Below are 144,179 nucleotides of genomic sequence, written 5' to 3' on the forward strand. Positions count from 1 at the left end.
AAAAAAAGTAAGGCTGACCCCTTTGCATTTTTGGCCAAAATTTGAGTGATTTTGAAAAGTGCGGGAATAAATTCTCTCCGGCACTATACCGACGTCATTTCGCGAGAGAACCCGATCAAGCGTAGTCCCAATACGCTGTGATTATTGTATAAAAAGATCCAGCCGAAAAACGAAGAATCCTAACCGTTGATGCTTCTTGCTCTCGTAGATGACTCTCACATTGTTTCTGAACGTGCAATCGGTTTGTCAGGTCCACAAATATACAGTTTGAAATGAAAAGTCAATTTTTTTGCAACCACGCAAAGAATGTAAGGCTTGATTTTCAGATTAAGATTTCGAGATTTAGACTGTCAGATCCACTGAATAATAATTCCCAAGCCAGGTCGAGGTAACCTCGGGGTGCCCGATAAACCTGGTGTGTTTCTCGCGACCTACAACCGTGCGTATACCTACCTATCAATATTGCATTGCAGTTATTCCGCTCCACAGAATGAACCCCGTGATAATATTTCAACATCACGAGCCACGGAAATATTATTTTCATTGTCTGAGTCGGCGAGCATTCGTGGCTCCAATCGTTGGATCCTCGCAGTCGTGGCTTCATTGCGAGTTTCAAAATTCATCATTGTTGCTGGTTTTCCTCACGATCAACAAATTCGTACGAAAGGCAATGTCAGAGATTGGAGACAAGAAGGATAAAGAAGTTACTGAAAAGGATTGGAGAGAGGCGCTTTCACCCTCCGTCAAATCGCAGTTCAAACCCTCGATTTGGAGAGTTAGTAACAACAGCGAATGAATTCGAGGAATGGACATTCTTACCTGTATTCACCTTTATCGAACGTTTTTCCGGAGTTCCGCTTGTTCTGTAACAGGAGGTACGGAACGAAATTCACTCAGTTAATACGCCCATTGAAAACTTCTTTATTTCATCATCATTGTACAATTTACAACTTTCCAAAGATCAAGGTACTCAATTAAGTAAACATATAAGTGTATTAAAACTAATCACTTAAGAAAAATCATTCAGTAGACCAGTTTCTTTGAACATAACAAAGAAAGTACAATGTTTTTTGTAAAAATTACGATTTCTTCTACTTTTACATAGCTATGGTCATTTGACATTTCATCACCCACGCAAAGTTTATTGTTCAAGCAATTTTCCAGCTCCGCAAATACAATTATCCTTCAACTCTCCAAAGTCTTCATACTCCTTGTACAAACAGCATGGAATCCTCTGCATCATCATCCTACGGTGTAGAGCAAAGGAACAACTGAAAATAGTGGAATACCATAAATATAAGCGTCTTCTACATTTATGAAGTGAATGTTTATATTTTGCTGAAAGAATCGGTGATTGTACGTATGTACACATTATGCAGATTGTATACTATTAATTCTACATGCGCAACTTTGTGTATTATTACTATACGACTAACATTATTTGAATAAAATACATTTATCACCAGGAATCAATTGTGTATTGTTTTAACCCGAAAATTATTTCTCCCTCAGTTTTCCTCAACACATTTATCATCGCGGTCTCTCGCGTATATTCAGCTTAAAGTGACGAGTATGATTTAACTCCGACAAATGTGAAACGCAGATATCCAGTCACGTTTTAATATTATTATGAAAGTGATTTATTTTTCAACCGTGCAGAAAGAATCAATGGTGTTGGCCTAGGCTCGGAAAAATTCCAGCTCTCTTAGTTTCATTGATGGTTGCATCGACGAGAAATAAAAATACAATTTTTTCATTCATTCATACGTTGTGGAAAATATATTCATGACAGTCGAAATATCGTTGCCAGAAATAATTTTCATCCTTCAAATTTTTATTTTCTAAAGCATGCGATGATTCGCGAGTTGAACCAAAGCAGGGATAATTTATTTACCGATCAACCGATGAACAATTTTCACAAATAATAGTTTTTTATCTCATAAATTTTTATACAACTCTCAGCACCGTCTGGGATGAGGCAGGCCTTTCTGGGATCAACTACGTCGTAACTGAGACCCGTATCATCATCATCGGTGCAAGCTCACACTGTCCCATCAATTAATCATCACATCAGGTTCGCCCGTTTCTCATGTGTCCAGTTTATACGCGCAAGCAGTGCCATGGTCGCGTTACAAACCGGAAACAAACGTGTATTCAGCCGACAAAGTACAGCTTATTCATCTCGGCGTACGTAGTAGTTGCTTTGCTCTCCACAGCTTGCAAACTCCTAGAAAATCGCGACTTGACTTCGCTCAGCTAAAGCTTCTACGATGCAGGGCAGCTCCAGGGAGTGAATTCTTGATGGCCCAGCAGGGCGGATGTAAAGGTATACCGACTGCTCCGGGATTGCAGAATGCTGGGCCGAAGTCCTGCATCCGCCTCCGTGAAAAGTGGATGGTTTAATAATAACCTCGGAGTCTTAGACAGCGGCGTAAATGAATCAAGTGACTCACGTTAGAGGAGCTGAGAATACTTCCAGCGACTTGTAAAACTTGGTATTTTTTAGTGCTGCGCAAGAAACTTGAATTTGGATAAAGTGAGGTGTGTAACAGGAGCATGAAAAAAATCCGGCTACGTAAAATAAACATTCCCTCTTTTTCAAGCTCGTTTGTTTTCCTAAGTCACCTTTTTCAAATAACACTTCACAGGTGGGTGATTTTCATCTGTTCATATCTTATGATATACCCTTAAATTCAACTTTTCCGCTAGTCGTTTTTAATCTGTCAAAGGTAACTAAATTTTAACAAATATATCCTCGTAATATTTTTTCAGCAACATTAAGGAATAGAAAATGCACTTTTCGGAGCTTATTTACGTTAGAATAAAAATTTCAATTCCAAATGAGCGCATACTGCGCCATATTATAGATGACAATGACCATTATTTAGATGAAAATAAGATTATTCTCCATGTACGAATTTATTTTTACAAAATTCCATCAGAGTTTCATTTTTTTTTTTTTTTTTTGCATCAGCAACTTCGGCTGTATATGTTTCAGTATAGGTATAAGCAGTACATTCTGTTTTTCTACCGTGAACGAATATGAAGATGAATGACGAACAGTAAATTTATCTAGATGAAGATGAAAGTAAAAAACTCTACTCATATTGTCTTTACGAGATAACATATGAGAGAAATTCATCCAGGACGATTATTTTACAGTTCAGATAAAGTTATGCAAACAGTGTGTTGCGCAATGATTTACGGTACACGAAGAAAAATAGATATAGATGTAGTTTTGCTTGCCGTACAGTCTTTGAATATGTTGGTTCTTCGCGACAACTGAAAAATGTACTTCCGGTGATAAAATGAAAATGAGTTTTGTAGCTGTAAACAGAAGATCTGAGATGCGTGGCTGTTATTTTTTATTGCGATAATTCGTGCTCTATTTTATTTCAAGGATTGTAACAACGTAGTAAAACGAAGAGCTATTCATTATAACATAATTCACAGCTGTAATTCAGTTAAACAGTCGCAGTTGTTCTACACATTTTCTTGCTAATACAAACAATGTTTAAATTATTACAGCACAAAGCTTATACATATATATGAGTGGTCGAGAATGCAAGTGGTGTAAGTCAATTCGACCCAACTTTTCAGGTCAACGAAATTTGAACTTTGTTGAATGCGAAATGCAAATTCCTTTGTCCTGAAAAATTATATCAAACTGACAATCTCTCCTACATCCGTTTTACCAGGATGTCATGTAGCGTACATAACGAATGAAATATTTCTGGTGCAGGATTGAAGTTCCGCATTTGAAAAGTTCCGAAAGCGCCTAATTCCGAATTATTTTGTGGCGAAACTTGAAGCAAAGAAATCAAACCTTTACGGAACAGCAAAATTTCGAATGGTTAGAAAATGCGTGATTCCGAAAATTCAAGTCTCGATTGAGCAAAGTTTCGAAAAGTAAAGTTTCGGTAGAATGAAATTTCCGAAAGTTAAAATCTACTCGCACCGCGTAGTTTACTCAACGAGCGGGTAGAAAAAATGGGAAAAACCGATAATCAGAATGACCGAGATTCCGATCGTAAAAATATCGAAAATACAAAACAAAGAAAGATCAAAGTGGTAAAATTACTCCAAGCCAGAAATTCCCGGAACTGAAAATCTTTGATCTCTCGGAATTTTGATGTTTCAGGTTTTGAAATTTTTTCATTTTCGCCTTTTCGGAACCTTGGACTTTTGCATCTTGGAGCATCAGGTTCCGCACCCTTCGAAGCTTCGATGTTCCGTCAAAGGTTTGATTTCCTAACTGCAAGTTTCTCCATGAAAAAATTCCGAATCCATAGTTACCGGAGCTTTCCAAATTCGGAATTTCCACCCCACCCGAGATTTCCCACCATCAATTGTACGACGTCGAAACGCGGTTCCCGCGGGAAGTCGGTCCGCTTCGAGGATCCTTTCGCACTTCGCATCTATCCGGCCGAACGCCCGGAAGACCAGGTGTGTTAATAATCGTCCGGGGGTCAGGCGGAGGCGCAAAACCCGCAGGCTCGAGCTCAGGTAGCGAGGGGTGAACCTGCAGGTTCACCCAGCAGTGCTCGAGGGTGGCAGGGGGGTGGTTTCGGTATTGACCCAGTTGCCGCCGCGAACCGCGTTCCATCCACCTACCCGAAGCTCGTCTCACCCTAGCGAGAGAGGGATGGCCGCTCTTTCGGAAGGGCGAGCGCTCGCGCAGACCGAGGCTAGCTTCCTCCTCTTCGCCGACGACGTCGTCTCCCTTTCACAGACGCGAGAGGAGTCCTCGGGAGCACGAGGTCGTGGCTCGCAGTCGATCGCTCCTCACCCTTAACTCCGGCGCTAACTCGACGATCCTCAAAGCTGTGCGTAACACCCCGACGTTTTTTTCCCTCTACGCGCGATGTTCCATTTTTTCCACGCGCTCGAGTGATTAGTACGCGAGAAAAGGTGAGTTTACTCTCAACTTTTTATCACCCACACCCTCGGTTCTCGCACTTTTACCATCCCAGTTCTTCCGTCTTTGCCCAAACTTCTTCATTGTCTGGCTGAATCGTTCGTTAGAATTCTTCCTCGTTCTTCGTTATCCTCAATTTTGGTTTTTTCTTCAAGGGCCGTTTTTCAACAACTTATCGTTTGAGCAAAAATCGCGCCGCGCCGTCAGACGCGTAACAAGTGGCACCGTCTTTTACCCCCAGCAGCCGTTCCGCTGCCCTTGCCTTTAATTTCTTGGCGGTGTATCTTCTTCCTCATCTTGGTTGTACCTGTCTCTTACCGTAACTAAAACTTATAAGAATTTCTTTTCCAAGTCGCTGAAGCCCGTCCAAACTGACCGAGCAAGATAAAGCTTGAAGAAAAAAGCTCGTTGCTTCTTAGGTTCCATTACACGCAGCTTAATTGCAGACCGATCGGATGATCGGATGATTCGCGCTCTCTGCGAAAGCATTTAACGAACGATTTACAATCTCGCTGCACTTAGCGCGATAAATTCTGAGCAAGAAATTTAGTGTCGAAAATTATACGAATAATGCGAAAGTTCAAGACCGACGAAGACTCTATTATTCGACTCAAGTTGGGTTAAGTCAAGTTCTCGAGTCTTCGCCACTCTTGTTCACCGTACTTTTGGAATTAGCAAAATCCTCTCGAGTTCACCTCCCGGTATGGTAACCGGATGAAATATTCTCGAACCAAGACAATGCCGAGATCCCGGGAACCGGTCTGTTTCGTCACCGTCGCGAAATACGTGGAAAAGTTTTATATCCCTATCCGAGAAACTTTAAATCCGATAGATGAAACCTCTCTAACGTTACGTCGAAGATGTGATCGATATTGGGAACCACCTCACATAATTCACAAGCAAAACTTTCAAGCTCGGTGGCTTTTTTTCTTCACACTTCTCTGGCCCTTTATCCCCTTGGAATTTATTTGTTTACGTGTAGAAATGTATACTTTATTTACTGCGAAGTAGATACGTGTTCCGATTTTTTCTTTCTCATCGGATAAATTTGATAAAAAAAAATTAATCGAGGATTGGACCGGAGCGAAAACAACCGTTAAAAGCCTGTTAAAATTCTCACGTATAAGCGTCTTTGTTCGAGTGAAGGAAAATCGGTTAATAATCTCGTTCAAAGTTTTACCTGCACTGTTTATTCAGCCCTTGGGAAAAATTGAAAATTCTCTTTGTTTACAAGTGATACATGTTTGCGTATAAAAATAAAAGCTCAGGCTTGTATCGCGACACAGCATGAATCGTACGGAACAACTCGAACGGAACATTTCGAAAATACAAGTTAATTTTTTTTTTTCTACCGACAAGTTGGCACCGCGACTCTGTACCGCGGAGAACAAAGTTAATCGCACGGCCTTTCATTACCTGCCTCAATTAATTTTCACGGGACTTTGCCGACGATATAATTGCGTATCCGTTTCTCTCTCCGTTGCAGCAACTCGCAAGTTCAAATTGTTCCATTGTGCAGCTCAAGTTACTAACGCTTCATCCAACAATGCTTGTCCACGGTGCGGATGCAGGTATATTGTATACTTTTATACATACATACAGATGTACATGACAGCGCAACGCAATGTATATATTATAGGTATAAACATCATTTCAACTTCGGAATTATACCATAACTAGAAAACTGTAATATCTACCTGAAAGTTTCTCGCTGAAGGATATAAAAGCTTGACGTGCTTCATCAATAAAGGTAAAATATTTCTTTCTGTTCCATTTCAACTCTCAGTTACATGTTAAGAGCTCTAAGGTCTGCTGTAATTGCAGAAAAATAAAATGATGAGAAATTTCCTCGGGAAAAATAAACATTTTTTGTTAAAAAATCCTAGATGAAATTCAAAGATCTTAACTGTGGCTCCATTTATTTAAACATGCAACGATTTCTGGAATGCAAAATACGCCTTATCGATACCAGATAATATTCATTTTTAGTACAGTATTTAATGAAATTCAACAGTTGCGAATTCGGAATCTAATCTTGTTGGCATTCATGCACGCTGTGCATCATCTCGAATTAAACTCCAGCTATTATTTCTTCATGCCAATCGGTTTATACAAGTGACTTTACACGCATGCATCGCAGCTGCGTCATCATACTTGCAACAAAATTGCAACTGCAAGACTGGCGAATATCGCTTGGTTGAGTTTCCAACATCGTTCCGTTTCCATCAATGAAACAAGTTGATCAATTCAGCGCCAATTTAAACGCCGTAAACGACGTTTAACGAGGCGGCGAAAGCGGTGATCATAACTTTGCGAAACTTGAATCAATCCCAAATTGACCGCTCGCAGTTTATCGGCTTTCGTGTCTCCGTTCAGGCCGGGTAATTGACCGTCAGATAATCGTCACTCCGCGTGTTCCAGATGTTGAAATCAAAATTGCAACGCGATGCGATATCCGCAATTATAAATGCCCAGTCCGTTTCTCCGCGTAACTCTGCGCGTAATTCGAGCAGGTCAATTTTTCCCTTCCGGATTGTTTATAGACGTCGCAGCTTAGCTGACAGCCAAAATATACGCCGGGAGTGATCGAAATCAAAGGGGAATTCCAGAGAAACTTTTTCATCGTAGGGATAGAAAATCGGGTGACGGGATAAGTTTGAAAATTTAATTTTTTATCGGTTAAAGATTTTTGATGGTCGAAACTTTGGCAAACATAAAATTATGCAATGAATCGAAACCCCTCGGATGATGTCAAATTTTTTTTTTTCAGAAGAAAAGTGCCATCTCATCACTGTCGTATCGTAATTTCGATAAATAATTAATCGCTGTAAAATCGTTATCAGATCCTTTGTGAAAATATTCTATCGACTGGAAAATTGTTGACAGTATAATGATATGGATTGGGAATTGTGAAACTTTTGAAATTATTGTGTATTCTCTTTTACGGCGGACAAGTAGACAAGAATCGCATGTTTTGCTTATTAGACACACTGCATTGAATTTCATCTTATTAAAAACAATCTGGAAACGTTTTCACCCAAATTTGTCGTCTGAAATTTGTTTCAGTTACTGGAAACTCTTCTACATCATTTTATTATCGCTTTTTCATAATCAATTTGTATCCCAAAATGTGTCTGAAATTTGTAAATCATTTGGCTATTTGGCATTGTGTATAATGTTTGTAATTTGACAGTAAAATTTAGTGGTTTAATTAAAACTCGACAGCGTTATTCTCTGCGTTCGCGTTGAAATTCGCTCGGGTAAATAGTAACGATCACAAACATCAGGTTGACCAGTTCGTAGATTAAATTTGTATAGAGTAATTAGCAATATTCCCGGGTCTTGGATTGAATTACGATTGTTGCACGCCCCGCCCGTACAAAAACGTTCAGAGCTATTCGGTATCGCTAATAACAATGGCAGTGCCATTTTGTTGATAGGAAAAGATTTTCCGCATAGTAATTAGTCCGCGACTGGGGAAACTTTCAAGTCTGGAAAACTTTGACGGCGTTTTCGGGCCACGGAGCTGAATTGAAAATAATCAAACACTCTTCTGAATAATTTACCCAAACAATCCTTAAAGTTCGTCCCGCCCGTTTCACCTCCGGAAATACAACGAACTTACAAGTAATTTGGCTTTAGGCAGATCCAGACTTTCCTTCCCTGAATGATAGATGACCAAAAGTCTTCTGCCTTCTTTTCGGACTCGGGGAGAAAATGTTAGGATTTAAAGTTGGGTTGAAGGTTTTATAAGGTCCGCATTTTCGAAGAAAAGTAGAAAGAAATATATGAGATGGCAAGAAAAATTATTAAATTGGTTAAAGTTGACTAAAAAATCGTCGATCGTTTTTCCATAACCGAAAATTTACCTTCCGTTGTTTTATTTCGAAGGAATGACGAACCGCGATCACTTTTTTCGCGGTTCTGGTTCTCCAAGCATCTGAAAACGAAGGATCTTCATCCTACAGTCCGAAACCGTTCCCAGCAAGATCCTGTTGCGCCCTTCGGAACCTCACTTGTTGCGACCAGCGTATTTAAAGAAGAAAAGCTACCTCCCGCCTTCTTTTATCAAATTGCAATTTAGCGGCCTGCAACGGGCTTTTCGATTCCTCGCGCCGTCGGTCCGATGCTTCGCAATTACGGTTTTACGTACCGTGCTGGGCGGCAGGAACAAAGGGAAAAGGATAAATGAAATTTATCGAGCCATTAACTGCGCCGTTGCAACTGGGAATTGGTCGTCCAGGAATAAGAAGTTCTAGAACTCGGTGGACCAGAGCTGCCTTCAAGTTGTTAAAGAATTGCGCCTCTTGCATCGATCGGAATTGTTCAGCAGGGAATTTCAGTACACGGTCAACGGGAGAAAATCTAATTCCGTCCGGTCAAGCAGCTGCAAAAATTTCCAACTAAATTTCACCTTCGCGAAAAGATTTTCAATTTTCTGCTCGTCGTATTACCTCCACGGTACTTCAGGTCTCTTTCATATATTGCACGCCTCGGTATTCTTTCCAATTTTCCCCACCAAAGAGAATCTGTTTTTTTTAACCCGAACTCCCGTTTGTTTACTTATTCGGTAAAGTATTTCGTGCGCTCATTTCTGATTTTCATAATTACGTTACGCGATGTCGTTGTTGTTTTTTTTTTTTTCTTTTTCTTTCATTTTTTTTTCGTTTTTCAACCAATGTTCGTAGTATTAACAAAATGAGGTGTATTTATAATCTTACCAAAAATAACACAGCGAAATTATAAATTCGCTCCAGTTCTCACATGCAAATAAGCGACGGTTAATTCTTGCTAAAAAACTGCCGTATTTGCATTTTATTCAAGGTATGAATTATATATTTGCGGAACAGAAAACCGCAGTTATGTGTAAATAATATTACCCGCGGAGAATTCGCGTGTCACGTTTTTCTTTTTCTTTTATTCAACATCGTTGCTAACCATCGGCTCGCAGGAAAAACGGTCGTCGTGGTCAGCCTCGGTGATAAAACACCCTCGTAAATAAGAAAACAAACAAGTAAATAATTAAACGTTGAACAATCCCTCGTCTTATAAATTTCTACGAACGGGGTTCCAGAGAATGAGAAAATATAAAACGTGCGACGGATAAAACGAGGAAAATTTCAGGGAAAGTGAATGAAAAGAAGAAAAATAAAGAAAAAAAAAAAGAAATAAAAAAGAAAAACCAAGAAACGAAAAAGAGTTCCTCATCGTGCGAATGAAAAAATCTCCCGTGCAGTTGATCGCCGGTTTTCCGGGACCGAGGAGGAGTTCGCCCGGAAGTTCTTGGGGGTGGAAAGGCAGGCTACCCTTTCGCGGTTTGTGCCGTATAACGGAAACGGCTGAAAGAATGTTACTAGGAATATTATGCAAAGCGAGCCACTTTTCCTTAAGCCGTTTCGCGCGTTGCATTAGCATAGCGGTTATACCCGCACACGGGAACAATTCTGCCATGCTCGTGTACTCGAAACACTGTATTTTAAATTCTGATAAAGGAGAAGAAGCGACGCTTTGGGCCACCCTATGGATTCCCCGCAGCAATCTCGCGGCCCACTTGAAATCCCAGGACGTTGAACTAGTTTCCACGATTTAAGACTGGCCCCCTTTGCTCCGATCCCCGCGCTTCAATCGAGCTTTTCATGTTAACCACAATTCCCAACCCCAATTGTCTCGTAGTTCAACAGATTCAAGTTGGATATCGAGTTCTCGCCTTGCCAACGTTGTATTTTCATTCCTCCATGATTTCGTACGCGAAAAGTTACGAAAGGTTTCATTGTACGGCCAAAAATAATCGTTTCCTCGTGAAATTCCACCGTTTATATATCAGAGTTGTTGAGAGATTGGGGGAGCAGGTCTGGCAATAAGAGTAATAGATCATAAAGTAATCGTTAGGATGAACTAACCTGTGGAATTTTGAACGTCAACTTCTCACTTTGTTTTTAAAAGTATTATCCAGTTTAAATGTGTCACATTGAACCAGCAATAATTACTTAAAATCGATTCTGATCAATTAGGAAAATGTACGATCTGTACAAAGGTACGAGTCTTAATCTCATCTGTATCGAACGCTTTTCAATTCCACTGTATATTGACTGGTATAAATATAAAAATGTTGCCATGTCACCGAACATACAGCCGAACAATCATCGTTGTAATTAATGCTTGCGAATTCGAATTAACCTAGATAATGAGATCATTGTGAGAACAGATTTGATTTTGATCTGGCGCGTGTGCGTCTGTTGTTATACTGTAATACCGTTTACGCATATTCGGCGTGGGCAGCACGCGAATGGGAGAAACGTGACGTGAACAGTTGGCTGCGTGATTTCGGTAATTGGAAATTACGAATTCAGCCCTTGGCTTGATGGCGTAACTTAATTCCACGAATTGGGTCCTGTTGGGTTTGAGGCGTTTGGAGGTAATTCGAATGAGACGTTTCACGATTAGGTACAATAGATTTTTATTGTAATTGGGATAACGTGCGCACAACACATTTTATACCGGAAGAAGACGGAAGAAGCGAAATAACTAAAACCATGACTATGTAATGCGTAGCTCAAGTCTCGAACCACTTACATACGTCTAACTATACTGGCTAACTCTATATCACGGCACATGGATTCAATAGGTACATATATACGTGGCTATGTATTAAGCAGCTGGAGCTTTGGGTAGATTGATAAATATTTTCCCAGGACTTGGGTGCTGCCGCTGCTACTGCTTCCTTCTGACGTAGATAAACTTCTCTGATACTTGGTTGGCTCCCCTAAGTTTCCCTGACCGAAGGGGTTTGTCCTGTCCAACAATTTCAATCCTGAATTGATCATCGTCAACATTTGGAATACCGATGAACAGTGATCAAAAATCCTTCTTTCATTCAAGTTATAGATCATCAGTTCAAAGAAGGTCTTTAGCCATGTTAGAAAGGTGTTAAGAACACGACTGGAACTTTGGAAATGTTGATCTGCAGATTGACATTTACCAAATTTCTTGGTGTCGTGGCAGGTTCGAGAATACCTTTGACAAAGGAAGGTGAAGTTGAGAGTAGAAAAATGTCCGTCAAGTGTCCATCACCGGAGCCCGGTAATTAGGTGAACAGACATCGTACCAAGGATCACCTCACCTACCTCACTTGAAGAGATCGCGAGAGTCTCACCGAGTCCATTTTACTCCCCGACAAGACTCGGTAGCCCGCAAGTGTCTCCTTAGTCGTCCCGTTTCCGCCCGAAGATGCAGAGGATTCAGGAAAAGTCTGAGGCACGACAAGGCCGACTCAAGTCCCACGTCGACGTCGTCAAGAACCGTTTCGTCCGTAAACTTTGCCCAGAAATACCAACAATGGTAACAGCGGTGGGACGGCAAACGTGAGCTGATTCCCGGACCACGATGTATCACGATCATCGAGTGCAGCCCGAGGATCACGTACCGCACTTCCATGGATTTGCACTTCCATTCGAAGTGCACACCGTAACTTTTCAACGGAAAAAATGGACGAGTGAAAACCGAGCTGACGGTTTCGTCCGACAGTCGATATGTCCAGAAGAGAGGTGGAGAACGCACGTTTTTGCAACATTCGTTGCATCACTCCGACCTAGTATAAAAAAGCCCGACAGCGGTGCAAGCACTCGCTGAAATGGCTTTTCACCCGGAGTTTTTCGCATCTCTAACGAGACAAACGAGAAGTTCTTTCACGGACTGGAAAGCAGCGCGATGTTTTCCGTTCCTCGGCACAGTATCAATTTATAGTTATATAGTTAAAGCGAGTTTAGTTACGTCGTACGATGAGTGATTCGCAGAATTAACTTTGACGCGGAGTTGGACAGTCCAGAATGTCGAGCTGGGAATTCGCTGGAATTAACAAACCTGCAATTTGCAAGTATTCCCCGTATGCTTGAAACTTCACCCTCTGTACATCGAGTTGCCCACCACTAAGGGATGCAAATATCGATAAGACAGACCTACCGAGTTATCGGCTGACAGCGCGTTTAAAGTCCTCGCAAGTTTGCTGGAACTGCCCGTGCAGCCAGGTTGTGTGGATTTTGCCAGTAAGCTGTTGTTACGTTTTTTATGACCCACGCAGAAGCATTCCCTGATTATATGATTTGACTTGGGTAATAGTAAGGTATCTGTTTTACCGATATTTTTCACCCTCAGTGGTAGGCAATCCGACATACTGGGACGTTTACTCGGAAGAATTCCGTCCAACGTTCGGTCCGACCTTCTTATACAACACGGTTTTGACGCACGTCGAGCAGTCCTGATGGCCTCGTTTCGCCGGGAATGAAACAGGTGGTCATTCACTCGCTTCTTCAGTCCCGGGCGTTCCAATAAACCGTTGGGAGTGCACCGGGGGTGTTTTATGCCTCCTAATGTCTCGGAGATGGCCTCCGTTATTCCCCCAAGTACAACGGGAGCGGGCACGCGATCTGCACAGTAGGCTCCGAATGCCGGCCCCCTCGTAACTCGGTTTTATTCCAATCGGGAAACCTTGTAGGGCTCTAGCTCCCTCGGGGAATTGATGCCAGTTATCCGCCTCCGTACCCTCAAAAATTCTGGCCGATATTATCGTGAGCCGCCTTCATTTGCAGTAAGAGATAAGATCGATATTGTCAATTTACAGGTCTTGGATTGGATTTGGATTCAGTTTTTGGAACAATTGTAAAAAATATCCTATTTCCTCACCCTCTCTGACCCGATCCTGCGGAGTTTTGTTGCGTCATGGTTTTTCATCACGGCATCGGGCTGTTTGAAACCCTTGCACGGTGTATCATTTTGGGGCTCGAAAATTTTTCTGCCTCCGGTGAAATTTGGGAAAATTGATCTTTACGAGCTGTAAAATCGACCCGCTATTTCCTTCATTCATACTATTCCTCGGTAACCCGAGTTGAGTCGATCAACGGCTAACCAACCCCTCGTCGCGTGTCGAGTGAAACAAAGTGACGAATTCAGAGGGGAATTTATTTCACCCGGAGGGGTGGTTGCGTTCGCGAAATGAACGGACCGGGTGCTTTGTTCGGTTCCTCGTTTCGCAGGCAGGTAGCCACGGCACGCCATGGGGTAAAATGTAATTCTTTGTCACCCTTAGTGAAATTTCGGTGAAATTCGTGCGTGCAGTTTCGACTAGGAGATAGTGTCAACGATTCAGGGAAAAGGTTGTAGGGTGTAATAAGGTAATTTGATGAAAATACGAAGGCCATGAAATTCGTCGCTTCCTCATTATATGGGGCAAAAATTTATGGGAGTGACGCTCACTTGGATAAATTGCGGTGAGACATGAGAGCTCCGTTCGATTTCGTCCTCCCGGCTTAACCCTCGATACAGGGTTATTTCTATCGTCTCAGCTGCCAAGTAAGCGAACCCTCTGACGGAATGGGGACGCTTTTATCGAGCTGTATGTATATACACAAGGGGTAACTTTTTTGCTCGTCCTCTTCACCCATTTCTGCTTTAATTAGGTTAAACGCACCGGAACCAACCGTCTCGCACCGCCGCATCGTACGGTTAACGTCAAATTCAGCGGGGTGTAAAAGTTTAAGAGTTCTTTTCGAAAATTAAATTCCGTGAATTCGTTGTTTTGAAATTACATTTCAAGTATGGTTCGAAACGACGTATTAATATTTATATTATCATCAGTTATTTTCAATCAACAATGCAATTTTCATCAGAACAAAGAACGGCATTTTTTCTTGTGGCATTAACTGCATTGAGTATGTATCGATAGTGTTTGGTATAAATTCTTTGTTCAGGTTCTTTCAAGTTAATTCATTTATAACATGTTCAACCATTTTTCCTACATAGTACAAACGTGCGAGGTAGTTGACATTTAGGGTTAGAAACGATGCATTTACATTCTTTCTTACGATTCATTATTTCGATAACATTGTTCATGGATAAAAAATTTAAATTTGAAAATGATTCTTTCCAACTCAACTGACTCGCAGTCACATCCGCGAATCATAATTGCATTGCTCTTTACGCGATTGAAGCAGATTCTGGCAATCTTGAGAATTCCCGTCCACGTCATATAAAAGTGGCTCTGTTTCAAAAATATAAATTTATATACGCAAGTTTTAATAACCTGTTTGCGATAAAGGAGGCATCAAGCGTATTTACTGTGCTCGCGGTGGCTTTGTCTCATGATTTCGCAGCAGGCTGCTCGCGTTGTTCTCGTGGTTAATACAAACCGTTGACGGTTGCGCGGAATGAAAAGGACCAATTTAGAGAATTAGGAATCTCAGAAACAATGCCTTTGTTAGCACGACGTTTAAATTCTTATTTTCATTACTTTTTCATTTCGTCTCTTTTTTCATACGTTGCAGGTAAGAAGCTGAGGAGATATTACTCCGGTATTCGGTTGATAAAAAATGGTGAATTTACTTTTTTCCTTGTCTGGAGAAGAGGATAAAAAATAAAGGTGGCGATGGAGATAGAGTGAGAGAGATGAAAAATTAACCTGCGAGGAAGAGGGAATGTAATGAGAAAAAATAAACGAACAAAGGAGGCGAAGTAACGGGGGGAGTTTCCGCTTTGGGAATATTAACAAAAAAAAAAATCATATGAATACGTACACGGAACACGTTTTCAGCAGTAAAAACAAGAAACAACGTTTTTCGAATACACAACAACCCGAATGACGAACTTGACGTGACTTAATTACGTCTACGTCAGTTTTTGCTTTTTCTCGACTGAATAAAATCCCGCAATTCTCGACCTTTAGAATTTCTTTTCAATTTCGTCACTCGAATAATCCGCAATCATTCCGCTCAAGTTCGTCCCTGATTCAAAAATCTGCCGTCCGCTTTTCTATCACTAATATACCCGGAATTCATGATCTATGAATCGACGGTTAAGCGATTCTATTCACGTCACGTCTCCGAAGCTTTGTCGGATATCCTGACGCGTGCAGCAGCCACCCGTTCAACTCGCAGGATCTCTCGTTGAGTATTTCCTGTCACGCCTTCCGCAGAACTTTGAGGATTAAAAAAAAAATAAAAAAAAAAAAACTCGCGCTGCTGGAATGCTTGTTTTCCTTTTTATTTTTTATTTTTTCCCTCATTTTTCTCCAATGAAATTCGTCCGACTTTTCATTTTACTAAGCAAATTAATTTCATTCTTGCGTTGATTTGCTTTCATTTTGCATACATAAAACTCGTTTCAGTTCCTTTTTAGCGATTCGAGTGGAAGATGTCGCGAATATTCTTACCGATTAAATAGTTACCGAAATATCTCCATATAATTATTATACAGATGTCGTTCGATGCAATTTCAAAGTATTAAGCGATTTTTCACCACCAACTAATTTTAACAACATTCATCACCGCAGGTTTACTCCTAGTTTTTTTTTCGAATCGAATTTACTCGATTTCTATCTTCAGGTATTCGTATTCCTGAAGATGCCGTCTAAAACGAAAATCAAACGTCTATTCGATAATAGATGCAGGGAGGGGAGAAATTTCTCTGAAAACGCGGAATAAATTTAAAAATGAAGGGCCGTAAATTGCACCTATCTAGTTTGTTATGTGTGGTGCGAAAATATTTTCTTCCTGAAATTTCGGAATAATGGAATCAGGGAATCCTCGTATTTTCCACACGGAAAATATCATTTCCTTTAATATTCCGTAGACGATTTTTGACTCGCCAGAAATTTTTATACCGCATCAGCACAAACGTTGAATTTTTCGCTGACGGAATGTTAAGAAATCCGTTACAGATTTAAATAAAATCGTAACCAAGGTGGTTCAGTTTTATCATTTCGTTTTTTTGATTTTCCGCAAAATGAGAGCGAAAAAAAGTCAACGTAAATTGTACTCACCTCGGTAGAATCACGAAAGTGATTTTCTCATTGTTGAATCAATCTCTTTTTCAGTCTGTGGAAAACACTTGAATCAGGATAAATTCTGCAGTGTAATTATTCATTGGTTGGCAGCCACCCCATTTTCACTCTCTGCTGAGTTTCGCCAACCTGACAGCTCGCAAGCTCGCCTTATACACTTTCCTTAATTACAACAAGTTTGTCCCAGTTTTGATATCCATCACACTGTAAACCCAATAAATTAGTGGTTGACTATTCTGTAGATGAAATGAAACTAGGTTGAATTTATTTGACAAAGAAAATAAGCAAACTCTTTTTCACTCGTGGATTCGATCCAAATAATAATTATCATCTTATTGAAAAAAAAAAACACTTGAACTAACAAATTTTCGGATTTTATGATTGCTGATAAATTTAACCTTCAATTTTGGAGTTGGAAAAATTGCTAAGTCATCTTCATTCTTGTTCAATTGATTTTCGGATATCTATAACACTTGCAGATAATCGACGTAAAATTTTTCCAACAGAAATTCAGTCTACGTTAAAGTTATTACAAATTTATACAATTTAATTTGTGGCAATACGTATACATCATACATTCAACATTAACTGCCGAGCTTGCGACTAAACAGAACGGAATGAAACTAACGAAACAAACAATCTTCGCTCGAATGAGCTTAAAAACAAAGAGCTCTCTGTTTTCCGTACCACAATGGCGGTAAATAACAGTCCTGCAACAACTTCCGCATTAGCTTCTAAAATTTTCCATCCTCTAGACATATTTTATCTGGCACAATTTTACTTGCTCGGGGTTTCGTACGACGTTGATTTTCCCGCCTCGAACGTGGAAAATCTTCCACGTAAGATAAATGTACCAGTTATAGACACGTTTCGACCCAATTATAGACCCTTTTTTTCTTTCAAAATCATGAATTGTAAATTAACAATGATTAAAACCAATTGCTCGGAGCGTTAGACACTGGAAATTTATTCTTTGGTAACTTTACAACTGAGGATGAAACAGATACAACCAAAAAAGGTCAATAATCGGGACAGAGTCGATAATTGCAATTTGTGAGTCCGGAAGTATTTCAAGTTTTTGAAATATCGGCAACCGTCAGAACGAAAAAACGTTAATCCTGACGAATTCGTCACCGTTTACGTCTCGAATTCGGTGGTATCGACTTCTCTCCACCCACCAAGTGCAGTCGCAAATGATAAAAGATCATCTTATTCTTACCTCTCTATATCTACGCAAGCACCACAATTTCCTCTCTATCCTCTCTGAGATCACACTTGCGCTGACTGTACAATCAAATTTCCCTTGGGCTTACAACTGTGTCCCTGCAGTCGCATGGTGGCGTGGTTTTTCTTCTTCTCACTCTTCTCGTTTCGGATTTCTGGCTGAGCCGTCTGACTGGACAAAAAACAAAAAAATTGACACGTTTCACCGCAATAATTGTCACTATCGGCAAGCATATTCCGTCTACCATACATGGTTAACTCTGTTACAATTTGTGAGCAGAGTGATGAAATTCGAAGAAAAAAACGTTTCTAAAAAAATCATGTACGCTATTTTCATTCATTTATTTATTTATTTATTTATTTATTTATTTATTTATTTTCTTTTTTGTTTTTTTCATAACTTTGAAAATTTAATCAATAAACTTTTATTCAACAGGGCGTTTTCTCATCGTGAGATGGCGATCAGAAATGCGAAGCGAGTCACGCGTGCTTGCATCGAATGCACTCTGCATCCTTATAACTTCTTTCACGTTTAAAATTGAATTCAAGCACCTGCCGATGTCTGACAGACTTTGCATGCACAGCATTCCCCCTGCGTAAACGGGTTGAGAAAGAATATTTCAAGTTAATCTGAAGTCGTTTAAATATTTGCCAAACTTATTTTTCTAGCCAGCTCCGAAACTTTAGTATTTGTACCGCATATATATATATATGTGTGTGTGTGTGTGTGTATACTTAAATTTTAACGGTTCTTCGGAAACGTTTTACGTATAATACGCGCCTTGATATTGTACTTCGTTATAACGATATCAAGCTCCGGCGCTCTTGCTCAAAACTGAAGGTGAAAACTTTTCGCGATAACTCGCGCCTCGATTTAAGCCGAGGCGTTTTCAAATTTTCTTCAATAATTCATGCCTCGTCAATTCGCTCGAGTGTGTGTGTGCCTGTAGCCTGCTTTTAGATGTTATAAATATTCGATTGGAAACATCGATGTTCGATAAGTTGACGAATAAATTCGCGTACATCCAATCCTTCGTCTATGGTGTTTTACATTTTATCTAGTTTGACAAGACTTCGATAAACGCAAACTCCTGTTAGCTGTCGTTTAAATAATTATTGATAGCTGCGTTCAATTGTTGGGGAAATTAAAAAAAATTATCCATGGATATTCAGCAGTAGTCAGAGTTTATTCGCGGCAACGTTTCAGACCATATTTTAACCAACGGTTTGTTACTTTCATTTCTACTATACGAATTTATTCCTTTCTTTCAGGCTGTCGCGTCTATTCGTTGTACAGAATTATTACTTTACTTTTTACAAACTGTTTTTGTTGACACGCGTGATTTGACATCGAATTTACGAATCTGACGTCAGCTGCTTTTTAAATTTTGAACTCGAATTTCTAATCGTTATAAATGCCTGACATCGAAACATTGATCTGTATTACCGCTGATTTATATTCTAGAATTACAATTACATAATTTGTTAAAAAAATATCGTCAATTATTTTAATGGTCTCGTAACGCAAAACAAAACATTTGGAACATTAATCACTTCAGAACAGGAAGTCCATTAAAATTGTAAATTAAAATACGGAACAAACGAATGTACTCCGTGAGTCAAAAACTAATTAATTATAATGTTCCGGTTGAGTTATGAATCGTTTGTCGGTATGATTAATAAATATTCAAAGCTAATTAGCCCCGTGTCAGTATAAATTAAACAAAAATTTCGAGGAATCCAATTTTAAATAATTTCATACCACGTAGAGAAGATTGAGATCTATTTTAGCCGTTACACCGGGAAGTCGAGTCTGTAATACGAACCGTGCGAATAACTCTGCTGATAGACAAGGGAAAGGGATGAACTTGGGGGAGGAACTCGACTAAGGCTAAGGGTTTGTAATTGAGAGACAGCGACGTGTTAAACACGAGGAAACAGCACTCGTGCAGTTCGACGTCAAAAAATTTGCACGTCTGGAAAATCTGGATTGAGGCCTGCGTGAAAGTGGAAAATCTACAGTCCGAATAATCGCTTGATAGAATGATTAGCTGTGTGCAGGCCTTTCTTTTCTGACTGGAATTTTACACAGAGTTTAATTGAAAGAAAGATCAAGAGAACCGTTCAATTCGATTTCGCGAGAAAATAAAAAGAACAATTTTATCCGTCTGCGTCGAGAGAATGATGTTTAAGAAAAAAAATCGAAGAGTGAATGGAAAATTTGGGAAAATTGCGGAACGGTGAAAACGCGAGTCTCGCTGTTTCTGGACGATCGATACGACCGGAAATACGGGACCAATAACCGCACGGAATAATCAGGGCGTTTACAATATTCGAATATATCGATAGCCGCGTGACAAAGGTATGAAATTTCCCGCAAAGTATCGATGTTGGAAACAACCAGCCGGGCATTGCGGGTGTTATAATTTTAAAGGTATGTCGGATTGAATGGAAATCCATCCCTCGAGTCCCGCGATCTCTGGGTGACGATAAATTGGGATTGCACCAGTTGAGTGATAAAATTCCAGGCGACAAGTTCGGCCGGTCACGAATTTTTTGGTAGAAATGTACTATCGCAAAAGTATGATATCGATTTTCATCGTCAATCGTCGTTCTCGCTGGGATTATTAATTGCTTCATCCTTCCCACGAGTCTCGATTAATTCACAAAATTGCCGAATTTAGTTCGCAATTTGACGTTCATCGGCGCCCGCGCCTTTTGTCCGCGATTTTCGTCGCGGTTCGACGCGCGGGTTTATTGCCAATCGTCGGTTTGCAGATGCAGCGCGTCGCCGCCCGTCAGTTCATCAATAATTATTAGAGTACGGCCAATGAACGGACGGTTTTGGACACGTTGCGAAAACCTGCGTCATCAAACTACGCGAACCGGCTCGATGAGAGAATAAATATTCCGCTTCGTGCGGCTACTTTTTCATACGCCTCAATGTAAAATGTAAATTCTTCGCATCGCAGAGCCCGGATTCTCCAATCAAAATAGGTCGGAATTAAAAATTTTCGGGATATGGATGTTTCGAGAAAACAGCAAATTTTGACGTTTTTTGCATTTCCCTTAAAAACTGCTATCGATGGGTTGAAAATTGACTTGATCATCGTGCAGAGCAAAAAATCCTGCATCGAATTATGTCCTCATATGTACGCAGCTCAAAAATGACTTCAGATCAGAGTTTCCGAAGTTCAAAAATCCCTGTAACCGAAAATGCAGTCATCCATCTATCTCGAATGTTTTCAACTCACCCCTACTTTGACTGGATATATTTTTTCACCTTTTTTTTACACAGCAACATGTTACCCGATATTACAACTTGATTATAATCGAGGAATAGGAAAACGCGATGCATGTTGGCCTGATTTATTACATAACCTGCCGCAGGAGCTGTCGCTGAGAGCCGAGTTACGTGCGGGTAATAACATGTCGCGGTAAAGTGCAGCGAGATATGTTACGCTGAACCAGGTTTTGCCCTCATTCTGGATTCTGAGAAGGGAGGCGAGAAATGGCGAATGTCACCGTGTATATAAATTTAGAGATTTTCCTCGTACGCGCGGCTCGGATCAGCCGCAACTTCCGTTCAGGATTCACAGTGATTTGCAAAATGGCCTCAAGGAGATTCCCGACGAGTCAAGAATCGATACTTTATCTCTTATTTTATAACCGGGGAGTCGCGTATTCAGGAATCATCGAATTCTCACTCTGAAACAATTCGGAATAAATCATTGATATGCTTGAGCTTTTTTTTTACAATTCAAGTACTTGTATTTCACGAAATTAAACAGAAACAATCATCAATTTGATATTGAATTTCTTATTAACCGTCTATCTTGTGATGAACTTGACGAAAAGTTTAATGAATTTCGACACACCAACTATTAAAATTTCTTTGTTTCGTATTACTCACGACTGAATTGAAGAAGAGAACGAAGAAAAAACTCCGAATCTCCGATCCTCGAGGTTAATAATATAACTTGATGCCGTCTGGTTTCACCGTAATTTTTTCTACTCCCATCTTTCGGCTGAAAATCAGTTTCACGAGTGAAGTATCAATTTTTAATCCGAGAGCTTGCGGCTTCCGCGCAATATTACTTTCAACCCTCGAATTCATTCCCCCCCCCCCCCCCCCCCCTCTCCTCCTCCTCTTCCCTGTTGGCTTTTTGCTAGTAGAATATCAAGATGGTTTGATACGGCAATGAGTCGCATATTTATTTAGGACCTTGCTATTGCACCGGCAATCAAAGTGATTACAAAATTTCAATTACGTTTATCAAACTCCAGAGAAATTGTTGTATACCTACAACACGGTGTACTCAATAATCAATGTCCTCAATTTTTCGCAATCCCAACAATATTCAAACAGTTTTTTTTTAACGATACCTGTTTTACTGAATTTTTCTAGTTACTGTAACCAATGATATTTTTCTCAGTGTCGAACAGTACCAACTTTTATTAATTTTTTGCGTTCAATGAGTTTTGACAGAAAAGTAAGGCGAGTTTTTCGAAAACCGAACTCATATATATATATATAGAAATGATGTATCGCATGTAGTATTAAATTTTGAACCACCCTGTGACTATGCATTGATATATCGAACGAAGGGAAATGCAGATTTTAAGCTCCGACGCAGATCATACGTATACACGTGTTGATATATAATTCATCAGAACGTCGAATATCGGAGGCAGCTCGCGTTCGTGAAGAGGAATTGCAAAAATATTGACAGGCAGAAGGTCGGCGGGTTTAACGATGAGAACAGCTTGGTAATTTTCTTGCACAAACCTCGAGCCGTGCTTTTTGACCCATAAATTCAGCCAGCCCTGCAGTACCTCGCATTATATCCGCGAGGAAAACGAACGTTGAATATCGAAGTGCAAAGGGGTGATCAAAAGCTGGAGGAAAATATGATACCGGGTATGAAAAATGAAGAAACACTGGTAAAAATTCGAACCGCTCCGTCTACAGGGGCTGAAAAATTCATAGCGCAAAAAGCGACTGCCCTGAATTTCAAGTCCACTTCAAGCCCGGAAAAAGGAAGGGTAACTATCCCTTCGGCAAATTGTTGCCACCTGGAACAAACACTTCGACGCTCGGCGTCGGGTCAAAAGCAACGTCGGCGTCACAAGGACGATTTGGCGACGCGCCTCCCTTTGCCCGGTCGTTTCGGTCTATTGATAAAGCCGCGTAAACACACGAGGTGGAAATTACAGGCGTCGAGTAAACGAGGGACGAATCCTGCAGGCGTTCGACTTCCAAATGCTTCTCTCTTTGATTTCCGCGTACGTTGAATGGAATTTTCAGAAATCAGAGAAACTAAAACTGCCGGACACCTCAGTTGCGCATTAAGGTCATGTAGCGGTTCTACCTTTACCGACCGGGCAAACTCACCATTTTCCGTCGGTAAGGGTGAGAGTACTACGTCACCTTAAGTAATTAAATCGCGCTTTGCGTTCGAGTCAACAAAAAGAGTGGAGTAATATGACGCGCTAATTTTTTTCTCTCACAAAGTTTCGATGATTTACTTTTTTAGCTAAAAATTTGACAACTTGGAATATCACTCAGAAATATATAAAACTCGTGATTAATTGCGCCATCTGGGGGTGAATAATTTTCTACTTAAAATGCCGGCTATATTACTGTTGTTAGATTTTCTTCTGTCTTCGAATTATAAACTAAATCTATAAAATCGAAGCACGGCTGCTTACGAGAAGCTTTTCGTGTTCTTGCGTCAGCGCATTTCATCCGAAACGATCAGCCGATCGGTTTTTCGTCCGTCATCTTGCTCAGTCACTCGGTTACAAAATTGAGTATCGTTTTCGGAGAGAAAAAAACTTTTCCCACGTCGATAATTTGCCAAGTTTTTCTCACGCTATACGTTGTCAAAATTCGCGGATATTTTTTTTTCACACGCTGTCTCACCGTTCATTAATCAAGAAGACAGGCGGCTTACTGGCCCTGGAGAAACACGGATTTTACCGCGATTCCGTGGCTCATGGATCAAAAATCACGCGGCTGTTGTGCCAAGGCAATTTTGATGTTGACCTTAGGCGCAAGAAAAAATTTGGAGATCTAATTTCACGATAAAATGGGCGAAAAAAACGGAACGGCTTTTATATGATTAAAATCGCGTTTGTTTTGACTTTTCAAAGAGTGTCGACAGTGAAAGTATCACACCTTGAATGTAGGTGTAATAAAACCGGAAGCGCAAGAATACCTGAACGCCGTTTCCGTTGCAAATATGTACCATCAACAAGCTTTTCATCCTCTTTAATTTTCTTCAATTTATCTCGTTCCTCAGTTTGATACGCCCACCTTTATTTCACGTATTTCTGGAATCCGGTATTCAGTCTGCTCTACGTTAAAGAAGAGGAGTAAAAAGAAATTCTTTTGGCGGATCTTTTTTTCTTTTCTTTTTTTCTCCTGTTTTTTTTTTTTTTTTTTCGTTTTACGTTCCCAGCCGTATCCGGACGGTAGGAAAGAAGATTCGCCGTGTTTTTACTACCCAATAAACTTTACTTTATACATATACATAGACCTTTACCTTTTCCCTCGGGTGTTTCTCACACCGCGGAATGACATGCTCCATTCCTGTGTCACATTTCACTCTGTCCGAGAGGGATAAGAATTGCATTTCTATAATTTAACCGCAGGCCTTATAGTATCTAAATTCACCCCGCTTATACGTGAATCTTTTCGATATCGTGGCTTTTTCATTCGCGCTATGATATTCATTAAGTTACGCACTTTGTACGCGGAATCGATACGCGAATCGTAATCGACTCAACTTCTCTTTTAAGGTGTTACTCGGAAAATTTGTGACAAATATTTTAAAGAAGTTGTTTATAAAACTTGGAGGAGTTAGGAGAATAATTTAGAGGTCGTTACCAATTATTGTTATATTTTTAATTTATTTTTATGTCTACACCTTACGGACTTGTACTCTTTTTCTAATATATATATTATATATATACGCATGTGTATACATATGTATGCATAATACATAAAGAAGCACTCCTCTTTGGCGTAAACGGCAAAAAGCAACAAAGAAATATCGACATTTTCGTCCATTTTACTCGTGGGAAATCACGGAAAAAGTGCGAGACGCTGCTTACGCCTCCTTTTTCCAACCCTGAACGAGGCTCTCCACATACCTATATATCTCAGTATATATATCGATGTAGCTTTCGCGTAAGAGAGCTAAGGAAGAAGAAATAATGAGAAGAAAAATTTGTTGAATGACCGTTGGGTATTCCCGCGATTGAAAAACCGTATCTGTTGAAATGTACAGCTGAGGATAAACGAAATTTTCACGATTGTGATTGTCCTCGATCATCGAAAATTGTCGAATATAATGAAGCAAAAAGAATCTTTTCGCCATTAAATTCTACCGCAAGTGCGAAATTCCTGCTTCTCGATATTAAGATCGTAACTATATAACAATAAAACACGGAAATTCTTTGTTATAATGTTACAGGTAGGAAGACATCGATCACTGACTGACACATACTTCGTCGTTCAGCGTTCATATTCTTTGAAAATCGGGCCGCGTATGCGAGTCAGAAAATGTTACACACGTCGATCATAAAAGAAACTATTCACCGTGAAATATGCAGCATAATATTGTTACAAAGGGTGAAATCACCCGTTTTACCGCTCGTTGTGATCTAGTAGTCGTCGTAGATAAAAGACGTGTAAAAGCTTTCACGTGTCAAAAAATGAATAAAGTTGCCGGTATTATTGCGAAAAACAGTCTTATTTCAGACTTTAAACTTTAAGCACGCATTTCCCAGTAACAACATTTTTCTGGTTTTTCAATTCACTCCATAAGCTCAGGATCCTGTTTATTTAATTCCGTAACGCCTGTCAATTCGTCGCAATATCAATAGCTGTCAGAATAATGTGAAATGAGAGAAAATTTTTAGTAATTTTCATTTTTTTTTTACCACAATCGAAGAATATAGTTGTAGGTAAAAAATGAAAATTACTTTTACAGCTGTTACCGAAAAGTCCGGTATCCGTTACTATTCTTTCTCATTACGATCACTGTTGCTACATTTTCTTGCAAGAATAAATTGACGTTAAAAATTGCGATTTTGCGTTTTTCGCAATTCCAACAATATTCGAACAGTTTTTTTAACGATACATGTTTAACTGAGTTTTCCTAGTTACCGTAACAAATGAAATTTTTCTCAGCGTGCATGAGTGGATCAACCGTATTATCCAAGACGCCATAATCAGGTGAATTTCGTATCTGCAGCTCGATTATGGCAATCGATATTCGTGCTCAGGGGATGAGGTTATTTCCCATGCATGTTCTCAGCATACTTGCAAGGCTTAATCGATTCGGATCAGTCACGAGTCTTTCGAGTTGCGTGGCTCGTTCCCATTAACCTTTCGCCTTTCGTGCACATTCTGCACGAGTGCAAGGATTTTATGATTTATACGTCTGGGACAGACCTGTGCTTACTGATATAAGTGCGTTGCGTAAACGGTGCAAAGAAAGTTAATTTTTAAGCATTATACATATGCGAATACACATTTTTAAATCTCGAGCCATTTCTCTGTGGCTGAAAGTTGACGATTGATTTACCGACAGCCACATCGTGCAAGTCGAAATCACACATTAGCACCGTTTGCATCTTATTCCGAAAATTATCGAGCTGATCCGAACCAAACCGATCGTTTGTTTGATTACTAATCGACTAATTGATAACAGAAGTAAATTAATTTTGAAGCTAGAATGTGTCTAACGAAAGTGAAAATAAACTTTTGTAATAAAATTTCTTTATCAAGCTAATGTTTTTTTTTGTTCTGTTCAATATTATTTTCACAATTTTTATAAGCATAATAGGAAGTACTTATGAGAGTCATATTCGCAAAATATCAGCACGATTTTTGCGAATGCGAATATTCGTTACATCACTAGTATATGTAAACATTGAAGATTACAGCCGATGCTTTGATAAATTTCACAAGAATGTCAAGATAAAAATAATTCTCACGACGTAACATTTTTTCGTCGATATTTCAAATTTTACAAATATTTCTAAACTATGCAAAATCGCGATATGGTTTTGATTTTCACGCTGATCGAAACGATTAGCGATTGAACAACTAAAACTACGATTTCATTTGTTTTGTTTTTTTCCTTGCGGGAAATTCCTTCGTACTTGCGGGAAAAACCGAAATGAAAAAGTAGAGAAGAATCTCAGGTGGGTTGAAACGAGGGAATGAAATCCGGCCGTGACAAAAAACGAGGAATGTGAATCCGCTAGTGCTGCGTGAAGCGTTACGTGAAACACGTCTTATACGGATATTATATACAGAGAGACGATTCTGCAAGAGAATCGATCGCGCAGCGGAAGATTCCAAGATCTTGTGATTGATTGGAGCAGAGACTCTCTCGGGCAGAGGACGAATCTTGTCTACCAGTTTCTCCGAGCCATGTCGGATTCGGTCTGGCCAAATTGAAACCCGCGTGACGCCGCTAAACAATCGGTCCATTTGCCGAAATGGAAACCACGAGTTGGGAGAATTGGTATAGGAGAACTTTCGGACGCTGTCGTTCGATTTTCCCGTCTGAGATCTAGCCCGCTTATTCTGATTCAGTCACCTTGCGATGCGCCATCTGATGGAAAAAAATCCAACTAATTTAAACAGGCTGACAGTTGACCGTTGATTATGTTTTTTTTTTTTCGCATGTCGATAGTAGAACAGGTTCGTTATTAATTACGTTTCGTTAATTAATGCGACACGAGTAATTTGAAATACCAAAAATTACGATTTGTCTTCGTTAAAATTAAGAACTTACACTGAGAGAAATTTTTAGTTACGGTTACCGCTCGGTCCTTGACTATTTTTATTTTTTACAACAGTCGAAAAATATAGTTCTGGGTACAAAATGAAAATTAGTCTTCTAGCTGTTACCGGACAGTCTTGTATCCGTTATTATTCTTTCTCATTACGATCGGTTAAAGCCTTGTTTAACTAAAAAAGTAGAGTAAACCTCAGAAACTGATTTTTCGTTGCAATTAGCAAAAAAGGATCGACGATAGCGCAAAATGGTTAGGCGTATCTCGTTTTTCCTAATTCCAATAATATTCAAACAGTTTTTTCAACGATAACTGTTTTACTGAATTTTTCCAGTTACTGTAACAAATGAAATTTTTCCCAGTGTGGTAAATGCTTTCTCAGAAACATTTTGCGTTCTTTGGATTCGAGCAAATTATTATTATATTTTTCAACTCAATGACTCGGTTTCCAAATTTCACAGACCGACGACTGTCAGACTGAGTTTGGCGATTGATGACTATCTCTAATTCTCTTTAAGCTGAAAATTTTTCGTCGAAATTTGGTTCGCGTTAACAACGCCGAATAAATTTTTACGTATCGCAACTCGACTCAATTTCTTGAAAAAAATTTACGTCGTGTGGAATAAATTATTGCGAGACCGCGATTCGTTTCAGTCGAGTCTTTAATTATTGAACATTCGAGGATTTACTCAGGGATAATTTAGAACAAGAGCCAAATTATACTGTAACGGTTTTTGATTTTTTTTTCCTTTCTCGATACAAGACATCGTTGCGTCCTAATAAATTTTTTTCGTTCACCGAACTGTAACAATAAGATGGCGTTGGGTGCTTTAAAAAGTTCTATTGTCAGAAAATTATACCGAGAAGGATGGAAAAGGGCGGATAATAATCCTTTCACGTTTAAACGTGAAACTGATAAGTGGATTAAAAATTAGGAACCCTTAAATTCATCGATCATACTGTAATTCAAATAAATTTTCTCCTCTTCTGCTTCTTCTTCTTCTTCTTCTTCTTCTTCTTACCCTGTATTTTCTCTCCGATAATCCTTGTGACTAACGATCAGTTCTGGAATTGTTTACTTTGATGAAAGTTATTGTTGTTAGTCGCATTAACGAGTGACTCGAGAAATTGAGCGACGACGATCGAATGCAAACGAAAAAAGAAACCTACATAACTCAGATGTTCATTTTTTCGGACAAAGAAATTAGTCAGAATCGTTTCTTTCACTCGTGAATGAAACTCAAATTACCTCCAAAAGTATTCTGAAATTTTTTCAAGACAATATATAATTTCCATAACATTATATTATGTATGGATAAATTTATAAAACACAGGTGCATATTTTTCCGAAACACTCCGCGCGGACAGACGTAAATCTTTTTTCGCAGTATTATAATACGGATTTTACATCGGCTTCTCGAGGATTCGCTTCCCGCGTTATACCGAAATACAATATAAATTCTGCAACGCTACGCAAAATTCAAATCCTGGATATATTTTGGCGATGGCTTACTCAGGTCTGTTTGAAATCGCGTTCCATATTCTGCATTCAAACGAGCACCCGCTGCATATACCGATGAATGAATGAATGAATGAATGAATGAATGAATAAGTTGTATGCAGCAGTCGGCTCATTCGCGTTTTCCTTTTTTTTGCAACCGTTTTCGTTATATTGACTTCAAAATACGAACCGTCTTGGATTTTTTCCTCAAGAATAACGCCACTCATAGAATACCGAAAAATGTGTGGATCAATGTACCGATAATTTTCTGTATCATTTTGCACACCTGGAATTGATTAGTTCAAGTTTAACGCGTGACGGAATACGTTTGTTTCACGTGGGCGAAAAATAATAGCAGTGTAAACGAAACTCTTCGGCTTACTGTGACGTATAATTATTTTATTAACCTGTTCGTTGATTAGCACTCTGGAGCTGTTTCTGTCGCTGCGTAGTTTTCTTTTAACGTTGTTGGTATAAAAAATTGCTTAACTACGGTGAACCCGCTATCGTTAAAAGGAGTTTAATTATCAGTGATGAGGTAACGAGTAGGTGTATTGAAGGTATATAGGTATTCACAAACAGGCGAACAGAGTAAAAGGTTTACGCATAAATTCACAAATAAAATTTAGAGTGCCTAAATAATGATCTATACATATCCGAAGACACAGTTTTTTTTTTTTTTTTTTTTTACTTCACCTTTCAAACAGACTTGAAAAGCAAGCAGATCAAGTTCGGATGATTCAAGAAATTATTCAAGTATGCAAATTATGGGAGCATTTAATGTTTAAAAATAAAAATATTAAAATTACCTTGATCAAATGTGCAAAAATTTCATTTATTTTTCACCTCTAAAATTACCGCAGCGAATTTTCACGGGTCTTATTGGTATTCGGGGAATATTCTGCCACCGAATACAAGTCGCTGTGGTTAATGAAAATAAATTTGTACAACCCTTGCGTTGGAGTATCAACGTTTCAGCTCTGGACAAGCTAATTGAATTTTCGAGAATTGTTGTTACCCTCTTCACTCTATAGACAGTTCGAAGCGGAGAGGCGAAATTATTTTTCATTGCTCAACCGTTTCGTCGACTCGGAATGGACTCGCTTTAAAGTACTTCGAAACGAAATGTCTTTAAACATTTACAGATTTTTAACATTCTTAGCGAGGGTAATTAGTAAGCAAGAAATTTCAGAATCAAATTGTTAGGTCAGATCGAAATGCGGATAAAATATTGCGAAATAGACGTTACGAAAGAGATGAAAAAAAAATAAATAAAAAAATAAATCCGGGGTAAATCAACAGAATTTCTCAACAACTTGACAATTTCGCAAATTGTTCAACTCCTATAAGCCACTATGATAGATATCAACAAATTTCAACCAGGTCGATCAGTGATAAAGTATTTTTAACCCCGGTTGGCACTCTCTTATCTCGTCTCTTCGACCGCAGCCGACTAAAATTAACTTCAGAGATTTCATTTCTGCAGTAGTTCGTGAAATCCACCGCTGCAATTCCATCCTATTTCAGCATCAACTTCCTCCTTCTTTCTCCTGTCATTAATTTACTGTTAGTCGTATTAAGTGTAATTTCAAGTGAATTCATTGAGTGCTTTTCAATTGGACAATTTACTCGGGTAAGACTGTTGCCTCAATAGCTATAATAAATCGGAACAATGTTATTTACTTCTCGAGAAATTTCTGTAATTTTTATACAACGGTTTAATTTCTCTATTAAATTTCTTCGTCCAAGTATCGCGGTTTATTTTCTAAAAGTATTGCGACGTAATGTATAAACAAACGAACGCAGTTTACTTGAAATTTATGATAAATTAGCCACCGTATATTGTTCTTATTTCTGCACGTCACAAACATCTGCGTTTAAATGACTAACGTATGAATAAATGATGATTCCAACGACGATTATGGTCTTCCATACATCACCACTGCCTATTTCTCGACGAGCAATTTACCTCAGCGGTAAATTGCCGCTGAATATATCAATCTTCCCATTTTCATTTTTCCCTTTTTCATCTATGTATACCTATACATATTTATACACACTTAAGATTAATTTTAGGGGACGTAAAAATAGGCAATAAATCGTAAATAATCGCAACGGCTCACGAAGTTAACTGAAGTCTGCTCGGTATAATTCGCATAAGTATCAAAAGAAAGAGAGAGGTAAAAAAAGAAAAAAAATAATAATAATAAGCAGAAAAAAAATAGATAAAACGAGCGATGATAAAAAGTTCCGATCACGATAATAATGTTAATTAATACCCTGGTCGATATTCGTTAGAAGAACGAGAGTTTGTGTATTAATCGTTGCCTCGTTACAGATATTGAAAGGTTTTCGGCCTGTTTTGTCAAAGGGGAATTGTCGATAAAAGAAAAAAAAAGAAAAATAAAACCTGTCATGACAGCTGTTGATTTACCTCGTGAAATACAATCGTAAAAATATGTTTCGGACCTGCGCGTTGTGCTCGTAACGTCATATAGATTATATTACTTGTCTGTACGCGATATAGAGTCAAAGCAAAAGGTGAACCGCTTCAAAAGAACTGGGTCAAGCATTTTTCAGATCTTAGATATGACGAGAAAAGCGTTGACGAGCGTTTATTCGTTTATTTTCAATTCGCTACTTTATTATATCCTCTAGATACGTTTTGCCCCCACACGGTCAAGATAATTTGAATATTCACGGAGAAAGTGATCGCGAATTAAAATAAACTGTTAGCCATTGGCGAAAAAAATTGCAAGCAATCGGAAGAATAAAAAAAAAAAGAAAAAAAACAGAAGCGTTATATTATTTACGATATGATGTTAATAATAATAGAAATAATAATAATAATAATAACAATTTCTGAGGATAGAAACACAGCCATCGTCCCGACGAATTTTTCACCCCCGAATTTTTACTCGCCATTTTTTTGTTCCGCCTCATTTCTTCTTTCAATTTTCTCTTCGCGTTCGGACGGTAAATTAGAAAAGACGGTAAATAAAAAATATTAAAATAATTAGTAGCAGCCGTTAAATATTTTCTTACCTCCTCCAAGTTTTTTACGACAATTTTTTTTCATTACTCGTCACAAATGTTTCAAGTGTCACGTGATAAAAAAAAAAAAAAAAAAAACACAACAGTTAAAAAATGAACCATCCTGGTACCTATAGAATTTATGTATATACGTAGACACTTTTCTCTTATCTATCACATTCCAACACGTGTTGGCCATTACGCCTAAACTCAGCTCAGATTATGTAACGTACATTTCTGGGTTACACTAATTACTAAAATGACTTTAATGTTTAGTACGTGTAATTTTTTTTTTTTTTTTTTTTTTTATCTCACGCTTTTTTTCGAGGGTGAATATTACTTTCGTGAAAATTATCCGCGCCTTGGTGTGTTAAAAAGGTAAAACAATAAAGAAATAAAGAAATTCTACCCTTAAAATATTTTCTGCTCTTCAGGTTCTTTTATTGATTCAATTTCGAATCATTTTACATATTTCAAAAGAGATTTCGTTCATTTTTCAAGTACTCTTCACAATTCGCGGTCAGAATATATATTGTATCGAATTGAAAAAATCCATCAAATTCTTACAAAAGCCAGATCGCGATATTAGCTCCAAATTAAAAGATTATGCGATCGATCCTTCTATCCCTGATGAAAATCAAACATAACAAAAGTCATCAATTTGATCCTAATGCACACGACGGATATTGGAAAGCGTGATGTAGAAAAAAAAATTCGTTGGCAATAAATCCGGGCAATCGATTAATTACCCGCGGAGCTTAAAGCAGCAGGTGTTCGCAGCAATATCGTTTCGCTTTATAAATACCAATAGCCGAGAAATGTTAAACAAAATCGAATAAATAAATCACCCTGAACGGGTGCAAAAATACATAAATTAACAGTTTCAACGATGCAACGTTTCGAACGTTTTTTTTTTTTTGCGCAGGATTCGCAAAATAACAGATATATATATATATATATATATTGCACGTTAATTGTATCTATTTGCGAAAATTGTTGAAACAAATTATTTTTCTCTTAGACTCAGACGCCCTCGTAAAAGCGACGAAAAAAATTGCTTCCGCTAATGTAACGAAATTTCTGAATTATTGAAAACGTCACCGATATTATTCAAACATGCCAATGATTGACGTGGCATCGATCGTTTCGATTCCGGCATTCCATAAATTTCTTCACTCCGTCATTAGAATATTAAAAATAACTGTATTCGTATTATCGGTAAAATTTCGTTGATATAATCGCCATCGATTTTGGAGCGACCTCCACTTTTTCAAACGACAAATCGAACAGAAACTCGTACACTTAAAAAAAACTTGACTTCGCAAAAATTTTCGGCTATTCGACAAACGGCCAGCAGGTGGATGGACGGGAATTCATAGCTCGTAGATTGTGGTAATCGGCGATCATGCTTCACGTGAAAACGGTTCATCGGTAGCGCTAATTCCGATGGTAACGATACGACAACCTCACCGAATATCCGCGATTGGTCGTTCCATGAATAGCGAAGTGCGTCCTTCGGGTTTTGGCGTGATAGGATCTAAAGTAACAACGTCGAAAATCAAACGGCAGGACGATTTATTAATCATGACTAAACATTCCGCCTGCGGCTTATCGCGGACGTGATGCGCGGTTTTTGAATTCGCAACGCGGTTCGCACGTCTCTTGAAGAATTTTATACACGCGATAAAAAGAAATATACGGCTGCTCGAACAGCGACGCGAATAAAATATGAGAATTCATTGTAAACGTGGAGGAAAATATTTACCTACTAGGAAAACAGTAACGATTTTAATCATTTTCACGGCTCGAATAAAGGTTGGCTTTTATCATTGCAGTCATCGGTCTTCTGACTCCGGTCATTAATGAGGTTTCGCCACGAACGATGATCGTCAAAAGTATCGCCACGTGCGTAAATTCTTGAACTGAGAGGAATTTTTAGTTCCGGTTACCGCTCAGTCCTTGACTATTTTCATTTTTTAGCACAATCGAAAAATGTAGTTCTAGGTAGATAATGAAAATTAGTTTTTTAGCTGTTACCGGAAAGTCTGGTATCCGTTACTATTCTTTCTCATTACGATCACTGTTGGTAGATTTTCTTGCAAGAATAAATTGACGTTAAAGCCTTGTTTAACTAAAAAAGTATAGTAAACCTGACAAACTGATTTTGCGTTGCAATTAGCAAAAAAGGATCGACGATAGCGCAAAATGTTTACGCGTACCTCGTTTTTCGTGATTCCAACAATATTCGAACATTTTTTTCAACGATACCTGTTTTACTGAATTTTTCTACTTACTGTAACAAACGAAATTTTTCTCAGTGTGCTTTTCAAATTGTTCGAAATTTTCGCAATTAGGCATTTGTAAGATAACGAGGAAAATTCGCGCGATACGTTGATTACTTCTTATCTCGGATCCGTCGGGAGGATTGAGTGATTTTCGAAAGCCTCGATTTCCTTCGGTTCAACGCTTGTCGATAGACACGTCTGACAACATTCGCGAGAAAGGAAGATTTTCGATTTCGCAAATAGGATCTCTTTTATGTGCGGTACATGCTTGCCAAAGTCGTGGCGAATCAGGAAATAAAGGGTACGTGAGGCACGTCCGAAACGGTTATTTACTCTCTCTCTCTCTCCCTCTCTCTCTCTCTCTCTCGGGCACGAAATGGAAATACAATGTCCCGGAAGAATATGGAAAAAAGCCTGTTACATGACTTATCGTTGGATCGCAAAGCACGTGTGATTCAAATATCGGAACGTTACTTAATGCCACTGTAAAATCTGGGCAGAGTTTCGACCTTCTTTTTCTTCATAATATTAATTTACCGCGAAGCTCTCGCTTCTGTGATTTATTTATACCGTTAGCGAGGTTGAATAGCCGAAAATTAATAATTCTTATGAATTTCACTACGATGCTGAGTTTTATTTATCAAATTATTTTAATCATGGGCTAAACGATGACCTCTGTAAAAATGGAGGAATAGAAAGTTCGTACTAGAATTTTATGGAAAGGGGAGGAAAGAATATATATATCGATGCTTCATTTCGAATCGCTTCAAAATTATCGAATATCCAGTAGATTTGTAATTCGATTTCAATTCATGGCGCGTATCATTCTGAAATCTGTTTGTCACAAATCTACCGAACAACATTTTTTTTTTTTTTTGCCTGGCTTGTTGACGCCGGAAAGTATTTAATTTTTATACAACATTGCACCGATATTGATTACGATCAATAAATTCCAATTGAGAATTTTCTACAAAGAAAAAAGCAATTCTGTTTCAGTGACTTTGCAAAGAATAGTATTCTTTTCAATTAAAAATTAACTACTGAACGAAAAATTTCTCTCAGTGCAAAACTCGTCCTCGATTGTCAACTCGTGTTTAAGCGTAATGAAAATATTTTTCTGGGAGTGGTTGCATGGAAAGAAGTCGATACGTACTCCGTCGTTGGGACAATCTTGGACGTCCCTGTGACGTAACTTGTTAAACGTTGAGGGTGAGAAGTCACCGAGAAGAGGGTCGATAACGTCGAAACTCGAGTGACACTCACCCTCATCTCGCTCCTCATCAAAAGCGCCGCTCGCAAGACGGTATTTTATTAAATTCAAAATTCAATCTTCAGAACTGAATTAAACATAGCGATGGAAATGTTTTCTAATTTTTTTTTTTTATTTTTCATTTTTCTAAACGTTTTTCGGCTCTGTATCTTTTAACCAAGATATCTGAAATTCTTTCACGATTTTTCAAAACTTATTTCAAAAGTTAGAGCCCACGTTCATTACAGCGGACTCGTAATGTCTTTCACAAAAAATTTTATTTCAAACAGCCTGTAAGATTAGAAATGAGAACGATAATAACACCCACTTTTTATTCAACTACTTTAGCTGAAATTTTTCGACTAGAAAACGTACTTAAACAAAAGGACGGTAATGAGAATCTTTTTTATCAGCTAGGAATTGAAACTGTTGATAAAACTCTCGTGCTTTAAAAGAGAAAACAAAAATATCTGATGCGTGAAACTTTTTTTATGAATTTTTTTAATGTGTTTCCAACGGATTGGAGAACCGTTCTGAAGGGGTTAAAAGAAGTTGATTACAATATGCGTGAATTTATTTTTACTAGAACTTCGTTTTCGACCAAAATTTAGTCAGAAAATATAAACGGAGACAAGAATAACAACTGATTTACCGAAATTCGAGTAAATAATCTGCAATGCTTTTGAAACGAGACAACAATGGATCCGTCTTTACGCAAAGCCTAAATGAGCTTTTGCGAGATCTGTGCCTTTGAATCATCACAGATTGAATGTCTTTCGCGTGTATGAGACGAAGCGAACCGTATAATTTATGCGATCCCGGCTGACTTACGCTTTATGATATGGATGAAGACTGAAATCTGAATTGTATATGTCTGACTGAATTCAACACGTCGGGAATTGTCGGGGTGGTTTTGACTTGACAATAAGCTTTCGCAACTCGCTGATTCAGTGAGTTTCTCGAGGCGTTTTACGGAGGTTTGTTTGCCGAAAATCGATAATCTTTATCAATTTTTTTACCAGACAGTCGTAGGTACATTGAATATAAAAATAATTTTTATAATCATAAGCCTCGACGGTCTTTTGAAAAATAGGGAAACAAAAGATACCGAAGTTACAAATAAAAGCTTAGACATATCGATGCTTCGTTTTGAATTGCTTGAAAAAGTTTAAACATCTGGTCAACTCGTTCAATTTTTATTCAAGACTATTTTCTAGAAAGTTGATAGAACGATATTTTGTTTTTGTATCGTCGTTGTTAAATATTTTACTGCACAAGATTTGCATCGATATATTTTATTGCGATCAATAAATGGTGACATTGATTCGTCTGTTGAAAAAAAAAGATTTTCTTTCAGTGCCTTCGTAAAAATAAAAAAGAAAAAAATTTACCGAATAAAACGAGTCATCGGAAAGTAAAGCGAAAAAAAATCTACCAGAGCTTCAATCATTTCTAGGTAATTTCAAATGAAAAATCGACAGTCAAGCTTTTCTTTATAATTTTAGTGCTTTCGTTTTTTTTTTTTGTATATTTAAAGAGATGTGCGACTACGTCGTAATAAAATTAATGAAGAGTATTGATATTGGCCAATGAAAATTGGCCAAACTTCGCGAAGAGTCAATAAATTGCATCGCCAAACACGCCGCATCAAACGGTGTGAAAAATTCGCTCTCTCTCCCAGAAAAAATGGAAAACCGCTATGGGAATGACAAAGAAATTGAAACGCCTTGAGTCAGTTGGAAAAATTTTACGAGCTCAGACATCAACGTTTTCTGTAAGCGCCTACCAATTTGTTCGTCGATCTATCGCGTATCGCATCGCCTCTCAACTTCGTTATCTCTCGTACGAAACCCTCCATCAAGTAAAAGAGATGGCCGTTGCTTTTAGCTGTATCTCTCGGTTCTTTTTCGTACGAAAACTGATCCTCTCCCCTCGGCAAACAAAACCCACGATCATCACTTTACCTCGAGTTGCCTGAATTCTCATTCACGGTACACTTACCGCGTTGCGAAAATGAACATGTCGTGTTAAAAAACGACACCAGCAGATTTCAAAATTAAACAAAAGCGTGAAGGCTTCGAAATAAGCGTTCAACATTCTTCGTAATTTACTCCTTTCAGCCAAATCTATAGTAATTATATATCGCAGTGAATGAAAAGCGACGGTGAATCGGATCAAAGGTTGAAACACGGCCAAGGTTTTAAGCTTCGGTTAACGTCTCGTTTAAACTCCTCGGCACGTTTCTCCGGGAGTTCCAATTGAAGTCAGGAAAGGAAAGAAAGCAAAAGATAAAGGGAAAAAAGAAAATAAAAAAATCTAGAAACTTTTTTATACCCAGATTCTAACATCGCGTCAAAAGAACAAAACAAATCAACGAGACGTGTCTGATTCAATTTTCGATCCTTGAACTTTATGGATGGACCGGTTATACATTCTCAACGAAAAGTGAGTCTCGCAGACAATATTGAATAATTTATGATAAGATGAAAGTCGTAAAAGGATCAAACGCAAAAATTATGATAAAAAATTTAAATTCGAATAATAATTATTGTACCCAAAAGTTGGCGATAAATAGTTTAAACAAAACATTGAATATCAAATTTTTGTGGAGTGTTTTTTTCATCGTCATACGAAATGAATTCGTTGATTTTTTTCAATACACATGAATTTTCATAGAATTTTTTCAGTACTTTGAAATTTTCGTTTTTAAAAATTTGCAAACACTGTACTTACAAAGCTATTCCTCCAACGCCTAAGAAACTTCTTAATTGTAATGTAGAACGTTTTTACGAAAACGTATCCAAAATTCACGATTTATCATCCATGTTTCAAAATAAAAAATTTACAAAAACGGAACTAATAAAATAATGACAAGATTCTTTAAAAATTCATTCTCCTCCAAAACAATCAACGAATTCATTTCATATGACGAGAAAAATTTCATTTGTTACAGTAATCAACAAAATTCAGTGAAACAGGTATCGTTAAAAAAACTGTATGAATATTGTTGGGATTAAAAAAAACGAGGTACGCCTAACCATTTCGCGCTATCGTCGATCGTTTTTTCGTAATTGCAACGCAAAATCAGATTGTTCCATTTTTCTCCACTTTTTTAGTTAGACAAGGCTTTTACGTCAATTTATTCTTGCAAGAAAATCTAACAACAGTGATCGTAATGAGAAAGAATATAAACGGATACCAGACTTTCCGTTAACAGCTAAAAAACTAATTTTCATTTTCCACCCAGAACAATATTCTTCGATCGTGGTTACAAAATGAAAATAATTAAGGACTGAGCGGTAACCTTGACTAAAAATTTCTCTCAGTGTACTTAAAATAGCTGAAGTTTAGCTTCTGCTAATTTTTCACAATCGCTGAGACCCGAATTCGAAATTCCCAGATCTGGTATAATAACCAACGGTTTGTCGGGGCGTGAATCAAGACGGACCCACGGGCGCCATATCTCTTGTGTAATTTGCGTCCCGGTGCCACGGGACCGCAAGAGAAGCGGGAATGAAGAGGCCGACTATTCGGCAGACAATTAGGTTCTCCCCTGGCTGAGAGAACATTATCCAGCGTATCTCCCGAGCCAACAATCTTGCTTATCCTCGTTACCTTCAGACCGCCTCGTATCTCGCCTCAGTCACGAATTATGGCTCAACTTGGATAACGCGTCCCAGAATTCCCGCTTCCTTATTTACAATAAGATTTAATTTCCCAATGGGTTCTCCGGGACGAATAGAACGGCTAGATTTCAATTACGACCATCAGACATCGGACGGGTTTCATGGTAAACGTGATCCGTCTCCGAAACCAAATTGGATCAACAATTTATTATTCTCCTTATTTCTTTTATTTTTCCAACGATTTCTTCATCAACGTTCGTTTACTGCTCGCTGCAGAAATATTTCGTTTCGGATTTTATAGGTATACATATATATATATATATATACGGTATTTTAGTGCTACACTGCGAAATTGCGCGAGTCCATTTAGCAGCACGATGAACAGAAATAGGCAGAAAATTGCCGAGACAAGATCTTACATTTCACTTTTTACACGCTGTGTTTACAAATTTTGAAATAATTCATCTTTCCTGCGGAAGTTTGAATAATTGTTTGCCTTGTGTGTGTGTGTGTGTGTATGTGTGGGAAAATCAACACGCAAACTTCACGCAAACTTCACGCAATGTATACAAGACTCCGACTGAATTGATGATGAGTATCGCACATATCGCTATCTGGGCGTATCCACTTCGCCAGATTCGTCGAAAAAATCGGTGTACTCGGAATCTTTTTTTTCCTTTCCAAACCGTATATGATTGAAGTTTTTTTTTATTTCTGGCCATTTTTAAGTGATACTTTTTAAGCCCAAGCGTATACTTGATGAATTGAAACTATTTCCGTGATTTCATTTCGTTCGATTGTTAAGAAAATTTCATGTCGATCCGCCAATATTTTCGAAGTTACGCGCATATTTGCAAAGACGCCTGGAGCGTTTGAAAGTGCATGTTAAATTTTGAAAGCGTTTTTCTCAAAACTATGTTTTCAAAGTCGGCGAACAAGATTTCTCGGAAGCGATTGAACCGATCAGTCTCAAATTTTTACACGAGCCTTATGAATATATCTTTCAGTCCTTAATCGACGGTTTTTTCTCGCCGATAAATATTTTCCATTTTATAAACAAATTGAGTCGAAATTTTTTATGGAAAATCGATTTTTCTTTTTTAGGAGAAGCCGCCATTTGTTGCAAATTAATATTTTGCTTATTTTTTCTATCAAAGACCAGATAATACACGGATCATATTAACTAAATCTTTTTTGTTTTTTTTATTTCGGACGATCCAGTCCAGATGTATCTTGCTCACCACAAGACGCCTGTTTTTTAGACAGCAGCTTAAAAAAATCATTATTTTTACAATTAATAAATATCAGAATGAAGTTCAATGTTACCCCATTATTTGTATAAATTTTTATATCAATAAATTGAACCGTCTCTTCGTGAAAAAATCTTTGATAGATCACATTTTTTCCTCCTGACTGCGTATAACCCTTTAAAGCGTAAAAATATTGGTAACGATGATTGCCCTGACCGAAAAAAGGAAGACTCCAAGAGCTGTAATGAAAGAAAGGAGAATGAAAAAAAGAATCGAATCGAATACAACGAACCCGAAACTGTGCAGCCGCTCGTTATTTTTAACGATGGGAACGTGTTTTTCGTACATATCCGATCAGTTCAAGTTTCAGGGCTGTAAAGCTTTCGGATTTGTATCCGAATTCTGTCTTAGCGTGTGTCCGTGTAAGCCGAGAGAGATATTTTCTTCTGAAAATAATTACGACGAGGATCGCTGAAGGGGATTCGGTTATGTCGATCCGGCTGAAATCTCTGAGCTTACGTTTATTACTGATAAGTTCCGAAAGCGCCTGATTCCGAATTATTTTGCGGCGAGACTTGAAGTTAAGAAATCAAAATTTCAAGAAACGACAAAGTTTCGAATGGTCGGAAATCCAACGGCTCAAAGTTCCGAAATGGGAGATTCTGAAAATTCAAGTCAAAATTCCGAAAGATAAAGTTTCGATGGAGTGAAATTCCGAAAATTAAAATATACTATCACAGCTTAGTTTGCTGAACGAGTAGGTGGAAAAAATCAGAAAAACCGAAAATATCGAAAATCCAAAACAAGAAAGATCAAAGTGGTAAAATTTCACCAAGCCAGAAATTCACAGGACTAAAAATCTTCGATCATTCGGAACTTCGATGTTTCATATTTAAAAATTTTCTCATTTTCGCACTTTCGGAACTTTGATTCATCGCAGTTACGCCCTTCCGGCATTTTGTCTTTACCAAACTTTGCACTTTCGAAACTTTGATGCTCGGGTTTCGGACCATTCGAAACTTTGATGTTTCGTTATAGTTTTATTCGATTACTGTAAGTTTCGCTCTGAAAGAATTTCTGAATTCGGCGCTCTCGGAACTTTTCAAATTCGGAATTTCAACTCCACCCCGAGAATTTTATTTGCATCGAGTTCGAAATCGATCCGAGTCTGAAAAAAGGGTATCTACCCCTGGAAATGGGTGAATTGGGATATAACAAATGAACCGAAATCAATTATTCATGCAAATGACCGCGGGGTTCGAGCTGAGCCGGAAATGGGTTGTGCTCTGTATGTCGAATAACGATTTTGCAAACAGGCCTCAATTTAACGCAGAATCGTGGCGTTATCGCATCGTGTGCCGGCCTGCCTTTCAAACCTTGACCCCGAAATACGTGCAATCTTCGAATATTATTATATCCACGTAGACCCAACCCAGTTATTACTTTACCCGACAGATTATCCCGCCGGTGCCTACGAGAATCCCGGAAAAATTAACCGGACGAGGCGGACATTCAGTTGCTATATAATGACAGAAATCAGGGAGATGAGAGAGCTTTCAAAGGATCAGATGAAGATCAAGGAATCACGAGGAATCGTCCGTGACGAACCCTCGGGGTAATGCAGAAAGATACTTTGCACTGTAATTTATCTTTCGCGATAAAAATATCACTGTACATAAAATCCTGAAGGAAATTAAAGAGTGTGACAAGCTGTCAAACCCTTTGCAAATGCCGTACACTGAGAATAATTTCATTTGTTATAGTATTTGAAAATTGATCCGTTAAAACTCTAATTTCTTAAGTGAATGTTGATTCTGCGAAAATGAGAATCACTCTGAGATTTCTGCACAAATTTCATCCTGCGAAATTTCCCCGAGTTTCAATTTCGGATTGCTTTTGAATTTATTCGACTGCAATCTTCCGAAACAGTTATAAAAATTTGTCGACAATCTTGTAAAAAATTTGATTTGAAAACCGCGTTTTGCTACGAAACAGCAAAAATCGGATTGAAAAACTTGAAAGAACGTATTCGAAACGAGTATTAGTTCGCATTTTCTTCTTGTTCCCTTATTTTCCTTTTCTCTCTCCGTGAGCTCGTAATCACTGAGTAAACTTGTGCTGTGTAAAAATAAAAAAGAAAAAAGAAAAAAGAATAGGGTAAAAAATTGAGATCTACGACCGAGTGTCGCGACGCGTTTATGTTGTAACTTTGAGCCGTTTGCACACACCGAGGATAATTTTTCCGGACTTTTGCGAGATGATTTTCACCCCATCGTTTCACCGCCAAGGAAGAGAAATTAATCCACGCCATTTCGGTCTCAAAGTCTGAAAATAGGCGCCTCGTAACCGTGATCTAAAAAATGTCGAAAAACCTTTACGACTCAATCCCATGGTGAGATTATTATTTATTTCTGCTTATCCGTTTCGTCGATCCTTCGGCTCTCGGCGCTTATTTAAAAAATTTCATTCTCTTTCGCCCTGCACTCTTGTCTCGCATTTCCTTCGTGCATAAATTACATACCGACTCGCGATTGGCTTCGCAGCATCGACTTGGGACGGATTATCGAGTCCCACGGGATAAGATCGAGCCGAGTATTGAATCAAGCGCTTTTCCATCTCGTCGGAGGGTCGACGGGCGATGAGAACTCGACGCCGTAAAAACGCGAGGTATTTTGCAAATGTATATTGCGCGGACGAAAGAAGGGAGGGAAGAAAGAAATCGAGAAGAATCGCTCGTGACCGCATCTGACTATCCAGCAATCAACGTTGAGAATTATTTAAAAAATTTAAATCAATCTTTGCTGCCAAATTGTTACCGGAAAATTAACTAAAATGAATCGTCAAAAATGTTTGGCAAGGAAAAATTGCTGATATACATATTTAACAAGTCAAGCAACTGAGAGTAAAAGCCACCGCCATGATTAGAAAGTGATAAAAATTATCCAGAAAGATTTTCATTGATAAATGAGAGTTCGTAAAAGAGTTTTTTTTTTCATTATGTTTCCTCTTAAATATACGAAAGTAAAAAAAGAGTTTCTTTCTCGTACGAGGGTGAAAAATAATTTTTTCAACTACTTGAAAAGTATCGAGCAAAACACTCGCATGTCGGAGACTAAAAATGTCGGTAAGATATTAATTTTCATTCCACCGCATTATCTTTTTTTCCTACCTTACGCTTAGCGGGTAATCGAGTTGAACATTACGCGAGTGAAGTTCCAAAGGGGATACCGGACAAGGGAGAAAAATTGATGGAATGTAAAAAGGAGAAGAAAAGAAAGAAAAGAAGACAGGAAGGTAGGAGGAAAAAATAAAACTGTAGGTGAAAAAAGAACGCTACGAAAGTTAATTATAACGAACACCTCGCGTATCTAATAATAAATCGTCCCGTGCAGTTGGTTTCACATCTCTTTATAACGCGATGCGGAATATCATGCGAAGAGAAAAGTTTTAATCGTGGAAATGCAATCGGACGGATTATTTTTCTTTCGAAATGTGAAAAATGAAAATGAAATATCGATGCGGGAAAAAAAAAAAAATAGATTTTCTATCGATTAAATGACCTGAAATTTTTATTAATTTATCACAGTTTTGTATTTTATGATACATTGACGAAAGTATTCTGTATTCTTTTTTTTTTGTCTTTTTGTCACCGTGTCGATGAAGCGAAAGAAAAGCGAAAACTTTTCTTCTTTTTACAACTGTGAATGAAACCTTTCAGCGGGTGAAAGTTGACTGAAAGGGGATTCTCGTCTGTCCTCCATTTATATTCATAAACGCGATATGCTCGTAGCTTGGGCTTTACGCGGCTTGTAGTTACGAGGCCATTATCCATATATTCACCGTGTCGTGTAGACACAATGCGTAGACACACTTACGCACTTAGTCGAAATTCCAAGTGGTTAAGAGCCGAAAATTAGGAGAGGTTGCCTCCGTCTCTCGAAAGCTTTGGGAATTCCCGAAGGATGAGATGAAAAAGCTCGGCAACGGCCTGGAATAATCGATCGAGTTTTGCGACGATTAGAAATAACGAGAGAGGAAACGGGGCAACTTCATGCCGCGGAATGATCGACGTGTTGTGCGAAGATGAGTGTGTATCACGGTATGATAAAACGGGGATGAAGTAAAAATTGGAAATTTGAACCCGAGATTTTCAGGAAACAATCAATCGCGTGGCCAGAATCGAGAATGAGTGAAACGGTGAAAAAGGTACGGTGAAAGGAAATTGAAGGGTGGAAAAGTACTGACGCCGGAAAATCGCCAGTGGCGTAGAAATGTTTGGAAAATTGAGTTTATCGTGGAAAATGAGAATTTCTGTAAGCAATCTACGGATTTGACAGCCGGGTGCGTTTTTTTTTCTTTTTTTTTTTATTTTTTTATAAAACGAGGGAGAAAGCTCGCCTTGGGCGAAAAAAAAAAAAAAAAAAAAAAACAATTCCCATTTACTTGGGGGATGAAAATTGACCTCGCGTTTATTTGCGGTTTGCTACCGAGTAATTGACGATATTTTATTCCCGGGTATAGCGGCACAGTAAAAAGTTTTACCCGTACGAGTATCGCAGTGCAACGTGGCGGGTGAAATAAAATTGCATAATAGGGAAGAGCAAGTTTACTGCAAGGCTGCTGGGAGAGGGAAGTTCGTAAATATTTATTTCCCTTCTTCGTGCATCGCAAATTTGCAATTCACCCTGCAGCGGTACAAAGTATGGATCTACCATGGCTTTGATATTCGCCGTCTTATTCTTGCATGTATGAATTTTCGAATTAAGCGTTGAGCAGAGCTATGAATACAGTTCTGAATAATAAATCATTCGGAAATTGCAAAGCCAAATGCATTAATATTGACTTGGCTTGCCGCGTCCAATCGTTGCTACGATGAAAAGAATATTTGTGACAGTAGCGAGTATATAAATTTGAAAAGAAGAATATTCGATTAATATACGGAAGAAATTTTTTATCAATCATTACAATTATCAGCAGACCCGCAGAGCTTCAATTTTTACGGGGCTGGGTTGAAGTTTCGAATTTGAAAAGTTTCGAAAACGCCGAATTCCGAATTATTTGATGGTGATATTTGAAGTAAAGAAATAAAACTTTGAAGAAACAGCAGAGTTTCGAATGGTCGGAAACTCGAGTCAAAATTCAAGTCACGATAGAACTATGTTACGAAAAATAAAGTTTCGATGGAATAAAATTCCGAATATTAAAATATACTCGCACGGCGCAGTTTACTCAACGAGAGGGTGGAAAAAATGGGAAAAACCGAAAATCGGAATTATCAGGATTCCGAAGGTAAAAATGTCGAAAATCCAAAACAAAGAAAGATCAAAGTGGTAAAGTTTCACGAAGCCAGAAATTCACAGGACTAAAAATCTTTGATCACTTGGAATTTCGATGTTTTGGATTTTGAAATTTTCTCATTCTCGCACGTTCGGAACTTTGATTCGTTCGGAGTTAGGTCCTTTCGACATTTCGCCCTTTCGGATCATTAAGCATCGGGTTTCGGACCATTCGAAACTTTGATGTTTCGTCAAAGTTTGATCTCGTTACTTTAAGTTTCGCCCCGAGAAAATTCTGAATTCGGCGTTTCCGGAACTTTTTAAATTCGGAATTTTAACCCCGCCCGCTTTTCGCCCATAATCGTCAAACTTGATGACGCAAGCAGGGAATTGTTGAACCAACGAACCGTCACCCGACACCGAGAAGTTCATCGCACGTTAAATGCTTGCAGCTTATCCAGCCGTCCGATTCCTGAGCGATTTATCCGGGATTATTTCTCGGACAGAAACGTGAGACGAATTTGAAAATCCGTACACAGCCATGCCAGCTGTTAGCTCGTGCAGGATCGTTTAATTATCTCCCGGGTAGCGATGTGCTACGTCATTTCATTGTCAGCGGTTAATTAACACGAAACGTGACACGGTCTTTTCCATCCCTTCCGAACACCGCGCGTATTCCAGAATCCACCCTTACAGATTGCGTCAGCGTCTCGCGTATGCCAATCAGGTAAAAACGAAGACGAGGAAGAGGAAAAAGAAAAACGATTCTGTTTATTCAGACGATGGGTTCTCACTGGACGGTATGGATGAAGCGTTTTCTTTCAACAGTTGACAACAAAAAAAAAATAAAAAAAGTTTAACACAAAATTTTTCCACCCCTCAACGGAAATTACCAAAGTGCGTCAATATTATCGAGGCAGCGATCTGCGCCAGCGGTGGACAGGCTTCTGCAATAAATAGTCGAGGAAATAAAGCAATGGACTGTCGATTTTTTGAGCAGTAAGACGGATTTTAATGCGGTTTTTTGCATTCGCTTCGTGAGAGCGCCTACAAACTTTGTGAACTAAATTGATTAATTCATTTTTTGAAAATGCATTATGGCATTAATAATATGCATTTTGCAAGTGCACTTCCAAGAGACACTAAATAAAAAATTTGCTACTCGGGGGTTTTTGGGGTCGCTGAACACGAATATCGCCACGGCAACCGTCTCCGAGGTACCTGGTGCCCAGGGTGGACAGTATCAACGTCTTCTCCTAGAGTTTTGGCGAAAGTTGTGATCGAATTTGTGATTGAATTAAGAACAATATACTTTAATTGAGGTAAAAATGATAATACTCAAGATAATTCCAGAAAAAGACGTTGAAACGTTCACCCTGGGCACCACGTACCTCGGAGACGGTTGCCGTATCGATATTCGTGTTCAGTGACCCCAAAAACCCCCGAGCAACGAGTTTCGACAAATTCGATCACAACTTTCGCCAAAACTCTAGGAGAAGACGTTGATACTGTCCACCCTGGGCACCAGGTACCTCGGAGACGGTTGCCGTGGCGATATTCGTGTTCAGCGACCCCAAAAACCCCCGAGTAGCAAATTTTTTATTTAGTGTCTCTTGGAAGTGCACTTGCAAAATGCATATTATTAATGCCATAATGCATTTTCAAAAAATTAATTAATCAATTTACTTCACAAAGTTTGTAGGCGCTCTTACGAATCGAATGCAAAAAACCGCATTAAAATCCGTCTTACTGCTCAAAAAATCGACAGTTGGGCCGTTTTTAGTGCTTTATTTCCTCGACTAAAATTGCACCCCTAAGATTGATTCCTGGTAACACTGACAATCAGAGAAATTTTTAGTTCCGGTTACCGGTCGGTCCTTAACAATTTTCATTCCTTAGCACAATCGAAAAATATAGTTCCAGGTAGAAAATGAAAATTAGTTTTCTAGCCGTTACCGGAAACTCCAGTTTCCGTCACTATTCTTTCTCATTACGATTGGTTAAAGCCTTGTTTAACTAAAAAAGTGGAGCAAACCTCAGAAACTGATTTTGCGTTGCAATTAGCAAAAAAGGATCGACGATAGCGCAAAACGATTAGGCGTACCTCGTTTTTCATAATTCCAACGATACTCGAACAGCTTTTTTTAACGATACCTGTTTTACTGAATTTTTCTAGTTACTGTAACAAATGAAATTTTTCTCAGTGTAGGAAATCCATCACTGATACGTTACACGAATTCCTCGTTTGAGGGAAAAAAAGCTCGGTGCAGCTGGTTCTTCGAACGGGTGTGGCTCCGATCGTTTTTAGTCGCAAATTGTCCTCAGCCACGCGAATAAAGTCGGTTTATCCAACCAACGCGCGATATTTCATCCCTCGAATTCTCTCACTTTTCTTTCCAATATTCCAGAAAAAAGAATCGTCCACCGAACTACAGTCGACGAGTCGTCGAATTCTAAGCTTATCGTTAATTAAATTCGATGAGCTTTATAATGGGAGCTTTTGATCCTCGTTTTTGCGATCTGGCAAGTCGGTTGAAATATCTCCCACGTGTCTTCGAAGCGATACCAACTTCGCGGGGAAAATAGATATGCATTGTTATCCGAATTCGAACGGCAACAGCTAATGTAGGTTGTTCCTGATTCGAAGAAGCACCCGCTGTATAATTTCCACGAGTTTCACGCTTTGTTTTCCGGCTGTAAGGCCGCCTTCTACGCGCCTGATATCTTGCAATTTTTGGGCCAATTAAGTGCTCGGGAATTATTGTTCGATTTAATGAATGGCGGCAGGTAATTAGTCGAGCCTGTCATTATTTTGAAACAACAGTGTTCCAAGGATTACCAGCCACGTGACCCGTTAATCAATTTATCAATCCCTTTGAAAATCCATCATCGTTTCCCCGTTATTCCTTATCGATAATCGATCAACCCAAATTGATCCCCGGGCTGGTATGGAGCACACAAAAATGGGCAACAACTTTGTGCAGCCATTAACTTGATACCGTCGAAGGCAAATTTGCCTTTTATCATGCATCGGAACACTCACCGTCCCTGAAACAACTTGTATGATGCTCGTTTCACGTTCATTCACTTTGTTGAATTCACTTGGCAAATTTCCATTTGCTTTTGACTCATCGGCAGATTCGTTTCTCATGAAATCAGTAAGCAACGAGGCAATTTCAGATGGAGTCGCTAGCTCACTGTGGAAAAAAAAAATTTCGCTTTCTTTTGTTCGAGTTTCCCCGCCAAATAACTCGGAATTAGGCGCTTTAAAAATTTTTCAAATTCTGAACTCCAGCCCCGCCCCTTTAATAAACGCAACCTCCAGGCTTTGCATAATTAGGGTCCCACCTTCGAGTGACAGAAACGTGGGCACCGTTTACACCTGGGAGTGTCAGGCGTTGCTTTTAATCAGTAAAAACTGGATCAGGCTTGTTACGTAGTCGCAGACCACACCGCGAGATCTGTTATTCCTTTTTGCGTACCTTTCCTGTTTTTTTTTTTTTTTTTTTTTTTTTTTTCAAACTCAATTTGAAGAAAATAAGCCAAGTTACTCCGTAGGATCTTCGACCTTTTTCGATTACCTCCGGAGCGGTTCAGTTACGTTATCATTAGCGACTTTGATCGAACTCAATCAAAGTTTCACGTGGTGATAAAAACAAAAACGAAAAAAAAAAAAAAAAAAAACAGGCCACGTGGCCTATTTTTCTCTGCAACAACTTTTCGCGAGCTAAGTTTGAACCGCGATCCGTCGGCACTGTTTTTATCATATTTTCTAGCTTGACTTACGATCAGAAGAAACAAAGTGGAATTCCAAGAGCATCGCTCTTTTGTAGCGTAATTCGGGAAAGTTAATCATGTCCCTGAATTCCGTTTACGAAAGGACGACAAATCGTCGAAATTTGTACCCTTTCCGCTCGTTTGTTTGTTTAATATAGGAAGGAAAAAGGGTGAGTTTGCTCGGTCGGTAAAGGTAGGAGTACGATATGACCTTAATATCGCTGATGGTCTCGGAGGAGAAAATTCAGGGAAAGCATCAAAGGGAGAAGGAGCGATGCGGGTAAAGAGATTACTCTCTTTCTTATCGCGGTGTGAATATGGGTATAATACACATCTGGAGGTCTGGTTCCTTCATTCTTAATTTTAACGCGTTCACGTCGCGGAAGCAACGCCGCGAGGTGGAAGGATATTCTCTACTTCTCTTTTCCCCAAGTTGAATAGAAACCCACCCTGCATCTTTGCTGTACACCTGCTCACGTCGCGGAAGGAAAAAGCTCTTCTTCAGATCTACGGCGGGCGTCAAGATATAATGTAGCTTTTCTCCGAGGGGAAAGAAAAATCATGCAATACTTCAGAATCAGAGAAAATGTATATTAAACGTGACACGTTTACTAATCGGCTATTTTTCTCATTCTCTAAAATATACGGGTCAACGAATTCATTTGTCAAGTACCAAAAAATTACCAAAATTTCAGACCACGACGTTAAAAATTCAATGCAAGTTTTGAAATTTTTACAGTGAAATCGATTTTTCGATACTGTACCTCCGGAACTAAATCAATTATCCATGTAACAAGTTTTTAGCAAGTATGACATCGTAACTTGGAAATTTAACCAGGCTTTTGTGACTGTCTTTATTATCTGGCTGTGTGTTAAAGGTTTCGAAAATAATGTTTCATAATCTTAAACTTAATTCAAATTTCGAAATATAGTATAGATTTTTTCTCACCAAATATATATAAATATATATCATTATATATTTTATTATATAATTATAATTAAAAGCTTTTAATAGTAACCGCCAATTTTTACACCGATAGAAAAAAATTTAATCGCCAAATTCGATCACAATGCCTTGGCTTTTGTTATTTGTTTATTTGTTTTTTCGAGAGAGAGAGAATTTGGAAATCAAAGCCGGAAGTGAATAATAGATGAGGGGGAATTCGGGAGAACCGGAAACGCGTACCAACGTAAACAGCGAGTATCTCGGCTCCGTAAGATTGATCGAATACATCCTTCGATGAATTCGTAGAAATTCGATTTACCAAGTCGAAATAAGAGTCGATGGGGATAATTTGCGGAGAAGAAAACACCCGCGGCAAAAAATAACAGGTGAAAAAAATACATACCAAAGTTCTCTGATTGGTGCGGGAAATTCTTTGAAAGAGTCCAAGAGTTTCCTTTAGTGGATGTTCGGTAACTTTTTCAATCTTGATGCCGAATCCCTGAGAAAACACGTTTTGAAACAAACCCTTCAAATACAATCAGGATGGAGAAAGAATTTTTCGAATCAACGAATTTCCGTGCATCGATCAGCTGCGGTTGGAAAAATAACCGCTGTATGTGTTGATTAATTTTGCGGTTTCGATGTTGAAAAAAATTTTCGTATTTGACGGAAAATTATCTGCTCAGGCAGTTACTAAAAAATTTTTCCAGACTTCGGGACGGGAGGTTTTTTGTTTTTTTTATCTCGCGTGATCCGGCCGTAAAACAGGCGATCCGGAATTCGCTCCCGAATGCTTTGAACTCGGCTTATTCAATTTGATTCTTCACAATTTTTGACGCACACAAAAATACGGTTCCATCGGTTCCGCAGAGTCTCTTGGGAATAATGGGGGAGTATAAAAGGCATCTGGAATAAGACGTAAATTAAATCATCGGTTTTGCTTACCTGCGACCAGCTTCCGCTGCAAGCTCGTACTTCGACGAATGACGGAGCTGCTTTCCTTTTTTCTTTTTTTTTCTTGAAAATCAAAGGCTTTCTCTTTTCTCTACATTCTCTTCTCTGCTCGCCGAGCTTTCTCCGTTATTACAGTCTCTCGAGGGGATGAAATAAAAATCAATCGAAAATCCGGGCTCCATTCTGTACTGGAAATTGTCCTGCTGCGGGAAGAAAGCGAATGAAAATAACGAAATTGAATCAGTGACTGCGTATGAATTTCTCCAGGGTTCGACTCGCCGCACTTTGATCATAGAAATTATTTTCGACAATGTCAACGCAATCAAAGTAGGCTAAACTAACATTGAATATCATCAAGCCGAACCGCGCGCTTGAAACTATCTCAATTGCGAACTCGCAACAGTTTGGAACTCCAATTATCACGTACATACATATTCGGCGGAATCCGATTTCGCGAGTCAAGTAAATGCCACAAGCTGTTCGCACAACTTGCGATGGACGCGAATGAATTTCTCAGAGTTTAGAAATGTCTCATCCGTTGTGGTTAATTTTTCGTTAAAACTTCCGAGTTGTGCAAATAATGGTAAATGGATCAAAGTCAAGCGAGGAATGAGATCAATCATAAAAGAACCGGTTCGTTGGAAGGTATAAAAATTTTTAACACATGGTTTGGTCGAGTTCCTTTCCTTTCTTTCTTTTTTTTTGTTTTTTTTTTTTTTTTTGGCGACAGCGTCGAAATTCCTTGGAGAAATTTCTTTCAAGAGCGTAGCAGCACGTCAGTAATTGCGAATCGATTGCTGCTATCTGTCTTAATCGTTTTGGGTGACCCAGGGGAATAAATCGAGGCGTCGCGTGTCTCGGGTCCTGTATATATATATAAACGCAAGGAATATACGGGCGGAGAAAGAGAAATTTTTTAAAGTAGTGACTTCGCGAAATTTATTTACACGGTTGTAGAACTCGAGGATAAAACTGATGCCTGGTATCAATGAGACGCACCCTTTTTGGGGGGAGGGATCGAACGTAGATCACGTGCGAGTGAGGGGTGGTGTTCGGACCAATTTCACCGGAAGCGGAATCAAAGTGATAAAAAAGTAAATTTCAAGCTTAAAAAATGACCGATTATCGGATAATTGAAAATATACTGTTTGCGGAAATTGTATACCTGAGGCTGGTTAAATCCCGATAAAGCTGCTTCGTAAACGAGGGTTGAAACCCGACTGAACTTTGTACCAACATCGGTTGTCTCTGAAACATGTTATACAATGAGGCAAATAAGAGGGTCGAATGATGCGATTCAATTTCTCGCAACTGTCAATTCCAAGCGGTGAAAATTAATGCCTCAACCTAATTCGGGTCAAACGCGTTTAATCAGAAGCTCGTCGCGATGGAAAATCGGCGAAACGTTTGTCGATTCGATGCAGCGTTCGAATTCACCCGGGCGTAAAAAAGAACCGTGTGACCAATTTGAAAGAGGAAAAAAATCTGCGTTCGAATTCCTTCCGGCACCCTTGCAAAATCGCTCGTATTTCGGGTAAACCGTACCTCGGTTTCTGGATTCGAAATTGCGACTCGCTCTTGATCCGCGTTCTGCGTCGTGGTCAGGAATTGCCGCTCCCATGAGCCTCTCGGATCTGATGCCCCTCGAACCGGAAGCGTTCCATTAACAAGGCAATGATGCGAGCGGAGAGCGCGCGCCCAAAGAGCATCACCGAGCTGCCTGTGAGTCGGTAGAAACGTCTTCGAAGCCTTGTAACGGAGTCGGTGAAACGGTTCGCGTTGCACGAAACCGATCGGTTAATTGCCCCCGTAACGAAGCCGGCGAATCCATCCTCATCCATTTTCCTGGTTAAATTGGTACGGCGATAACGAGTGTTGAAGCTGCTGGATGAGTTCTTCGTCGAATCGTACCGTTTGTCAAACTGCGAAGTAACGAGTGGCGAATTTTAATTGCGCCGAGTCCGTTCGACGAAAGGTACAATAACGACAAGAGAACGACTCGTAGTCAAAGTTGGGAACAGTGATCGAGGGATCGTGAGTTCGGAAAGTGATAAGGGGTCTACTCGATTGGTGCTTGTAGTCGTCGATCGAATGAACCGAGTTGTTTGTTTGTTTTTATTTTTTTTTCTCTCTCTTTGAGTGATTACAGATCGCGAAGGAGTGAAGATACGATAGCGAAGCGAGACGATGGGAATCAACCGTAACGGGGCAAAGTAGCGGAGGGTGAGAAAAGCGGCAACGATAACGGCTTCAAGGAACGAGTGCGGTAACATGTCGTCGTCGACGAGATTCAAGGGGGAGAAGTGCTGGATAGTATGGCTCATGGTAACGTCTTTGTACCTGAGGTCCACCCTTGGTCAGATAGTCCAGAACTGCCCGTCTAGGAGCGAGATAGCACCGTGTTCCTGCATCGTTAAGAAGCAGGGACTCGACGTCGTTTGCGAGTTTACCGACTTCACTCACATCAACAAGGCGATGTCGGTACTAAAGGGCAGGCCCAACACCATCATTTACTACCTCAAACTGCGACACAACAATATGCCGAAGCTTCAGGGCTTCGTCTTCCTCGGTCTTGACATCCATCATCTCACCGTTCACAACAGCAGTCTAGCCGTCGTCGAGGAGACATCTCTGAGCTCGATAGGTGAGTTACCAATTTTTGAATGGTCTCTGAGCGATCCTCTATCAAAATTTTTTCATCGTTTGTTTTAACGACGATGCGGCGAAGCTTCGATCCTAACGATAATATGTGTCCGTTGTACTTAATCACTTCCAAGCTGCGTGAGAAACTTGTTTCTAAAGACGCGTCGACGGTTGAGACCAAGAAATTAAATGGTATTGAAATGTTCTCACGAACAGATCAGCGTGACGGTTGACACGCATCGTCGACTGACCAAGTCGTCAGAAATTCATCTGATTCATACATTTTTGCAAAGAAAGAATGTCGAGGATTCAAATAGACCGTAGAAACAGTACGTGGATTACAATGAAATGGTCCCAGTGTATACGGGTACTTCCGAATGAATTCGAAACGAGGTACTTTTTTTTTCCAACACCATTCGAAATCCGTTTTAAAGATTAGTCCGAAATGACCAAGAACTGGAGGTAACAAAACGCAAGATAGTGTAAAAAAAAAAGTGAGAGTAAGTCAAGTTTTTAGCGAAGGTGATAACGTGACTTGATCGCTGGCTATTTCCCTGTTGGTATATAGACGCTAAAAAGCGAGTTTTGTTACGGCAATTGTAAGTAGCCGCAGATTCTCGGGGACATTGAACGACCATCGCATTTCGTGGGGTGCCTGTAACACTTTGACGAGTGTTTTTGTGGCCGGGTTTTTACACCCAGTATCTTGCACACGTATCGAGGAGGACTGCAAAGTTCAAAAATTCGTGCGAATTGCGGAGCTTGACGTTTTTCTCGTGTTAAAAGCGGATTACTTACGAGCTTTGGTGCCGTTTGATGCAGGAAAAGGACTCACCCAGCTGGACTTGTCGCAGAACTCTTTGCTCGTGGTGCCGTCGGCGGCGTTGAAAACCCTGCATCACCTTCTGATACTGAACCTGAACTACAACAAGATAAGCGCTATCCATGCACGAGCTTTCGAGGGCCTTGACACCTTGGAAATCCTCACCCTGTACGAAAACAAGATATCAGTCATCGAAGCCGACGCGTTCAAGGGTGTCGACAAGTGAGTGAGACGAGGGATGTTATTTTTCAATAAGGGGTCCAAGATATACACTGAGAAAAAATCCTTGCTGCACAGGCTGCCGTACAGTCCTTGCCAAACCCAAAAATCATTCCGCAACTGCGGGTACGAAATAGAAATTAGGTACGTTTGACGGAACCAAAAAAATGTAATAACGGATCTATGAATCCAATAATAGAATAAAGTCACTCACGTTACATTTTGACTTTGGTTCAACGAAAAATTGATTTTAGGGTCTTGCTGAAGTTTAAAAAATACGCTAAGCTAAACCGAACATATCCAACGTTGAAGGTACTAACGAACCATAATTGTACTAAATAGTTACTTCATTTTGACAAAATTGAAATTCTTGTCTAAACGATACACGTTTCACGAAAATCTTTCATCATCTACAAGCAGTGAAGTTTTTCTCAGTGTATACGTAACTATGAAAGTCGAAAATTTTCCTCGGGATCGAGTGGCGCTCGTATTTAGACACCCGGATCGAATGTTTATATGAACCAAGCTCGAGGGGATTAAATAGGCGGCGATATACGTGCTTAGCAAAGCTAAACCGGGCCCGGTTATATACGTTATATATTTTACAACGTCACCTAATCCCCAGGCTTCAATCAGAGTCTCCAATTACGCCAGGTCGCGTTCCCAATGGTTCTGCCACTGCTGCTTCTGCCACGCCGATAGATCTCGTCGGATCCAGTCCTCTCGATTCACGGACCTACCTTAACGTGTCAGTCGAGTCACCGCGAACCTCGTTATTTTTTCAAGTCTTCCAAAAGAACTTTTTTCCCCCCTTTTTTTTTCTTCTCTACTCTTTTCTCACAACAGACGATAAGGGTTAAACTTCGCCCTTTTGAACTTTTCCCTTTTTATCGGTGCACGAAATTCGATAATCCATTACCCGATTATCCAGGCGGAAAAACCCGGCGGATCGAATTCTAGATATTTTATGTTCCTCGTCGATGAGAACCGCGTTACAACGGACACACTGTCGATTCTGATTTCAGTCGGAAATTGAAGCGGTTGAATTTAGGCGGAAACGAACTGAACTCTGTGCCAACCTCGGCTTTGTCCTCTTTGGAAATGCTGAAGAAGCTGGAGATGCAGGAGAACAGGATAAGCACCATCCAGAAGGGCGACTTTGCCGGTGAGTCTGTACACTAAAAATAAAAGACACAATGAGAGAAATTTTTAGACTTTAACTATTTTCATTTCTTACCGTAATCGAAAATCACAGTTCTAGGTAGAAAATGAAAATTAGCTTTCTAGCCGTTACCGGAAAATCTGGTATCCCTTACTATTCTTTCGCATTACGATCACTGTTTCTAGATTTACTTGCAACTGTTGCGAAAATTTAATGCTTCGCGTTTCGGAAAGGCTGATTCAAAGAGATGGAGAGAGAACGAAAAAAAGAAAAAAAAAAAAAAAAAAAAAAACAGGACAAAGAAACGGAGAAAAATCTTACCCCCCGAGTGAATTCCCAGGGAGCGGTGAATTTCCCCAGTCGTTGGGTGAGCTTACCGATATTCGGCCGACAGGGTGAACGGTATTGTTTACTCTCGCTGAGTATCGCGGTATTCATGAGGGGGATGTTTTCTACGTGTATTGGTGAACGTCGTCGAGGCAAAAGCGATCCCGAGTGCAGCACCGGCAAACTGGAAACGCCGAGACCGAAGAAGATTTCCGTTGAAATTTTATAACAAGATTCAACTTTTCCCCGAAGCCAATTTGTAATTTCGTTCACCGAGTAGTTGTTTCGCCCTCGTGCAAGTCTGTTCGCATTTACCTGCCGAAGCGATCGATGCAACGTGCATTCATCGACCTTCCAGTACCTGCCAAAATTATTGTTTATTATTATAATCTTTCATGTATCCCACGGGGTGACAAATTTAAGGAAATTTTTATATTCATCGCGAATTAACGGCGGATTTGCAAACTTTCTCTGTTACACTGCTCGCGAAAATTGTCAGCTGCGTTGCTCTCGTGCACCTGAATCTAGGCGTCCAGTCGTAAAACCGTGCAAGTCTGATAAGGTACTTTCAGGCGCTGAAAGCTGCGGAAGGAAAATTGCGCAGCATTTATGAGCGCCGAAAGCACAAAACGTGCTCTGTTTTTCCTCCTTTAGTTCTAAAGTTCAGGAGTAAAATAGAAATAACAAAAGAGAAAAAAAAATTGTGAAGTTAAAAAATAATTACCGATTTGTGGATTACCTGGAATAATATTTTATTTAATTTTGAAAAAGAAAAAGGGGTGAATACCAATGATTTTTGAACCGCATTTCCCTCCATCACGTACAGTATTTATGCAAACTACAAGATTTTAACATAAAAAAACGCATATCAACAATGAAAAAAAACCCACATTTCATTACAATGAACTAAACAATATTTCTTGTAAAATCAAACAAACAATTTCTTCGTGCAATGTACTTAACATTCCCTGTTCATTCTTTTTCCCTGTGGAATCTTTTCTTCACCTCTTTTATACCTCTCCGAACACGCTTCCACTTTCCACTTTTTTTATCTCCTTGTTTGTATTTATTCTCAAGCCTCGCTCTAATACATAATAATCGAAAGTAAAAAATCACTTTTCCATAGGATTCTTATAATCAAGAATAAGATACCGGATTTAGGGTTGAGCGGAAGTTTAACTCTGATCGAAACTGCGAAAACGAGAATTTTTTTCGGTTCCGATGAATGAAAATCTGTAAGAAACGATATAAAAAAAAAACCTGTGTTTTCAGCCGAGAAACGATGGGACGGATTTCGACTCGGTTATTAATTGAATCTTTCGTTTTTCGACGCAGGTTTGAAGAGCCTCGACTCACTGGGACTCGCTCATAACAAACTGCAAGTAGTGCCAGCCGGCGTCTTTTCGCATTTGACGCAATTAAACTCTCTCGAACTGGATGGAAACAAAATCACCCACATAGATCCGGACGCGTTCATCGGCCTCGAGGGTGAGTTACTTATCGTTACAATTACCGATTCAATAATCAATCGGGAAAGAAGCGATCTAGGCGATGGAAATCGAGAGGAGAAAATAACGATTAAATTAAATTCTTCGTTTCTTTCGACGGAAATTTTTCGTCAAAATTAAATATCTCACCCACAGAATGGACACGTAACGATTCTTTTTCCCAGACGACGAACGAACGTCCAACCTGCGGTACAAGTTGAGAACATAAATATGAATAAGCGATATTCCTCCCTTCTTACACGCCTTCGGCCATTCACCGTCTGCGCAGTCTGGCCAAAGTTCGTTCGCTTTGAATGAAATATTAAACAATTTAGTGCATAAGCCCGCCGGAATAGAGTAGATCTCGTATTTCAAACGGAGCTTTTCATTCCGGCCGTTTCTCTCGGCTTGCGTTTTAACCACGAGGCTTTAAGTATTATACACAAGTATCGGCGAGTTGTCGCGAATATAGCGTGTGAAGTTTGAACCCCTCCTTTTGGAAACTGATCTTGGTTTCGTTAGCTAAGAAAGACTCGTGCTCACGATTCAGCTTCGAAATTTCAACGGATACGTCGGTGAAAAAAGGATCTGCGATCTGTTCGATCGACGCTTACTCCCCGGTTTGACGAAATTTCGTAGCGACAAACAAGATTATTTTTTTTTCAAGCAAATGAGTTCTCGAACGCGTTCGTGTTTATACGTACCGCGTATGCGTGTGTGTAAATTTTTTTCTTGACCATTAGGGACGCGAGAGCTTTCTTCATTAACATATTAATGTCCAACCTCTGGGACGCGAGGCAATTAGGTGAAAAAATAAAGGTCGGAAGGTGTTTTCATTGTCGTTGCGGAGAAATAATACGGGGGAATAAATTAAACGAAAACGTTGCTCGAAATTATCGCGTAAAACGGATGTCGGGGAAATAAAGCTTTCGAGAAATAACCAAAATTCGTTGAAAATGACGAATCGCTGAGAGATCGTTGAAAAATCGTACGTAAATAGGGATCGAATGTCTCGGATCACGAAACACTTGTTTCGGAATTTCGTAACCAAAGTATCTCAGTTTTGCCTCAGAAAGCTTCGAAGCTCGCGGATAAAGACTTGAGGCGTGCCTCGTGCCGTAAGAAAATAGTAAAAATAAACGATATGTTAATCATTGTCCCAAGCAACGCACGCGACTCTAGAAAAGTGCAAAGTCCGATAAGCGTATTGCGTGTAATAAGCGGTTGAAAACGAAGGAAGAACAAAAAGAAAATGGAAAAACGGCAGTGCAGAGATTGTGGGAAAAAAAGAATCTTGCCTCGGTTTGTTTGATGTTCGCACGAAGTATCCGATTCGAAATTTAACAAAGCTATTTATTTCGTCCACTGTACGCAAGAATTTATGTCGATTCGAATTTTAAATAAAAAATATTGTTAACTATTTCATATGTATTCATTATTTATACCCGCGAGTGCTTGCAATTATTACAACACTTCGTAGTGTCTTTTTTGTAAAATAAGTCGTATTCTGTGCACGTAGTATGAAATACGTATGTATTTTCGCTTGGTTGCAGAACATCTCCAGTATCTTCGACTGGCGGACAACAAGCTTCACATGGTACCAAGCGACGCGTTAAGAAGGCTTCACCGTTTGCGTCACCTGGATTTACGGGTCAACAACATCACCGTATTACCGGAGGACGCGTTCGCCGGTTACGGGGACTCGATCACCTTCCTGAATCTTCAAAAAAATTTGTAATCGCTCGTATTTCACCCCGATATTTTTTATACTAGTTATTTCGCAACGAAAATCCCCCCCCCCCGATGTGAAAAAAGTTTCTCGAGTTCGTGACCGTGCGAAAAAACTGAGCGAAGAACAAGTGGAGAAAGAAAAAAAAAAAACAAGAAGCATAAGAAAAAACGCGAGTTAAAAAGACAATTTTGCGCGGGAGATGAAAATTTTACGAGATGAAATATTTCCCTTTATAAAAGAGAAATAATCTAATATCCTCTTCTCCGCAGCTTCGTTAAATTATTTGAAAGTTCTTAACGTTTGTATAATAATCGTGGAAAAATGTTTCGAAGTTCAAAGTTTTCTTCTCGGTGTGATATTCGTCACGGTTTGTTTTTTTGTTTGTTTTTTTTTTTTTTTTTTTTTTTTTTTTGTCGTTATCGCAACGACCATCGTTATTATTATTGTTGTTTGAATCGGACGGTACTATAATTGCTTAGCGAGTTTTCTTTTTTTCGTTTCCTTCGCGACATTTGGGGAACGCCTGGAACTTGGCGGCAAAGACGGGAAGAAATTACGACCCAAACTCTTGAGGGAGTAAAAAAAAAAGAAATTAGAGCGATTTCTCGCGTTATACCTGCGTTATACACCTAACGGAGGTAAAACCCATTCGAGCCGGATCGCTGCACGGCCCGTTATCAACCGCGAGAAATATACGTAACAATACTCCGGGGACATTTTAACGAATTAATGAGGAAACTTCTTGGGACGTTATATATATATATATATATATATATATCGACTTTAGTCGCCGTCTCTCTCCCTCTCTCTCTCTCTCGCACCCTCGGCAATTTTCCTGCAGCCATCTTTGCTCACGAAAACAACCCGAAGGGTGTCCCTGTCTCCCTTATTCCCAAGCATGTAATTTTCAAATCCACGTGGGAAAATTCCACCGGTTGTATTCGAGCCGCCAAAGTTTCGTGTTTCACGTTTCGTACGCGGTAATTTTCTCTATGAAATTACAGTTTTTGTTTATTTTTTTTTTTTTTTTTTTTCGCTTACGAACGAACGATCGACGGACGGTCGATTTTACGCAGGAAGAAATTTATGGTTCCGTATAGAATTTATATATTATTTTTTCGTTACTGTACGATTAACTGTATTCAATTTTTAACATATACATATAACAAGCGAAAAAATCGACTATGAATACAAAATGAAAATTAGTATCGTTTGCTTTGACTAGAAATTCCGATATCGACGAGTATAATCACACTAATTATTTACCATGTTCACGATATTTTATTGCCGATTTAAATTGTGTCGTAAAGTTGAGGCAATTTTTTTTTTTGCAGAATTAATTATTTTTCGTAACTAAAAAACGAATAAATATTTCTTCGGTTAATGGAAATATCGATATTACGTTTCAGAATCAAGACTCTGCCGCCGATGATATTCGAGAATTTTAATTCGTTGGAAACGCTTAACTTGCAAAACAACAAAATGACCCACGTGCCGGAAGAGGTGATGGAAACCGTCATCGACACACTGCAGGTCATCGATTTGACCGGTAACGAGTTGTGAACATAAAAAATAAAACAAATTCATAAATAAAGAATCATGAAAGAAAATCCACCGCCGATTTCACCCTCGCTTATCGATTTCCAACTAGATTCCTTAAACATTGATTTATACTCTGTTCGTTTTCTCACCACTTTGACGATCTTCGGTTTCAGACAATCCGCTGATCTGCGACTGCGAGCTTCAGTGGTACTCAAACTGGTTGAAAAATCTTCGCGACAAGGACGACGAGGTGATGACGAAGAAGAGGACCGTATGCACGATGAGTAACGAGCACAGAGAATACGCGGTGCAGAATCTACCATTGGATCGAATGGGATGCCAGCCGATAGCCGAGGAAAAATCGTCATCCGGTAACCTGGCGGTAAAACTTGTCGGTCTTCAGTTCTTCATCACCGTGAGCTTCGTCGTTCTGTTCTAAAACGAAAGAAGGAACATATCAAACCTCGTTTTATTTCGTTTGATTTAGAGAAAAATTAAAGAAAAGAAAAAAAAAAAAATGATAACAACAATCTGAAAGTAAAGAAACTAGAAAAAAACAAACGGAACCATATTAACGTTGATTCGGTGAACACCTTCGTTTATACAAATATATATTCGCATATATGCATTTATGGCTAATACATGTGTGTACGTCTAATGTTATCTGTAGTTCGCTCGATGAGTTGTATCCCAGAGAGAGAGAGAGAGAAGGGAGAGAATTTAATGATCACGTTATTTTGGTATATTATATACCGAATGTAGAAAATAATGTAGTCCTCATTTTTACTCACGATTATACATACCGAGTATGATTGAATATATTCATCGTTATATTATAGATCAAGTCGGCCGGGTTTAGAATCGTAGAAATTTTCAAACTGGGATCTAGTTGAATTTAGGGATCGACCGTTAGCCGTTAAATATTATTTTGTCTATCGTTAATTTACATTTTAGAGTCGTACAATATTATTATACACCTTTTGTTTGACGTTTTTTTTTTTCTTTTTTTTTCCCTCCTTCTTTCCTTCTATATGATAGTTTTTTTTTTTTTTTTTTTTTTTTCAGGATATGAATTTATTTTTCTACGAATCGTATACCTAATATATTATATAATTGTATTAATAATATGCCTGCATATTAATCGCGCGTGTTTGATGGCGCGTGTGAAAAAGAAATGGATGGCAAAAAAAAAAAAAGAAAAAAAAAAAGGAAAAGAAAAATTAAAAAACCAGTCAAATTATCTTTGACAATCGAAACAATATAAAACTATAAATGCATTCTCTGCTGATAGAGCGAAATCGTAAATACAACATAATTATTACAAAGAATATAATTTTTCTATAACGAATCGTATAAATAAATGAACATATAGAAATATATATACACAGATGTATATTTACAAAGCCGATAAATTTATATAATACCTTAGGTTTGTATTGCTAGTATTTTCCGTTATTTTTTGTTTTTCTCATCTCTTATACGTACATGTATAAATATATTATTTAACATTATTAATTATTTGATAATTTTTTAAGGTATACGCAATTTTATGAAAAATATAAACGATCCTTGATGAATCGACGCACGGTCGACGGACATTTTCAGGCGAAAAAAGAATTAAAATTTCGTTAAAGCAATTGGGGAAAAGATTCCGAAATAATTGCGGAGGTGAAAAATCGATCTGTGAGAAAATCTACGAGAGGGCAAATATAATCAGCTGCTCTTTCGGGCAGCAATAAACAAACGTATACACAATACGGAGAGACGATATATATATATATATATACATACATATGCAACATATCGCGAAGCGTACGAGCTTTCATTATCAATCGATACATATCAGTAACGTTGCCAAGATATTTTGAAAAATATACAAATATATAACACGAGGAACGAGGGAAAGTAAGAAAATAAATTAATAACAATTGTTTCAAACCGATAGATTAGAAAATTGAAAACACCAGCCGGGATGACTTATAAGTGTAAATTGTAATGTGTGAGGGAAAATGCGGAAGAAAAACAAAAAAAAAAAAAAACACAAGTAACACACGACTCTACAAATACAGTCGTGATTTAATCGCGATCACTGTCGCATTTAAACACCATCGAATCGATCGATTCGACACAATTTGTCGTTCAGAAAAAAAAAAGATGCAATCGCATAAAAAAAAAAAATATATATACATATATATAAATAAGAGTAAAGATTGAAGAAAAGTAAAGAAATTGCAATCGAATGTCAACTCGTGCCGCGATACGAAGCTATCAATTGGTTCGAGACTAAAGATGCGAGAAAGAAAAATGTATGAGTAAACGGAAGAGAAGAAATTTTTGATTTTATAAAGGTCGTTCGGCCGAAGCTGCTCGTATTCTCTGACTAAACTGACACAACGGCAACGCAATGACGATCCGTAAACGAGATGCAGGAAGTCTACACTTGAGTCACGTCGTCATTGTGATTGTTTAACCGTTTTATTCAATCAACTTTACAACCGGCTTTCGAGATCAGCGATTGTAGTTGTTATTAACATTCTTCTCCTAGGCGACGACGTCTGAAAGCCAACGTGAAAACTAAAATATGTATTATTCGTCGATCGTTACGCTACGAGTATCGTGATTTTATGCGAAAAATCGAAATTAAGCAACAACAACAAAAAGAAAGGGGGGGGGGGGGGGGGATAACAATTGTCGCGTGTTGATATTCGGTCTGGTAATGCAGAGAAATAAGAGCGTCGCGAACAAAGTCTAATAATTCGGAAAATTATGTTTTCACGTGAATTATACGGAGAGGAGAGGAGGGTTCTAATGATAAGAGAGATTCGGTGAGCTTGTAAACGGAAAGTAAAAAAAAAAAAAAAAATTTAAATTATATAGATTTATTCATTAGCTGTATACTTATAATATAAAACGTAATTTATACAAGTATTAAGGCTAAGGGTTACCACGACTTTGTTATACCGGACTTGGAATATAATATTATGTAAAATTGTACGGTATACTCCGTAGTATAATAATCGAGACGATTGTATTATGAAAGAAATCCGACCACCGCGTGAAAATCCGTGACAAAAAAAAGTCGTCGACATTTTTGTCGATATTTACAGATAGAGAGATGAAAAAAAAAAGAAGAAAATATCACGCGTGTCGAGATTCTTTGGAAAAAATTGACTTCGTTAATCAGCGAATCAAAGCGAAACCTGACAGAAATTTTCTGATATACGTAATGTCATGTATTTCAAACCGACGAATACGTCCTCCGAAAACGTTAAAATACACCGAGAGTTACGATCGATTCACGTTGTCGGCTCGATAATAGTGGTGGATAACGTTAACTTAGATTTATACATACATATATATACATATCATTATCAAACGCCCGATTCTAACGCGTATTGTAAAATGATTATTGTGAGAACAAGCATGCATAGTTTTTAAGCTTTTATCATATATTATCACACCTAATAACGTATATTATCGATAATATTAGACTTGGCAAGATCGAGTCTGTATAACCACTAAAAATCATATACATATCCTTAGCGTATGATGAAATTTGAAAGAATTTATTTGTTAAAATCTATACGATATATATATATATATATACATATATACTATATATTATATAACATATATACACACCCAAATACATATCTATATCGATATTTATAAATATATAATTTACAAATCGTGTCTCTGTATGCAGGATATCGGAATTCAGCTGAAACGATTTTAAGGAGTTCCGTTCATCAAATTAGCCGACTTTTCCACCATACCAAAAAAGCGTCGAGTAACCTCACATTTGTTGCTATTTAAGTATTTTATCGAAAATACATCCGCATAACGAACGTGCAGTCCGACCGAATGTCCTGTATCGGTGCACCCGATGTTGTTTATTAATTTTTTTGTTTCTCTGCGTACTTTTAATCTCACGTTAACATATCAAATAAAAAAAAAAAAAAAAAGAAGTTAAAATTAATGAACAAAAAGAAATCATGAAAAAAATAACCACCAGATTGCTGCTCTCTCCGTAGAAAGATTGCCTTCCTATTATTGCTGTTTTGTGGTCAGATTTTATCTCTAAACTGTTACCTATACTATTAACCAAATCCAGCAGAAACGTGTAATTTTTATTTCACTCTCCGTAAAATCGTTCGTTATCAATTACAGAATTTTCTTTTCTTGAAATAATTTATTTCGTCTCATACGCCAACCGTGACTCTTTGCTGGCCCTATTAAATTTTGCTCAGGGTACGCGCGCGGGCATATGCGAACAAATTTTTCACCATTCGATGGGGAAGAAACGAAAGTTGAAAACAAAAAAAAAAGAAAAAAAAAAAAAATCGTGCAATTTCAGTTGATAAATTTGAACGGAGCGAGCAGCACTCGGAGAATATTTACATAGATGTAAGAATATTTAGAGAAGTCTCTGCTTGTGGATTAAAGAAATGAAGTATATTTCATCAACTATACCGTTAACGATACCATTATAGGATTTAGATGGTCGATGCTCCTGACGCTAAGAGTTATAAATTATTCACAAACGTCACATAGCGTGTAGCGGATTTAACGCATATATATATATATTGATATATTTGATGACGGAGGAAAAAAATTATAAGAAGTTCAAAAAATGCAAAGGAGAAAGACCGAAGTTTGAAAGGTATTGAAAATCGAAAATAGATTATACAAAGACACGCTTCGTTATAATAAACAGCGTCGTCTGAAACGCGTTGTGAAATGATGATAATTTTGCATAGTAAACAATTGGAAGAACCACATACGTACTAATAAACAAAGTCATCAGATGCACTAGAGGTAAAAGTAAAATAGATAATGATAATAATAATAAAAATAATAATAATAATAATAATGATAACGATAATCAAGCGGTATTTTTGTACAGTATCTTACGGTGTCAGATCTATGCCGGCGCATCCGACGACTGATCGAACGATGAAAAAATAAATAGATGAAACTGAAGGTGGGAAAAAGGAAGAGAAAATTTAAAAAAAAAAAAAAAAAAACCATAACCAGGCTAAAAGAAGAAAGAACTTCCGTTTCGCTAAGTCTGGTTACACAGCTATGAATATTATCGGGTATAAATTAGTAAGCCAATATTTTCCATCGGCTTGATAACACCTGAAAACACCCGTTTTCCAAACATTAGAAACGTTTCCATCACACTGTGAGCCGTACACGTGATCCGTGAATGTGCGCTTATGTTACACCTGTGAACTAGAAGAATAAAAAAAAGAAAGAAAAAAATAAAAAAAACAACACCGATAAAGAAACAAGTGAATAAAAAACTTGGACAAGTGAGCAGTCGAAGTTGTCACTCTGATAATCGCATTGCTGCAAAAAAGTAAGAAAAGATATTTCAACTTTCCTTTCGACGTATTAATTTTTTTCGGATCTTATTATCCGTCACTTATAATCGTCTATTGTTTATGTGGTGGCACATAGCGGTAGAAAAGTAAACGAGTCATCTTTAAATATATTTGATGTGTCCCCCTGAATCTTTTCCAAGTTGCGTATAGCTTTATTATAAATATATATATATACATATACATATATATATATGTAATATATACATATATATATACATCTCGATGGATATTTTATGCCTAATGTTATAATTGATGTTACACAACTTTACACGTATGTGTGTATATTCTATATAATATAATACGAATTACCCTGACGGTACATCTTTGTTATGGAATGTACACACGTGCCTATTTAAATTCTAACTTCTACATGTCACCGTTTATTATGGTCGTTAATAATAGTAATAAGCATAATAATAATAATAATAATAATAATATTGTGTATGCGGTACAGTCAAATGAATAAAGATTACCTACGCAACATTTTTTAAACGCTCTCACTCATCCCACAGCTGTCACCGATTTCGTTGACGGTAAGTATACACAAGTGAGAAGACTTTAAATTCGGAATTTATTTATTTTATTTATTTATTTTTTTTAACAATGTCGTGTCACTAACGTGGCAAATTATCAACGCGTAAAACAAAGTGAAAAATGTTAACGTAGAACGTACGGATGCTCATAGACGACGCATGTACGGAAGCAATCAATATCTATTGATTGTCAATGTCAATGGAACGAGATAACGGTTGGGAATTCATCGGTATTCGGACGATGCGATACGCGATTACGGATCCGTCAAGCGAGTGAGGAAACTCGAATTTGAAATCAACTCGCATCGTGTGGATGTTGGAAATTTTTTGAAGGTTTATCAGTATTCGAAATCGAACGACGATTTCTTTTCGTTTCAAATTGACGTGGGAACAAAATGAGAAGCAAATTTTCTACGAGGACATAAATATTTGTTAAACTTGAATTTGTTTTAATATATTTATTCCGATTAGATGAAAAAAAGTGAATAAATAATTAATTTTGGCTGAATAAATAATTTTGGCGCGGTCACGACGACAGCTTAACGCGAAGGAATGATTATCGTTTAATATTTCATCGACGGTCTAAGAGTTAAGCTGACCTGAATAATTGATTGTCGGGTGAGTTAAAAAGCAATTATACGAAAAACGTTGGTCGGAAAGTAACCCTCGACTGATTAGTTATTAATTGTTCGAACTGTTTTCATGGGACCATCAGACATCGCGTGGCGAGCTATTGACGGTGAAATTTTCAAACGTAATTCGAGTTACTTAAATTTGAGCAAGCCAGTTGAAAGGCTCGAGTAATATGATACGGGAGAAAGAGTCGAGGGAGAAAAAGAAGAAACTCTAATATGAGCTATTATCTAATTTCTATCAAGCACAGTCATTCGTCACGGAGTTTGTTGTACCTTGAGTGAAAAGTGCGAGGCACTTGACGGTTGCATCCAATACCTGCTTCGCGGGGTGTTAAAAAACCGAAAGCTCGGCTACCTCATCAACGTCAAACTGTATCTGGGTACCCATAGTAACAATAATCCATCGCTAGATTGAACGGAGTGAATGCGGCCTGTGTGTGCGGACGGATTTGAAAAGCTTTGGTTGGTAATGCAGACACGTGTGTCGCTTCACTGTTCGCCGTGCATCCAGTCATCGGATCGTGCTCAGGCGTTAGGTACCAGCGATCATGGGCTTCCCAACGTTTGATTCCAGGAAGGAATTGGCACCGATTCGTGAAACCGGTAGAAAGTAAGTTCCCAACACTGTGTTAAATAAAATAAAACAAGCCAATAATCGTGAACGTCGATCCTTACTCGTCCAGGAAATTCGAGTTCTGGAACATGGCAGTCGTGGCTATGATGGCCATTGGCATTGGTCTTCTCCTCGCGACTTACGTCTTGGCCGGATCTTCAACGAGGAAGAAATCGGTCCAGGATAGTAACGGGGCAAGCGAAATCTCTGGCCTCAACTTCGGCCAGAATACCACCGATGAAAATCTCACCCTAATAAATCAGAGGCTTCTGCCCATGTCTCAGATATACTGCAGGATAGAAACCAACTGCGTTGTCACCTGTTCACGCATCCCAGCTGCTTCGAGCCCAGGAATCATCGCCACCGTATTTATGGACTCCGTCTACAAGGTGAGCTCACGGAATCGAAATGTCCGTCAAGTGCCGATTGGTTCAGAGTTCAGGGAAGATCAGACTCGACTAAGGGACTTATCTGGACTGAAATTAACATATTTTTCAGAGACAGTGTTCAGAAAAGGAGCTTGTCGAGGAGCTGGTGTTCGATAACTGCAGGTTTCCGGCCAACGAGCTGAGTTCCGAATGGCTACCGATAAAATTTCGATTAAGGAAATTGACCCTGAGGCGTTGCGGACTGACGGCAATCGACGTGGACGCGTTTAGATCGAAGCCATTCCAGGAACTTCGCGGCTTGGCGATTATCGGGAACCGGATAAACGCCCTTCGAAAATCGTTGTTCGATGGCCTGACGAGTCTGGAGGAATTGGCGATAGTGGACAACAGCATTGTACTGCCGGAGCCCGAGTTGCTGGTTGGAACAGCGAACTCTCTCCAGATTCTTCAGTTGGACAATGCGATCAGAGGGGAACGCACCCTGACCAAGGTAATCGGTAGTCGTCCACTTCGCAGGGTGATCGTACTGTCGTTGACCAGAAATCGTCTGCCAAAACTATCCAGAAACATCTTCAAAGGTGTTCCAAACGTGCAATCGGTCCACCTTACAGACTCGGGTGTGTCGATAATCGAGCCCGGAGCTTTAGATCCCTTCTCCAGAAGTATCCGGCAGCTCTTTCTCGCTAGAAACAACCTCACCTATCTCCCAACAAACGCCTTCAGTCGTATCCTGAGGTCAAATCCCAACTTCAGAGTCACCCTCGCCAACAACGACTGGAACTGTAGCTGTGGTCTAAACTGGCTCAAGAACTTGACAACCATCCTGATCGACGTTCCCCGATGCTCTAGGCCGGATCGAAACGCGATGCTTTCGTTCGCGGAAGCTGATTTCTGCGAACAGTCCGACAGACCATCGACCGCGGTTTTGGAATCCACCGACGAGCCGGTAAACGGTGACCCAGAGTCAATGACCTTGACCTGTGACCAGAAGGATCAAGAAGCCGACACGACGACTACTAGGAGGCTCCTCTCCGTGCGAGAATTCATCGTCAGAACAGGATCCCCGGGGTTCTTTCTCAGCCAGGCGACAAACGGTTCGGTTCACGTTGTCATGGGATCGGGAGCGACCTCGTACACCTTGGTGTGGTTCGTCAAAGACCTTGAGGACATCGAGCCGCAAAGTGTGAAGTGCGTAACGGACGTCGCGGGTTCGGTAACGCTGACGGAACTGCAGCCTGGACTGGTCTACATCGTCTGTCTGCTGGACACGAACAACGGCGACCTTACCTCGCCCTTCAACTGCCAGTCGATCCAGATGCCGAAAAAGGAGTCCGGGAGGTTGTGGCTGACGGACGAAGCCAAGACGCCGATTATCGGTGGACTAACGGTAGTCCTCGTAGTCGTCTGCGTTTCAGGAGCCATGGGTTCCTACTGCATTGTACGTCGTAACCCGCGGCTCCTGAAGGGCAGCAAGCGCATCATCATGGTGAACCACAGAGCGGCGGACGCCATCGTTCTTCCCGCGGACTGCCGTTTGGATTCCTTGAGCAATACCGGATCTTTCGCTCGGGAACCCGGGCCGACGGTATCAAGTTCGCGCAGCAGCACCACCAGCTACGTATCCGGGATTCAACCCACCAGAATGCAGCTTGTGTCCTGGAGGATAGGAAGGATCAGGGAGATTCTGGCGTGCGATAATCCGAACAAGTTCAACGCCGAAATCCCGCCGCCCCTTCCGCCTCCTCGCAACAAGTCGGTAGTACCTTCGCTTTCTCGCAGCCTTGAAGAGGCTGGAACCGGTTTTCAAGAGCGCGGAAGACCGATATCGGTGTCCGATTTTCGGACGAACGAAGAAGAAGGACTGTGACTTGGTATCGAGTGATCGCGAGACGTTGTGTCGGTGAAGGATGAATGGTGTCAGGGTGCATCGATTGAGCGGAACGAATCTATCTATCAGTTATCACGATCCTTTGACAAGCTGCGAGTGTTATATCGACGTCCTTACCTATCAGGGATGGATCGATGATCAGTTTACCCGGTTCATCTTGCGCCAGGGCATTCACGCTTCGCAAGCTTGCACGCTGTGTGATTCGGCTATTGGACTTGATTAATGGACCGCCATGTGTCACAGACTAAGTGCTAGACGCGCCCCGCTATTGTTAGGAGCGTAAATAAGATGCACGGGCAATGCCAACAATAAGACCTCGGTTTAATCGATGGGTGAAAAATTTACCCTGTAATAATTCTGGGGTAAGAAAAAAGAGAGGAAAATTCATGGCGATGGAAATTCGAAACTGTCTTTCGGGCGTTCACGACGGCTCAAATCAACACTCGATTGCTAAACGTAGGTGTGTAAAACTAATTCTCAAAAGGTATACCAGCGGTCTATTAATAACGTCTAGCCGGTCACGCGACCGGGCAACGACTTCGTTATCTGATTGGCTAAAAGGGGGTTGCGTTATATCCGTTCAAGATTGAAACCGCTGCTAGGTTAGCGAAGCTCTATTCCACGTACCAAAGACCTCGGCAACGGGCTGCAATTCCTTGGAAAGGATATCGTGCCGTTTGGCCAATCGAACGCGAGCCGGAGATTACAATGCCGACGAATTTTCAAGCCCGAGAATTTTGCAAACGGCTGCAACAAATGCAGCGGCGACATCGTCCGGTAGAAAAATGTTCGACGGTAGTTTATAGCGCTTTTGAAATATAGCGTTGTACCTGCGTAAAAACGGTCGATTAATATACGATCGCGAGTAAATACCGCACCCACCGTTTATAATAATAACTTGCAAAGTAAACGACGCGACAATTAATTTGTCGTTATGATTCCTGGGCTTGGAAATTTGTTCGATATAACGATCTGGGGAAAATGGCGCGAAATAAAAATTAACTTGTAGGATAATCCGGCACAGAATGATCGATCGTGTTTACCTAACGCTCAGATAAGCAGCTTGACAGTTTTCGGCCGATGAGTAAACCGTTTGAATGGATTTTAATCACGGGGGCTAATCGTAAGTCCGTCAAGTCCTGCGTACAGTCAGATAAGAAAGTTCCAGGCTCGGCGTGTTGGGAAAAAGTTATCCTTCAATTTTGCGACTAAAACCAGGATTTACAGTAAATTCGGTAACGCAACTTACGACGAATGAAAGGAAGAAACAAAAATCTGTGAGTACGTTTTCAGCTGATTTTTTCGTTTCAAATATTTTGGATAGTTGAACAAGGACGATAATTTCTATCAGCCCATTTCGCATATAACGTGAGAAACAAGTTGAAAGTCTATTGCGCCAAGGTATATTAATAACAAAATAAACAATGTAAAAACGCCACGTAGTTAGATGCAGTTATCATTTGTAAGGTATAACTAACGACCGATGATCGACGCCTATAAACGCTTACGAATTATAACCAATAAACAATTATCTATCGTTGCCAATTAGCTGACGTACTATGATTGGCGATGATGTATTGCTGCAGCGTACCGGAATGCAGCGGGCAACGTCATTGCGTCGATATTCGTTCTAGCTAATTAGTAGTGCGAGGTCGAACTTTCCGTCGGGTTTGAAAACAATTAGAAAAAAGTACGCAGCTTTTTAAACCGTCCGACAATGTACTTCGCCATTTACATGACAATTGACTTCGTCAGTCGGCGAGACGTTGAGCAGCTGGAAACTCACCGATAGCTGATACCGATTAACGATCTTTTATCCACCGTATCAGGATTCGTTAGGCACAACTTTGCCGTCGACGCCATGGTAATTAAGCACTCGTTCCAAACAGTGGATCATTAATGTTCGGCAAACATTCTCGTTTACCTAAAAATTAAAAAAAAATAAAACAAAATAAAAAAACAAAAAACAGCTTATAAATCTGATTCGCCTTCAACTTTTGTCACTATTCAATGATCGTAAAAAGCGATATCGAACAAAGCTAATTTAATAATATAACCTTCCAATTTTTCAGGACGATCTCGAGTTGTCCAAGGAACAAATGGACCGTGAGTAAATAACTTGTTGACAATTTCACCGAGCGTTTGAAAATCGTTGCGATTTTAAATTTGTCGAAGCATTAAAAAAGCACCAACGTTTTCTCTACAGAGTTGCAGCTGGCTTTCAACGCCTTCGATCCCGAGAAGAAAGGCTGCATAAGTACCGACATGATCGGCACGATTTTGGCAATGCTGGGTCACGAGCTTGACGACAGAACGCTTCGCGATCTTGTCAGCGAACTCGACATAGACGGTGAGGATCGAATCGGCGAATGATTGAGCGCAAGAAACTTTGCGCTTATTTTATTTATTTATTTTGTTTCTATTTTTTTTTTTTTTTTTGTTTTTTGTTTTTCACAACCGACGCATTTTTCAGGAACCGGGGAAATACAGTTCGAGGAATTCTGCATGCTGGCTTCGCGTTTCATCGTCGAGGAAGACACGGAGGCGATCGCTAAGGAGCTTAGAGAAGCTTTCCTGCTTTACGACAGAGAAGGGAACGGCTACATAACGACCGACGTCTTCCGGGACATTCTTAGCGAACTCGACGATAATCTGCCGGAAGAAGAACTCGACATGATGATCGACGAGATTGACGCCGACGGATCGGGGACCGTCGACTTTGAAGGTTGGTGTTTTTACTTGTGCTGTGAAAGCAAGCTTTTTACCGTGTATCGTTGTAATCCACCCACCTCCCACTCCGCCTTTTTATCATTGCAGAATTCATGGCAGCCATGACCGGAGGATAAGGCAGTTTTTCACGAAGGAGAAAAAAACAATAAATAAATAAAATTCATCATAAAACATACGTCAACTAACGCGAAGGAAAGTGAATAATGAAAACGACTTTTTTTATCCCGCTTGCATGATATACTATTATATTATACACACGTTACTTTATTCCCGTTGCTGTGCTGCGTAAATTTTCTGCACGCAATACGACTTGAGGTGTAAAAATTATTCTGTATAATACCGTTAAATTGCGTCTGTACCATGAAGATTAAACGACGTTACTATATTTATATGATTTTATATTGTGATAGTGATGCAAGCGTTATGTTATACATTATACCTCTGTACAACGTTATTGCAATACTATGTATAAACGTGTTAAAACTCGATAAAATAAAATGAACTTCGACTGTAATTAATAGTATACAATTCTGATTAATCGATCCCAAGATGACGAAAATCCCTCTCAAAATCGTTGAATATATATTCCCAAATTTTCTATTCTGTTCTCGAATACATTTATGCGTATATTGGGAATAATTCGATAACTCAATCAGCTGGGAAATGAGCTGTTTATACATATATATATCACATATATATATTTATATGTGAACTCGGTGGCGAGAACGATTTTAGAACACATCAGTCTTGCGCCGTGGCTGCATTAGAAGCGGGTACAAATGAATAGAATTGAAATGGCGAATCAAAAATAGATTTTTCCCCTCTTGAAACCGCGTATATAGACACATAAACAAGGCTGATACCGCACGTAGTAGTAACACGTGTTCAACACGGCACGATACATTCATCCGTTTAATTTCCGCGACACTAATTTGGCAAGCAGAATATGCGCAACGTTTATGTTGTGAGCAAAAGGGTGGTTTTTTTCCGTTCGATAATTCTATGTTAAAAAATCGCGGTCATTACTGGGAAATAATATGTAAATCGCAATCGCGAAGTGAATTATCATCAACGGATTATTCGATATCGAAGTGCGAATAATTATTTCTTCTTCGCGACTTTTTCACCCTTTCACATCGCAATTCTCATCCCCAAACTCCGGATAATCGATAAATCCTACATTTTGTTTCCTCATCAACAGCGTACTTTTCGCACATACGTATCTATAGCCGCAGACGGCTACGGATCGATTAATTAAAATACCCGCGGACAAACCTCGGAGCGAAGACAATCGAGCCTAATTGCCAATTAAATTTCGTACCCACGTTCGCGAGGCGAATGAAATTTTGTAAAAAAAAAATATATAAATCCAGTCCGTAGTCTCTTCATTCCCGTTCTAGTTTTTCGACGCCGATAACAAAGTAGGCAAAACGAGGATGGAAGACGTTTTTTACCCGAAATTTATGCTCGTTCGTCACGAGGGCGAGAACAGCGAGGAAAATATGCTTGCTGGTGGCGAGTCGGTGCTGCTGATTGAAATGATTATTCTTGGTCTTTTGGGACCACGTGACGATGATCCAACGGCCATCGATACCGAAGAGATTCGTCCCTGAGTTATGCGGAGATGCGGAGATCGATAAGACAGATTGGGATCGCGTTGCACAAACGCGCATCATCGGAGATAGCCGTTGTTCCGTTCACCGAGGAATTATTCGTTGCGAAATGAATTTGTACAGTCCGATGAAGCGGAGTTCGTAAGCCGCTAGAAAAAAATAATTAGCCGCACCCTCGACCTAGACATGGATTCGTTTATATATTTGATCCGGAACGATCTCGCTGTGACAGTACCTTTCAGAGATACTGTCTGGCACTCGTCAACACTTCGCCACAAATCAATCGGGCATTATTTATCGCCTCGACGTCGCCGTATCGACCTCACGATGGTAAATATTCGCTGATTGCAAACTCGGTACGAAATTAACGAAACTTTGGTTCGTCATTTTCTTGGTTTTTTTTTTTTCTGTTTTTTATTCAATTAAGAGCAATGAAAACAAGGTACCTCGTTAAAGTAACTACAAAATTGTAACGATTTGAGTATCGTTGAAAAAACGGTACGAATATTTTTGGAATCGCGAGAAAATCTGATAGTCGTCAATGGCTGATGCAATATCGAAATACGTTCGTTTAGATAACTTGATTTTTCAGGTAAACAAAGCTTTACGACGATTAAATGTTTACGAGAGAATGTAGCACGAGTTACCGTGATAAAAAACAATATCAACGCATAGGTACTAAATTTTCTGATCACTGCTACAAAACTCAATTCGATTTTTTATCCCAAAATATGTATTTTTCTTTTTGTGATTAAAGTCGAGAATAGCTAACGAATGCACGGTAACTGAGCCAGAATTTTTGTCACTGAATTTTTATAACGTAACACTGTGAATTTATCAAAAATCGTATCAACAATATTACGTAATTTCTTGTCCAAAGCTGAACGTAATTCTTTTTCTTTCGTCTTTTAGGATACTCTCGACAAAGCGCAGGTAGCCCGTAAGTAAACAATTGAGATGACGAAAGTTTTGATTTTTGAGCATCGATACCGATTTTTTTTTTTTTTTTTTATTTTCATTTGACAATTTTCTCATTCATTCGTCATTTTCGAAGTGGAAAATTTTATTAGTTAAAATATTTTTGACAGAATTAATTTGAAATTCTACTGAAAATGTTCATTTGTCAAATCGTGATATGTTTTAGAGGAATTCAGCGTGTAATTTGTTACACGTCTTATCTTGTACATTAAATCAAATTTATAAGAAATCACGTAACAAATAAAAGAAAGCCCGAATAATCAAAATACGTATAATTCACGATACAATTGATTATATGATTTTTGATCCAGTGTATACCTGATGATTCGTGCTTTCCTAATTTATTATACAATTTATCGAATCTACAAAATGAATCACGTAACAAATCATACGATGAATTTTTTCAAAACATTATATTATTCGTCGTAACTGATCCACTAAGATTTCTAAACTTGAGGTTATTTTTCACTCCAGAGTTACAGGCTGCCTTCGATGCTTTTGATCACGCTAAGAAAGGATGCATAAGCACAGACATGGTCAGCACGATATTGGTGATGCTTGGTCACGAGCTGGAGGAAGGAACGCTGGCGGATATCATCGAGGAAGTCGACGAGGACGGTGAGTATTTTGGGAAAAAAAAAAAAGATTTTTAATTTCACTCCGATACGACGTTGGGCGTTTCTGATAACGTTGTTCGTACTTTTTACAATCAGCGTCGGGAGAGCTCGACTTTGTCGAATTTTGCACCCTGGCTGCGAGGTTCATCGAAGTTGAAGAAGACACGGAGGCGATCGAGCAGGAATTGAGAGAGGCGTTCCGACTTTACGACAGGGAGGGAAACGGCTACATAACCACCGACGTTTTCAGGGATATTTTGCACGAGCTTGACGACAACATTTCCGAATACGAGCTCGACATGATGATCGACGAGATCGACGCCGACGGTTCGGGGACCTTGGATTTTGAAGGTAGATACGCGAAAGAGGGATTCAAAATTAAAGGGAAATCTTTTAAGATTTTAATGCGGAAATGAAATTTGACTTTCTACGTGTTTGGAATTTAGCGAAGTAATGAGAGGATAGAAAAAAAAAAACATTACAAACTATATCTTTGCAATATTTTTTCCCTCTTCGGTTGTACTGCGCAAAAAATGATACGAATTAAATCGAACCTGCACTGAGAGAAATTTTTACTTAACTATTTTCATTTTTTACCGCAATCGAAAAATATAGTTCCAGGTAGAAAATGAAAATTAGTTTTCCAGCTGCTACCGGAAAGTCCAATTTCCGTCACTATTCTTTCTCATTACGATCGGTTAAAGCCTTGTTTAACTAAAAAAGTAGAGCAAACCTCAGAAACTGATTTTGCGTTGCAATTAGCAAAAAAGGATCGACGATAGCGCAAAATGATTAGGCGTACCTCGTTTTTCCTAATTCCAAAAATATTCAAACAGTTTTTTCAACGATACCTGTTTTACTGAATTTTTCTACAAACTGTAACAAATAATATTTTTCTCAGTATGCATGTTATTTAATTACAAACGTGGAGGTACGTAGATTGAGTTGGCATTGTGTCCGTTCATTGTTATTTTTGGAACTCGTTGACCAACTCCGATGTTTCTCGTTTGTACGCAGCTGTTGTCATATCAAACTTGATTAATTTTAAAATAGAATTATCTCGTTCGATATTAGAATGCGGAGCGATTTTGATCGCTTTGAAATTTAAACGCGTTTCGTTTTTCAAAGATGTTTCGCTGCTCGCGAAGAGAACAGATCGACGTCTATTTTCATAAATATTTTCAACCGCGGGATGAAACGAGGACAAAACAAGCCAGAGTTAAGAATCTGTACAGCAATTTAGATTTTGGCCATTTATCTTACCCGTTTCCTTCGATTTGTATTTCATACTTCTTTAATCATTTCACGTTTCAGAATTCATGGCTGTGATGACGGGGTAAGAAAAAATCGTTTCATCGACCTACCGGAAGATTCGATGACCCGATTAATCTCCTCGTACAAGAATCAAGAAAATCGAGTAGAATATCCGTCTTTTTCACACGCAAGAAATATGATAATCATATAATTATATTATTTACAAAAATACTTTTGAGTTTAGATAATATTTTAATATTTGTAAAATACATTATACAGTTTATACGCTTCTTCAATACAGCTGATTGCGAGTCTTTAAGTATTATCGTGTACTTGCACCGATGCCAACGTCTTGTTATACGTATTACGAATAAGCTACATTATAATTCTTATCTTCTTTTCTTAGAAAGCATATGTTCTTCGTTTTTTAATCGTACAACCACTCATTATACGTTTCAGGGAGTTTATTCTTCATCGTAACCACTCGTATCGAATACAGTGATTAATAAAAGATAATAAAAATTCAGTTTAGATTTATCGAAATGAAACAAAAGTTGAACCTGTTTTTCTGTTATACCTCTGTTTCGAATCTCAATTTAAGATTTTTGGTGAAAACACGGATATCGCTTCTACATTTCGTATGTAAAACGGTGCAAATAATTACACAAGACACGTTAACTAAATAAACTTAGCCTTTTATTTAGATTTTATTCAATACTCCGTTTATTTGCAACTAATAAGGTATCGGCAATCTATACAAATCCGCGAAATAATTAGCAAAACGCTAATTCAGTTCAAGTTTTCCCCCATTCATCACGTGTATCAATTAAAACAATAAACAGAAGTAAAATAGAAAAAAAAATATATATAACAATCAAAGGTTTGAGTCAATTTCTTACCTAAATTTCTTATGCCTGAAGGTTTCAATGATTTTTTGACAAACTATGACAGAATCCTGGCTCATGATAACGTTTCACGTTTTCCAACATTGCGAAGAGTAGGTACCGTCAACGTTAACTGTCAGTTTAATGAAGATCGAGCTGTTTCTAGATTAAGAAACAATCGTTGAAAATATTCGCGGTGCCAAATCGACGCCGTTACTTGCGGCTGCTGCAAAGCCTCGCAAAGCCTTTTTCTCTGAAAAATGTTTCCTTCCAACGTTGATAAAAAAAAATTGGTCAATTCACTCTCTCGACAATCTTTACATTTTTCCTCTATCTTCTTCCTCTGCGATGTTTGATCGTACAATATTCGGGACTAGAGTTCGATCTCGACAATTAATTGGCGTAATTTTATTTATTTTTTTTTTCGCTTTGGCACGTGCGCTCTGCTGGCTCGAATAAATTATACAATGATTAATCACCGCATCCCCGACGCAGGAGATGTAGTCGGGGTTTTGTTCTTGGGCGTGATTAGAATTTACAGGGTTTTGCCAAATAATTGACTGACCTCCATATCGATGTCCACGCGCTTAGGTAGAGAGAGAGAGAGAGAGAGAGAGAGAGAGAAGCTGCACCTTGACGACAACGGGTGTATTTGTAGAATTAGCGAGCTGCAGTTGAAACGAGTTGTGGATTTTAGGAGGGGCAGGATGGAGCATCTGCTGCAACGACGTCCTCGAGACGAGAGTGAAATCCGCTAGATTAAAACATTCTCCAATATTTGTTTGTTATGTCACCTTTATACACGAGGAATCTTTATAATCCGCGCAAAACTGTTCGCGAGGTACGGTGCTGACGGTGCTTTTGAAAAGTCGGGAAGAACGAAGAGCTTTTCACATCAGACTCGCTGACGCGATCCTCTTTCGCAGATATGGTTCGTCCCTGAGTTTTCGCATTTTCCGTTTTCCCGCTTCGGGTAAAAGTAACAAGTTCGAGTTCGGGGCTCGTATGGATCAGGACCTAAAAGAAAGGATACCAAGCTTGAAGGACACTGTCAATTACATCTCATTATCAAAAGCAAAGCGTCGTTGTATCCGAAATCGAATTTTTGATTCGAGCGAGCTTTCGACCAACCGAAAGCGTCAAGCGTTATATTATAATTTCAATATTCTGTGCCACCCAACTAATCGAGCTTTTTTTAATCCCCGCAGGATGACCTAAACAAGGATCAAATTGCGCGTAAGTAACCAATCGGCTGGCAATTTTAAAAAATTTGAAAACGAGGGGAAAATCGTTCAGCTGAAATCCGTTGAAAATAATGTTGATATCGTCGTGATTGTTTTTCAATCGTTCTATTTCCGCAGTTCTTAAGAAGGCCTTCGACGCCTTTGATCACGAGAAAAAGGGCTGCATAGGAACGGACATGGTGGGAACGATTTTAACGATGCTTGGACACGAGTTGAGCGAAAACACGCTGGCCGAGATAATCGCGGAGGTGGACGAGGACGGTGAGTGATCCGAATTTTCGAGTTTATCTCCTCGAGTCTTTCTGAAATCCGATTGATTCCGCTGTCACCGCCAGGATCCGGAGAACTCGAGTTCGAGGAGTTTTGCACCCTGGCTGCGAGGTTTTTGGTCGAGGAAGACACCGAGGCGATGCAGCAGGAGCTGAGGGAGGCTTTCCGGCTCTACGACAAGGAAGGAAACGGATACATAACGACCGACGTCTTCAGGGACATCCTTCACGAGCTCGACGACAAGCTTTCGCCCGAAGAACTCGATCTTATGATAGAGGAAATCGACGCCGACGGATCTGGGACTCTCGACTTTGACGGTAAGGGTATTAAAAATTCGAATCCGTGAACGGTTGATTAGAAACCATGATTAGATCCGAGATTAAAAATTTCAAATTCTTCAACTTTCTATAGATTTATCAGAGTCTGAACCGCTATTTATTTCCCAACTATTCTATCCCAAAAATGCATTGCAACATTTGAATTTTATTAAAAAGTGTATTTGATACTTCATGAAATTCGAATGCACGGATAATATATTATTAATCTTTTACTCTACCAAGACTTTTACAAAGTGTCAAAAGTTCCTAAAAATCTACGCATTTTTCTTGTTCTCCAAATTTATAACAACCGTCACTGACCGGCTGCGTTTTTCCGTTAAAATAATACGTCTGACTTTGATTTTCAGAATTTATGGAAGTGATGACAGGCGGCGACGACTGAAGCTTTTTCGACGCACGAAATTGTACACGGGTAAAAAACACTCGCGACTTAAAGTGTAACATTATGAAAAAAAAAAAATATATATTAAATAGCGAAACTCCGTTACTCTGCGTTTGACTCCGCAATGATTTCTCTACCTAATCGATCATTTCTATCGCGAATCCGTTCGTGAAGTGAGCAGTTATCGCGATTGATACAGTCGGCAAGGCCATTAATGCCTCCCTCTCTCTCACTCTCCCTCTTGCCGTCGAATCTCGAATAGATTTACGACCAGAGTTGGCCAATAAAATATAAATGCACTTGGAATAATTTATCATTCGCCTCGCGATTGCTAATCAGGCGTGCAATAAACGAATATTGATAAAAAGTGGTCATCGTGAATAAAAAAAACAAAAAACACCCTGTACGTATATTAATAAATCAATATTTTCGAAAATTTAGTTTTTTTTATTAAAAATCTGTTGAATTCTTCGATTAATCATCCGTCTTGGCAGTTTTTTCTGCCCCTGATTCATCGCAACCTGTTCGACACGGTCGCTCATCGGGTGACCGACGCGTTAGGCGCAATGAAAAATTTCTGACATCAAGAGAAACGATCGACAAATCTGGCTGCGAATTGTGACGAGTGAAGCAATATAGCCGAGAATGATTGCAATCACGTTTGTTGTATGTTGTACTTATAAAGAGTGGAGATTAATTAAAGGTTAAAAACTCGCCGTCAGTTGATCAACTTGTCGGTTCGTTAGACCGTAATTTTATACAGCCATTTGTACACATTATGTATTTTCATACGGATAAACAATACACCAATTTAACAAAACGAGGATTTGTTGTTTATTATAAAACAAATGCTGGTTTGAAATTTTTATTCATTATTCTTGGACGTTTGTCTCACGTTAGCAAAGAATTTTTGGAGAAAAAAAAAAAACTGCGACATGTATTTTATAAATATTTCTTTGTCGGTGATTCAAATTCGAGGCACGTTCAGAGATCGACAAAATTTTTACCGCAGTTACTGCAACTAATTTCCGAAAATTATTACACCAGGCGTCGATCACGGCGAGACTTTTGCTTTTCTCTCCGCGTCTGCACGCAATTAAAATTTTTCCCCTTTAATTAACCTGGATATGCAGAGTTTGATCAACGGGAGAAGATTTGAATTGTGTAGGAAATATCCGGTGATTAGAACCGAAGAGAAAAAAAAAAAAAAAACAATAATAAAGGTGTTTCAGCCTTCGAAACTGGGTCATTGTCTTCACGCGTATATTTACCCCGATCAAGTGTCGTAAGGGTGCGCGTGATAATTGACCCAGTTCACGTCGTTCCTAGGCTGTAGGAGTGGATAAATACTGTTCGCGGAGTTTCGCAATGCGCTGAATTCACGGCCCCCTAGAATTTAGAGCCCGGAGAGAAAATCGCGGTGCGTTAATTAATGTCCGAATGCAACCGTTTCGTGTCGTTTCTAAACCGGCCTGAAAAGACACGAAGTTTATCGAGGCGCATACCTGCATCTCATTTCTAATATCTGCCAATTGAGTTCAGGCGGAAATTTGAACCCACTTTGTATTTACTGTCTGGCTCAATCATCTCAAAACGGTGTTGCAGTATTGCGATAATATAAATAAACTGCGAGTTTACTACACGGTGTAATAATCAACGAACAAGTTAATAATTGGACTGTGAGAAGGATGACCAAATTCGGTTCTTGATTGGCTCGCCATACGTTCGGTCATTATATCCTTCTGACAATTGCAAATAATTTTCTCACGCCGTGCAACGGAAACCTTCCAAGCAAAATGAATGCGAATTTTTTATCCCCTCCCCACCGACGAGTCAATCACTTTCATCTGAAATTCTCATCGGTGAATTTCTAAAAAATCTTCGGGATCGTTGGAATTATTTATCGATCGTAGAAGCGTCTTTGAAATCCCGTGAAAAAATTCTGTGCGATCATTAGAAAATTGCACGCGAAGAACACTTTTTTACGTCTTTTGACAATTTTCGAAAATCATAAACATCGTCAAAAAATTTCGCGAGTTTGAATTCTCGCCAGTATCGTTCGTAGTGAATTTCGAACGCGCGCAGAGATCGAAAATCGGAAATGAGAAACCGGTTATGCGTCGGCAGGCCGAAGTACCTCGACAATAAAAGTGCATTACGTTACGTCCAAGGCATTCTTACCTGTTACACCGCCGCCTTAACGCGAGCTCGAAGCGCCTGGATAAAAACTAGAGCAAACATTTGCGTAATCCGCGGTGTCAGGGCGATGCCGGCAACCGTAACGAGCGATCGATGCTTGAAATTTATCGACTATCGGCACAACCGATCTTTCCTTTCGGACTTGGATATACAGAGATCTAGTTTCAAATAGACACAATTATTGTTTGTCGGCTACTCGGCAATTCCAACCGCATGACTTTATTTAGGAACTCGTTCATATTGTCAGAGAATTATTATCGATGAGAACGCAGAAATCGGTTGTTGTAATACTCGAATGTTTTCAACGTCTCGCAGAAATTGTACGGAAACACTGTCTTGTAAAAAAAATAAATAAATAAAACACGGTTATGAATAAATCGGTAAAAGAATACAAGGGATCGTAAAATGTAAAATTTAAATTTAAGCAGGCAATAAAAGTGGGAAAATGAATGTTGAAAAATTTCTTCACACAAATTTAATGAAAAATATAGTTCAAATCGTAGAAAAAGCGAGTCCAATAACGATTTGCTTTTTCAATCCAATCAAAGATTAATTTTCCTTACAGTCGTGACATCGAACTAACGTGAAAAAGAAGCTGAGAAAAATTCTCAGCTCACTTTATCGATATGCTCTCAAGAATATCATCGTAACAATTTCTCATCTTTGGAACTCCAATTGCGAGATTTATTTTACCGAATCCAAATTTCTTTCCCCTCTTTTTCTCTTCCCCTTTTTCTTCACGGCGTACCGAACGAAGTTTCGACGCAATACGCATGCAATGCGAATCTGGATGATTTCCTATCAGGCAATCAGAGCGACGCAGCCTGAGCGATTAATTATTCTCTTCCGACCGTAAATTCATGTTTGCATTCGGTTGTGGAATTGCGTGGCTGCAGCGCTGAGCGATCTCTCAGTTTCATCTGGAAAATTTAATTAGGCGTTGGTACTTGTTGCGTAAAACAGCCGAGAACCCGCTGAGTGAAGAAAACGTCACCGTTATGCACTTTGTGAAATGCAAATTGCAATTCTAATCCCATATTTCAATCGGTCCCATTCCGTTCAGTCAGGCCTAGTTTCTCATGGTTAAACGTATATTTTCTCCAAGTCTCTCCTTCTTGTCGTAAAATCTCTTGTACTCACCGATATTCTCATGATTAGACACACGTAACGTGATGCAACAAATAGTGCGAATGCATGGGACATTCCTTTTGCCGATTATAATCATGGCTAAGTCGGATCGTATGGAATTTATGATGAATTTATCGTTGTTATTTTTTCCCAGACTTTGAATAGCATTCTTAATTTTCGTTACTTTTCCAGTGCGCCGACAACAGCATCTTGAAACTGTTCTAATAACTTTTCAAGAAAGGATTAAATTATTTCTATATCTTTACAAGATAATTCCAGTAAATTTTTTTTTTTTATGCCGCGTTGCGTCAAAATTTAGTGGTATAAGAACCACTACCTGAAATACTATTAAAATATTTACATCGATCCTAAAACTTATTCACAGCAACGCAATTTCAGTTACCAAAACTGTATAAAACATTTTCCTGAATTTACCCTGAGAAATCAAAATCTCTGAATGCTTTGCGATTTTTTTTTTTTTTTTCTTTACCCGCCTTTCTTTACAACGCATTCGCCTCTAAAAATGTCCAAACACTTTTGCCGTCCGTTTTTATTAGCAGCAAGCATCGGTAGAATTTTTCAAAAAATGAATTAATTATAACCAAAGTAGAAGCAACGGATTTTTTAATTTTTTTTTTTTTTTTTTCCTCAAAGTCAATGTTTTTTTAGACATTTTACAACGTGATCTAAATTCTATTCAAGTTCACTGTGCCAGTCTTTTTTACAGCAACTTTTTCCCGCTTCTTGCCAACTTTTTTTCTTATCCCGTACCTGTTCTTCCCGACGACCTTTATTCTCTTTTTAGCATTACATCCGCGCGGTGTGATTAGTTATGGTTTCGGGATATTCGGTTGGATCCGTTTTTGGATGTTTTTCGTCGAGTTTTTAATCCAGCGGTAAAGAAAACGCCGATTCGTAACCTTTGAAGAAATTCCACAGACTGTGAAGATGGATTTTATTTAATTGAGGGTGAAAAACGTTCGTCGCACGTGCTCCGTGTAATTATTCAAGGACTTTCTTTCTTTCTTCCCTCCCCAAGAGAAATCGAACGTTGATCAGACCGCAAAGTGAACAGAAAAATATCGTCTCATTTTAATGGGAAAATTCCCATTTTCACCTCAACATCGCTGCTGCTTATTTTGGAAACTTGATTACCGAATGAAAAGAATGATCGAGATAACAATTGACGTTATTAATCTATAACGAAGTTGTGCGACAGATTGCGCAATTCGTTCTTCGTTGGTATTTTCTCCGCAGGAACTCGCAAACAACGATATTTAAAAATATTTTTCCACGACCGAGAGAACGAGTAAAGTATCGATTATCAAGAGAAGAAATGCAACGGAGTAAAACGAAGCGATCTAGGCACGCGAAACTCGCTAGTCGGATATTATATAGACTTATAAATGATACGTGGGTACGTATAAGTTTTACGTAAGCGATTATAAAATGACAATATTTTACCACAATCGCACACTCAATAATTAACCAAGAATTCTTATGCGATATAAAAGAAAATATTGCCGCAAAAACCCGCAGGACGATTCGTTACGAATTATTATGTTTCTTTATAATCCTAATTTCGTTCACAATATCGGTGCGACTAGGCGCGTAAACTTCGCACTTTCTCTTTCAATTAGGTACTTAAACCAGGTTTTATTAGCTGCTCTAATTATTATTTATGATTGCTCAGAAATCCGTGTGTAAATATATTAACGAACGTCGAGTCTCCTCGCTCTTCGAGGTTTTATAAAACTTATCGTCAAGTCCGTAGACAAATTTATATAATTTGTACGATTCGTTCCTTGTAAATTTTTTAAACACACGCACGCAGCCGGAAATAAGATCGTTGTTAAACATCGTATCCTTTCTTTGTCGACGTCATGATTTTTGCACGAGTGGTGGACAGGAATTGCTTGACAAATGTACAACCGATGAGATAAACGAATCGAAATACCGATGGAAAGTATCCAACGAACTTATACAGCACAATAATGTGGATAATTGGAGAGAAATTACTACGGACATTAACAACTGTCCGACCAATCTATATTTTGCCGAGCTTTCATACCACGCGGTGATATTTATCTTGGCACGCACTAAATTATCCTGTACATTACAATATAATAATGCGCTAACTCAATTAATATTTACAATCACAGCGATTACCGTAATTATAATAATCAGCGGCAGCAGTGACTGGCAAAAATTTTTCTACATTCTCAGACGAATATCGATCAGCTGTTGCCGTGAATTTATGATTATCAAATTATATGACGACCATTTTGATATCTATCACTCGTCTGCTTTCTCTGTGATTTTGCGATACCGGAATCCGAAGGGATTTATTTATTTTTACCGTTATCGTGCAAAATATCAAAAGCGTTACCGGTATTTATGTAATACGTAAATATTCGGGCGTTGATATTTATATAATATACATGTAATTAAAAAAAGTGAATAATCGTCTTGTAATTCTGCAAAATTTCCTTGATATTTGCTTGACGCGTATTTCTACAAAGATAAGCAGTAAAAAAAATCTTCTATTACGTAATACGATTTTATCGTACAAACATAATTCTTCCGTCATAACATCCACGATGTATTGAAAATTTATAAAATCACATCGCACAGATATTACATGTATATAATATGTAATATGTAATACCTACACATGTAATACGCGTGTCCCGAAAGTTGCGTCGGCGTGATTTTCTAAATTTTCAAGATAATATCGGTATTCCAGCATCGAGGTGTGTTAATTATATCAATTTCATCTTTGCATAATAAAGCACTCAGCGTATTTTAAATGAATCGATAATGCCGATCGGATATCTTCTCATCCCAGAATACGACAAGTAGGTAAATACATTACGTATTCGATGAGTGGTTCCGGTTTCTCCGGGTTACAAGAAGAATAAAAAAAAATTATATTTTCAAAAAGCAATCGCAGGGTATTGAAACCGAGTTGGTCATAATTACGGTGGTGCAATTACTTGGAAAAATAAAATTAATAGAACACTGTGTGTGTGTATATATATATATACATATATATATATAGTATATAATAATAAATGTTGAACGAGTTTATCGGCTGAAATCTTATCGCATGTTTAAGCGTATAAGTAGCTATAATTCAATCACCGCTGATACATATATTTGCGCTGGTTTTAAATATAATTCAACTGGACTGTGCCTGCGTGTTATATACAAATACATTGCATCTATACGTGTGTGTATGTTTTTATACATGCGGAAGAATTTTGTCCGTGACAAGTCGTAGAACGCTGTAGTGGCAATTCATTAGAAAGGCTGTATTTGCTAACGCTTTGCGACGCAGCAGATATGCAGTTTTCTGCATATTCTATAACCTCGTTAAATAAAACGACAAATAATAAAAAGCGAAAATCAAACTGTCCCACACTGAGAAAAATTTCATTTGTTACAGTAACTGGAGAAATTTGGTAAAACGGGTATCGTTGAAAAAACTGTTTGAATATTGTTGGGATTACGAAAAACGAGGTACGCGTAAACATTTTGTAAACAAAATCAGCTTCTGAGGTTTAATCTACTTTTTTAGTTAAACAAGGCTTTAACGTCAATTTATTCTTGCAAGAAAATCTAGCAACAGTGATCGTAATGAGAAAGAATAGTAACGGCTAGAAAACTAATTTTCATTTTCTACCTAGAACTATATTTTTCGGTTGTGGTAAAAATTGAAAATATTTAATGACCGAGCGGTAACCGGAATTAAAAATTTCTCTCAGTGTATGAGTTTTGTGTAAAATGTGCAACGATTTCGAATGAAAGTTTAGGTAAAATTTACTCGGTGTAATAATCAGCCGATTCCGTGCAATAATTGCGCTTACAGATCGGTAATTTTATTCGTATCAAAGATTCTTTTTGTTATGGGAAAGGCCTTGCGCACTTGTCACAGTTAAAATCTCACCGCTGTCACCTCTGCGATAATTATTTATTTACTTTTCTTCCACCCATACCCAATTCAAAACTGCCAATCAATATTTGCACGCGATCCACGAAAACGGCAACCAATTTACCTAACATCGTGTTTCAAGCGGGATTCCTTTTCAATCAAGGATCTCGGACAGGTCGGTTAATTCCAACGGTGAAATAAACGCACCATACAAGGTTCTCATATATGTAGACACGATGTTGAATATTACGATCATTGCATCAATCCTTGTCGAGTAATTGCCTCGAGTGTGAGCAGGTTTAGTTTAATAGATAAATAATACCGTTTATGAATTATTCAATACCATCGCGTATGTCTTTTTTTCTTTTTCCAATAAATATTCATACGTATTACGATGCGGCATTTAAACTGCCACGGACGTAACAAAACTTTTATCATCTTTCCCATCTTCTCGACTGCATCACTAGACATCTTCTTATGTCATTTTCTTTTTTTGTTTTTTTTTTTTTTCTTCGGTTCCTTTTAAACATTTCTTTCATTTTTCATACATATATATGCAGAAACAATGATGGTGAAAAAAAAATATATACGTATGTACGTATGTATCAATCCCAGTTTATATGTATATCAGATCGCAGCGCGAAACTGTATAATTTAATATACTTTCTCGAAGGTGAAGAGAAACACGAGCACGGTTGATATACCCACGCAAGATAAATACATATATTAGCAACGAGTTTATATACCGCGTTACACGGTATGCCGTTATTATGTAATCACGCATACGTCGCGATGCAATTTATCTTGAATATGATATATTTTGTAGATAATTAAAACACAGAAATGCAATATCGGGCAGATTTAATTCCATGGACCAGAAGTAGAATGTTTCTTTGACATTGTTTTATACTTTTCATCCACGCGTATCTTATGTTTTATAGTATATATGTATATAACATAGGGTGATTGTTAAACTCTCTCACCCCTTGAACGGATGGATAATGACGAAAAAACAATCTGTCTGTTATTCCAGATTTTTATCTTCGTTAGAGAGGGTGCCGATATGGATTTGAAATCGAAAAAAAACCACATTTTTTTGAGTAAAAAATAAGGATTCACCGTACGATTAATTTTATTTGGAAAAAAATCGAGAATGAGAAAAAAAAAAAACGAAACAGTTTCGGTAGAAAAATGTGTTTGACGGTGTTCTTATCACATTGCAATGTTATGTAGGTACGGACTATATTTGTTTCACACAAAATGGTGTAAACTTTAAAAGACATGACACGTCGTTGATCTGCAGGTTCGAAAATAAGGTGGCAAAAAAAAAAATAAATAAAAAAAAAAATGCAACGCGTTGACGAATTGATTTCGACACCCTTTCCATCTTTTGAGACTAAAGAAATTTGTCTTTCTTTTTCGAGTGAAAAGGAAAAGAAAAGAACTAATTGAACAATAGTGTTCTTTTTTTTTTTCACTCGATAGCTGAAATTCTTTGATCACATTTCAAATTTTCAAAACCAAATAAAATGAATCGATCAACAGTTTTCTTCTTTCTTAATACGTGAATTGGGAATTACAATTTTTTTTATTTTTAATCATATATCGGTTTCGGCACCGTTTCCAATCAAGCTAAAAATCTAAAATAACTCACAGCCTGTTTTTTTTCGTAATTATCTATCGATTTCAAAGAAAATCAAGGACCACCCTAAAGTATAGGTATGTATATTAAAAATTATATCTATGTTTGCATGTATTAATTAATCAATAAAAAAAATCTCCTTCTCTTTCGATAAAACGTAAATTTTATTCCATGAGAGGATCAAGATGGCGGATCAATTATATTATGTCTAAGTTTGAAACCGGTCGATTTTCTAATTGCAGCGAATTAAGACGAGTGGCACACGCAGCTGTTCGATTTCATATTTCGTATCCCACGAATTATATCTCCGCGAGATTACCGTCTTGATGTATGTATTTTCTGGCATTAACAGACACACGCCTCGTTTAACGACCTCCAAAGATCGATCGATGAGGTTTAAAATCGAGGGTAACTGTCGATCTAAATTTGTGATACCTAAATCTTGCCCCGCACACTTACAACAATTAGAACAGCGTAGAAAAAGACGGAATAAAAAAATATGGAGAATCAGCGGTGATCGTTCTGCTACATGTACCCACATTAGAAAAGCAGCCGGTATATCAAATTGAGTAATTATGCGGTATGTGGATAAACTCATTCCGATAATAGAGAGTCGACTACAAGAATTGCAAGCTGGAACAATAATAGCCTGAAAATAATCACCGCTGGTGTGAGAAATTTTTCGAATAATTATGTTATATTCAGAGGTGAGGTCAGGTGGCAGAAAATAAATCAGAAACTCGTACGGCCCGACCTTCTACGTGTCATAATATAATTATACGTACGTTTGTATGTATAATATACATATATACACGCATATATAAGTTTATATATATACGTAACTTTGTATATACGTATTTGTATATTACATTACAAGCGGGTACGTTCGAAAATAATCTAAAAAAACCCGGAACGGGATGAACGAAAACTCAGTCAAATCTCCTTCCCCGTTTACATTGCAAGGATTGTTTGTTTATACCCTGAAGTAGCGTAAGAATTATATCTGGTCACACCCACGGATAATGATCGAGATTATTGCCCACGCCTCCCCTTTGCGGAATTAAGAACAAAGGATATACTTTGCGTTAAGAGTCGATATTATACATGTAGATAAAATGACGATATGTGTATACGTAAAGTGGAAGAGATGTGAATTTGGATTATTAATCGGAGGTCGAAGGAGTGGGGTTGAAGTTAGAAATTTGAAAAGTTCCGAAAGGGCCTAATTTCGGAATATTTGGTGGTGAAACTTGAAGTACAGAAATCAAACTTTGAAGAAAACACGCAGGTTTCGAATGGTCGGAAAGCCGACGGCTCAAATTTCCGAAATGCAACACTGGGAAAAATTTCATTTGTTATAGTAACTAGAAAAAATTTGGTAAAACAGGTGTCGTTAAAAAAAACTGTTTGAATATTGTTGGAATTAGGAAAAACGAGCTACGCCTAACCATTTTGGTAATTGTACGTTTTTAGTTAAGCAAGGCTTCAACGTCAATTTATTCTTGCAAGAAAATCTAGCAACAGTGATCATAATGAGAAAGAATAGTAACGGCTATAAAACTAATTTTCATTTTCTACCTAGAACTATATTTTTCGATTGTGGTAAAAAATGAGAATAATTCAAGACCGAGCGGTAACCGGAATTGAAAATTTCTCTGAATGAAGATTCCGAAAACTTAAGTTACGATTGAGAAAAATTCCGAAAAGTAAAGTTCGGATGGAGCAAAATTTCGAATAATAAAGTTTCGATAGAGGGAAATTTGGAATATTAAAATATTCTCGCGCAGCTTAGTTTACTCAACGAGTGACTGACAAAAATTCGAAAAACCGAAAATCGGAATGACCTGGATTCCGAACGTAAAAACATCGAAAATTCAAGACCAAGTAAGATCAAAGTGGTGAAATTTCAGCACGCCAGAAATTTACAGAACTGAAAATCTACGATCATTCCGAATTTCGATGTTTCAGATTTTCAAATTTTCTCATTTTCGCACTTTCGAAAGCTTGAGCCTCGAGTTTCTCAACATTCGAAACTTTGATGTTTCGTCAAAGTTTGATTTCTTTACTTCAAGTTTCACCAAAAAAATATTCTGCGTTTTTATTGTTTTTTTTTTTTTTTTTTTTCCTCTGCGTTGGAATTCACCAATTTTCACCACTATGTCGTCGAACGATTTTAGTGATAATTCATATTTTCTCCTCTAGCTAAAAAATAATTTCGCGATTTATCGCCGCACGTGCAACTGGTCTGTACAAACGCGTTTGACGAAAGTCCCTTTAAAAGTTCTTTTCTAATTAGTCAAGCGAAACGTGCATGTGACGGATAGGAACCTGTCGACACGATGCAAAAAAGGATACAAAGTCGTATACTTCCCTCATATATACCTATAATCACGAGTATACATGGTAGCAATTACAGGATCTTGTTTTTCACAGCTATTATAGGCGCACCGTCTCTATGATCAGCTGGGAAACACAGCAGCATAAATCTATAGCTTCGAACCCTTAAGCGATTTACGCGATCAACTTTCGAAACGTCGTTTAAAGGAAATCGTTGTATCGATGTAGTGAAATGTAACGAATGTCCGCCGAGCTAAGATTATCGGTCTGCAACTATTCCAAGTCAGGTATAACGTAATATTGATAATTGATTTTTCCATCATCCAAGGCGATATAACGCGCGTATTACGGAAGAACCGAAATCCGATTATAATAAATTCGAAACCGAAGATAATTCAATTATTACAGGTTCTCGAACAACTATTTTTCCATACAATCCGTCACCTTTGACCTCCCCAAATTCCGTCAGCGTATCTTTATTGTAACGCCAAGGCTGAACTCTCAATAAGCGTGAAAAAAAAAAATAAAAAAAAAAAACCATATCTAACATTCTGCCGGTCGGTCGAATATATAGCGCAGCTGGTGATTTCAATTGTCCGGTGACTCCCAGTGTGAAAAAAGAATGTTTAAAAAAGCTAACCGAAAAAAAAAAAAACGTGAACTTTTCGTTACGAAAATAATTCCGCACCGAGTTCAGTTTCATTTGATTTCACGGAAGAGAGAGAGAGAGAGAGAGAGAGAGAGAGAGAGAGAGAGAGAGAGACAGAAAAAGAAAAAAACTAAATTTGCAAACACGTGTAGACACGTACATGAAGTATTTGTTGTTAGAAAGAATTGCGAGGAGAGATCGACGAGTCATAATAGAAACAGTGTAACAAAATGTGAGAAAAAAAAAAGAATAAATATATTTTCGCGTGCGAAGCTCGACTCGGCGACATAATATAATTTTTCGCCCCAAGGTGAAACGTCGTTGTTGTTGTTATTTATTTTTTTCAACAGCCACAGGCGTTAAGAACCACATTGATCGGAGTAATTATCAGTAAGACCACCTTGGCTGTTCGGTCCGCATGGTGCACCGCATATTACACCTCGAGAATGTTGCCCACATTTAATAACCCGCAATTAATCCCTCAAGTATCACGATAATTACTTATAAATCGCTGAGTTGCGATAGCTTGGCCGATTTTTGCCGATTGAAATCACCTTCTCCTTACGATATTTGAAAAAACCGATCGGTTCCATCGAAGGAATTCGAACGGTGATTCTTATTCGTTCCTTTTTCCATAGACGAAAGAAATGTCGTTCGAACAATTCGAGATAAGAAATACTATTGTTCTATTCTTTTTTGTTTCTTACGAAAATCGTAATTGTTATTTTTCAGCCCTGCATACGCATTAAATACGAGTTTCAAACATTAGTTGCGTAATATCGAAGGTTCTCTACTAACCAAAGACGGAGTGAAAGCTGCTGCATCATTTTGAAATCCGTATAGGCTCGTGAAATTTAACAGCAACGCAAGTCACCCAAACTTTTAGAATCACACCGCCATAATTCAGTAAAAATTAATGAAAATTGCTCGACGACAATCTGACAAAGCAATTCGCTGCCAAGATTCATTCCTGAGAATTTCAGGTTCGTCAGATTTTCCATAAATATGTAGGTATACGAAAAATGTGCGTAACCACAGTTGTTTTTCGTCTCTTTTTTTTTTTTCTTCCTCTTCTATTTTCTTAATCGCATCGTTTTAACGTAAAAAATATCCCACAAAGTCACCGATCGCACGGTGAATTCGCAACCCGCGTTACACATGCCGCATCGCATCGCGTCGGTTTCATGACTCGACCGCTTTTCAGCGTAAAAATGTTTTTATCCTTTTTAAGCTCCGGCTTGTATAACACGCCGATAAAAATCTCCACACCCGTACGTATATAGAAAACCGAGTGATTCAGGTTTTGTCCAACTTTTCATAAAGAACGGGATCTTGAAACGGCGAATTATGTACATACCGAGATTCCGATTGTCCATATTAAGAGAGGCGGAGCGTATCCGGTATAAAGTGATGCAGACATGGGAGTGGCACCCGGTGTTCTTATATTGACATTGAACGTAACGAAACTGAGACACAATCACCGGGAAAAAACGCCCCACCACCTCTCAAATTTTTCGATAACTCACAAGTTGCATATATATATATGTGTGTGTATATATATGTGTATATATATATTTGTGTACTTACATGTCCCGGCTTGCGAGACCTTGAACGATTTCTCAGGGTTGCGCGGGTGGTTCGAGGCCCGATTGATCCTGATTTATTATTTTTGTTACGTTATATCGGTGCGTCATGAAACCGAGCAAACGTTACGTGGAGTTGATTGAATTTTTTTTTTTTTACGAAAAGAAAGGAATATTTTTCGAGAACTGAGAGCTTTGAGAGCAAAAATTATCGATTCGGTAACGAGATTTCACCAAGATTTTTGCACGATCATCGCGTTTTCTTGACAATTCGTTGCACACCTTTACACCCCGCGTCTCACTGACATCACATTGACATCCCGACATAGATCATTTGTTTCATTTGTTTTGACAACTTTTGCGAAACTGGCAACGCTGCGTGAGGAATTCGCGTGGCGCCACCTGACGTCAAAATCGAACCTTGCGACGTACTCAATGCGATTGGATGTACGTAACGTGTCGTTTCGATCGGAATACGATTCGAGTTTTGACCGTTTTTACTTGCTTTCATACCGAATAGTACATATAAATATGTACCCGGGTGCCTTGACTTTTTTTCGTTAAAGGCTTATTGTAACCATGCATTTGAAATTGAACGATTGTAATTGTTTATTATGCGATGAAGAATGCGATGTATCTTTACCGCTGAATTAAATCATAAACGGTACAAAACTATACACAGATTGTTGAACTACTACGCTATATCAATGCTGAAAAAATATATAACATATCTACGTAAAGTAATAAAACAGTTGATTTTCATCAGACCGATGAACAGTTTTAATAGATACCTTCACTGTATAAAGCTACGTCTTGTCCGGTTGTAAAATTCGCCTGATTGCAAATGATACGAGGGAATATAAAACGAGCGCAAAGTTTCCTCGTTTGTTATATCACCATGCCAATTCTAATAACGACACGCTGCACTGATTGTGAGACACGATTTTGTTGAAATTTTTTTTTTCTGTTGTTTTTTTTCTGTAAAATAAAAACCTAGTTTTTACCGGGTGAGCACGTTGTTAGTTGTACACTATACTTATTCGTGTAGCACGAGTGAGTGGCAGAAGAGAGATAGAAGGAGAGAGAAAAAGAGAGAGAAAGAGAGGCTTAAATTATCCAGATTCTGAAATCTCGAATCCGGAATCTAGAGTTTTTACATCTGCATGGCTGTGGAGTGTCAAACGAGGGCGGAAGTTGCAAAATGGTAAACTAAACCTGAGAGCAGCGGCAATTACACACCATGTGACACAAGTGCTCGCAATCGTTACTTAACAATAATTGTTTTTTTTTTTTTCTTTCTCTTTCCCTACACCATTTTCTTCTCTTTGTTTTGTTTTATTTATCATTTTTTTTTTTCCTACTCTTGTTACATTATTTTTTCTCCATTTAATTATTTAGTTGCGGAAAGTAGGCTCGAGGCAAGTCTCAGTCTCGCTCTCTCGCTGTTCGTTGTAATGCGATGTGTTTTTTTACACACGAGTCTAAGTAATTGTTCACCTTGTTACAATTATCGGTATCCGAACGAAGGGAGGGAAAGAACATGTGAAAAAAAAAAAAAAAAAAATTACTGCTCGCAGGCTTCCGTCCGACAAATATTCTTTGCGCGTAACGCAAGTTTGCACAATAATTTCAACAGTCTGAACGATACGCTCTTGGTAGTTGAAGATAGAAAATGAAACTTGGATGTGATATTTGTTAGTACGGACTGTAAGTTCTTATTAAAGAATTCATTTTCTTTAAATTTCAGAAGGTGTAAAAAATGTTTCTTCAAAGACAGAATTCGCAATACATTTTTTACGATCGGCAGATTCAGCTGACCGAATAGAAGAACCGAAAAGTAGAAGAGGAAACAGAGGAATTTTGCATACGGGAATGTTGAAAATAATCGTTGATAAATTCTGTTTCACAAGATACTGAATTGTTTAGATCAGAATTCCGTCGATTCATGTCAACAATCTTGCGAAATAAGTCAACAGTTCTGACATCTGCTTCACTTTGTTTATAATTCATAAGTTTACGATATCAAGTGTCTAGTAAATATTAAAATTGACAAGGTTAACAAAATACGGTCTTCCAGTCTCGCTCCAGAAAAATACGTTTAATATAAATAAACAAGCTTGTGTTACCGTCTCATTGCTTGATGAATCAATGTCATTCGGGTATGACAATATTGAACCAATAAAACATGTCTAAATTGTTTTCAATTTTACACACGTGTGTGTTCAGTTATACCAATTGTTTACATTACAATACAAATCTACCAGCTCATCTAGTAAAGTACTTATAGTGGTTACTGGTGAAAAGTTGTAAATGATCGTTTTACTTTCCATTAGAGCCGGTTTTCTATGCGAATTACCTAAGCCCGGTATTCGAGACATTCATTTATTGCGCAACGATCATCATTTTCAAAATTTATTCACAGGATATATATAATGGACCAGGAACAAATTCACGACAATTTCGCCTGCAATTTCTATTCTATATATTCCGGTAAAATAAAAAATATCCAATCAACATTTTGTTGAAAATAAATTTCACGTAGAAACAACTGTGACCGCAATGTCACAAGTAACGAGTGAATAAAATCGATAAAATGATCGCAAATCAGCCGTGTAACGAAGAGATACTCGCTCGAGCACCAAAGACAAGTACCTTTCTATCGGGTTTGTCCCGTTCTCCGTGAAACGGCAGCTCGGATTCTGATACGGGAATAGAAGGGAGTGTCCCGGGCACCCGCACAACCATGAGACCCACCGTCTGTCCGCTGCATGTGGTGCAATAGCTAGCCACTGTGGTTATCGACGGTTCATTCCGTAGGAAAATACGTCCAACGGATTGATTGATATTCGAGGTTGTAAGTGGGTACCGGGCAGGCTCGGCTTGTCCGCTACATTTTGCTTGTAATGAAACGTAGCTTGGTCAAACCTAACAGCCTGGGTGTACCAAGTTCTTGTGTAGGTACCAGCTAGCTATGAGATCCGAGTTGCGAAACTCATTCTCTCTCGAGGCTCGCCCTCGACGCCGCCGACGCATATCGGCAGCTGTAAGTAACGTGCTTCACGACCATTCGATACGAGCTAGTTTCACACGTCGTTGTATTCCAATGGGATGCGCTTAAGGTACCTCATAGTAGCCTCGTCACTCCGAGCAACATCGATCGTCAGTCGTTTCGTAAGGTCTCGTCATTCTTTCAGTCGGATTACTCGAAATGATCAGTCCAATCTGTTTCAAGGACATGAGATGCGTTTGTACAGTCTTGGAATCATACCAACTCGAACAAAGTCACGCGATGTAAGCTTCAAGTCGTGAGATCATGTCCAAAGCTTGGAAGTCACATTAGCGGTCCATCATTGAGTAGTGAGTCCCTCGGGGTCAGAGCAATGGATTAAGACGAGAAGATTGAGAACGAAGACGTTGAAAGGATACAAGCATTCCAAGTAGGTGTACGGACTTGATTCAACGAGTGACTTCGGCACTATTTGAAGGCATTCGCTTCGGTCGGTGGTTGGTATGATACAAGAATCAAAGCTAGTCGTTGTCGAACGTACGGCGTACGCCTACGAGGACTTTCGCGTAACACGTTACGCCTTGGCACTAACTGTTACGTCAAAATAATACCGGGCGCCCGGGTTCGTTCACTCCTGAACTGTACGAGATCCAGATTGTTGGTATATTTGTGCTCGACACAATGGTAGCTCGCGGAAGTAGGCGAGGCATGGACATGCAGCTTACGCTTCACGCACATCGTACAAACCTGCCCACGACATTTTCGCATCCAGTTTGCCAAGCTGTAGTTGTATTTTTTACCTCCAAGTCAACGAGATGGGGTGATCCGGAAAGTCGCTTTTCAGTTTTACTAAAACTCTTTACAGCACTTGCCGATACTTGATCAGAGCTGGTCAAAAGGATAGTGATAATTCTCCCTGAGCCTTTGTAAGCGTCTGTCAGACAGGTAAAATGTCCGAACAGTATTCGAAGTGTCCAAGTTGAACCGGAACAGACTAGACTGGACGTGAATATTGAGCTGGGGCGTTCGGTCGATGCGATCTGTTGATAAATGCTGGTCAAGAAATGAATCAGAGTCCGTACCGAGACTGGAAAAGTACACGTCGATTGCGGGTCGGTGATTGTACGGAAGCGGGGTCGATGTTTAGGAGTGATTTAATGATACCTCATTCATACCGATGATCAAATGGTAGGAAACACATGTTATGTCACTCGACCGTGCGGACGTTGATGTTTGTTATGGAAAGTGATTTTTCTTTTGAAAGGAACGTGATTCCCGGCTGCAATGTTACATATTGCATACATCACGCATGGTGAAAAAAACATGGTATTTAATAAATGCGCGGCTGTACAGTCTGATTACAGCGAAACGTTTGCGTCACAGTACAACGTACGTACCTAGGTACTACTACGTAGCATGGTCTACAATGATTATCCTTCCGTTTCTCGGCTCGATTTCGCAACGCGATACGTGAGCTAACATAGGTATGCATATGGATACGGTGCCGTTCCTTGAGCGCATGCATGTGTGCCCCGTTTTTAAAACCATTCGTCCTTTGGTCTCCTTTGCCGTTACTTACCCAGTTGTTCGAGCCATTTTTTCTAGCTGACATCGAGTCGAAGTCCAGCTGCCATAAAACAACAGCCGCATGACGCCAATGCAAACAACCTCCACAGTCTAGATCAGAATTGCTTATTTGTGGCTGTAAAGACTCCACCATAAAACGGGACCACTTTCGCACCTCCTTATCTCACCGTCGGCACTTCGGAAGCCTTATGCCTGTTTCACCACGTTACGCGTTCCACGTACAACAGACCAGCTGTACTCTCCTATTGGAAAACCTAAGTGCACCGGTGTTTTTTCAAATGTTAAATTTACTTTCCATTTTAATGTCGTTCGCGAAACGTTGTCGGGGAAACAGAATATGGGCTGGAAAAAAAACCGATTACTCTGATTCAACTAAGTACCTAAGTATCTTGATTCTGAGGTTGGGGTTATTCGTTTGATTTGCTAAGTGCTCCTCGGTAGGTATATTGATGAATATCAGAGGCATTAGTGCCACACATCGAGTTACAGTGAGTGTCAATCACGAGAGACGCACCAATTGTGAGAAGCAATAGTCGAATCAACTGCTTGAACATCAAATCTGAAAACTAAAGCGTTCTTTTACCATTTCGCTGATCTGCTTAAAACCCTCCAAGCGTGAATAAGAAAAGAACCCACAGATTCGAGAATGTCAGGCAGCACACGAGAATCAAGCTCATTGTCAGCGATTTCCTGAGTCAATTGAAATACTGCCAATTTGCAAATATACCAAGTATCACAATTTGAAGACCAACTGCTCGCAGAGCTTTCCCACAAACCCTGGACTGACTCTTTTTCACACTCTTTGAGAAGCACCAATTTGGAAAGGACTCGATACTCGATATCCAAGGCACTTTTTCCTGGCGTGTAAATTTAAGCACCACAAGCCATTCCGCCAAACCTCAAGCTTGTAATCCCAAAGACCCCTAGCTTAGAACCTATGTAATCCATGCGTGTACTCGGGGGGTATCAGGTTCCATGAGGATTAGCATAATCCTCAGCTTCATCGAGAGGGTCGAAATTCTAGCTAATAAAGTGAGCCGCTCGAACGTTGGACTTGCCATGCCGCACGAGGCAGGAAAGGCGGCTTTGATCTTGAATCCATTAGGCCCGGATCGACCCGTTGGTGGTTCAGGTGAAAGGAACTCCAGGTGAGGCGCTCGCTCACTTGCCTCACTCGCTCGCTCTTTACAGTGCCACTTGCCTATCCACCGCACTCGACCACGCCAAACTCAGGCTCCCGTAGAATGTACCATTTCCGAAGGACAAACGACCGAGAGTGAGACCTGCTTCACCCGTCGTACGAATTGCCGGACTTACGAGCCGAGCCGAGAAGCCGGACGATGAGGAAAAGGATCGGGCTACAGACCTCGCAGTTATTCAGTCCGCTTGGTTTTCGCTCATGAGCACCATGAAAGTCGATGTGGGTATTGTATATATATTACACATGGTATATCCTTCGGGTGAAATTTCACCCGATGTGGCTAAACGGGCCGATCCGCAATCTCTTCAGCTCGTGGATAATCGACCAGTGATTGACGCATCATCATCATCATCGTCGTCGGGGTATGTAATGACGATCTAGCAGCGGAGACGACGCAAGTGACGGGTTTCCGTGCGATTTTCTCATGACCCGGTGATGCTCGAGAAAGTCCGTCAAGCTCAACCCTTTCAAGGATCCTCCGCCTTCCGGGAATCAGCCTCCAGCTGCCGGACGCGGATCCTGTTTCAACGTGACCCAACCGATCAGGAATTTTGCAACACTCCGAGCGACCGGCCGTAGATCATGTTAAAAATCGAAAATCGAACGTGACCGACATCCGGCCGAACGTCGAAGGCCAAAAATTCGGCCCTAGAGCCAATATCGATTCTGACCTCGATACGATATCTCTGTTATACCCGTGTAATTTATCCCACCCATATGTAACAATTGTCCCGTCTATGGTGTTCAGTCTTACAACCCAAGCGTGATGTAATTTGGTGGATAATTTTTTCGACACTGTTCAGTGATTTATTACGTTCACTGTCAACGAAACGGATCGTGAGTTTCTCATGCTGGTGCCTGGATCGAAGTTTGTCTAATGCAACACGATACGAAGGAAGCTGCGGTCTGTTTGGCGCACGAAAACGCGAATGATCGCTTCGCGAAAATTGTGTCGCTGCTTTTTTTTTTCATTGACTTCAATACGGGTGGCCCAATTTTCCGTTTACCGAATCGTGCGGCCTGCCTAGCGGATGAATGAATCGATGGCTATCAAGTCGCAGGCCGTGAATATGTAATTTGCGACAGCTGGTTTACAATTGAGCGACACACTTTGCGGATGATAAACTTTTACGCGATCTACACGCTCGGTTTCTTTTCACCCGGAGTTTTCACCTTTTTCATCATATCTGTCTCTGTTCATTATACTTGTTTATCCCGTAACTCGCTTATCGCAAGATCGAGGACAACGGTGATAAATTGTTCTTTTGCCTTTGGTTCGGCAATTTCTTTCCTTGTTTCTCAAACGGTGACACTGTTCACCTCACAGCCTTTTCAACGCATCCATGGTGCTGTTACGGACAACGAGTAATCACGCTTCTTGATTAGCGTTTTTTTCTCATTTTTCTTACTCCCATTTTAAAACCAATCTCCCGATCTTGTATGAATAATTCGATATTTTACCGTTTCAACAAAAAGCTGTGACGTCGGTTGCACTTTCGGATTGTGGCGTGTCAGCTCCATTTCGGAATACAGAAAAATTTCACCCGTTCAATCAGCATGTAATAATATACACCATACCGTATGTACATTTCGCCAATTGTTTATTGAATTTTTTTTTTTTTGTTTTTCATTTCTCATTTTCGAAATCTGTAATAGAAAATCTGACAGCTAAGATACGATTTTATGATTCTCGGCTACTGTTTTCATTTCCTCCGATTTCTCGTTCACGTGAAGAAATTTCATTTCAAAATTTCGTCGACAGTGCTAATTTCTCATATCATTTTCCCAAGGAACGTTTTTGATCAAAGAAATTCAAACGTGTCGGGATTAACTGAAGAATGAAAATCGTACACACAATTGAAATGAAATGAAGAATTGAAAGCCGGTTAAAATCTTTTTTTCTCCTGTTTCTGTATATTTGTATTTTAATAATTTATTAAGTAGATAATTCTTCGAATCGATTCTTGAAAACGACTTCGCGTTATTATACCGCTCTTCTCTCAATCTCGCACAGGATACGGCAGATGTTTAACCGTCTAATTAATAACATAAATCGTGATACAATTGTAATGAGATTCGGAAGTTCGTTTAGGGCAGTAATAAAATGTTTAGAGATTGGCCGAGATATCAAGTGGTGAGATTTTAATTAAATTTTATTTCTTAACATATTACGACCGATACAGTACAGGAATTTTGCCAGTCTGTATTAAGCAGCCAGGACAAATTACCATAATATAGAAATACATTTACAATCGGGCGAGCCAAATTTCACCGCAAATGTGAAATACATGCCATATTATGCTTATTGTGGTATTTATATAGGCATGATTATCGATCCGTTCACTCATCTTCCGTATAATAAACATAAAAGATGTGTTTAAATACCGGGTTTCACAAATCACTTGTAAATGACGCGGCAGCCGTTCCTGATACAATTTTTCGTGTTAACGTGCGAGCAAAAAATTGGAAAAGTTCTTAAATTATTCAAAAAACCCGGTGTGATTGATGCTTGATAATATCAGGTTATTAGGATTGAAGAAATATGTTTAGTCGATAAGGCTTATTTTTTTTTTTTTTTTGGTTTTTTTGATTTTTAACAAATTTCATCACTCGTCAAAACACGGTTTCGTCGATCTCTTCTACTTTTCAAAAACGTTTTCCACGTCGTTCGTAATGAAATACAAGCCAGTAACTGGCAAGTCTAATGAAACTCGTAATCGAGGTTGTACGTAACTTTCCATTGATTTTAATTTTTTTCCCTACATTCTTCGCAGGCAAATAGGAATAACGAGGGTGTTCGAAAGGTGATAGAAATCGCGGTCATATCTGAAACACAACTCTGACAGGTTTTATTAGCCTCCTGCATTGCAGGACATCACCGTTACTTTATACACCTGCGTTAGAATTTTATATTAAAATATAAATAACCTAATCATTTCCGCATCAGTGATATATGAATCCGCTCCATCTCCTGCATCATAAGTTTGATAAGCGTTTACTGGCCAAACGGTTTTACCGTCAGTAGGTAATAACATCCGTAAACGAACAGAAAGATTCGCGTAAATTATATTTACTTTCACGTATAATAAACGAGGGTATGATTTGTGCACCTTTTAAGTAGGTGAAAAATTTCTGAATCCTTCGAAGCTGATCAAAGTTATCCGCACTGACTCGAGTTGCGAAATACTTGAGCTGAAAATTATTTATTTCAATAGATTGTAAAGCCCATCGAATCGTAAACGAAATGCAAAAGTAATCGAGATCCGATCGCGCATCGATCACGAGTAAACGGAATTGCGTTCGAGTCCTTTTCGATCGGTTAAAAAATCGTGCAGGACTACAGCTTATTTTTATTATATATATATATATATATATATATATATATATACACATATATATATCAAGTATCGACGACCCGAAAGCTGCGATATGATTTTACCCATGCGGCGCAATATAAATTGCGCAACACGTCGAATAGCCGATTTTCGGCAATCTCTTTAAGAACGACACGACGTCGCGTGGCGACTATACAGCTGCGGCAATAACCTGGAGAAAAAGTCTCATTCCAACGCTAGAAAGTATCAGATCGGTTCTAGGACCTCGCGTACTCGGCAATCGGAGGCGATATCGCGCCGATTTATCGGTCTGCAGGATTTGCAGGAATAATCGATCAACATAGCGCTGCGGTGATAAAATCCGCCTCCAATTAACCCGCGGGATTTTTATTTATTCGCCTGGGACTTTTGGGTTCTACGAAGTAATCGATTACTTTTCCACGCAATCGGTTCTTGGCTTTTAATGCCACGAACGAAGCAATACAAATATCAATTTGTGCGATTAAAGTATCAATTATTATCATTGACTTACTAACAAATCGTAAGAGTACCTGTTTGATGTAATAAGCGAAAGATAAACGAACGCTAACGAAAAAATATTTTAAATCAAACTGCAAATCATCAACAAACTTTTCCGCTAATGAGACTGCGTACTGAAATTTACGAAATTATGGTTTCATATGCCAAGTTTCAAAAAAATTCGAAACAATCTATTAATCGATTAATTTTTACCGATTCAATCGAGTTGCGTTCGATTATTTTTAGCTTATTGTTAGTGACCGTCGTTGCTAAGAAATTGCAGAAATTGCTGCTAAATTTCGTAAAAATAACATATCGAAAACCTTTCCTTCATTTAAGTATGTTTTCTAGTCAAAAAAGTGCAGTTAAATTAATCGAATAAATATGCGAGTGATTTTTGATCTAATTTATAATTTTATAATCCATTTAAAATGAACTTTTTGTTTGGAAAAAAAAATTTCCATGTTTCTAGAATATTTTCAAACGTCATAAAAGAATATACAACATATATAAGCTCGGTACGTATTAATTCAAAGTTGTAAGCATAAAGGCTACGGAAAATTGTGAAAAAAAATTAGATATCTCGGTTGATAATTTTTTTTCACCGCTGGATTCGATTCACGTTTGAAAGGGTCAAAACAGTCCCCGGAATAATAAATCGCTCGCATTATACACACGCATACATACAATGATTTGCGAATTTCGCATCGCGTGAGTTTTGCACTACTTTGGATATTTCCATTGGATACTGTTTGAGAAAGAAACAAAAAAAAAAAAAAAAAAATCCACGTTTCCTTATACAACAGCGAATTCCTTCAACGTATTATCGTTACTCAACGCCCCGGCCGCCCTCCAACCTTGATCTAGTTTTAATAATTACTTGGAAAGCCTGCAAGTATGTGGATACCCAACTTATGTAATATATATCCTGCACGTATAATAGATCACTGTATATTATTATTCTAAACGATCACTGCTGATTGTTTCACGTTATTTGTTCTCCACCGACAAGCACGAGAAATTTGACGGAATTGTTCTTTATGTTTTTACCGCCGTTATTTTGTTTGTCTGAAGAAAAGAAAAAAAAAAAAAAATGTTCACTTCTCTTTATAGTCTGTAACTCATTGAATGACGAAATCAAGGATCAAACAAGCGCGTATATCGGATAAAACTCATTCCAAAGACTCCGTCGCCTTATAAGTGACTATATTGAGTCTGTTGAGCTATTCCCGTAGCGAATGAAACAATCTTGTAAAGAAAAAATTAATCGAATCCATGTCTACAAATTTTCGGAAATTTTTAAAGATTAAATTCAACATCCATCGTTGCGCAATTTTCATACATTCGTTTCTTTTCATATTATCCATTTATTGCGGTAGAAAAATTCCGGTTATTTCTGAAACTTATCCAACAATTAATATACCTTTAACATAATTTAGCGCGCGATGGACGGTTTGAATTTTCAATTAAACAAAATACAAAAAGACAGACGCCTTCGTCCTTTTCTCTATCAGTCTAATAATCTTGACGTTGTAATTCCGGCGCAAGAAATTCAATAATCAATTTGCCAAGCGTAATAATAATATCTGTTACAACTGTCAGCGCTCTGCCGCTGGTAAATGATTAATAATTCAGCACAGCCTGAAGAGATTTGATGAATATTACATTCCCGTCAGGGTCACAGTACGACATATATAAATAAGTTACAGGTCAGTTTAATAGGTCACGCCAATGTCAAATATACAATTTATAACGTATATTTATATTAATATTACTTTTAATCCGTGCAGAACCGAGTCATACGTAGAGGTATATTTAGTTTGCTGTTTCAGAAATCAATGATCTGCGAATGGTGAAGCGTAATTAACGCGGTTCCTACGATTGCGAAATGAATCGCATTAGATTTGGCCGTTTATAAACACATCACGTACAAATGTCGCTGATCGATTTGCCACGGCCAGACTGTACATGGAATACACACGCGCGCATATACGTATATACGTACACACTTAACCATATTACTGAAACAAAATTTATTAGATAATCAGCATTCCGTATATTACACGTTAAGTCTGCACGCGAACTGTACGTGTAACTGAAATTTTAAATTAATTTATTAGAGGAGGAAAAGGGAATAGAAAAAGTGAACCTAGGCGAGGGGGAAGGAAAAAATCTAATATTTGATGAAAAAAAATAAAAAAAGTACGTATATACAGTATGTATAAACATATGATCTACATTATGATATACGTGTATAAAAAGGCGCCAACGCGAAACTGGCGGAAGGGGGACGTAAGGAAATTAGTGAAAGGATATTGCAAATTCTTCGTGATTTTATGAACACGTAACATATAATCGAGCTCGTAACGAGCTGTAGAAATTATTACAACAGTTATACGTCAAACAGCTGAACTATGACGAATTATCGATGAAACCCGTCTAGTGTGTACTTCGTACACGCACTATATATCCTAGACGATCGAGTTTCGCCTCCGTTTTACCTAATATAATTCGTCTATGATCGCCTTTCTATACCGGTATAACCGACTCGATGAATAATTCATTCAATTACTAAAAATTCTTCTCTCTTTCTTTCGGTTACATGAATGGATCGACTCTGTAACACACCCGTGTTTCTCTTACATTTATTTATTCAAAATCATTGGGCCAGGAAATTAGAGTCATTGCGTCATAATCGAGGTACGCAGAAAGCAGCAGCGATCAGTTTTATCGGGGGAATATCAATGACCTAGAATAATGAAACGAATATGCAAAAAAAAAAAAAAAGAAAATTTATACATCAGCGGTCGAAGGAAACGAGTTTACGGTGAATTTTTAATCTGGGAACGTGAATTTGACTACCAATTAACGCGGTTTTTAAAATTACAGGTACAATTTTGAACGGTGTGCAATAAACACCGATCGATGGATGTAATCGATCACGGTGTACAATGCACGTAGAGATCTATGAATCGACGGATCGTGACCGCCCGTTGCCAACGATGAGGTGGAAATATAAGGGATTCGATCGGTTATCGATCCCTGATCCGATCCATAACCGCGCGTGACAATCGGACAATGGAAAATTGGCAGTTTAATTTATACGAATTTCACTTTTCACGGAGCACGAGTGGCGGACTCACTCGTCCGTTCAGATCGAGCCACTCTATCGGTGAAATTCTTACTTAGTTGAAGCTCGAACGATTCCTTAAGCTCTCCACATTCGCAGATCTGTATTACGTGTACCAATAATTTGTTTACTAATTTATATCTCACACGTACAACGAATTTGAAAAATTTTACCGCACGCGTTTGCAAAACTTAGATTTTCGATTCGGGACTTTGATTCGCAGGAATAAAATATTTGCAGATCTTCGTTATTTCCATTGGAATTCTTCGGTAGGTCGGATAATCAACCATTTTTCTTTTATTTTTTACAATTTACAATTTTTGCAAGCCTTTTACGCAGAGTGCGGAATTTATAGGTGAATAAAATTTAACGGTTGTGCGAAGCAGGCGGGGATTGAAATTTATCGGAGGACAGATTTGATCTAATTTTTTTAACAAGCCGAAGTCTTACAAGACGCGTGTGTCCGAGAAAGTTTATATCTCTTGCCAACAAGAACGTTATAATTAATAAGGTCGACAACGCGTATCAACTTCGAAGGATTTCGTTATAATCTATGTAGAGTGACACGATAGGACGACTACGCACCTGCCGGTTTCGTGATTAAAAATATATACCTACGCATAGATTTGTAAAACACTGTGCGTGTTTGAAAAGCCGACGGCGATGTCTATCTGCGTCTGTCACGTTGCACAATTTTACACAATTTCGCGTGTAGCTTGTCGAAGAACGCAACGACGCCGGCTCTGCGCGTAGGTAAAAAATTTTTTACACGCAAACCGAGTTTCGGAATTTTTCGAAAGCAGCCGCAAATTTATTACGTTGTACTTCGATTTGATATTATTATCCGGCTAAGTGCGGTTATTCGTAATTATCGTCCGTCGAATTTTTTTTACAATTTTCCGATTACTCGGAAACGGAGAAAAACAATCGGCTGATTATTATCATAAGTTTAGCTAAATCTTGCTGGACAAGAGAAGAAAAAAAAAAGTTCCAAATTTTACTTCTGGTATTTGCAAATTGAAAGAAACGATTAGAACTCTATTCGTATAAAATTTTCAATTTCCCGTATATCCTAATTGATTCGTTGTAAGTGTGTAATAAAATTTCACTTTCATGCACTGTGAAAAATTTCATTTGTTACAGTAACTAGAAGAATTCAGTAAAACAGGCATCGTTAAAAAAACTGTTTGAATATTGTTGGAATTAGGAAAAACGACGTACGCGTAACCATTTTCCGCTATCGTCGATCCTTTTTTGGTTATCGCAACGCAAAATCAGTTTGTGAGGTTTACTCTACTTTTTTAGTTGAACAAGGCTTTAACGTCAATTTATCGTTGCACGAGCATTAAATTTTCGCAACAGATGCAAGAAAATCTAGCAACAGTGATCGTAACGAGAAAGAATAGCAACGGCTATAAAACTAATTTTCATTTTCTACCTAGAACTATATTTTTCTATTTTGGTAAAACGTGAAAATAGTTAAGGACCGAGCGGTAATCGGAACTAAAAATTTCTCTCGATGTGATATTATTAAAACAGAGTGAAAATTGGGGAGAATAATTGAAAAATACGTTATTCGGGAACGAGTGATTTCGACACATGTGTATAATTTTGGTGAATGTGGATTGTGGAAGGTTATCTAATTCCGTCGCAAAATGAATTGATACTGTAAAATCGAGGAGCAAAAAAGTTGGAGCTGTGACAATAAAACGAGGCAAAGAAGAAAGTCGGTAACGAACCGAGGGCAGCGTGGACATTGGTCAATGTACTTTCCAAAATTCATTCGACTCCCGGAGATCGGTTAGCCGAGCATTCGGCAAGTTCGAACCCCGAAAACCGCAAGAATTCTCGTTGTTCTTTTCTATCGTCTCTCTTTAATCCGCGCCGATATAATCGTCGAGGAATTGCGAAAGTGCAAGAAAAGAAAATGAAAAAAACGTAAAAACAAGCACGTTATATATTATTCTTCCGACAATGCACTTTTATGGAAGACAATGGGCGAGACGCGGAACAAACGTTCGGTGCAAAACAACCTTTGCACAGCGGCGAGGTATATTAAATTAATGCGTGGCGAACGACAAACTGCAGGCGAAAATTTCCGCGTTTCGCAATTTCACCGCAGGTCGCGTTGTTTCCACGTTTATTGTACACGCAACGAAATTTCTGCGTTCTGAAAATTCCACGTTTATTTATTGCACGGTTAATCACGAATTTTTAGTCTCGGTTCTAAAAGTAAAGATTATCCGATGAAAGAAAAATAATAGTTTTATTAAATAAAGTTTACTTTTGTAGAAACCTTAACGATATTTCAGATTTTAATAAAAATTACACATTTTCTCAAACATTTACTGTAAGTAACAATGAATAAACTTCAGTTTCCTATTTAAATCACTTCTATTCAAAAATAATAATCGATCACAGGTCAACAGATGTTTCATTTATTTTTGAGCTTGTATTTAAATAAATGTATTTTGATTCTTTACATCGAATAATAAACAAAATCTTCATTATTACGCGCAAGGTTTGCTTTTGTTTCTTTCCCGTTCGTAAATAAGTTTTCAAGTTTTTGGTCGTAGAAGATAAAAGCAAATTTTAAAGGAATAGATGAAAATTTTATTTGTTATTCGCTGTGTAGAATCGAAATTTATTCGTTTAGATATAACTCGGACATTTTTTTTATTTTTTTTGTTGAAATTGTTAAAAAAATAAGCACTGTAAATCATATTACAAGAATATATTACAGACAATTTTGTCACAATTTTTTCGATGAATTATCTGTATTTTGATGACTGTGTAAAACGATTTCAGTTTTATTTTATTTTTATTCTTGTTCAATGCTGTGATAATTTCACAAATTTCATTGAATTCTCTTCATCATATACGAGTCGTTTTAATTTGTTCCCTGACATAATTTTTACTGGTTGTTACGTAATTCCAACTTCATTCGCTGTAACAATTTAGACCGAAGGAGTATAAAATTATAAAACGCTCGACATTCTTTCTTACACTTCGTTAATTTGCAAGTTTCGAGATGTATAAACATTCGATGCATTGATTAATCTTTATTAATTTTTTACTATAAGAAAAAAAAATGTGAAATTCTTCGAAAAAATGAAAATGAGCTCAGCAGCAGCTACCATAAAATCTGTAAGCGTGTCTTACTGTAATATCTTCGATTATTGTCCCTAGTACTTTATTTTCTCGTAACTATATTGCCATAATTGCGATGCTGGTCGAAGAATAAATTGATAACGATGTCTTACTCGACTGAACAGTGTTGCAAATTAAACAACGAGATATTCAATGCTGGAATGATACAGCTAAAACGTACTATTAACAAACCATAAGCACACCAACGATAAATAACAACTTGCATCCACACATTTTCTTGTCATTCCAACAGTATTGAATAGAACCGCGCTATTTATACACAAACGTAACTCGTTTTACAATAAAAATTTTCCATCACAATCGTTCCGCGTAATCGGAGCAAAGCCTTTTTTTCAGTGGATAAATTAGAGTATAATTTGTTCATCAATCGAGTTACAAGTTTCAACGTTGCCGTTTCTTCTCCCTCTCTCTCTCTCTCTCTCTCTCTCTCTGTCAATTGCCCTAAATATTTTTTCTTCAATCTTTCTTCCTCTCCTTTTTCTCCGTCGTAAATTTCAATTACTTTTTTCCCCACATCCCGCGGTTTTTCCACTCCACATTACAGCTCGCGAACGGCGATCCGACTTCGCGCTTCGCTAAACACGACACGAGCTTTCTCTGGTCTACTGCAGCATGTACATCAAATCCACCGACACAGAGCCGTCTAATATGCGGTATATTTTCCTGGCTCACAGACTTGGCCTGCACCTGCAGCTCGCAGGGACGTTTCGACAGGTGGGAGAAGCGTCAACACCTTTACTTTGCAGATATCCCCTCCAGTCTGGATAGCAAGACTCGTTTTGCACATTTTTGCATTCCTCGACTGTACCGGAATTTTTACACTTTTTATCCGCTAACCGGTATCCAGATTTCCACTCCAATTTTTATCGACTACAATATGTAGATAATAATTTGCACCGCGTGCGCAATATTCGCGGGCGAAATTCAAGAATTTATTTCCATGGCTGAAATGCATTTTTCAATCGAAGAACATAGCGTGTTTTCACAGTAGTCGCAATAATCAAACTTGATGTGTAATTTTGTTTTTTGTTTTTTTTTTCCTTTTTAATATGACAAGGATAACTTGAAAACACCTTGTCAGAAACGTGTTAAAAAATTATTCTCCCAGACGACATTGACATCTGCTGAGTGAACGAAAGATTTTTCGAAATTCCGATTTTAAATCAAAATGGCAGCGATTGTGATGAAAAATCTCTTTTCTCTCCTTACAACATTGTCGTTTTTTTCTTGTTAACAAAGAAGCAACGTTTAATAGAAAAAAAACCAATTTTTAAGTATATCTCGACAGACAAAAAAAAAAAAAAAAAAACAACAAAAAATCACATACCTACCAAGTTCGATGATTGTATTTATTTTTACGATCAGTTTTCGATTAAAAAATGCTTTTTACAATTATGATATATGAAAAACAAAATTCTCGGATTTCGCCTGTGACAACTGCAAAAAATCCCTCAAGCCACGGATTGATAATCAAGAGCGTTTATCGAACTAAGTGAAGACCGAAAATTTGAACAAATAGCAATCATAAATCTTTCAGCTGCTCGTTTCAAGCTGCATCGTTAAAAGGAACGCCGTTTTGTTTCTTCAACCGGTTCGATCAATCGCACGATTATATTCGCCGCGTTTACGGGGCTAATGAGAAAACCGTCGCCGGTGCGAAACGGTGCAAAACATACATCTGCAATACAAATAATGTCGAGAAGTGAATAATGAAATTCTTAATTAGCTTTGGTGCGTCTGCGAATTAAACCTGCGGGCTTTATCGTCTCTGATTTATTGAAAAATCGAACGCCGAAGGCGGACTTCGCTTCTCTGCAATAATAATCGTGCATCCTCATCGTCCGCATAAATGATCCTTTCTTTTACGGATATTATTTTTTTTTTTTCTTTTTTATTTATTTATTTTTCTTTTCATACACGCGTGTGAATAATTTATAGCCATCCAGCGGTCTCACGCAGACTTAATTAAAGTCCCATATTGTAATTGCGTTTGCCAGACCCTGGCTTAATAACGTAATTACTCGTGTGTGACGAACACTTGCGTGAACAGATGTAGACGCTGTACGGTTCTAATTATTTCAAATAACAATGGAATTCGGACCCAATTATTTCTTCGGCGAATCGCCGCGGAGTCGTGGAAATTTTTTTTTTTGTTTATTTATTTATTTATTTTTATTTTTTCGTGTCTTTACAATTGCGGCATTGACTTTTCATCTTTCATTTTTAAATTGATCGCGGTACGCGTGTTATCCGAATGATTGAACGGATCGATGTAGGCGAATTCGTCAGACGTTATAGAATCTAGTAAAAAAAAAAAAAAAAACAGAAGAAAAAAAAAATTGAGAAGAGATGAAGAATTCAAGTTATAAATCGAAGCTTGAGAAGTGAAATCAATATTGAAAGTTGTGAATTATTTTGATAGATTCTCTCGCCGACGGTTTAAACGAGCTGAATGAAACCGTAAATTTAAAATAAATAAAATTTTAAATTTAAAATTTAAGCATACGAAAAGTTTAAGCACGCTAAGAACTTGACAAAAAGCGCAGGATTGATCCGTATAAGATTTTTTTGTTTACTTGAGATGAGTTTTGAAGTTTATTCATGCGACAGCTTGCTGTGATTTCTGATACGTGTAATTGCAGAAAAATGATTCTTGGGTATACATCCCAATTTGTTACACGTAATTCATTGAGGAAAAAAGTGTCGAGGTGATTTAAATTATGCAATAACGCAATAACGCAATAATTTCTATAAAATTATAGACAGTTCGGTCAGTCTGTCGGGATCAACGGAATTCGACGATATCTTTTTCACTTTCAACCGTATCGATTTATAATCGACAGTGAGTTTTTCGCCTGATTTATAATTGTTTATACGCATACCTACGCTTCGTGATTTTGCACACGCGTGGTTTTCATGGTCGAGCGAACGGTGCGTGGTTAACCGGTATTGAAAGTACGAACAAGACACAATAGAAAATCGACTCCAAAGTGCAAATCTGCAACGGCTGACCGCGAAAGGCGTGTCCGGCATGGAACGCGGAGTTTGTAAGTATAGCTGCGAGCTGTAAAACGGTTTTCATACGACAGAGCAAAGTTCCGAAAAGTAAAGTTTTGATGGAGTAAAAATTCCGTAAATTATATCCGAGTGACCAGGATTCCGAACGTAAAAGTATGAAAAATCCAAAACAAAGAGAGATCAAAGCGATTCAAATTTCGACGAGCCAAAAATTCGCAGGTGTGAAAATTGTCAAAAAAATCAATTTACAATCCCTCTGCGGGAACGATTTTTCAAATAATTTTCACCACGAAATCTTGGTCGCAAATTTACAACCACGATTGAACGATCGTTATTTGACAACCTGCAGCACGAAAATCGCAAAAACATTGTCAAATGAATCGTAAATTAATACAATCGAGTCGAAATCCCGACTTGCTGATTAATTTTCGAGTGAGAAACACGATTAGTGGAAAACAAAGAGGCTTTCGTCGGCAGGTAAAAAGAAAGATGAAGAAAAAAAAGAAAAAAATGAGAAACTTGAAGAACGTTTTGCATCTGAAGGCTGCAAAGTTTCTCAATTATATTTAAGAGAATATAATTTGTATGTTGTTGGAAAAAAAAATCTCTCTCACCGAGCATTCGGTACAATTATTTCAGTTTCACATGCACTCGCAATCACGAGCACGAAACGTGCGAGCGTTACCTTATACGTTGTGCGTAAAACAGACGTACGTTTTAGTTGTGGGAATTTTTATCACGGCGACTGTAGATTTTGTTCTGAATTTCGGATTTTCAGCCTTAAAATCTGTCACCGAAGTCAACTGAATTATAAGCTTTCAATTTTTTCAAACCATAAAAAAAAAAAAAAAAGCAACGTGGATTGAAAATTATTTTAGGTTACAATTTACAAAAATGTTGTGGATAATCATTTACAATAATCATTTGTTTTATCGTATTGATAAAAAATCTTTTCAAATTTTGGCACGGTTTATGGTATGGAAAAAAATGATGTGATTTTCGTAAAGTTGTCAACGATTGAACTTCACAGTTTATCAATTTTCTCCCAACACGTTACAAGAAAACATTATTTGTATAAAATTCGAGCCCATAAACCTTGAACTCGTTATTTCAACTATAATTTTATCATTTTCGTTATCTTCTAAATAATTTCGATCGAAATCAGGGCCAAGCTTTTCCGATTATCTATTGCCTCAACTTTCGTATCATATTTCCTTGTAACTATTCCGACGATTAATTGTGATTCGTGCAAGAATGAATCAATGTTAAGCCTTTGTTCTAGCGAAAAAAAAAAAAAATGCTATAGTAAACCAGAAGAACAATAAAGACCGTAGCTTCCAACAATATTCAAATTTTCATTTGCACAGTATCGACTCGGTTGTAAAATCTTGCAATTCAATCATACATTGTACGAAAAATAAAATTCCCCTGAGAATCATTGAAAGTGGCCGCGACGGTAATTAAATACCTTCGATGTTGTATTTGCGTAAATAATTTTGACATATGTGTAACATAATGCCAAAAGCAATGTTGCAAGCTGTATACGGATTACAGGCATTACAGCTGCACGTGTATTTCGCGTATCAGCTCACCGGCACGTGAATTCTCAGCCGCTGGACTGTAATCCGTTATTATACCGAATATGAAAATTAGTAACAACGACCTTGTTATGCAACTGTTACCTTTACCATTGCCAAACTTTATAACCGGAGAACGGCCGACCTCCGGTTGGTCGCCTGTCTTGACCGGCGTCTCTCGTTCCAAAATATTTTTATACGCCGAAACGTTTCGATTTTTCGAATCAGCGTAATTACGATCACGCCCGTGGTTTTTTTATCCATTCATTATTACATTTCTTTTCTCGGCCACTTTTATTACCCGACGAATTCATTTCGTGTTCATTTGTAACGAATCAGCATTAACGAGTGTTTTGATGCTAATTAGCCGCAGATATGCGGTATTTTTGTTAAAAAAAAAACGAAAAAAAACGAAATTTCCTCGATTATTGATATACGTAACGAATTAATAACAGCGTACAAAATTACCGCGTTACTTTTTTCTTTTGTTTCTATGAAAGAAAAAAAAAATCAAACCCATAAACGATTCACCGCTTGATCGAGCCGGGATTGAAATTTTGAAGTTGAAAAGTTTCGAAAGCTCCAAATACCGAGTTTTTTTATTGCGAAACTTAATGTAAATGAATCAAACATTGACGAAACGTTAAAGTTTCGAACAATTCAGACTCGACGCTCAAAGTTCTGAATGTGCAAAATTCCGAAAGGGCGTAACTCGGTATCGTCAAAGTTTTGAAAGTGCGAAAGTGAGAAAATTTCAAAATCTGAAACATTGGCATTTCGAATAGGCCAAAATTTTCAGTTCCGTTAATTTCTGACTTAGTGAAATTTCACCACCTCGATCTTTCTTTGCTTTGGGTTTTCGATATTTTTACGGTCAGAATCCTGATCATTCTAATTCTCGTTTTTTCTTATTTTTTCCACCCACTCGACGAAACTTTATTTATCGGAATTTTGTTGTATTGTGACTTAAATTTTCGGAATCTTGAATTCAGGAATTTTGAGCTGTCAGGTTTTCGACCATTCGAAACTTCGTTTCTTCAAAGTTAGATTTCTTCACTTCAAGTTTCGCCACTTAATAATTCAGAATTAAGCACTATCGTAACTTTTCAATTTTGGAACCTCAATTCCGCCCCACTTGATCTAATCCAATCAGTCACCGTTAATTTTCATTTCACTTCCTTCTCCTCCTTTTTTCGTCCCCAAAATACAGCTTCGACGTGAAAAAAAAAAATCGGCGTTGACGTTGACGACGTGGTTGATACAAAATAGAAACTCGGATCGTGCCACCAAATCAGGATCAAAATATGACCCAAATTAAATGATTTAAAAAAATACACGTTCGTACGTATACTGAATTATACAGAGTATAATTAATTCCGATCTATCTACCGGCAGGTTGAAATTTTTTTGGCGGTCAAGCTCGCAGATCAAAAGCCTTCAGCGACCGTCCAACTCGACACTAAATTTTTGGACACGCCCTGATTGTACCAAATTTCTTATACACATATACATAATGCACACTTGTGCATATTGACCCAGAATGGTGTTGTCACGGAATTCGAAGCGTATCCAAGATCCGGAAATATTTTCAAACTTAATGCGTATAATCCTTCAATTTTACAGACTGCCTTTTTCGGATTGTGAAAACAGATACAAACAGATTCGACATAATGACGAATATTTCTTAAACGCGTCGCCAACATGAAACACGTACACGTTCGATCGCAAATCATTTTCACCTTATCGCGTCTGATCGATACACGCCGCGTTCTTTAAACAGTCGAATTAACTTGACAAAAAGAGAAAGATCAGACGAGTTGCGATGTGAAACGATCGCAGTAACAGCAAAAAAATAAATACTCCAACAAGATGAGTTAATCCGAACCGTTTTCGGACCTACATACAAAACTGCCCGTTCGAGAGTCGACTAGTTCCGAAAGTTTTCGCACGGCTAAGAAGCCGCACGTACGTACGTCGTATAATGAAACACAGAGAAGGAAGTTGAGAGTATAAAAGGTAAACGATAAAAAAAAAAAAAAAAGGAAAAGAAAGAAAGAAAGAAAAAATCAACCAAAAACAACAAAATAATTTGCAAACGAAACTTGAGACGTTTCGTCGAGTCCCTCCAACCTCAGATCCTCAAACCTGAAACCTGCTCGAGCATATAATTATAGCACAACGTGTATAATCGCCCGTTGCTCGGGTGACACTTTTTCATACTCGCTTGTATCTTTCGCTCTCACATGAAAAACACGATAAAGAAAAAACGTAACAACATAACGGATACACGATCCGTTCTCCTTGTCCGCCGTTAATAAAAATCTCTCAGTTTTATCAGAAAATTTATAGGTTTTATCCATTTTTTTTTTTTGTTTGTACATTTTTTTTCTTTCCAAAGAAATTTCAACGAGATTTAAGAGATCGAAAAACGCACGTTGTTCGATGTCTTTAACGTACAATGGGTAATATCAAATGGGTATATTAGTTGTGTATACATATTATACGTACATTGTATACATGTATAATATACACGACGTATTAATGCGTTATTATAAATTTGGTAGAGATCGTGGCGTTTGAAATAAAACTAGTGAATTACGGGTATATAAAAGTGTCGTGAAATATTGAGCGAAACGAATTGCCCAATTAAAAAGCAAACAAATTGCGTATATCGCCTGGCTCTCGTGAATCGTTAGTGCAATACCGATTAGTTTTGTCACAGCACAGTCATAACACGTAACAGCGGTTATATTAAACGGATATTATATATATATATATATATATATATATATATATATATATATAACCCCGGGTAGAATTTTGCCTACGGCAAATCTATTAAAATTTGGAACGATATTTCACAACTCGTACCTTATTATGTTAAATATTCGTGAAACGTTGAAGTTTACGATAAGACGCACGAGATAAAGAAAAAAAAATAATAATAATAATAATAATAATAACAAATAAATAAATAAAAAAGAATTGCGAAAGATGAGTGAGGAATTGAGACTAAAAATCGGCTCGACGCGATATTTTGTCGTATTAATAAGAAACTACCGGGCCTGATCGCGATCTGACGGAGTAGGAAAAGAAAGAGGAAGAGAAACGACGAGAGCTTCGGGGCAGAAAAAATGAATTAACATCGGACCGATCGTGTATTATAACTGATTGTGAATCGCAATCTCTTTCGCTTGCGTCTGTGTGCGTGTGTATGAATAACATGTTTAACAATCGAAAGTGGCGTGGCAAGAACGTCGGGGAAGGTTTTTACATTATTTATACACACCGTGATATGTAACATCGTACGTTATGTTAATCGGACGAACGGAATGTCAACGTTGAAAAGTATCGTTGCATAGCTTTTTTACACACTCATGTACGTACATAATCACGTATTTGTTTATTTGACCGTGTATTTTACAGGCGTGTAAAATTATTTATACGCGTACACGTGTGAGGGGAACTTTGCACGCCAGGGACGCGAGATTATAATATACGATAAGGATAAAACGTGCCGAAATCAGTTGTCGGTAGTATATGACATGTATCGTACACAATACGATCATCATCGAGGCGACAGAAATTTGCATACCTACTTATGAGAAATAGCGATCGTCAAATACTTCCGCCTCGATGGAATGTCCCACTTTTTCTAAAGCTTCGCGGATACCAAGACGGGTTCGTTGAATTACCTTTTATAAATGAGAAATCAGGAATAATTTTTTCATTCCATTTTTTTTTCCCTATTTTCTTCATTCTTTTTACACGCATTACAGACTCGCCTGTTTGTCTAAAAACGAATCGCGTTGTTCCGCAATATCGAAATAATTTAGGAGGTAAATTTAAGAAGGTTACGAGTCTCGTTTTATTTATCGAAACAAAAACGATAAAAAAAAAAAGAAAAATTCCACAAACGAATTCAAGAGATAAATAATGACGCTGTGAAAAAATGTTATTTCAACGTTTTTTTAAAATTCTAGGATTTGTTATTTTCATATTTGAGAACGTGGAGTACGACCGTATTTTTCTTCAATTTTAAATTCATTATCAGAAAAAAAAATTAACCTTTCGCAATGAAACTAACCAAAACTTACCGAAACGTCTTGCCTTCTTTCGATTTTCCTTGCGAGTGTAAAAAGAAACAAAAATAGATTCGTTCGAAATGAAAAATGTATTGAAAAAAAATTCTCTTAAATCGTCCGATGTCGAATAAACGGGAATAAAAGAGCGGGAAATTTGAAATTTTTATGCCGGGATCTCGGCGTTCGAGAAACGGAGTCGATGCTGGTCGTTGGCTCTTCGATCATTTGTCTCGCTCGTGCCGAGAGAACCTCACGAGCAAAGCTGGAGGACGATACCATGATCTTGTAACTTGAGTTCCGAGAGTCGAGTCCGAGGACGACTCGCGACGAGAGACTAGACGCGGGGCCTTTGCTCGTAGGTATTCCTGGTGCAACGATCCCCGGTTATGCAAGAGCTTCGCTGACCGGCGGTGAACTTGAGACCCATCAGTAAAGACGGCCAAGGCGCTCCTCCGCAATTATTTACTCCCCGAGGCTCGTCCGCGAAACGTTTCGCAATAACCTCGCGCAAATTCCAAAGCCGATGTGTATAACACTTGCCCGTTTTACACGCGATGCGCGATTCGATGAATTTTTACGGGATAATGGTTTTTGCGATTTGCTAATTTATTGCCCGTCATGGCTGCGTGGAATTTGATTCGATCCTCGAAGTGATGACGGGTTGGGATGCGGCAGGGTTGACGTTCCGAGTTTGGAAAGTTACGAATTCACCGAATTCAAAATTATTTCGTGGCGAAACTTGGAGTGGAGAAATCAAACTTTGAAGAAACAACAGAGTTTTGAATCGTCGGAAACACGACGGATCAAAGTTACGATGGAGCAAAATTCCAAAGATTCAAATATACTCGCACAGCGTAGTTTGATCAACGAGTGGGTGGAAAATGTGAGAAAAATCGAAATTCAGAATCACCAGGATCCCGAACGTAAAAATATGGAAAATAGAAAAACAAAGGAAGATCAAAAGGGTGAAATTTCAGGAAGGCAGGAATTCACAGGAGTGAAATTTTTGATTATTCGGAAATTGGATGTTTCAGATTTTGAAATTTTCTCATTCTAGCACTTTCGGAACTTTGAGCCTCGGGTTTCTGACTATTCGAAACTTTGACGTTTCGTCAAAGTTTGATTTCCTTACTTTAAGTTTCTCCGTCGAAAGATTCCGAATTTGGCGCTTTGGGAACTTTTCAAATTCAAAATTTCAACCCCTCCCGGTTGTGATAAAAAAAAAATACAAATTGGGGATTGTGAACCAACGGAAAAAATTACGTATACATGAAATTTTATTCCAGGCATTTTTCAAAAATTGTTCTATTTATCAGAATAATTTTATCCGCATTCGTCTGATTGCGAGTACAAAGTCGTTTTCAGATCCGGTTAGCGAGTATGTCGAAAAATGATTGAAGACGAAAATTGAAAAAGGCTGTAAGTGCCATTTTTTAATTCTTCCCTTCAATTGTCAAGAACGTAATAAAAATACAGCGATTTACGAAACATATTTTGGAATCGATGAGGACAAATTAAGATCTTAATTTATACCTGATGATTGCAGAGAATAACTTGGCAACAGGCTCATAAGTATTCGATTTTTATCCACTTTCAAATCCCTCAAAAAACGACTTTATTTTTTCCAGTTTATAAATTAATTTTTGTTTTTTTTTTCCCCCTTTTCACGGTGATTAAAATCATCACGAAAAAAGTGTTTTTTTCGAGCTCGTCGATTCTCTCCTAGGATTCGTATGATAAAGAAAGCAGCCTTCGGAGTCAGTTGCATAGATTGAAAAGGAAGAATGACGAAGTAACGAAAAAAATGAGGTAACTTTGGAAAGCTAAAACGTTCGATATCTCGTGTTTGTTATTCGTTATCCTTGAACGGACACAGCTCCACCTTCGCTTAACTGCAAAGTATCAGCGCTGCGCTGTGCGCGATTTAATGGGAGCGATAGTATAGAGGCGGGTAATTAGCCGGCGTAAAATACGTAAGTAAGATTCAAAAGTAACCTACGGCCACACCTTACAGCCCCGCGTATCGGGCGTGGTTATTAAAAACGAAACTGACACTTCAATGCCGCCGCAAAATTGCCGCCAGGTGTAACAAAATTACCAGAATCCGGTTCCGGAACGTAACCGATTAAACGTCCAAAAATCACACCGCCGAATCCTTCGAGCAGCGAAATTATTAAATCGTTTCTACAGCCGCATTACATAGCAATCGCCAATTGCGCTATTTTAGCGAATTAAACGTTCAAACGTTTGACGCGGGCACGATATTAGAATATAATCGATTGGTCAATTTTGTGCGTGCAAGAATTCATCACACCTCTACAGATACAGATACGGTTCAATTTCACCGCTGTTCGTTTTGTCCGTGGTTTTTTTCCTCCGTTTTCTCACTCGCAAGAAAATTCATCTATATAACGAAACGATATTTTATTGATGGAATAAAAATTAATAACGGGTTTCAGGGATTTTCGTTGCGTAGTTTTGACGGACGTTGACTGCGGATGATAATCGTTAGGATCAAAATGTGCGATTTAATTTGTCTGAAGAAATAGAAAATTTATCGCGAGTCGGAGTAAAAAAAAGTGTTTTTTTTTTTATATTGCACCTGAAAATAATATGAAAAGTCTGTCAGGCGGAAGTTTGAATTAATTTATCCGAAATTCAAACGAGTCATTTTTTCAATATTAGACATTGTAGTTCAATTTCATCAGCTGCGATGTGTTTTTTTTTCCGTATCAGAAATGCGAGAAGCCTGTTTAATCTGCCGCGTCCCGTTAATCCGGCTAATAATTAATGCTGCGAAGATTGGCGTCTCGTTCGATAAACTTGATTGAAAAAATCGTTTTTTCAAATAAATCTTCATGAAATACGGGTTACGTAATTTCGAGGATTGATTCACCTTTCACAAATCGATAACTCAAAAGAGAAATTAGAATGCAGAGATTTTGAAAAACAGATAATACAAAGTAAAAACTTGGTCTTTAACACCGAAACATTGACACTGTGTTTAATATGCAGACTGACGTGATTTTATCTGATGTTCGTAAGAAATAAAAGAGAAAAAATTTATAGCGCGTATTCGAACTGATTGACAGGGTCACTTGTACCGAGTAACATGTTCTGGTGAAAGAGGGGAGTTGTTTGTTTCTGTACCGTTCGACAAAACAGCCAAAAACTCAGTTGCAGGAAATCCTCGTTTGAAACTGATATTAAACATCGCCTAATCACAATTTCTAATCGATTATACATTGTAACTGCGGATTAGATTTGTATTTTGTATTTGCAGAAAAAAATAAAATAAAAAGTACAAACTAAATTTGTATCTTGTAATCCAAACAAAATCAAATACGAATCGCAATTGTATTTTGTAAACGCTAGGTCGCCATAAAATACAAATTAAATTTATACGTATATTAACGTATAACATCAAACAAATATAATTTGTACTTTATCTTCTGCCGATTACGATACCATTGTAATTTTTGTTTTACAATTTTCTAATTACAAAACGGCGATACAAATTGCTAAAAGCTACAAATTGCCCGTCGTGCGCATTCGCACTCTATTACCTTACGAATTACAAATGATATTTCCGATTAAAAATATCGTCGATCATTATCGGAATTCGACGGATATTACAATAGCTGTGAAAAAATTATCGATGAAAAATTCTCTTCCCAAAATATCCGAACCGATACTTGTTACAATTTGTAATCCACTATACGTTGCGATCGCAAATAAGATTGACATTTCGTATTTAGAGAAAAGAAATTCAAACCACATTTGTATTTTGTAATTCGCGCAAAACCAAATACAAATTGCAATTGTATTTTGTAAACGCTGGGCTGACGTAAAATGCAAATTAAATTTTCTACGTATATTATTGTATAATATCGCACAATTGTAATCTGTATTCAATTTTCTTCCGATTACAAAAACAATTGTAATTTTTATTTTCCAACTCCAATTACAAAAAACCCCGATAAAGTTTGCCAAGCAACAAATCGCACATCACGTGCATTCGCATTCCATCGTCATATCAATCGCAAATTGTACTTGTAATTTACAATTTGTACACGACCGATAACAATTTCGTGAATCATCGTCAGAATCCAACAGCATGTTACAACAATTGTGAAAGGAAATCGATGAAAAAATCTTTAGCCATAATTTTCGAGCCGACAGTAGCGGAGCCAAACGATTTGTGCAACATCATCTCTCGGATATCGTGCAAGAGCAGGAGAGTTGATATTTTCTGGGAGCGTGAGAGCGCGTTTCTAAACAGCCAAGATCTGCGATTAGCATTCGTCAGCTGCGACGACCTCGCGTATGAAATAGAGAGAAAAGTTGGGTGGGTTGATACAGAGAGACAGACAGACCGGGTGAGAATACTTGAGTAATGTTTGATGTAAGGAAATGAGCGTGCGGATAATGCGAGATCCAGCCGTTACTAGAAGCTATCCTTCCACCTGCGCTTTCGTCCTGCTGCATTACCGCAATTCCTTTTCCGTGTAATCTCGGTTATTAACCATTGCACAGGTGTCTACATGCATACGATGCATCGGCGACGGATAAACTCAGCATGTGCGGAAAAGTGGAAACCGACTGCGGCAAAAGTGCACAAATGAACTGACCTGAATAACCGCTTTAAGAATATGGAAGTTATGCATGCAGGTTACTGAAGCGGACTTCGTCTGCAGGAGCAAACATTACCCGAGCAGTGCATAATGCGTTATATATACATATATATATATATGTGTGTATGTATGTGTATGTATATGTATACGCGTAACGTAACCTGTAATATACGTTGTGGATATGTCGGTACGTTTATGCACAGGGCGTAATGTAATTCCGCAACTGACGTGGGCGGCGGCTGTTTGTTATTATAGGTATACGTGTAGGTGTACATTTTGCGATGATGTACTTCACGTACAGTCTGGCGAAAAATTTGACACCTACGTTGAGAGAAGTTTTTAGTTACGGTTACCGCTCATTTCTTGACTATTTTCATTTTTTAACAAAATCAAAAAATATAGTACTAGGTAGAAAATGAAAATTAGTTTTATAGCCGTTACCGGAAAGTCTGGTATCCGTTGCTATTCCTTCTCGTTACGATCACTGTTGCTAGATTTTCTTGCAAGAATAAATTGACGTTAAAGCCTTGTTTAACTAAAAACGTACAATTACCAAAACGGTTAGGCGTAGCTCGTTTTTCCTAATTCCAACGATATTCGAACAGTTTTTTTTTAACGACACCTGTTTGACTGAATTTTTCTAGTTACTGTAACAAATGAAATTTTTTTTTTCAGTGTAACGAAAATTAAAAATATTCAATCGGGACTTTGACGGAGAGACCGAAATTTTTTCATCGAATTCACCTGTGTTCTTTGAATCTGAACCGTCGCGCGTCGTTTCGCAGGGTAAAAATATTTTAAAACTGCGAAGAGAGGTGAACGAGTTGGAAGTTTTGATTTAATTTCTTAATAAAAAATTCAGAGTGTTTTTCTTGAACGGTTTTTTCTTCGTGATGTTAAATATCGTAGTTCATTTTGCCCAGATTTTATCCATTAGAGAGATCCATTTCGTAAAATGAAGTTTTTTATAACGTTGATATTATTGTTCATTGTTCAATATAAATTTTTCAACTATTACATGCCGTATATTATAATAAAAATATTACACTTGACGCGTACTTGTGATTAGACGAGAAGCTGAGGGGGAATTAATCGCATTAAATTTATAAATAACAATTTGTTATTGAGCAGTTGGTTCACCCGTCATTTGTTATAAAATTTCTTGAAAAAAAGTAACGCAACGTCGTGTGAATCTTACTTCTAAAAGCATTAGTACATCAGATGTTTCGGACAAAAATTTGGCGGGTTAGATTCTTAGGTTTTTTCTTATTTCAAGACCGTTTTGTTCGGACTGTACCTAAACCCAATAAATTCTTCACGTAATTACACGTCGTTGGCTGATATTCGCAAGAAATTAACGACCCTTGGTCGAACAAAATCGGCGAATCGAGCGCAGCCGGTTTTACGGAAGGTGGAAGCGAGTGTAAGAGTGAAAAACGAACAAGTAATTAACAAAGTTTGTTTCTTCTTCTGTTTGAATAATTCGCTTTCTAGATAATAAAGCTGTAATTAAGAAAACCGACTTTTATACGCGGATGATATAGCTGGCCGAGTAGGTAGCGTGTAATTATAAACTATCGTACAATCTTGTTCCTATCTTCGTTTCTTCATTTAATTATTTATTTATTCATTTACGCCTACGCTATCCACCAGCAACTTTTACCAACCGCATCGGTTTTCGAACCCAGAATGAATTAGCTATCCTTATGCCAATAACTCGAAAGCACAAATCGTCTTATTCTTTCCCCACGATGAGAAAAATTTATATATATATATATACATACCGCAATGAATTGAATTAAATTAAATAATTATAATAATAATCAAAGAAATATTAATCAAAGTCGACGCTTGCGATGAAAAAATTTCAAACCAATCGGATTCAAATAGTCATCACAAATATCATTTTTGAAATAAATTGATTTTACAATTTCGGGAGGGAAAAAATGAAACGCAAATCTGAGGAGAAAAGGAAGTGAGAAGAAATGAGTAGAGCATTAGATACCGCTGACGGTTTAATACCTAAAGTAGTCCGATGACAGGGCGATATTAGACCGAAATCGAACGTTAACCTGCACAAGCATAACTCGGTGACTTGTGACAATTTCTACCAAACTCTGTGACGCAAAAATATTTTGTAACTGATTACGCTTTTGCTCTCCCAGATTCAGGTGACGAAAAAACAACGCGGTATTACTGAACATTCTCCGAAGGGGATTTCAACTATTTTACAAATGATACTTGATAAACGATTTGCTGTAAAAATCACGTAGTCAAATTCACCGACAAACATCTATATCTATACATATATATATATATATATATATATATATATATATATATATATATATATATACAGTTTTATTTGTAGTATATTATTCGCCAATAAATTAAAACGCATAACACGTCACAAGTGATATTGAGCTTATTGTTAGCGAATTGAAAAATTTTATCCTTGCATCACCAGCGCGCATAGTTTACGTTCAATTTAGGCAGACTATTTTCTATTTCAATATCGCGAACCGTAGGTGAAATTAAAATAACAAACGAGGAAGCGATCGAGGAAAAGAAAAAACAAGAATGTTCGATCGGGAATTTGAAATCGGAATTCGATCGATCTTTAAATAAATTCCCTAGCTTGATCTTCTCTCCTTTTCGTCGTCGATATGTAATTCTGATAATCGTTAATTTTAGGGTTAAATTTTACCCACATGCAAACGCAGTCCGTGTAATTATTTCACGTGAACTTACTATATCGCAAGGCAGCTGACTAGCGGTAATTTATTTTTCTATCCAACTACCTGCGCAGAGAAATTGAGCCGAACAGCACACGGAACTTGAGCTGATCTGCGCCCCGATGACGAGGTCACCGAATGATATTTAAACGGCATTACAATCACGCCATATACACACACATTAACACATACATATATTTACGCGAGATCGCATTCGTGGATCGCGATAAGCCCGCGAATTGAATTCATTGTTCACTGACTCGCAACACTCGGCTTGTATACCTTCGTAAAACAGCCATAGCAATTAGAAAGGGCCCGAACTTTTTTGTCTGGAAGGATATATTACACAGACGATGAATCGAATTGGTCGCAATTATTTAATCGGCAAGTCGAGATTGATGAGCTGTTGAAAAAAAAAAAGAAAAATTGGCATAATTGAAAGAAATTTGATGTATGTGATAAAAAGAATTAATTTTTCTCTTTCGCGTCGATGTTGGATGTAGAGTAATTTGCAATTCGACGAAATCGGCGATAAATCTTGACTCGAGGATATTTTAATATCCTCGCGACACGTAAATTGCAGGTGTGTTATAAGCTGATTGTGATCGAGAGATGGGGACCATATTTAAGAACGGAGTAGGACGACGTAGGAGGAAACCCCCGCGTCAAAGGTGAAATTTCTCTTTTCCCAAGTGACAAAACGCGGGTGTGTAGTATCTACATAACGTACAATTCCGTATTACAACAATGGATGAGAAATAAGGAAAATGTCGCAATAAATTTAATACCTCTGCAGAGAGTGCAAGTTGAATGCAACGTGCTGGTAGAGGAAAAACGCTAAACCGAAGCAGCTCTAGAAATACGTCGTTTGTTAATAATCGTCACGAGATACGGAACAAGTCCGATTATTTTGCACCGCGTCGTCAAAATACAATTTTTAATTTCAAAAAATTAAATAAAAGAGGAATAAAATAAAAAAAAAAACAGGATAAATTCATTCGTCCTACCTGTTGATACCAAACAAATTTGAGCTATGACAATAAGGCGATACGGAATGAGGCAAGAAAGGCGGTAAGTCGGTTACACGATTGACGTGAAAACAAAAAAAAAAAAGAAAGAAAAATAACAAACGATTAGCGTATTTCGATCGGTACGAATGAGTTTCGTACAACTGAAATCGGCGTGACACTGTCTCGATATTTCCGTGTTGCAAAATTCCAGTCTCGTTATTGCGAATATTATTTACACTATATCGACAAGATTGCCGGGTTTCAATTCTGCCAGAATTAATAATAGGAAAGCGAAACTGAACAGCGTGGAATGCTTTATTTATACACATACACGTTTGTTATTTTTTTTTTTTTTTTTTTTTTTTTTTTTTTTCTCCGTTTGTTTGTTAATAAACGATCTTACCCACTGGTGTGTAATTAAATTAGCTCACCTTTGGTATGTTTAATTAATATCGGCAGGTATAATTGGTCTTGATGTAATCACGTAGATAAAGATAATTTATTCTTTATTACACGCGGGCAAACCGCAAATACCGAATTTCCGGAGATGAGATGCAGAGATAAAATTCCATAACATGAGATATCCTCAATTATATCAAATGCAAAAAAAGGAGTGTCCCTTTTTCCCCCCCATTTTTTTCTTTTTCTCTTACATTGTCTTCGGGGAAGTGCGTGCTTTCGTTTTCTTATACGCGTTGCTCGCTCGGTGATCACGTTTCTTCCTTGTACCCATGATTACTAAATTAACTTGCGTGTTTCGCTCGAGCCGGAAATACCAGGCTCAAATCCAATTTCATTTCTTTCGTAGATGTATGTATAATTACTTGAAAAATGAAATATCGATACACGTGAAATTGTCGGCTGCGTTGGATGTAAAACGGAAAAAATGCAAAGGCAAGTTCAGAACCGTAAAGATAAAATTATACCTAAATACGAGGATATTTATTACTAACAATAAAATCAATTCATTTTCTTAATCGTTAAAAATTCATGTTTCATCGGGCAAAATCATGTTTCGTTTGTTACGGATTATTGTTAATATTTGACAAAGGTTTGACTGAGAATATACAAACAAACTCTATACTCCATATCTCCGAGTCTGGAAACTAGAAATTCGTCAAGTCTTGTCTCTCTAAGGAAAATAATGAATATGAAATGAAAGAAGAAAAAGAAAAAAGAATCGTAGTTTCTAACACGAGTCTTTACATTCAAGCCGGTTTCGAGCACAAGACGAGATATCGAAATGTGAGAAGAAATGCAATTTCTCGAGTTTTAGTGATTCCTTTGTACAGTTGTTACGATATTAATTAGCGTGTAAACGGATGAGGGTAGGAGAAAAAAAAAAAAAAAAAAAAAAAAAAAAAACGAGACATACTAATAACAACCTGAGTAAATAAAAAAAAAATTATTCTCTCTAACGATAAATAACAAGGCGTGGTAATGACGGAGGTGTAAATTAACGAGGTTCGTTACATACGATTGCCGTGAACGTCGAAGCTACACCTGTGCACTTGTGGTCTTGATTTTTTTTCCCTTTTCTTTTTATTTTCGAGATATCTCGCGCGTACGTGCCGCCAGGCCTACTTAACCGCACGAAATCTTATTCAGTCATTCGACTTCAACCACAGCGGAGAATTTCAACCGAGATTTATTATACATTATGAGGTTGGAGTAGGCAAGCAGCCTAAGTATGAGGTACGTACGCATTCCAACGACGTGTGCAACACCAACGGCGAACAGCAACGACAGCCTTCGTTACAGACTTTGTCACGTAATCGCGAAACCTTCGCGTGTGTCGATTCATTTTTTAAGGATGGGGGATAAGAATGTAGAAATATTAGAAAATAGAAGGGCGCGATACGTATAACGATCGAGAACTTTCGAAGACACGAATTGCACATGTTTCGTTGAATTTTTTTTAAACCTCGAACAATTCACAGTCGTCGAGAGAAAATTGAAATCGTACAAATTATAGAAGGGCAAAATATAAAAGCAAGAGAATCTTAGTAATACTGTTAATTTTCACGTTTTTAAAAAAAATCGTCACCTCGTGGTCCGTTGATTTTCTATTCCTGATAAAATCTTGGCCACTTCCAAAAGAGTAGAAAGTATGTATGAAAAGAAAGAAAAAAAAAATGAAATGAAAAGAAAATAAAATCCACAAACCATCGCAGAAACCATTTTCGCCTGAGAAATGAAAAGGATCAAGTTCGTCTTGAATGAAACAAAAGCAGGTGATCGAAAGATTGTGTTTATGTAGGATCTACGCATGATTGTAAATGTGTAACATTGAACAGGACTCTGAGAAGTATCTTCGACCTTTCTCGCATATCCAGCGTCAATTATCGTAACTTTGACCCAGTTATTTGAGTAACGAAACCAGGTGCATATAATCGTTGAGCGTGTATATAATATAATAACGTGTATTATACAGAGGTGGAATAATGAGACCGGTTGAGCTTGAAGCAACAACAATCGAGATTCTGGCAGAAGATAAATCTCTGGCCGTTCGAAATAGAGACCGGCAGAAACGAGCGTCGGATAAGAATCTGAAAAGGCGTGGCAGCGGCAAAAATTCGCAGCCAAAAAACCGCGATTGCGGCGGATGTGCGGAGATCGTCGATCGGCGTGAAATCGGTGCGGTTAATTGAAATAATCGGGCGAGTCGGGGAGAGCGAATAAAATACAGGCTAATGTATGGAAAAAGAATGTGAATTAGGCGTTACGTCGTAACGAGATCACTCATCGTAACGCGGATAAACGACACCGCGACGATTGCTAAATCGCGAAGATCATCGTCATCCTTCCTAAATTTTTCTGTGGTAACAAAAAAAAAAAAAAAAGAGATAGATTTTCACCGCGAAAAGCTCTGCGGTTACTCAATTATGCGCCTTGGGAGTCAGACGGACACCGCATGCCCTAACCGAGGAGAACAATGAAGCCGTTACAAACCGTACAATCCGAGATACTCAACCCGGTACTCGAATTAATGCGAAGACGGAGCGACAACGACAGCGATCTTTGAGTGGAGAAAGTTTAATGCAATGCAGCGTGTCGTGTGGGCGCAACGCCCAGCGATAAACCCGCTGTCGGCGTCGGTGTAGCGAGTCTCTTTACCGATCGAGCAAAAAAAGCATCGAGCTTTCAAACCCCCAGAGAATATCGACAGTCGATCGATGTCGCGAGGAAAAGGGGCGCGGAAAAAATTTCAGCTCAACAAAATCATCCCCAAACGTAACGATCATCTCGTTGCTCTTCTCCGCCTCTATCTGTACGAGCAAATATCGTTTTGCTTGTTCCTGCGTGTTTATTACCGATAAGCTCAAGATCCGCTTGACCGATTTCAGCGGAACCTGTTCCTGCGTATTTTTTACCGATAAGATCATGATCTACTTGACCGATTTCAACGGAACTTGCTTCAGCGTGTTTTTTACCGATAAACTCAAAACCTGCTGGACCAATTTCAACGAAATTTGTATCGATGTCTTCCTGACTCTTCCAGGACTAACGTAGACTACATATAACTTATGTAAGACCCTGACGACTTCAGATTTTATGAATTCAATCAAATACTTGCTATTTGATTACAATTTTTCCGACCAAGCACTACAATTGCACAAAATAGCTCAAGATTCACTCTTGAATTGTTCACGATTCAAATCCGATTTTCCACCCACGCGGCTTACTTTACCATTGTAACGGGCGCTGACAATAGCTGGCATGGGATTAGTTGGATTGTGCCTCTCAATTCTCGCTGACCTTACAATCGGTCTGAGTCTACTATTATTAGTAACAATACTGCCTATTGTCACCGTGTATAAACGCGTAATAAACATACAGTGTACTGTTGTTAACGATGTGTTAATTGATATAAAGCCGAATCCTTTGCAGATTTGATCGACCTTTTTCCCCCCGCGAAAACGATATCGCGATTACACAAGACATGTAATTACTTCGAATTATCTTTCATTTATTTATATGTATATATGTATGTATATATTTCTTCTTAATGCGAACAAGTTATTTCACTAATTCTTTTGCGCATGCAACAGCTGTAATACAGTTAGAAAGTCATGCGGTATTATGTTACTTCGTCAAATTATAATTTGTGCTGTGGAAAGAAAAAAAAAACAAAAAAAAAAAAACACTCGGTTACCTTTTCGTTTCTATTTTATTTTTTTTCCTTCCATCACCCCGCGAATAGGATGTCAGTCATCCAGAGGGAGCTGCTGTCTAAAAGCTCTTCGACAGAAATTATCTAAGGCAGAAACCATTAACGAACAGTACAATCAAATTAGAAACCTTTTACTCCGTTTCGCATGGATAATGATAAAATTGTAGAACCCCGAAGGCGGTTCGGAAACCGAATAACCGTATCGTTAATCAGAGAGTGGGAGCCTCTTACCTAACGTAATTAAGCGGTTCGCTGCGACACGGAGACAAAAATCGGCCACCGAAACATGGCAAGTATGTATATATATATATATATATATATATATATCTCAATTGTACTAAAATAAAATTGCAAAACCCGTTTCCACTTGGTATAAAATCGGTAAAAATTACTGATAACGGATAAACATTACTGATATACTGAAATTATACCGGCAATTACAAATGTTGAAAAAGTGACTTGTTGAAAAATTGAGCACGTAGTTAAAAATCTACCGGACGAGGACTTGAAGAACTTGACACGGAGAGTCGGCGAGAAAAACCGGACGATTACTCGTGTTAAATCGATGAGTGACATTCGAGATAAGAGTCGCGGTGTATCGGAATGCACAAAACTGGTCTTCGAGTGAGAAAATCGCGGGGCTCGAGTGTCTTTCTCGTTTTTAACCTGCAGCCCGAGATCTCAGGGGGTGTGGCCCACGTGTCAGCGCCGAGAGTCTGCGCGTATCTGAGATCTGTCATCGTTAATGCGATGCAGCGTCTCTCGCGTGTTCTCTCCTCCGCCAAAACGATGTTCATCGTCCTTACGTGGCGTGACGAAAAGCCTCTTCGTGATCTCTTGGTCGTGACTCGGCACTCGCTGACTTGAGAAGGTGAATTTTCAAGTCGGATTCAATATTCATCCTCTAATTGTACGAGTATTCGTCGAGTAAATATTATCTTCGTATTTATATTCAACGCAATTTGAAGAACAATAAATATACCGAAAGATCACAGACAGTTGGAGGGTGAAAGAATCTAGTACAAACATAAATTTCCTCGATTTTACTTAACGATGATTTTGTCTGTTCAGAAAGAATCTTCTTTCGATATTTAATTGTAACAAGTTTTTTTTTCTTCGCTTTTTGTAAATGCTTAAAAAATCGTGTATTTCAACGATGCTTAATCCGATTGATAAGAAAAGAAAAGGAATGAAAAAAAAATTGCGTCAGTGGGGAGATTGTAGATAATAATTGAACAGTCCTCCGAACGAAACAAATCATCGTAGAGTGAAATCAAATGAATTATTACCCGGTTTTTTTTACCATTTTTTTTTTTTTATTTGTTTTTTACCAAACAAAAAAAAAACAATATCCGAAATCCGTTTCGTATTTCTTATTTCATCCTCTTGTCAAACGAATACAATTTAAGTTTCGTAAAATTTTTCCTACCCCCGACACTTGAAACTTTGACGTAAGACGTGAATTTCCGTGAAAATTCTTGCGGTGTGAAAATGATCGAGGAATTAATAACTGTGTAATATACGCGTACTAATGGCGTTACGAAATAAACACGTGTGCTGCGACAGGCTGAACGAGTTACGTTGGCACTCGACGATTTTCGTCTAATCGCGCTGGAATATCGGATTAAGTTTCGCCTGCCTTTCCGCAACGCGGTCCTTAGAGATTAATGAACCGTTCAGAGAATCGTGTATCTACTATATCAACTGCCATGCAGAAACGGACGCTTCGAGAATCGAAAAGGGCCGGTATAAGAATTTTTACGTAGGTTTGAAGAACTTTCTTTTTCCGCATTTGAAATACCTTTGCAACAATTGTACAATCTTTGTTGAGAAATCGCTTCGCAATGTTATAACATGTTTCTCGGCTTCCCAGAATTGTACTCTTCGAATTTCTACATCGATTTTTCAAAGTCATTCAAGAGGGTTCGGAGAGCTGAAAGTATATTGAAACGAAAAAATTTCTATCGTACAAAATTGTAAATTCGTCTGAAAATCGGTAAAATCCGTTTTACCAAAACAAATCGAAAAAATCGTCCCATCACTGACCGACGTCGGAATGATCTTGACGAAAGATAAAATTTTCGACAACTTTCTTAGATTTGAAAGAAAATGCCGATCTTGAGACAAGTTTGAATAATCATAAAAAAAAATTAACGATTGTCGGTGAAAATCTGAAAAAATTGCCGAGCGCTCTTTTGATATAGGAGAATCGTGTAAAAAATTCTCAAGCAAATGAAAAATTTCGTCAAGTTTACACGGGACGCTGCATAAATTGTCCAAGATTTGAAATGAGTAAATGAAAAAACAAACGATCGCGATTAATTGTTTGCCCGAAGGTATAACAAGTTACGTACAGTCTGTACTTGTATGAAAAAAAAAAAAGAACAAAAAACAAATTAGACAACATTGTTGCGGTTATTTTTCATCCCAACGTGAATATTGTCAAGTTTAAACGAAGAAGAAGTGAGAGAGATAAAAAAAAAAAAGAAAAAGCCCTCAAACGCAAGGAATGAAAATAATTCAGTTCCAACTATTACGTGTAAGGCGAGAAGCGTTTCAACTCGGATGATCAATGGGAGCAACTGCCCGTCATATTACGCGTATAATTTATAAAGTTGCCCGGATTAGCATATTTAGGTAATTATGTTGTCCGCGTGTGATAAAGGCACGCAGGTTTGTTTGTCAACGAATATCGTATCGCGCAGGTACGTAAATAAATGCGCAAGCAGCAGGGTAGAGACGAGGAAACGCGATGGAGGAATGAATCTTATTACACGTATAGTGAAAGTTAGGAGCATGCTACCCGGTGGCTGGGCAGGTCAATGATTCGCGTGTGTAAAATTCACGACAGAGACACAGAGAGAGAGGTACGCGTGCGTGTTGTAAAAATGTCGCGATCTATTTACATGTCATTGCCGAGTGTCTCACTTTCGGAGAGCTTTAACGCGCGAGCGAAAATTGCGCAACCCCGTAAAGTGGTCACCCTCTCTTACAACCGTAGGTCTAGCAAAGCCCCATGACTAGAATCGTATGCGATTTATAATTCAGATTGCAGGCCCGTACCTAAACGCACACACGCGTAATAATCGAGACTCGAACGAGCGTTGCATAAATTTATGGAAAGCTGCTCAAAGGTAGATCATTACTTATTTTACTGCAGTGTTGTATATACCTTCATGTATAATTTATTAATGTACTCCGGATGACTGAACTAAACGCGAAGCGGCGCCGTTTTAGTATTATATCATGTATAAATGTGTACCAATGTGAATACGGATTACATGCTTCATTACTTAGTTGATCCCATCAATAAAACCTCGTTACGCGGCCTTGCTTTGGACTTTGCAAATTTCGAAATTTTACTCTGGAATCCGAGTCCATTAAACGTTGAGCAAAATCTAATATCTTCCTTCGTTCTTGCTTTTTATTTATTTATTTATTTATTTCTTTTTTTATTTTATAACCGTTTGAATGTCAATAGATTTATTCCCTTATAAATTGACGAGCCATGAACTTTTCCTCGCATTTCAGGCTTTCCTTTTTTTAACATAATATAATAATAATATATATATATATGCATCTGACGGATGACGGGACACTTTATGGACGTATTACGGTGAGAGAATGACTCGCGAACAAGCTGTTGTAAAATTTGAATATCAACGTTGTCACGTGCGTAAAACCGGTCGATAGAAATTTTCTGAAAATTTCGTCGGGTTTCCTTGATTTATAGATTCATAACCGTTAATTTCTTTCCATGATTTGCTTTCTCTTGTATTTTTTAATCGAAACGTTAGATCCGATTATTTCTCGGTAAATTCCAAAAGCTGATTAACCCGAAAATCGCTGCTAGAAAGTTGCATGACATACAAATCAGTCGAAATTTCCGAAATACGAAAAAAGATCTGTGTTGTTCGGTTTGTAAATATTCGAAAATGAAGCAGAGTAGATTTTTACATCTTTCTCTTCTTTCGCATTGCAGCGGTAAGAAAAAGAGTGAAAAAAAAAACACACCGTTGCAACTTTGAATCGGTTGATATAACAAGTCGTATAAGTATAATATAATAAAATTAAGAATAATTAAGTATGTAAATTATTCAGTAAAATTTCAGCGGTCTCTTTCGAGAGCTGATGAAAATTTTCTTTTCATTACTTTCACAAATTATTTCAATCAAATTTACGTTTCGGACACTTTTTCTTCGCAATCCGTATGATAATTCAATTGTTTAATATCACACGTATTGTCCCTTTTCCCCAAATATACTGACCAAAAAAACGATTACACTATTAACGACACCGTTGATCATGGATCCAGTCATTCGAATACAGACGCACAGTTACCTACTAAATAAAAAAAATTTCACCAAACATAATTACCGCCAGGTGTTACAGATTAGAGACTTCCTAATATGTAATTATTTTCGAGATCGTAAACAGCTCGTATTGAATTAATGTGTTTCAGGTGCTTGTCGAAAAAACGGACACGACAGTTTTCCTAAAAAATATATGTGTACGAGAGAATTAGAAATCAAATGGTAAGCCCGTATAATACCGGAGAATTCTTCGTGGGAGTAATTATTCGGCATATCGATCGTACGGTCGATTAATCTCTGATTGACCAATCCGTTCTCTCTCTCTCTCTCTCTCTCTCTCTCACGTATCCACAGAAACGGAATGTGAAACGGAAATTGTCAGCGACCCGAGGGCACGATCCGATAAAATACTTACCGATGAATATATGCATGATATATTAGACGACTCGGGACTAAAACCCGCGGATGAAATCTATTCGTACCGATTAATGACCCATATTAAATCTGCTTCAGATATCCGGCCTGTTCTTGGCAAAGAAGTAAAACATTACGGATCGAAAGTGAGGGGGAAGAAAAAAAAAACTTTCTAAGCGTGCCGCAGCCCCGTTTTTTTGCCCAGTTTCAATACACGCACAGGCTCCGTTGACTAAAAATTCTCCATTCCGATAGAATTTCATTATAAACTTTCCTTTCTTCAAACTGCTATCTGTTCTCTAACTGTCCGTCTATCCGCATCGTGCTCTTAAAATCGAAAATTTCACACCGAAAATATTTTTACGAGTACAAAGTGCGACAATTAACGCCTTCGCGTTGACAGAGCTCGCACTTAAAAATTGTCCATTCAGTGTAAAATTTCTTAGTAAAATAGATGCGTTGGGTTTGAAATAAAAGTAAGAAAATAGTCGCGCGGTTACTTTCGCTGAATTTCTTTGTCCGTTCCTTTTTTGACATCACTTCGCGAAGCTTTACTCTGACCAGGTGATTTCACGCTGATGACACCGGAGCGGATATTTATAATTATAGAATTGACGGGTTACAAATTTCTTCAAGGTCTTTGACTTCGCGCAACGATCAGAAAGATGCGTTGACGGCTTTGGTAAGAACGAACGAGTTTTATCTCTCGTTAAGAATTTCTCTCCCGACACAAGGCTCCGTTGAATTTTAGTGAAAATATCTAATTCGGAGTGTCGAGCCGCTGCGCGTGCCCAAATTTTTCTTCACCAATTTTGCGATCACATTTAAAACTGGTATCCATATTTACGAGTTCACTGTAAACAGTGAGGGAATTTTATTTCTTAAAAATTGTTGGATAATTTATTCCAATCTCCTCGTTTTCGATCTGTGAATTCAAAATATGGAGTGATTACTCTTTCTTTCTAAGCTTAATTATTTATTCGATAGAAGAAATCACGATATTCGTTTTGAATGGAATTAATTTCACGCCGATAAATATCACAACGACCGCCGTGTCTCTGAGCGATCGATTAATTGATCGATCGACAAATTTGAAATGAAAAAAATGAAAATAATCAAGAACCGAGCGGTAACCGGAACTAACAAATTTCTCTCAGTGTCGGTTTCTTTCTTCGTATCTCTGTTCGTTTTCTTTTTTTTTTTTTTCTTCTCCTTCTCCCGCTTCGGGTAATGCACCTCGAAGAGAATCGATTTGAAAGAAAAGAGTTTTCTCGCTGCTTTATTCGTCCCCGTCCGAAAGTAGTAATATCCGCATTACTATGCACGTAATAAACGAATAAATCCGGCGCGTCTCTCCCTCCGGATTCTCCCTCTCCGACCGGCATGATCGATACAATGGAATATTTCATCCTTTTGACGAATGCCCTGCAGAGTTATGAGCTCAGCTTATGCTGCACCTACGATCGGGGCCAGTGATGCAATAATTCGCGGCCGGAGGTGAGAAAAATTAAATGACATGTGACCCAAATTTCTACGCGGTTCACGCGCCTCGCTCGGCGTTCTTCGGGACAAAGAAAGAAAATAAAGAAAAATAAAATTAAAAATACAGAAAAAAAAAAAATAAAAAACAAAACGAAGCGATTAATACTTCAAGAGTTGACGAAGATGAAAAGGCGATTTGAGAAATGAATTACAAAAATAAATGAAAAAATAAGAAATCGCTCAAATTGAACCGTGACGTCACACCCTCGCACTCGCACACGCGTTGCGAAATGTATACTTGCGAGATTCGCGAAACGGGCGCGAAGAGCTTGTCGGAAATCTCGACGCCTTGGGGTAGGAGAAGGAATGATGGACGGTTCTCGAGGAGGCTGCGGTTTTACTTGCGGGGTATTCAACGTTGGTATAAATCTCGGGAGGATATAACTTCATTTGTAACTCGACGAGAAAACTCACCTCCTCCCACACCTTTCCGTAACTCCTTGGCGAGTTGTACGTCGTCCTATATGCTTTGCGATAACGCGATTCGCCGAGAAGAGACGAAACATTATTATATCTTTTCTCTTCGTTCGATTTTTCAAATTTGTATACGCAAATAAATACGCAAGTACCGATCAATGATTTAAAAATATCGTACTTGAATATTAAAGCATCAAAAACAAAATAAAGCATTGGATTACTGTACTGAGAAAAATTTTATTTGTTACAGTAACTAGGAAAATTCAGCAAAACGGGTATCGTTAAAAAAAAAATTGTTTGAATATTGTTGGACTTGCGAAAAAAACGCAAAATCGCAACGCAACGAAAAATTGGTTTCTGAGGTTTACTCTACTTTTTTAGTTAAACAAGGCTTTAACCGATCGTAATGAGAAAGAATAGTAACGGATACTACACTTTTTGGTAACAGCTAGAAAGATAATTTTCATTTTCTACCTGGAACTATATTTTTCGATTGTGGTAAAAAATGAAAGTAGTTAAGGACTGAACGGTAACCGAAACTAAAAATTTCTCTGAGTATAGATAACGCGTAGGGAATAATTAATTCAATAACATATCAACGTTCATGTGATATTGATATGACAATGAAAATTAAATATCGTTAATATTGGATCAGCCCACTAGTTATTAGTATAGTTTCTTAACTATCCAAATTTTAGTTAGTTAAAATTTAGTCCAACGATAAAATTTAGCTTAGAATAAATAAATGAACAAACGAATATGAAGAGAACATTTTGCCATTTGCATTTGATTGATATTGCGACGCGATGGCGTTTAAAAATTCAGATTGTCAAAGAAAAGAAATAAATATTGGAATTTTTGAAAGCACCTACTTAAAACTAGCGTGTAACAAACGTCTGGAAATCGCCGTTGATTCGAGTAAAAGTTAGACACACCCGTTGCTGTAATAGGTTGGTATTTATTTATCGAATCAATTGTTATTTCACGTGGCTTGCGGGTATTATATATGCACGGGTGAGCATGCCGGGTTTGTAATACATGGAAGCATCCGAACCGCGAGGCGGAGAAAACTGTGGGATAAATACCGGGGAGGAGACGAATAGCTGACTTGAAATACGTGTTCAAATTTTATGGAGAAATTTTTTTCTTTTAAAATACACCACACGCGATTCAACAATCCGTTTTGTTTACGATCACCCGATGAAGGGGCATCGAGGAACGGCGATATAAATCACGATTCTAAGCTTATTATTCGTCTACTAACATTCAGCCAACGTTTAGGTCCGACCGGCGGCCGAAAAGGTCGACCTTTGATTTCTAATTTCTTTTCTTTACCGCAAAATGATAATGCAACACGAGTGCGGAGAGTTTCTTTCTTTCAATTCTTTTTTTTTTTTTTTCTTCATTTATCAACATTTTTACTTCCTTTTTCCTTGTTGCGACGCGGAAATTTACGCAACAATATTTTACACACATACGTGTACGTACATTTACGTACACGTACGACAATGAAATTACGATAATTGAACGAGAAGAAGAGGCGGGGCAATAAGAAAAAAAAAAAAAATTCACGAAGGTATAAAAATCATTTGACGAATCGTTGACTCTGAACAGGGTTAATTGTCGAGGAGTTATGGAATATTTGCACGTAGATATCGCTTGTATAAGGAAGCTGATTTTCTTTCGCCTATATGTGGGGACCCTGTCTTATTAATGAGGTATTCGTTCAATGAAATACAATTAAGTCGCGCCGAGGTATGCACGAGAGTCATTCACAGATTTCCCAGGACGCGAATAATTCCCATACCTCAGTATCCATCGGCAATCGGCAATCGGCAATCGGCAGCGATAAGCGGGGCGGCTCGATTCGCCTTCGTTTTTACAGAGAAAGCTATCTTTTACACGTACGTATAAACACACGCACAGACACGGACACGCGTCTAAGCGTTATTGCACACTTAAGGATTCTGTCATAATTCCCTCCAATTAAACGCCCAAGTTGCCGATCAACACGAAGAAATATTAAAACGTTCCGCAACTAGATCGCTGCAGCTAATCTCCAACGTATAGAATTGAAAAGTTAATTTGTTTCAAGTAAAATGAAAATTATTACAACAATTTAGCATCGAATAATATTCTTAACGGTACCGGATCACGTAACGAAATACGCAGTTTGCTTTTTATTTTTAAAATATCGTTCAAACCTTGTTTCATTATCCAACATTATCGACAAATTATTACCGATTCTTTGCTGCTTCTTCTTCTTCTTCTTCTCAACGTTGCGGAAACGAAGAATTTTTATTTTGTCATTGATAAATCCTAGAACGATATAGTTATTAATATTTTTTTTTTTTTTTTGTTTCGTTTATATATAATTCTGAATTCTTTTTACCACCTCGCGAAAATGTTGATAATTTTCACCCGAAGTAACGAAATTTATCTCCGACGATATTAACGTTAATTTTTTCAAATTTCAAAAGACGAAACGTACACATATAACACAATACGCTGTAACGCATTGCGCAAAGGGTTGAAATTTTGTCTTCAAAAATACAGCCGAGCGAGCGGGTTTGCGACTGTAAATCGTTGACCGAATCGACTCGAACGGTTAGCGCTGCACATGCACCGCAAGCTGCATTTACCTTGCCATAAAGTGAATTGGTTTTACGCGCAGCTACCGCGGGCAAAAAGCGTCTGTCGGACGGTCGGTATTATATTTTATTATCCTTACTGCACCAACCGCACTTATCGAGACCGTTGAGAAGTCGGCTGCATAACTCGAGGATTTGCCAGTTCGGTGCAGGGATTAATTCGATCAGTGAAAATAGTTCGCCAATTATTCGGCATAAAATCGCTCGCTCAATTTCGCGAATATGCGAGAGACGGCTGACGTACGATTGATTCGTGAAGATAGAGAGAGAGGGAGAGAGAGAGGGAAGAAGGAGAAGAAGAAACCTAAGTTTTTTGACTTTTCCTTTTTTTTTTTTTATTTTGCACTAGGGCATAAATCACATGTTTTAACCCATGTGCAACGGGATTGTTGAAAAAAAAAAAAATGAAATTTACAACTATATACGGGTCGTTACATCGAATGAATGCGCAAAAGCTACTAGCTTAACGCTGATCACCCGGAAACCACGAGCAGCAAAGGGTACTCAAACTGGCGCAAGAATCACGAGGCGCACATAGATGAGAATTTTAAATAGTGTAAAAGGAGCAAACGAAATTAGCGCATTCTTACCGGTTGATGGGCAAATAATTTCGTCCCCGTATTTTTTTTTTTTTTTTGTTTTTTATTCTTTCCCCTCCACGATGCTTCTTAAACGGGCGACTGGGTCTAAACGATATTTACCCGGCGATTGAACAGATAATAAGTGGCGTCGAAGAGAGGAAATGGAGTTGCGAAAAGGATTTGGCACGAAATGGAAATAAAAAAAGTTTCAGGTTTGTGGGAACCTGAGATTTTTGTTTCTTGTCTTGGTGTTTTTTTTTTTTTTTTGCTTTCCTTTCTCTCTTACATACGCACACAAAAAAACGAAAAATACGTTCGCACTCGTCGTCTCGGAGATGAGAACGAGAACGAAATTCGTGGCAAATACGGTTCGACCGTATATCTATGTATACGTGTACGTGTGAGAATAATTTGGAGAAAGTAAACGCCCGCGGTAAACGGAATATCAAATATTTCACGTTATGTTAAATTATCCCTCACCTTTCTGCGGCTACCAGATTATAAGTTCAATCAGACTGCCCATTTAGGGCCTCTGGTGTAAATTCTTTCGAATTAGATGCGAACGGTCGACTCGTGATCTCGCTATTCAACGACTCTGTGGATATACTTGACTCGAAAATTCGTGACGTGACTCGATAATCCGCGTGATGCTCGATCGAGCGATTATTACGCGCATTAACACTCGTCCAATCAGGGTACTTTGTACGGAACTGTGTTTAAAGCGAGCAGCGTTTTATGCGTTTTGATTTTCAGAGTGGTTATATTGGTTAGTTGGGCTTGAGATTTTTGACGCAAAAACTGCGACGTAACGAAATTGGGGCAGGGTTGAAATTCCGAATTTGAAAAGTTTCGAAAACACCGAATTCCAAATTTTTTAGCGGGTAAAGTTGAAGTAAAGAAAGAACAGTTTTATTAAACATCGAAGCTGAAATCAATGACATCAATGCTCCGAAAGTGCAAAATTCTGACAGCACAAAATGCCGAAAGGGCGTAACTCTGACAAGTCAAAGTTTTGAAAGTGCGAAAATGAGAAAAACATCGAAATTCCGAATGATCGAAGATTTCCAGTTCCGGGAATTTCTGGCTTGGTGAAATTTCTCTCCTTTGAACTTCCTTTGTATTGAATATTTGATATTTTTATGTTCGGAATCCTGTTAACTCTGATTTTCGGTTCTTCTGATTTTTTATATCCACTCGTTGAGTAAACTAGGCAGTGCGAGTATATTTTAACTTTCGGAATTTAACTCTATCGAAACTTTATTTTTCGGAACTTTGCTCGATCGTAACATGAATTTTCGGAATATTGCATTTCGAAACTTTGATCCCTCGTGTTTCCGACCATTCGAAACTTTGTTGTCTGTCCAAAGTGTGATTTCTTTACATTAATTTTCGCCACCAAATAATTCGAAATTAGGCGCTTTCGAAACTTTTCGAATCCTGAACTCCAACCCCGTCCCACAAAATTCGCTTTTTTCGTGCCTCTGTATAACGCAAAATCATTCGTTACTCTCGGGTTCCGACTCGAAATTAGCAAAAGCACTTTGTCGAATCTTTAAAAAATCCTCTAAAGTCCTTTGAAGTCATTAAAAATATTTGGAATCTTCTGAAATCTCAAAATCAGAGCTGCGCACCAAAATTGCCAAGTGATCAAGCCTTCGTGTGTTCTACGCGTAATCGAGGGTGGAAGAGGGGGAAAAAATCGAACTTTGTGACCAGAATTAGACTCGCAATGTCTCGCGTACGACGTACCTCGCATACTCGCTGATGGTGCAAGCTCGCCTGAAGATTTATCGCTCCAGGTATACAAGATACGTAAGCAAAGTTTCTCGAGCATATACACGCATGTCATTACGGTGCAAATATTGCTCGAGGTGCACATTATACGCATCGTAATAGCTGCCGTCGTGCATATGTCGTGATAATTCACACTTGCTAACCAGAAGAGAGTACGCGCGTGGATCGCGGAGTGCGCTGCAGAAATTACGCAAAGCAATTAACCCGAAGGTATACAATTATTATACATTGACCTGTCGCGAATTTCAAAAACAAGAAGAAAAAAAAAAAAAAAAAAAAAACAAATCTCTCAATCGCGTTTTCAACCCAAAGAATACAGAAATCCTCGTCCATTGTAATATCGTGATTACAATTACAGGATCACCGCAGGCGAAACGAAATTCTCACGTAAATGTCTCAAGAATAAAAATTTTGCAATTTTCGCATGAAAT

General features: G+C 38.3%; 4 protein-coding genes and 2 long non-coding RNA genes across 11 annotated transcripts; 4 read left to right on the forward strand and 2 right to left on the reverse strand.

Moving 5' to 3' along the window:
- Positions 1 to 938: 938 nt before the first annotated feature.
- Positions 939 to 53,359, reverse strand: LOC124304335 (uncharacterized). 2 transcript variants are annotated; one of them, XR_006908151.1, is made up of 5 exons: positions 53,234 to 53,359; positions 51,680 to 51,891; positions 17,968 to 18,144; positions 16,728 to 16,952; positions 939 to 1,271 (listed from the first exon to the last, which is right to left on the reverse strand). It is a non-coding gene; the product is annotated as an uncharacterized LOC124304335 (long non-coding RNA). The 2 variants fall into 2 exon arrangements; XR_006908152.1 differs by having other exon boundaries at positions 16,728 to 16,984.
- Positions 4,721 to 62,169, forward strand: LOC124304332 (leucine-rich repeats and immunoglobulin-like domains protein 1). Of its 3 annotated transcripts, none has more exons than XM_046762376.1 (8): positions 4,721 to 4,911; positions 53,829 to 54,332; positions 55,154 to 55,376; positions 56,399 to 56,538; positions 58,198 to 58,350; positions 59,903 to 60,083; positions 61,491 to 61,630; positions 61,797 to 62,169. In XM_046762376.1, the coding sequence occupies exons 2-8, from the start codon at positions 53,960 to 53,962 to the stop codon at positions 62,060 to 62,062; spliced, it is 1,476 nt and encodes a 491-aa protein (XP_046618332.1). In that variant the 5' UTR covers positions 4,721 to 4,911; positions 53,829 to 53,959; the 3' UTR covers positions 62,063 to 62,169. The 3 variants fall into 3 exon arrangements, with proteins under 3 accessions (XP_046618332.1, XP_046618331.1, XP_046618330.1); XM_046762375.1 differs by having other exon boundaries at positions 53,838 to 54,332; XM_046762374.1 differs by lacking the exon at positions 4,721 to 4,911 and having other exon boundaries at positions 53,418 to 54,332.
- LOC124304336 (uncharacterized) lies at positions 56,425 to 61,876 on the reverse strand. The gene is made up of 3 exons (XR_006908153.1): positions 61,773 to 61,876; positions 56,913 to 57,223; positions 56,425 to 56,551 (listed from the first exon to the last, which is right to left on the reverse strand). It is a non-coding gene; the product is annotated as an uncharacterized LOC124304336 (long non-coding RNA).
- Positions 62,170 to 68,607: 6,438 nt separating the features above from the next.
- LOC124304331 (troponin C, isoallergen Bla g 6.0101-like) lies at positions 68,608 to 74,006 on the forward strand. Of its 3 annotated transcripts, none has more exons than XM_046762373.1 (5): positions 72,024 to 72,348; positions 73,144 to 73,177; positions 73,278 to 73,421; positions 73,545 to 73,796; positions 73,889 to 74,006. In XM_046762373.1, the coding sequence occupies exons 2-5, from the start codon at positions 73,171 to 73,173 to the stop codon at positions 73,915 to 73,917; spliced, it is 432 nt and encodes a 143-aa protein (XP_046618329.1). In that variant the 5' UTR covers positions 72,024 to 72,348; positions 73,144 to 73,170; the 3' UTR covers positions 73,918 to 74,006. The 3 variants fall into 3 exon arrangements, with proteins under 3 accessions (XP_046618326.1, XP_046618329.1, XP_046618327.1); XM_046762371.1 differs by lacking the exon at positions 72,024 to 72,348 and adding an exon at positions 72,690 to 72,935; XM_046762370.1 differs by lacking the exons at positions 73,278 to 73,421; positions 73,545 to 73,796; positions 73,889 to 74,006 and adding exons at positions 68,608 to 68,791; positions 68,865 to 69,183 and having other exon boundaries at positions 69,293 to 72,348.
- A 1,509-nt stretch (positions 74,007 to 75,515) lies between these two features.
- On the forward strand, positions 75,516 to 79,142 carry LOC124304333 (troponin C, isoallergen Bla g 6.0101-like). The gene is made up of 5 exons (XM_046762377.1): positions 75,516 to 75,744; positions 76,327 to 76,354; positions 76,867 to 77,010; positions 77,106 to 77,360; positions 78,324 to 79,142. Exons 1-5 carry the CDS (start codon positions 75,601 to 75,603, stop codon positions 78,347 to 78,349), a joined length of 597 nt encoding a protein of 198 aa, XP_046618333.1. The 5' UTR covers positions 75,516 to 75,600; the 3' UTR covers positions 78,350 to 79,142.
- Positions 79,143 to 79,845: 703 nt separating this feature from the next.
- LOC124304334 (troponin C, isoallergen Bla g 6.0101) lies at positions 79,846 to 81,486 on the forward strand. Its single transcript, XM_046762378.1, has 5 exons — positions 79,846 to 80,078; positions 80,356 to 80,383; positions 80,509 to 80,652; positions 80,727 to 80,978; positions 81,347 to 81,486. The coding sequence occupies exons 1-5, from the start codon at positions 80,076 to 80,078 to the stop codon at positions 81,379 to 81,381; spliced, it is 462 nt and encodes a 153-aa protein (XP_046618334.1). The 5' UTR covers positions 79,846 to 80,075; the 3' UTR covers positions 81,382 to 81,486.
- The last annotated feature ends 62,693 nt before the right edge of the window (positions 81,487 to 144,179 follow it).

This window comes from Neodiprion virginianus, chromosome 5, assembly GCF_021901495.1.
Source record: "Neodiprion virginianus isolate iyNeoVirg1 chromosome 5, iyNeoVirg1.1, whole genome shotgun sequence".
NCBI lineage: Eukaryota > Metazoa > Arthropoda > Insecta > Hymenoptera > Diprionidae > Neodiprion > Neodiprion virginianus.

What these genes read in the sequence shown, in the direction of transcription:
- LOC124304331 (XM_046762370.1), top strand. Translation starts at nt 68,730, where the DNA reads ATGGGCTTCCCAACGTTTGATTCCAGGAAGGAATTGGCACCGATTCGT. An exon ending in ATTCGTGAAACCGGTAGAAA is followed by an intron (nt 68,792 to 68,864) that starts GTAAGTTCCCAA and finishes TTACTCGTCCAG; the next exon opens with GAAATTCGAGTTCTGGAACA. An exon ending in TTATGGACTCCGTCTACAAG is followed by an intron (nt 69,184 to 69,292) that starts GTGAGCTCACGG and finishes CATATTTTTCAG; the next exon opens with AGACAGTGTTCAGAAAAGGA.
- LOC124304332 (XM_046762376.1), top strand. Translation starts at nt 53,960, where the DNA reads ATGTCGTCGTCGACGAGATTCAAGGGGGAGAAGTGCTGGATAGTATGG. An exon ending in GCGTTCAAGGGTGTCGACAA is followed by an intron (nt 55,377 to 56,398) that starts GTGAGTGAGACG and finishes TTCTGATTTCAG; the next exon opens with TCGGAAATTGAAGCGGTTGA. An exon ending in GCAGGTCATCGATTTGACCG is followed by an intron (nt 61,631 to 61,796) that starts GTAACGAGTTGT and finishes CTTCGGTTTCAG; the next exon opens with ACAATCCGCTGATCTGCGAC.
- LOC124304334 (XM_046762378.1), top strand. An exon ending in AAACAAGGATCAAATTGCGC is followed by an intron (nt 80,384 to 80,508) that starts GTAAGTAACCAA and finishes CTATTTCCGCAG; the next exon opens with TTCTTAAGAAGGCCTTCGAC. An exon ending in CGCGGAGGTGGACGAGGACG is followed by an intron (nt 80,653 to 80,726) that starts GTGAGTGATCCG and finishes TGTCACCGCCAG; the next exon opens with GATCCGGAGAACTCGAGTTC.
- LOC124304333 (XM_046762377.1), top strand. Translation starts at nt 75,601, where the DNA reads ATGGATTCGTTTATATATTTGATCCGGAACGATCTCGCTGTGACAGTA. An exon ending in CGACAAAGCGCAGGTAGCCC is followed by an intron (nt 76,355 to 76,866) that starts GTAAGTAAACAA and finishes TTTTCACTCCAG; the next exon opens with AGTTACAGGCTGCCTTCGAT. An exon ending in CGAGGAAGTCGACGAGGACG is followed by an intron (nt 77,011 to 77,105) that starts GTGAGTATTTTG and finishes TTTTACAATCAG; the next exon opens with CGTCGGGAGAGCTCGACTTT.